General features: G+C 44.7%; 4 protein-coding genes across 7 annotated transcripts; 2 read left to right on the forward strand and 2 right to left on the reverse strand.

Moving 5' to 3' along the window:
• Positions 1–2,411: 2,411 nt before the first annotated feature.
• Positions 2,412–22,247, reverse strand: LOC140103950 (ataxin-7-like protein 1). Its single transcript, XM_072127266.1, has 4 exons — positions 22,081–22,247; positions 21,781–21,942; positions 21,643–21,705; positions 2,412–2,554 (listed from the first exon to the last, which is right to left on the reverse strand). The coding sequence occupies exons 2-4, from the start codon at positions 21,932–21,934 to the stop codon at positions 2,427–2,429; spliced, it is 345 nt and encodes a 114-aa protein (XP_071983367.1). The 5' UTR covers positions 21,935–21,942; positions 22,081–22,247; the 3' UTR covers positions 2,412–2,426.
• A 19,170-nt stretch (positions 22,248–41,417) lies between these two features.
• THOC7 (THO complex subunit 7) lies at positions 41,418–53,629 on the forward strand. 3 transcript variants are annotated; one of them, XM_072127263.1, is made up of 8 exons: positions 41,418–41,559; positions 47,165–47,282; positions 48,534–48,661; positions 49,117–49,203; positions 49,374–49,431; positions 50,988–51,054; positions 51,199–51,268; positions 53,239–53,629. In XM_072127263.1, the coding sequence occupies exons 1-8, from the start codon at positions 41,541–41,543 to the stop codon at positions 53,295–53,297; spliced, it is 606 nt and encodes a 201-aa protein (XP_071983364.1). In that variant the 5' UTR covers positions 41,418–41,540; the 3' UTR covers positions 53,298–53,629. The 3 variants fall into 3 exon arrangements, with proteins under 3 accessions (XP_071983364.1, XP_071983365.1, XP_071983366.1); XM_072127264.1 differs by lacking the exon at positions 41,418–41,559 and adding an exon at positions 41,598–41,773; XM_072127265.1 differs by lacking the exon at positions 41,418–41,559 and adding an exon at positions 41,598–41,766.
• A 3,607-nt stretch (positions 53,630–57,236) lies between these two features.
• Positions 57,237–70,667, reverse strand: C10H3orf49 (chromosome 10 C3orf49 homolog). 2 transcript variants are annotated; one of them, XM_072127488.1, is made up of 6 exons: positions 70,611–70,667; positions 64,276–65,254; positions 61,806–62,131; positions 61,005–61,105; positions 57,997–58,089; positions 57,237–57,541 (listed from the first exon to the last, which is right to left on the reverse strand). In XM_072127488.1, the coding sequence occupies exons 2-6, from the start codon at positions 64,383–64,385 to the stop codon at positions 57,344–57,346; spliced, it is 828 nt and encodes a 275-aa protein (XP_071983589.1). In that variant the 5' UTR covers positions 64,386–65,254; positions 70,611–70,667; the 3' UTR covers positions 57,237–57,343. The 2 variants fall into 2 exon arrangements, with proteins under 2 accessions (XP_071983589.1, XP_071983588.1); XM_072127487.1 differs by having other exon boundaries at positions 61,005–61,135.
• Positions 69,553–104,062, forward strand: LOC140104115 (cadherin-related family member 3-like). Its single transcript, XM_072127486.1, has 19 exons — positions 69,553–69,703; positions 71,482–71,678; positions 73,694–73,859; positions 77,579–77,667; positions 84,451–84,551; positions 89,708–89,812; positions 90,519–90,709; positions 90,885–91,062; positions 91,537–91,699; positions 93,118–93,208; positions 95,363–95,461; positions 96,134–96,363; positions 99,211–99,382; positions 99,536–99,780; positions 100,579–100,772; positions 100,851–100,870; positions 101,564–101,595; positions 101,944–101,992; positions 103,563–104,062. Exons 1-19 carry the CDS (start codon positions 69,661–69,663, stop codon positions 103,718–103,720), a joined length of 2,523 nt encoding a protein of 840 aa, XP_071983587.1. The 5' UTR covers positions 69,553–69,660; the 3' UTR covers positions 103,721–104,062.
• The last annotated feature ends 4,398 nt before the right edge of the window (positions 104,063–108,460 follow it).

Below are 108,460 nucleotides of genomic sequence, written 5' to 3' on the forward strand. Positions count from 1 at the left end.
TATGTAAGAAAGTTCATAAATTATAGACATATCCCAACTGCTGCAGCACATCTTTAGCGTATTATAACAAGCTGCATTTTAGTACGATATAAAAGTCATGTGTATCCAGCAAAGTACAGCTACAACCCTTCCTTGGCCATAAGGAATAGGAAGATGGAAATAGACCAGCTCTGCATCCATGCAGCCAAAATCAGTCTCCAATTGACTTCCACAGGATTACCATAAAGGCGATTTGTTTGGCCGCCCAGGGCCTGCGCCATCTGAATCACCAACCAGAATTACGGACCTGCCAAACGCTGATGGGTCCGCGCTTTTGAAGCGAAATCAAAGAGAAGAATTGCAGTGGCGTGGGATCGCTGGGAGGATAGTAACCAGCGCTATATTCCCATCAGAATCTGGATGGATTTAGCCGCAAATATAAGGAATGCAACTCAGTGGGGCAGATTTATCAAGCTGTCTGAAAGTCCATGGCAACCAATCACAGCTCAGCTTTCATTTTACCAGTGCTCATGAATATTTTAAAGGGGAGCTGTGATTGGTTGCCATGGGCAACTAGAAATATTCTGACTTTCAGACAGCTTGATAAATCTGCTCCAATATCTTTCAGAAGCCCCGACAGCATCTTCCATTAAAGTGCAGATTCCATAATTACACGACCTTCCAAACACGTATTCCACAGGTATATTGTGTGCTAGTGAAAACAATATAGGAGATAAAGCAAAATTATACTAAACGTGTACCTAACTGCAATTTGTGAAAAAACCCTTAAAATAACAGAACTGGGGGGGCTTCATGCCGTAGATCGCTAATAAATGACTTGTGCATTACACAATATCAAGAGACTACAACCTACCTCATCCCCTGCCTCATGCTGGTAGTTAGTGAATCACACACAGCGCCCCCTGCAGTGTCTGTGTGTCACACATGACGTTTGTACGTGAAGAGAGCCGGGCTACGGATATTCATTATAAATTGCACGTCGGCTGGCTCGTGTCCTCTGCCGCGCCATAATGATCACGGAGGGTCGCTGAGGACACTACGTGGAGATGAGGGCTCCTGAGTGATACAGTGATTCATCCTCGTGGACGTCATTCTGATTCACACACAAAGCAGATAGATTCCTCACCGGCGCTGTCCGCATCACTCCGCTTTCTCCCTTTTTTTTTTCCAGGGAAATGTTTATACATAACTGGTGTAGGCTCCACCTGCTGGTCACTTTAGGAAGTACAGTGTCACTAAAAAAGGTGCTAGAGGACAAGATGCATCTGCAAATGTATATCACATAAAGCAGTGGAGGATGGGGGACAAGTCATGTATAAGTTCAATACTAAACTAGACCCCAGAATGCTTCTCAAAAGTCAGAATTGTCCATTAAACCAGAACAATGCAAGGTGGACTCCACCGTACAGAGATAAATGGAGCCGAGTTGCAATTTTTGGAAAGAAGCAGCCATGAGTTTTTTTAAACTACCCCAAACAACCCATCTTAAGTAACAAGGCGGTGCTGTAGCAATGTAGCATAGTATTGTAGCACCCATTGTTTTTGCGAACTCCAGACAATATAAATGTTACATTTCGGAGTACCCCACTAGCCCAATCTCTATAAAACAGAATAGGAAGCTGCCAAAGAAGAAGCCGCAGCCCTTTCCATAGGTTTGGAGGTCGGTCATTCATCTACCTGGATGTTAAATGCAAATTTTCAATGCCAGGGGTAAAATCCACAGGATGCAAATGCAGATTATGCGCTGAATTTGAGGTAACAGTGTAAGTGTACTAGTCAGGTTCCCTATCCTGCAGGTAAGTGGTGTGTATGATCAGAACCCCTATCCTACAGGTAAGTGGTGTGTATGATCAGAACCACTATCCTACAGGTAAGTGGTATGTATGATCAGATCCCCAACCCTGCAGGTAGGTGGTTTGTATGATAAGATGCCCTATCATGCAGGTAAGTGGTATGTATGATCAGATCCCCTATCCTGCAGGTAAGTGGTATGTATGATCAGATCCCCTATCCTGCAGGTAAGTGGTATGTATGATCAGATCCCCTATCCTGCAGGTAAGTGGTTTGTATGATCAGATCCCCTATCCTGCAGGTAAGTGGTATGTATGATCAGATCCCCTATCCTGCAGGTAAGTGGTATGTATGATCAGATCCCCTATCCTGCAGGTAAGTGGTATGTATGATCAGATCCCCTATCCTGCAGGTAAGTGGTTTGTATGATCAGATCCCCTATCCTGCAGGTAAGTGGTATGTATGATCAGATCCCCTATCCTGCAGGTAAGTGGTAAGAAAGTGACACAAATAAGAGTTTTGTGTTAAAAACCTAAAAAAGTGTATTTTCATGTGCAGCAGTCAATGAGGAGCTTTGTAGATCATTAACGGGATGAACAAAATGTGTCATCTTTAATCCTGATTAATCGGTGTTATTAAGTCATAGTTAAGCACTTACCGTAATGTGATTGAAATGCTTGAGGCTTTATGACCTGATTACATTGGCTACATACTACCAGATAGAACTCATCGTAGGCCGGACATAGTCCAAATATCGGCATGTCTGCAAAACAAGAGAGAATGGAAAGGAGTTATGGATACAGTAAATCCATCCTACATAATCTATACAGTTCAGAAATCAGATTTTCATAACCCTATTAGGAGTTGGGGTGGTGGGTCCTCTGTTCGGGATCAGCTTGCTATTACAAAGAGTGTCCCCGAGTCTGGAGGACCCGTCCTGCCCTGTATTATACAGACAACCTACTTTTTAGAATGAGAACCAAGTAATACTCCATCCCACCTGTAGGGGCGCTGCAGTGTAACTGAACACTTACAAGCAAAGTTCTCCCACACCGGCCCCAGCTGTAAGACTCTCTTAACATCTTACAGTCATGGAGCCCCTTAAACAACTATAGATTGTCCGAAACGGTTTTAAAGGGGATGTCTGAGATTATCCACTTACTAATCTCTGCAACTATTCAAGTATCAATTCTGGACAACCCCTTTAAGGACATTTTCAGGCAGTATTAATTCTAAGGTACAATTAACAAAAAACTATTTTTTTTAAAAATGAATTTTATTTTTAGGCAGTCGCAATACTGCAACCATGCGGTTCCGCTCCACCAAATCAGACTTCGGGATGCCAGAAAGAAAGAAAAAAAATTTGGTGCGTGTAACCGCCCCCATCGTGTCTTTATGCATCACTTAGGCTTTGTCCTCTGACATGACAAGGCAGAGGGTCCTTGGCTTATCAAGCAAATACTACCCCCCACAGCTCGGCTCATTAACACATGAATATGCGGGGCAAATATCCCTCATTTATATGTAAATGGATCTAGATGGATGCCTAAACCTGCTTGATAATAAGCCTGAGCCTCCAGAGAGGGAGGGGGTGGGAGGGAATAAACATAATATAATTTCAACTTCATCCATTAAAGGGGTTGCCCGAAATTAGAAATAGTTGTCTGCAGAGCGCCCCTCTGTGTGCTGGATGTGTAAGGAACTACAAGGCTCCACTACAGTCTTATGGTCTATGTACGAAGTGCAGACCCCTCCATATGGACAACCAGACTAGGAGGAGGAAGCCACCAAAACTTTATGACGTGATCCTACTTTTAGAAGAATTTTAAGAATCCTGGACAATCAATTTGTTTTATTTTCCTTAATTTAAAGGGATTTTTTAAGCCTTTAAATCACAGAAGTGCAAACTATTGCAGCGTGTCCCGGCGCCGGCAACCTCCATAAGTCAATATTTACCTGCGGTTGGTTTATAATGATCCCCGCGCCGACAGTCAATACTGAGGTATCGAGCGATGGTGACAGAAGATCCATCGGCGGAGATAAAACCTGTCACTCTATACTGCGCTACACCCCACACTCCATGTATGAAGAGGTAGGGAAGGACGGTACAAGACGTTGTAGTCTCAGGCAGGTAAGTACATCATTACAGGTAGTGGGTCATGTTTTATAACAAGGCTCTTGGGTGCTGTACCCCTTGGTAGGAGTAGTGGACTGCAAGGCGTGCCTGTATGTTGCACTGGAAGAAACAGCGTATCCCTGACAGAGAAGCGGGGAGGCCATTTTAATAGAGCTGTACGGCTGCATTCACACACTGCGTATAGACGTGCACTGTACGGGGACTGTCCCAATGGCAGATGCGATTCCATAAAAACCCTTATGCGATCAGGTCGAGTCTCGCCCCCCAGGCGTCTGCATTGCGTTTGTAAGCGCACCCTTAGGTGTTGGATGCAGTGGTTACGTGAAAAGAAAAATGAAGGACACTAAGACGTCATTCTAATGTGGCGAGTTTTCCAAGCACATGTTTTAAGGAAGTCGCTCAGAGCTGAAAACTGGATGTGTAAAATCGGACACAACTAGCGTGACACCATGACTACGAAAATGGATAGCCAGACAGAACCAGGACTGAAATCGGACCAAATTTGACACTCATTCCGCGGGCCTTTAGGCGCGGTCACAGCAGTTAGACAAAACTATGTGAATTTTTACCATTTAGATCCGTTTTTGTAGTCCTGATTTTCACAGCGCCGGCCCCTATACACACACACATCCGTTTTTTCCCCACGCACCCATTCACTTCCTGCATGACTCAGACCGGAGTGGCGCATGCTGCAATTTTCTCCGATAAGATGGAATGAACGGACTATGGAAGACTTGTAAGTAGTATAATACACCATCCATGAGTCAGAGATCTGTCCGCGTGTGAGAGTACGAGAAAATGGTTTGTGGGCCAGAGACACCGGATATTAATGGCCTCCGTGTATCGCCGAAGTTCTACATGTTCATGTAACCTCTGGGTGACAACATATAGGATCATTAAAAATACTACCCAGCTTCTCCAGCCTTGGCCACAACACAATCTCTCCGGCTAGATATACAATGTATAAGCTGCAGTCTTGTATTGTTGCACAGCTAAACCTACAATGTATCCATCACAAAGCCCTGCTGGATATAGACCGGTGCTATGTGGATATATAGAAGTACGTACGCCTTCAGCGGCCACGTGCGGCTATAGATCCGGCCCTAGCAGAAGATTGTCAGGTGAGACCAGCGATCCCGGAGCCATGTTTCTAGGAACACCCCCTGTGACCTACATGTGCAGCAGCTGCAAGTTTCACACACACACACACACACAGCGCTCTCCCCGGATGGGGGCAGGGAAATTGCCGGCATTCCCACACTCAGGTCAAGCACCAGTCCTCTCCATAATGACTTCCTACAAAGGCCAATGCTTTTGTCCACGTAGACAATGGCATCAATCTGCAGGCAGCACGACCCCCACAACACAACAACCCCCCCCCCCCCCCACACACACTTCATGCAAATCCCTCATATCAAAGAGTCAAGCAAATAGATGCTCAGACTGCAAAATGGCAGAGAAGGGTTAAAATATTCTACATCCGCAATCACCTATTTCTGATTGTATGACTTGTTATCACATTGTAGGGTGGGTTATGCACACAGCGACCCACCTCACTAGTGTCTATGGGTAACAGATCATACAGCAGGAATAGCTGTCCAGCAATTGGTTGCACACATCTATAGAATAATCAGGATATGGGAGCTGGAATCCCATATATAATTATATATATATATTTTTTTTTACAATCTACAGAGAATCCGCAACAAGATGCAACCCAAATCTGCATCCTTGTGAAACGCATTACAACAGCTGAGAAGAGGAGATTCCCTAATGACATTGCTGTCAACATTGCATTTAAATCAGGATAAACCTCACTTCCCAGCTGTTATGATGCGTTTGAAAAGGCGCACGTTACTGCCACGTATGACCGCAACCTCCGGACGCATTCACAAGTTGCGCTTGAAGAGCGTTTTGAAACACATTTAAGGGGCATTGCGGAGGAGCTACTCCCTAACGCAGATGCTACTGTGTGTACTGTTGTGTATTTTTTTCCAATACTTTGGCTTTAGGAGGTTCCCTCAAATCAATAGATAATATAATAGATTACACATTTATTTTAAAGGGGTTGTCCACTTTCAGCAAATAATGGATATTGTTTGTATAATGGAAAGTTCTGCAATTTTCCAATTTACTGTCTCTATCAATTTCTCACCGTGATGTCTCACAGGTGCACGGCTCGTAATATCCCTGGTCATGTGATGTCACACAGGTGCACGGCTCGTTATATCCCTGGTCATGTGATGTCACACAGGTGCACGGCTCGTTATATCCCTGGTCATGTGATGTCACACTGGTGCACGGCTCGTTATATCCCTGGTCATGTGATGTCACACAGGTGCACGGCTCGTTATATCCCTGGTCATGTGATGTCACACAGGTGCACGGCTCGTTATATCCCTGGTCATGTGATGTCACACAGGTGCACGGCTCGTTATATCCCTGGTCATGTGATGTCACACTGGTGCACGGCTCGTTATATCCCTGGTCATGTGATGTCACACAGGTGCACGGCTCGTTATATCCCTGGTCATGTGATGTCACACAGGTGCACGGCTCGTTATATCCCTGGTCATGTGATGTCACACAGGTGCACGGCTCGTTATATCCCTGGTCATGTGATGTCACACAGGTGCACGGCTCGTTATATCCCTGGTCATGTGATGTCACACAGGTGCACGGCTCGTTATATCCCTGGTCATGTGATGTCACACAGGTGCACGGCTCGTTATATCCCTGGTCATGTGATGTCACACAGGTGCACGGCTCGTTATATCCCTGGTCATGTGATGTCACACAGGTGCACGGCTCGTTATATCCCTGGTCATGTGATGTCACACAGGTGCACGGCTCGTTATATCCCTGGTCATGTGATGTCACACAGGTGCACGGCTCGTTATATCCCTGGTCATGCGATGTCACACAGGTGCACGGCTCGTTATATCCCTGGTCATGTGATGTCACACAGGTGCACGGCTCGTTATATCCCTGGTCATGTGATGTCACACAGGTGCACGGCTCGTTATATCCCTGGTCATGTGATGTCACACAGGTGCACGGCTCGTAATATCCCTGGTCATGCGATGTCACACAGGTGCACGGCTCGTTATATCCCTGGTCATGTGATGTCACACAGGTGCACGGCTTGTTATACTCTCTCTGATTATTCTGTGATATAACAAGCTGTGCACCTGTGTAACATCACATGACCAGGGATATAACGAGCCCTGCACCTGTGTGACATCACATGACCAGGAATATAACGAGCCCTGCACCTGTGTGACATCACATGACCAGGGATATAACGAGCCCTGCACCTGTGTGACATCACATGACCAGGAATATAACGAGCCCTGCACCTGTGTGACATCACATGACCAGGAATATAACGAGCCCTGCACCTGTGTGACATCACATGACCAGGGAGTGCAACATTATCCACAGGAAGTAAACAATGAAGCTTCCTTTAGAATGACAGCAAGCAGAGATCTAGAAAACTGATACAGAAAGCATATGGAAAACAAAATCCATTAGTGTTTGGACCCCCAGTTCGATGTCTCCATCGTCAATTAAAAAGCAGAATATTAAATCAATGTGCTGCACTGTTACGTCCAACAAAATCCAAAGCTGCCCGATGGAAACCAATGTAGTCTACAGGTCACTCTTTATTCCCATCATTTTATACTTCGGATGTCCTACTCTCGTAATGGTAGACTATATGGTGCGTCACAGATTTTCTAAGCCTATGTTGCCAAGCCACATATTTGTTGTGTACATTTTGCAGCAAAGTGCAGCACAATATCTGTATAACATCCCCATCCCTCCGCATTCACTCACAATTCTCTATTGTGCAGAAAGCCGCAGATGTTACTATGAAGCGCATTCATTTCAATTTAAGGATGATAAATGCTAATTTCCTGATTTGTTGGGTACTTTAATGTAACCAGTGTCTGTAGCTCTGCCCTCACATAGAGGGTGATATTATGGGATGTGGTAGGGGAAGGATAATGAGGATGATCTTCCATGCTTTCAGAAATCTCCATTTCAGCTCAACACCAAATACTTGTCAGACACTAAAGAGAACTTTCTGTACCGAGGCTTCTTTACAACAAGTCTACTAACATTTAATTACCGCAGGGAACATTGGGAACCACAGGCTGCAAACCTAGTGTGAACGCAAATTTATGTCCTAAAAAAAAAAAAAAATTGGCAAAGTAAAAAAGGTTCAGACTCGGAGAAGCAAATCTGCAGATACTGAGGATTTCTAATCCGTTTTGGTTTTTGCAGGACATTTCCGCTCTTTAATGGATATCAACAAAACACCGATTCCCATCAAGACTCTAACTTTCCCAATTACGTGAAGCCGTAGGTAAAATCTGTACGTTTAAAAAGGTGAATTTTGTAACAGAACCGTTTTAATACTATACACTTGCCTGTTGTAGGACATTATACAAGGATACAGCTTTTATTACTAGCTATGTATGTCCGTATACAGGGAGCTCCCCCTAGTGGTGGTGACATGCAACCAAAATTATAATAAAATTCACCAAAACTAAAAAAAATAAAAAAATAAAAAAATACAACGGATCAGCACGAAAATTTGGACCTAAAAATCAGAACAGTGAACTGAAAGGGGTTGTGCTAAGGATAGGGGGATAACAAGATGATTGTCTAGAGTCCGAGTGCAGAGAGTCCCACCGGATATGAGAATGGGACCCATTTCTCACTAATGAGGGAAGAGGACGCACTTGACCTGGTGCTCCACCACTTTTTGGATTGACGTTTTTATGATAGGTGGGGTACCAGCCGCCGGACCCGCTCCTGTGGATAGGAGATGACTTGTTTACTTGGTATAAACCCTTTCAGAGTGATGGGTGGGCATTGACCATGTGCTGACAAAAACTGGGGTCACACGACCACCTCTAGTGAAATGCTCTGGCTGGACTCCCCTTTAGATTTGTGACATTTCTACAAACCTAAATGGTAATCCAGGGCACATTACAGGCGGTCCCCTACTTAAGAACACTCGACTTACATACGACCCCTAGTTACAAACGGACCTCTGGATATTGGTAATTTACTGTACTTTAGTCCTAGGCTACAATGATCAGCTGTAACAGTTATCACAGGCGTCTGTAATGAAGCTTTAGTGTTAATATTGTTTCTTATGACAACCCAACATTTTTAAAATACAATTGTCACAGAGACCAAAAAAGTTCTGGCTGGGATTACAATGATAAAATATACAGTTCCGACTTACATACAAACTCAACTTAAGAACAAACCTACAGACCCTATCTTGTATGTAACCCGGGGACTGCCTGTACATTACACAACCAAACAGAGAGGATCCAGAAGGTCAGACTAGCAGAAAACGGAACATATTTGCTATTTGCAATGGGACTCATTGCGGTTATGATATCCTATCCCCCCAACGATTAGAGGCATGTAAGCTACAGCCGGGACCCCAGAGCCGAGCTGAACAAGATGTAGACTTGAATGTGGTAAATAGGTCACTAGCACATGCCAAGTGCTTGTGGTTTAGTAATACAGGAACGCATCAGGTCCTTTGGGTCTTTGCGCCGCTCTAGGGTTTTTTTTTGCCTGTGGTGATAGTGGATATCACATCAATTAGACCTTAATCCACAGGAACGTGTTACTTTTAGTAGGTTTTGTAATGAAAATGGAAACAGAATTTTTTTTTTTAATTTGTAAAATTTTGTAAAAAAGGATTAAATGGGAATTTAAAAAAAAAAAAAAAAAAAGAAATCCAGACACTTCCTGAGTCCCCGTCACCTTATACTTCCCTCTTGGCACACAACAAATTACTGTATAGTCAGTGACAGGCTGAGACTGGTTCCCAGTATATATGCCAAAGTTGGGGAGGGATAGCAAAAAGCCCGACTCAGACAACCAGAGCCGTGGTGAGAAATCTGGAGAATCTTCTAAAATTGATGCCGTCTAACGATTTACAGATGTGGCCGTTGCAGGTTCAGGGTAAGAGACAACAGCGAGAAATCCAGAAGGGATTGTAACGAAGTAAGATTCGCCTACAGTATCCGACTACACAAGGATTGTAGTCTGTAACCAAGGAGATGTACACAAGGGGGGAGTCCTGCTGCTGCAAAAGTAAACCCATTTCTGGCATTTTTAGCAAAATCCTCTAGAAGTATCATTTACTTACATAATTGTCTACTGCCAGTCAATTGCCAGACATGTACAACCCTATGACCCAAATAGCTAATATAGAGGACGCCTACCAAAAAAAAGTGAGGAGCTACAACTCATGTAAATAATGGGTAGAGCACCTTTTATACACCACTGGCACTTCCTCGTAGATCCAGGCACTGAGACTCTGGGTATCTTCTAAAATTTGTCATCCATGTGCTCCTTCCTCCTAAAATCAACTTTTAAAATAAGGCTCTGGGGAGAGGAGGCGTTACCAGAGTCCTTCTTTACTGCAGCTTCACAGGCTGTTACATTGTCTCACCCTCCCACCTGCTCCCTCAGCACTCACACAGGGGAAGCGGCAGTAGTGCTCCTGCACAGTGTAACAGCCAGTGAAGCTGAAGCAGGGAGAAAGTGTAGGTCTGCAGTAGCTCAAGTTCAATATGAAATGAACGCACCATGAGACTTCTGCAATAAGTTTCGGATTGCTGGGAGTGTGAGCAGTAGGAACCCTATCAATTAGTAGAATTGAGGTACACCTTCCATAAGCCCCATGGAAGTGAATGGAGAGTGGGTCACGGCATGACCAAAACTTAAATCACTGTCGCGTGGATACGTTTCCTTAATGGGACAACCCCTTTTACAGCTTTTGCCCTACTTTTTGCTCTAACTATATTCACAGCACCACCACCCACCAGGCCTGTGTGCCCCAAACCGAGAAAAAGTAGCTAACGCACAACTCCCCCCCAAAGCAGCACGAGGCTGATACATACATTTGTATAAATAAAGACCAAGTGATTTCATATTGCTAGGATGTACTAAGCTCAATGCTATGACTCCAATTCATCAGGTACAGGCAGAACTGTGGCTCCTTTAATTAGTTAGGGTCTTAAAAGCCGGAAGACATGTCCTAGACCAGTGATGGCAAACCTTTTAGAGACCGAGTGCCCAAACTACAACAAAGACCCGCTTATTTATCGCAAAGTGCCAACACAGAAATGTAATTTGTGATTTATACTCCCTTCTCTGTCACAGCTTTCATTGATACCAGCACCTGAGGACACCAATAATGCAGAAAATAGTCCCAGGTAGAGCTGTCACTTTAAAATAGCTCTGTGCACAGCAAGTCCTGGGCTGTCTGGGACTGTAGGAAGATATCTGGAGTCATCTCTGGTGATGGCCTGAGTGCCCACAGAAAGGGCTCCGAGTGCCACCTCTGGCACCAGTGCCATAGGTTAGCCATCACTGTCCTAGACCCTTAGGTGGCCACTGCCGAGCCGCCTCGCAGTGTTAGTTCTCCAAAGCTTCTTTCTTGCATTGGAGGGAAAATCCCTTTAATAAAATGAGACTAAAGCAAGCAGGCAGCAATCTGTTCCCGCAGGTACAGACACAGGCATGCAAATTCTAGACTCACATCTCCAACCTATACCCCTGACAGCGTGGCAGCGTTACATAGTGTTCAACACGCAGCGAGCGCCTGCCTGACATGTTACCCCAGCTAATAATGACGCGCTTTAATATTGACACTAAAAAGCGCGTCTCTCGTGGCGGTCCCGGGGAAGGCGCCTTCAGTCGCAGGCATCAGGCAAGCTGAGCGATAATTGCAAGAGACAGCGTCATAGACCACAGCGGAGCAATCCGAGCAGAGACGGGAGAGAGACTCTGACAATATGCTGGGGGCTACGGGAGCACATTGTGCGGCTTATAGAAAGGCCCACGATGCGCAGGAGCTCGGCTTATAATAAAGAAGCAATTAGCTCAAGATCCGGCCGGACTGTGGCCCTGATTTTTCTGGGGCTTTCTGCTCACGGGTAGGGAAAGTTGTGTGTTACTTGTCCGCAAAAATCGACAGAGGGTCGGGAACGTGACACTTTGCTCTGCGGCCATCGTGAAACATTTACATCTGTATTCCAGACACTGCGGCCGGTTCAAGTCAATGTCTCACTGGCCTTAAGCCATAACACAAAGAACATTCATTTAGAAGAGCTCTGGGGTGTCTGCAAGGCTCCCGAGTGGACAGAAATACTCACCAAATACAAGGTGTTATAGGTCACTGGAAAAGCTGGGTGCCGATCAACAAAGAGGAATCCGTCAGGGATTACACATGGAGATCTGTGCAATTGTAAACTTGTGGGTTCAGTTAGAAGCAGCAGAACTCCAAAAATGTATTTAGAATCCGGGATTGTTCTCCTAGTGCACTCTGGGACAGTCCTCACACTGCTGTGCTCTCTGCATACATTGTTCTGCATGGTTTCTGTTTTTCTGTATAACCATATATTTGTGTGCATGTGTTAGTAGTGGTTCTACTATGGTTCTGGATTGTTCTACTATGGCACTGAGCTGTTCTACAGACCCTCCCTTCATCTATGTATAATGTAGCAGGCTTCTGGTTGAGTACTATTGCAACTACTACCATAGTGGGGAGGGGTTTTTGAACAAATTTATAGAGCTGAAAGCACAGCAGTGTGAGGACACTGTTGTAGGGCAACAAATTCTGGAATCACTGTCCTGCTGCTACTAACTGAAACCCACACAAAATGTATGATTACACATCTCTCCAGGGACAATACCCAAATCTGGCTGCAGAGAGCACAGCAGTATGGAATATAAATGCATATTTCACAGTCCTGCTGCTAAAAACATATAAAAGTATGATTACACATCTCTCCTGGGACAATACCTAACACCATCTAGTCTGCATGGTCACACCTGCTGATAGTTCCCTTTAGGAAGTCATAGGTATTCACACCCAGGTTTTTCAAGCTCTGACTTGCATTTGCTGTATACAGGTGGTCCCCTACTTAAGGATACCCAACTTACAGATGACCCCTAGTTACAGACGGAGCTCTCTGCCCAATGTGACCTCTGGTGAAGCTTGCTGGATGCTTTATTTTAGTCCCAGACTGCAATGATCAGCTGTAAGGTGTCTGTAGTGACATTTACTGGTTCCAATTAAAGCAAAAAAAAAATTTTGAAAATCCAATTGTCACTGGGACAAAAAAAAAAGAAAAAATTGCCTGGAGTTACAATTATAAACTATACAGTTCCGACTTGCATACAAATTCAACTTAAGAACAAACCGAAAGAACCGATCTTGTACGTAACCCGGGGACTGCCTGTACTGAAATATTTTAATATCCGTTCTCTATCACGGTCATTGGTGCCTGAATGTACAGATTCTGCTAGGCACTTCTTTAAATTTCGATATCTCTGGAAAAGCTTTACATTTCATAACAAATTTTTTTTTTTTTTTTTTCATGACATGTGAGACTTTAACTTGATAGGATAGTTTTATTGCTTACATATTTTTTTCTTTATAAAATTTGCCACGAATTGGCAACTGTGGAAAAATATGCTTGTCATTTTTCCAATTAAAGTTTTTTAAAAAAAATATGTAGTAACTTTTACCAAAATATGTTATGAATATGTCCAGCATCATATCATCACCCTTTCACAGGTTCAGCTACAGATGCAGAGGGTGCGTGTACTTGTGCAAAGTGAAAGTCTCCTGCAGATTATTCTATATTCTGCCTTCAGCTGACAGACTGGAGAGGGGCACAATTGAAATGCCTATTTCCTCTGAACCCTGGCACCTAGAAACACAATTCTAGGGTCACATTTTACAGGAGAGTCTGCTCTTTAGTATGATAAATGGATTGTGTATGCTTAAGAGAACCGTAGATATTCACTCTTAAAAATTACATTTGGGAATAGAAAGCAGTACATAAAAATAATTGTTTTAGTACAAATTTAAGGGTGAACATCTCCGGTTGGTTATGCTTCCATACACAATCCATACCTCATATTAAAGGAGATATTCTTCTGTTGAAAATGACATACAAATTCAGGGTTCAGGAGATGTAACCGTTCGAAGTTGGTCACTGTCAAAATATTTATAGACGTCCTTTCTGCACGGGGTCTGTGCAACTAGGACGTATATGGTGGTATGGCAGTCGTGAAGGGGTTAATTATGCAGTAACGTTGTATGAGGAGATCCAAGGTATCTGGATAAGAAGGTCCGTATGGATGTCAGAGTGTTAGGAAAGCTGTGTGAGGACCCCTATGGAGACTATAGGGACAGAGCAGTCACATGGATATAACAAATAATTATCTAGTTGTTGTAGACGAGACGCGGAACGTGGGGAAGGTGAGGGGGAGGTAAAGAATAGCATACTTACATAGGTCCCCGCTACCGGAGACAGCAGATCTCCAGCGGGAACTGCAGACCACGCGGCAGAAGTTGTTCGTGCCGCGTGGTCTGCAGTTCCCGCTGGAGATCTGCTGTCTCCGGTAGCGGGGACCTATGTAAGTAGGGTCCGCTGCCCTCATATAGGGCGCACCGGACTATAAGGCACACTTTGGATTTCCAAGGAAATCCAAGGCTTTTAAGTGCGCCTTATAGTCTGGAAAATACGGATACTGATATTTGTCAGTAGGAAAACTGACAAAAGGGAACCTGTCAGGGGGCAATTTGGGACTCTAAACTACCCATAAGGATCTGTAGCTGGTAGTCACCCTGATAGATCTAGTATACCTAGATCTATCATCTAGTTATCTAGTCATCTGGAGGTCCCGTGTACTGTGACATGTGGCCCCCAATGTGATCTACTAAAGCCAAGTGCAGCAATAGAGGCAGGCGGGTGATTTTTGGGAGCCGTGATCTCTACCTCTTCGTACCTTTTTAGGAGTAGACAAATCGGTAGCCTTCAGTCTGAACCCATCTCAGTCTGAAAACAACAATCCAGTTTAACCTCTTCATGACTGCCACATGGAGCAGATATCATGTATATACATCTCCCGACAGAATTTAAAATATCAAATCTCAACTGTGGCACCTAGATCTACAATTCTGTTGTCATATTAAAGGGGAGAATCTCCTCTTTAGCATATTATCGAGATTGTGTTTCTAGGTCAAACAGAACCAAATATATTCACTGCTAAATCTGCAATCGAAAATCAGATTTTTAAATACAGATCTTAATTCCCTGCGAATTTAAAGGGGTTGTCCACGTTCAGCAAATAATTGATATGCTTTGTGCAAGGAACAGTTGTTCAGTTTTCCAATATACTTTCTATATCGTTTCCTCAGTTTTGAAGATCTCCGCTTGCTGTCCCTCTATAGAAAGCTTTTCACTGGATAGAAATCCACGGTCCTGTGATGGACATGCAGGTGCACGAGCCATTAGTATTACACTAATATTTCGCTGTGATACAATGAGCCGTACACTTCCATGTCCATCACAAAAACATATCTATCCCCTGAAAGTAAACATATAGGCTTCCTATAGAATAACAGCAAGGGGAGATCTGAAAAATCTGCCAAATTTGAATCAATCTCTTTTTTTTTTTTTTTATTTCAGTATGTAAAAAGAATAAATAAATAAATACATAAAAACTCCCTTTCTGAAGTCACTTTTGCTCTAACCAACAACAGGATTTTCTACGCTCTCCGGCCACCTCACTAGTGAGACTTGTCTAGCTCTAAGGCTACATTCAGACGGCCGTATGGGGGGAGGTATATACGGGCGATATAGACGTCCCCCATAGACGGCAATGGGCGCACGGCACCCTACGGGAGCAGTACGGTGTCGCATACGCGCGGCACCGTACCGGTTCTGCACCCCATGAAAAGATAGGACATGGCATACTGCGCCGTGTGCCATATATCGCTATGGAGAAGGGGCAGGGGTGAGCAGCGCTCTCCCCACGCACCGCCGTGTTACGGTACGGCGGGCAACGGGCGTCTGAATGTACCTTTAGGCTACATTCACACTGCCGTTGCCCTCCGTACCCCGCCCCTCTCCGTAGGACTATATGGCGCACGGCGCCATATTCCGGAAGAAGATAGTACATGTCTTCTCTTTCTACGGGATACGGAGCGGTATGGTGCCGCACGTGTGCGGCAAGGTAACGCTCCCGTTGGGCGCCATGAGCCCATTGCGATGTATGGGGGACGTATATCGGCCGTATATACGCCCCCCATACGTTTGTGTGAAAGTAGCCTAAGGTTGTACAAAACAGCGTGCACCTCAAGGCCAACAGACTAGTAACATGCATGGCCACGCTATGGTACGGTGCATCACTGCTCGCTTCATATAGACATCTCCAAAGGCCGTAAACAAAGCTTGCGTAGTGTGCATGAGGCCTAAGCACAGAGAACTGCTCCTAGTTTTTACTTTTATTTTTTTTAAATGAAATTTTAGATAATTTTTTTTTTGTATTGACAGCCATATGTCATATCCCTGGTCATGTGAGGTCACACAGGTGTAAGGCTTGTAATTGAGTAATCAGAATTGTGTGATATAGCAGTGCACCTGTGTGACATCACATGACCAGCGACCTATTGAGCCGTGCACCTGTGTGACATCACATGACCACACTTCCTGTCTTTATCCACAGGAATTGATACAGAAAGTATATTGAAAAATTGCAGAACTTTTCATCACACATGCAGTATCACTTATTTACTGAAAGTGGACAAACCCTTTACTCATCTGTTAAAACCCCACCGTAGATGCTTTAGTAGTCTCAGTCTCTAATTACCAGAAGTGATTATATGCAATATCCATGTGACCAGTGCAATCTACCACTGGCCTCAGCAGTTGCACAAGAATGTACTGTATGTGACTGCTGAGGCCAGTCATTAGCAGCAGTGGTAATGTGGATGTATGAAGGGGGCTCCCGAAGCCTCAGTCCTGGAGAATAATGGAGTTTAAAATGGGAATGATGGGAAATCAACAATCAAAATCAAGCTTGAGAGACTTACTCATAGATCTAGGTATCATGACCGTGGTAATATTCTTATATTTGTTATCCATGAGCCCCTTCTTTCTAAAAATCTACTTTTTAAATTTTACTTTTGAAGGGCTCTTCAATTGGTTACCAGAGCCCTTCCATGCGGTAGCTCCACTGACTCTAACACTGTGCACTTCCTCCTCTCACTGCTTGAGATTACATCAGTCAGAAGAAGGGGTGAAGTGCTAAGGAAGCAGGGGGAGGGGATATTGTTTAACAGCCTGTAAAGCTGCAGCACAAAGGAATTCTGGTAACAACCCTTGGAACTTTGACTCATTTGCATAAATGTAAAAGTTGATTTAAAAAGGAAGGAGGCCAAGGATAACAAGTAGAAGAAGATACCACAGTCACGGTGCCTGGATCTTTAATTAAGTGTCCCCAGTTTATCATTTATTTTGATGGTAGATTTCCTTTAAATGTCTGGATCCCCTTTTTAGCCTATAGTGTCCGGGGCAAGTATTACAACACGGCTGGGAATACCTGACAGTGCATACAAAGATTGCACCAGAGGATCACCAGAGGCTAAAACCACCAAACACATTGCTAATCACAGAACAAATAGGGTTCAGCTCAGGTCATGGTGGAAGAAGCCGTCATCGGTGGAGGTCCACGAGCTGCTAAAATGAAGGGTACAATCATCACCACCTAAGTGCAATCTCATGGCTCTCCTGTGCTGCCATCAGTCAGTGCCAAGCCTTTTGTTTACCATTTGCAGATTTATTTATTTTTTTTTGTTAAAGACAAGCCCTCTAAAGTCATTGTCATTTCATTTTTACAAAAAAGTGAAAAATCGGTGCACTGGGGGGCAGGGCCATGCCTGCCGACGCACTTACGTTCTTCTTCGTGCACAATCTTTTGATGGAATGTGTAAATCACTGAAAATCCGTTGCGATTTGTAGTGATGGGCAGCACAGGCAGAAGATATTGGTGCACCAGAAGGTACAACTCCGCCCCCAGTGCACCGAGAATCTATTTTGCATAAATCTAAAATTGGAATTTTCTCTAAATTGGCAAATTGCTGAGAAACAAGAAAGTATGAAGCTGATAATAAAGTACCTTACACAATGCTGATATGGAAACTCATAGACTAGTCAGCCTGAAAACGGAAAGTAAAGGTTTTTTCCCCCACATTGGGACATACAGTGGGAGAGGAGTAGGGGACTCTATAGTCAGGGGGCAATCTGAATATCGGCTGCTGTAGGGGCACGTACAAGCCATGCCCGTGTCTCAGGTTATTTAACAATATGCTCAGCTTTGTGGTTGCCCTGAAATGGCCAATTGTAATAGTTATGCTGTATTAATGTGACTACTAAAACAGAGTAGATACATTTATACAGTCATAAAATAAAATTCGGTCCCTCTAAGGCTACCACAAGGATGATGTGGGACCCCTGTTGAAAATTTATTTGACACCCCTGTCCTGTGGTATCCCGATACTGTCACTCAGCTTTCTGTCTTTTCTTAACTTATCAAAGATCAATGAATTTTACGTACAGGAGATTTATGATACATTAGTTGCAGACCAATGTATTATAACTCATAAACAATGTAACAGCAAGGTGTTCTCCGGAGGGTCACGTGTCGGCGGAGCACAATCTGATTGGACACAAGTTTTCCCCTTGCCGCTCAATGAAACATTGTAGAAAATGTAAGGTTGTCTCATAAGACTCTTTTATGGCACAGAAATCTGAGGGCGCGTTCCCATGATGCTTTGCGTTTTTGACGCAGCAAAAGACCGGTTTGCAAATGCGTTTTATAATCTTGACCTTTTATAATCTCCTGACCCCTTTAAAAAAACGCATACAAATTGGGATTCCGATCAAAAAGTTAAGGGGAAACCGCAAATCTAAAAAAAAAACCCATCACAAAACGCAATGCGACGCAAAGCAATTAAAAGCTTGCGTCCTTTTAAAATAACGCAACTTGGACACAGGAGGAGTGCAAACACATGCATTTAACCGGAACAGGAAAGGGAGCGTTTTTCCAGTTGCTTTAAAAAAACGCATAAAAAAGCGCGACGCAACGCATAGTGTGAATGCGCCCTTAGAGAAGAATCGCTGGCACCGAAATGGAATCCAGTATGATTGTAGGGTCTGTTTGGTCCCCACTCATTTCAGTCGTGTACTGCTGATGTGTAGCCTGAAATCATCTCCATGGGTAATTGTCAGTACGTGGGAACTCCACCTGCAGGACCCCAATCTCCCGAAACACAACACAGAACCCCCTTGCACATCACTATGAACGTCTTACAATAAGAAGATCCACTTAAGATAACTTACTAGGACTTATCTTACCTACACTAGTAACAATGGTGAAATAAAGAGAAAGAGTCCGCGTCATCCCAAACTATAAACAATCCAGAAATGGCGCTAATGGCGGGGAACAAGAGCGGGGCGCTGATAACACAATGGGGTACACAAAGGTGTAGTAACGTGGGAGACTGATAATATAATATGATGGACACAGTTGTAGTCATGGGACCTCAAATATAACTGTGGGGTTCACAGGGGTGCTATTATGGGGGTACACAGGAGAAATAATGGGTAGTAGTGAAGCATCTGATAAGACATTGGAGTCAGTCAGGTGTAGTAGAGAGGTGGCAGTAGTGGGATGTAGTAGTGGGGTGGCAGAGAACACATTAGGGTATACACAGGTGCAGTAACAGGGAGCACACATATGCAGTTATGAGATAAACACAAGTGGAGTAGAGCAGCGTAACACATTTGGGCCTACAGGGGTACAGTAGTGGGGTCTCTGACAACACATTGGGGTGTGCACAGGTGTAGTAGTGGGGCACACACACACAAAGAGGTGTTGTAGTGGTAGGTAGTGGTGTGGCAGCGGGGCGCACACACACAGGTGTAGTAGTGGGGTGTCATAACACATTGGGGTGTACACACAGGTATAGTAGTGAGGTGTCGGATAACACATTGGGGTGTACACACAGGTATAGTAGTGAGGTGTCAGATAACACATTGGGGTGTACACATGTATAGTAGTGGGGTGTCAGATAACACATTGGGGTGTACACACAGGTGTAGTAGTGAGGTGTCAGATAACACACTGGGGTGTACACATGTATAGTAGTGGGGTGTCAGATAACACATTGGGGTGTACACATGTATAGTAGTGGGGTGTCAGATAACACACTGGGGTGTACACATGTATAGTAGTGGGGTGTCAGATAACACACTGGGGTGTACACAGGTATAGTAGTGAGGTGTCAGATGACACACTGGGGTGTACACAGGTGTAGTAGTGGGGTGTCAGATAACACATTGGGGTGTACACATGTATAGTAGTGGGGTGTCAGATAACACATTGGGGTGTACACACAGGTATAGTAGTGAGGTGTCAGATAACACATTGGGGTGTACACACAGGTATAGTAGTGGGGTGTCAGATAACACATTGGGGTGTACACATGTATAGTAGTGGGGTGTCAGATAACACATTGGGGTGTACACATGTATAGTAGTGGGGTGTCAGATAACACATTGGGGTGTACACAGGTATAGTAGTGAGGTGTCAGATAACACATTGGGGTGTACACATGTATAGTAGTGGGGTGTCAGATAACACATTGGGGTGTACACATGTATAGTAGTGGGGTGTCAGATAACACATTGGGGTGTACACATGTATAGTAGTGGGGTGTCAGATAACACATTGGGGTGTACACACAGGTATAGTAGTGAGGTGTCAGATAACACATTGGGGTGTACACACAGGTATAGTAGTGAGGTGTCAGATAACACATTGGGGTGTACACACAGGTATAGTAGTGGGGTGTCCACACAGGTATAGTAGTGGGGTGTCAGATAACACATTGGGGTGTACACATGTATAGTAGTGGGGTGTCAGATAACACATTGGGGTATACACACAGGTATAGTAGTGAGGTGTCAGATAACACATTGGGGTGTACACATGTATAGTAGTGGGGTGTCAGATAACACATTGGGGTGTACACATGTATAGTAGTGGGGTGTCAGATAACACATTGGGGTGTACACATGTATAGTAGTGGGGTGTCAGATAACACATTGGGGTGTACACACAGGTATAGTAGTGGGGTGTCCACACAGGTATAGTAGTGGGGTGTCAGATAACACATTGGGGTGTACACATGTATAGTAGTGGGGTGTCAGATAACACATTGGGGTATACACACAGGTATAGTAGTGGGGTGTCAGATAACACATTGGGGTGTACACACAGGTATAGTAGTGAGGTGTCGGATAACACATTGGGGTGTACACATGTATAGTAGTGGGGTGTCAGATAACACATTGGGGTATACACACAGGTATAGTAGTGGGGTGTCAGATAACACATTGGGGTGTACACACAGGTATAGTAGTGGGGTGTCAGATAACACACTGGGGTGTACACACAGGTATAGTAGTGGGGTGTCAGATAACACATTGGGGTGTACACACAGGTGTAGTAGTGAGGTGTCAGATAACATATTGGGGTGTACACACAGGTGTAGTAGTGGGGTGTCAGATAACACATTGGGGTGTACACACAGGTATAGTAGTGAGGTGTCAGATAACACACTGGGGTGTACACATGTATAGTAGTGGGGTGTCAGATAACACATTGGGGTGTACACACAGGTGTAGTAGTGGGGTGTCAGATAACACATTGGGGTGTACACACAGGTGTAGTAGTGGGGTGTAAGATAACACATTGGGGTGTACACACAGGTGTAGTAGTGGGGCACAGACATGGCACTGGTCACTCACCCTCCTTGCTGAGTCTCATGGCTTCTCTCTTCTTGTCGCCCTCCTTGTAACTTTCGTCCGGTTCTGTGGAGATGTGTATGGTGAGTGCTGAGTCCCCGGGCCCCCTGCCTCTCCCCTCCTGCCCCCGGGAGCACTTACCGTCGTGCAGCCGGCCGGTGGCCTCCAGCCAGTGCCCCCAGGGCTGGCCCAGCATGGCTCCGGGGCTGGGCAGGGCCGCGGTGCTGTGCCGGGTGTGCCGGGCCCCCGCTCTGCGCGGCTCCGCTCTGACGTCATCCTCGGGCCGCTCCGACATTCTTCTCTCTGCAATGTGACGGGAAAGTGATGAGTGACGGAGGCCCCGGGGTCACCCCCGGCAACAAAGGGGTTAAACACGTGCAGTGTACGGCGCCACTGCCTGCGGGGGAGACATCCCGCACCAGCCCCGCGCTCACCGCTCACCGCCGGCCGCTAGGTCAGGGATCCGGCCCCCAGGGGGCCACAGCGCGTCATCACGACCCCCAATATCCCCCCGTGTGACCCTGCCGGGGATTCCGGAGGCCAGAGCGGAATTACAGCTCTCACTACAGCCGGCTCGTCCCTCCCAGCCCCCGCCCTCCTGACAGGAACTTCCCGCACACACAGGAGGAGGAGGAGGCTGACAGATCACACACACACAGCTACCTGCACCCCCGGCACACACAGGAGGAGGCAGACAGATCACACACACACAGCTACCTGCACCCCCGGCACACACAGGAGGAGGCAGACAGATCACACACACACAGCTACCTGCACCCCCGGCACACACAGGAGGAGGCAGACAGATCACACACACACAGCTACCTGCACCCCCGGCACACACAGGAGGAGGAGGCTGACAGATCACATACAGCTACCTGCACCCCCGGCACACACAGGAGGAGGAGGAGGAGGAGGCTGACAGATCACATACAGCTACCTGCACCCCCGGCACACACAGGAGGAGGAGGAGGCTGACAGATCACACACACACAGCTACCTGCACCCCCGGCACACACAGGAGGAGGAGGAGGCTGACAGATCACACACAGCTACCTGCACCCCCGGCACACACAGGAGGAGGAGGAGGAGGCTGACAGATCACATACAGCTACCTGCACCCCCAGCACACACAGGAGGAGGAGGAGGCTGACAGATCACACACACACAGCTACCTGCACCCCCGGCACACACAGGAGGAGGAGGAGGCTGACAGATCACACACAGCTACCTGCACCCCCGGCACACACAGGAGGAGGAGGAGGAGGCTGACAGATCACATACAGCTACCTGCACCCCCGGCACACACAGGAGGAGGAGGAGGCAGACAGATCACACACACACAGCTACCTGCACCCCCGGCACACACAGGAGGAGGAGGAGGCTGACAGATCACACACACACACAGCTACCTGCACCCCAGGCACACACAGGAGGAGGAGGAGGCTGACAGATCACATACAGCTACCTGCACCCCCGGCACACACAGGAGGAGGAGGAGGCAGACAGATCACACACACACAGCTACCTGCACCCCCGGCACACACAGGAGGAGGAGGAGGAGGAGGAGGCTGACAGATCACACACACACACAGCTACCTGCACCCCCGGCACACACAGGAGGAGGAGGAGGAGGCTGACAGATCACACACAGCTACCTGCACCCCCGGCACACCCAGGAGGAGGAGGAGGCTGACAGATCACAAACACACAGCTACCTGCACCCCCGGCACACACAGGAGGAGGAGGAGGCTGACAGATCACACACACACAGCTACCTGCACCCCCGGCACACACAGGAGGAGGAGGAGGCTGACAGATCACACACACACAGCTACCTGCACCCCCGGCACACACAGGAGGAGGCTGACAGATCACACACACACAGCTACCTGCAACCCCGGCACACACAGGAGGAGGCTGACAGATCACACACACACAGCTACCTGCACCCCCGGCACACACAGGAGGAGGAGGAGGAGGCTGACAGATCACACACACACAGCTACCTGCACCCCCGGCACACACAGGAGGAGGAGGAGGCTGACAGATCACACACACACAGCTACCTGCACCCCCGGCACACACAGGAGGAGGAGGAGGCTGACAGATCACACACACACAGCTACCTGCACCCCCGGCACACACAGGAGGAGGAGGCAGACAGATCACACACACACAGCTACCTGCACCCCCGGCACACACAGGAGGAGGAGGAGGCTGACAGATCACACACAGCTACCTGCACCCCCGGCACACAGGAGGAGGAGGAGGCTGACAGATCAAACACACACAGAGCTACCTGCACCCCCGGCACACACAGGAGGAGGAGGAGGCTGACAGATCACACACACACAGCTACCTGCACCCCCGGCACACACAGGAGGAGGAGGAGGCTGACAGATCACACACACACAGCTACCTGCACCCCCGGCACACACAGGAGGAGGCTGACAGATCACACACACACAGCTACCTGCAACCCCGGCACACACAGGAGGAGGAGGCTGACAGATCACACACACACAGCTACCTGCATCCCCGGCACACAGAGAAGGAGGAGGAGGCAGACAGATCACACACACACAGCTACCTGCACCCCCGGCACACACAGGAGGAGGAGGAGGCTGACAGATCACACACACACAGCTACCTGCACCCCCGGCACACACAGGAGGAGGAGGCAGACAGATCACACACACACAGCTACCTGCACCCCCGGCACACACAGGAGGAGGAGGAGGCTGACAGATCACACACAGCTACCTGCACCCCCGGCACACAGGAGGAGGAGGAGGCTGACAGATCACACACAGCTACCTGCACCCCCGGCACACAGGAGGAGGAGGAGGCTGACAGATCAAACACACACAGAGCTACCTGCACCCCCGGCACACACAGGAGGAGGAGGAGGCTGACAGATCACACACACACAGCTACCTGCACCCCCGACACACACAGGAGGAGGAGGAGGCTGACAGATCACACACACAGCTACCTGCACCCCCGGCACACACAGGAGGAGGCTGACAGATCACACACACACACAGCTACCTGCACCCCCGGCACACACAGGAGGAGGAGGCTGACAGATCACACACACACAGCTACCTGCATCCCCGGCACACAGAGAAGGAGGAGGAGGCAGACAGATCACACACGCACAGCTACCTGCACCCCCGGCACACACAGGAGGAGGCAGACAGATCACACACACACAGCTACCTGCACCCCCGGCACACACAGGAGGAGGAGGAGGCAGACAGATCACACACACACAGCTACCTGCACCCCCGGCACACACAGGAGGAGGCTGACAGATCACACACACACAGCTACCTGCACCCCAGGCACACACAGGAGGAGGAGGAGGCAGACAGACAGATCACACACACACAGCTACCTGCACCCCCGGCACACACAGGAGGAGGAGGAGGCAGACAGATCACACACAGCTACCTGCACCCCAGGCACATACAGGAGGAGGAGGAGGCAGACAGATCACACACACACAGCTACCTGCACCCCCGGCACACGGAGGAGGAGGAGGCAGACAGATCACACACAGCTACCTGCACCCCCAGCACACACAGGAGGAGGCTGACAGATCACACACACACAGCTACCTGCACCCCTGGCACACACAGGAGGAGGAGGAGGCTGACAGATCACACACACAGAGCTACCTGCATCCCCGGCACACACAGGAGGAGGAGGAGGCTGACAGATCACAAACACACACACAGCTACCTGCACCCCCGGCACACACAGGAGGAGGAGGAGGAGGCTGACAGATCACACACACACAGCTACCTGCACCCCCGGCACACACAGGAGGAGGAGGAGGCTGACAGATCACACACACACAGCTACCTGCACCCCCGGCACACACAGGAGGAGGAGGAGGCTGACAGATCACACACACACAGCTACCTGCACCCCCGGCACACACAGGAGGAGGCTGACAGATCACACACACACAGCTACCTGCACCCCCGGCACACACAGGAGGAGGAGGAGGCTGACAGATCACACACACACAGCTACCTGCACCCCCGGCACACACAGGAGGAGGAGGCTGACAGATCACACACACACAGCTACCTGCACCCCCGGCACACACAGAAGGAGGAGGAGGAGGCTGACAGATCACACACACACAGCTACCTGCACCCCCGGCACACACAGGAGGAGGAGGAGGCTGACAGATCACACACACACAGCTACCTGCATCCCCGGCACACACAGGAGGAGGAGGAGGCTGACAGATCACACACACACACACAGCTACCTGCACCCCCGGCACACACAGGAGGAGGAGGCTGACAGATCACACACACACAGCTACCTGCACCCCCGGCACACACAGAAGGAGGAGGAGGCTGACAGATCACGCACACACAGCTACCTGCACCCCCGGCACACACAGGAGGAGGAGGAGGCTGACAGATCACACACACACAGCTACCTGCATCCCCGGCACACACAGGAGGAGGAGGAGGCTGACAGATCACACACACACAGCTACCTGCATCCCCGGCACACACAGGAGGAGGAGGAGGCTGACAGATCACGCACACACAGCTACCTGCACCCCCGGCACACACAGGAGGAGGAGGAGGCTGACAGATCACACACACACAGCTACCTGCATCCCCGGCACACACAGGAGGAGGAGGAGGCTGACAGATCACACACACACAGCTACCTGCACCCCCGGCACACACAGGAGGAGGAGGAGGCTGACAGATCACACACACACAGCTACCTGCACCCCCGGCACACACAGGAGGAGGAGGCTGACAGATCACACACACACAGCTACCTGCACCCCCGGCACACACAGGAGGAGGAGGAGGCTGACAGATCACACACACACACACAGCTACCTGCACCCCCGGCACACACAGGAGGAGGGTGACAGATCACACACACAGACACTGCCTGCACCTACCTGCATCCTAGGCACACACAGGAGGAAGCTGACAGATCACACATAGACACTTATGCAGCAACCTGCACCCCCGGCACACACAGGAGGAGGAGGCTGACAGATCACACACAGCCAGTACCTGCACCCCCGGCACACACAGGAGGAGGAGGCTGACAGATCACACACACACACAGCTACCTGCACCCCCGGCACACACAGGAGGAGGAGGCTGACAGATCACACACAGCCAGTACCTGCACACCCACCACCACCCTACATGTGTGCACCCCCATACTGACAGAAACCTCCCACATACAAAAAAGGAGAAGGAAGAGGCTGACAGATTGCACACAGTCACTGCCCTGTACCCCAGCACCCATCTGCAACCCCGGCATGTGTGTAAACCCGTCACCCACTTGCTCTGTTGTGTAGAGGATGTATACAGTGTATATACAGGATATAACTGATCTGTAGGGTGTGTAAACAGTATATGATTACCATGTAATTATATACAGAGACCTTCATGGGTGTATGCACAAGGTCCACTTATGTACAGGGTGTATATACAGTATACCTGTGTCATGTGGGGGAGATGGGGAATATATATATACACCTGTATACAATAATGACGTGTATGAGGTGTATACAGTATATAAGCGACTACTTCTGATATGTGTTTACATATTCGGGACATACAGTTATGAAATCTACATACATACAGTTCACCAACATACTTTGTATATATGTTATATACTATGTCCCCAGTGTATGCACCCATTCAGGTCAATCATATTTTATATATACACCTAAACACACGTGCTGTTATACACCCTATACAGGTTACTGTCTCACAGTATATACACACAGGGCGGTGATGTATACATACATACATATAGGGTGGTGTAATACTGTAAACACCCGTACAGATCAAAAATATCCTGTATATACACTGTATACATCCATACAGGTCACTGCTATATACACCCAGTACACACGTCACTGGTACATATACAGATCAGTATGTACACAGGTCACTGGTGTATACATGCACATAGGTCAGTGACATATTGTATACACATGGCTCCATTATGTGCACACATACAGATCAGTCATGTGCTGTATATACCAGGGACATGTGTATATAGTATCAGTGACCTGTATGTGTCTATACACTGGGCGATCTGTGTGTGTGCTGTATACACTCTTCTGGTTGTTACTCATCAATTGTACATATACACTCACCAGCCACTTTATTAGGTACACCTGTCCAACTGCTCGTTAACACTTAATTTCTAATCAGCCAATCACATGGCGGCAACTCAGTGCATTTAGGCATGTAGACATGGTCAAGACAATCTCCTGCAGTTCAAACCGAGCATCAGTATGGGGAAGAAAGGTGATTTGAGGCCTTTGAACGTGGCATGGTTGTTGGTGCCAGAAGGGCTGGTCTGAGTATTTCAGAAACTGCTGATCTACTGGGATTTTCACGCACAACCATCTCTAGGGTTTACAGAGAATGGTCCGAAAAAGAAAAAACATCCAGTGAGTGGCAGTTCTGTGGGCGGAAATGCCTTGTTGATGCCAGAGGTCAGGGGAGAATGGGCAGACTGGTTCGAGCTGATAGAAAGGCAACAGTGACTCAAATCACCACCCGTTACAACCAAGGTAGGCAGAAGAGCATCTCTGAACGCACAGTACGTCGAACTTTGAGGCAGATGGGCTGCAGCAGCAGAAGACCACACCGGGTGCCACTCCTTTCAGCTAAGAACAGGAAACTGAGGCTACAATTTGCACAAGCTCATCGAAATTGGACACTAGAAGATTGGAAAAACGTTGCCTGGTCTGATGAGTCTCGATTTCTGCTGCGACATTCAGATGGTAGGGTCAGAATTTGGCGTCAACAACATGAAAGCATGGATCCATCCTGCCTTGTATCAGCGGTTCAGGCTGGTGGTGGTGGTGTCATGGTGTGGGGAATATTTTCTTGGCACTCTTTGGGCCCCTTGGTACAACGCCACAGCCTACCTGAGTATTGTTGCTGACCATGTCCATCCCTTTATGACCACAATGTACCCTGTAACATCTGATGGCTACTTTCAGCAGGATAATGCGCCATGTCATAAAGCTGGAATCATCTCAGGCTGGTTTCTTGAACATGACAATGAGGTCACTGGACACAAATGGCCTCCACAGTCACCAGATCTCAATCCAATAGAGCATCTTTGGGATGTGGTGGAACGGGAGATTCGCATCATGGATGTGCAGCCGACAAATCTGCGGCAACTGTGTGATGCCATCATGTCACTATGGACCAAAATCTCTGAGGAGCTTCCAGCACCTTGTATCTATGCCACGAAGAATTGAGGCAGTTCTGAAGGCAAAAGGGGGTCCAACCCGTTACTAGCATGGTGTACCTAATAAAGTGGCCGGTGAGTGTATATACGCCTAGGGTACTGTATCATGTGGATACTTTATGCCAATATCCTGTATTTGATGTACATCTCATGTCACAGATCGCTTGTACACACAAATCCTTATAGGATATACACCTATAGTATATGTTACAGGTATATAACTTATACAGACATGTTACACATATATACAGGTAACTGATATACTTCTATGCACACACACACAAAACATGTAACACATATCCAGTATATGCAATAACCACCACCCCCCCAAAAAGAAAAAAAAAATAGGGGTGTGTTCACATCTATCAGTTGTTCCCATACACATCCATGTGTACAGGGTCCAGGATCTCCTCATAGACAGTAGTAATAGTCCTGACATGTGAATGTGCAGGTTATATGGAGATAAGCAGCGCCGCTCATCTCCCCCGCAGAAGAAACGCTCAGGTCTCTTCTCCTGGTCACTAACCAGGTCCCGGCTGTTGCTGAGTAAACAGTGTATCATAGAGACTCCCTATTGTAATATAGTCAGGATGGATATAATAGGCAGTGACTGGTCCAGTGATATCATCACTACGAGGAGTGTGATGCTGCAGAAATATCCTGCGTACGCACCGCAGCAGCCCTGAATCAGCCCCCGCTATCAGATCTGGGGAGCTCTGCCTCATCTTCTATTTATAATCCATCATCATCCACACTTGTAGATACTATTTCTGTCTGACGAGGGTCCTTTCATATAAAACTTCTGTGACATCACCCAGAAGAGGGATCATGGCGAATCCACACAGTGCAGGGACAATGTCACGTAAAATAGACCTGACATCTCAAGCCAGAGCTACCGAGGCTTATTTTATTCTCCTAATAATCACCATTTTCTTCTAGTATCCCCACAGATCAGCAAAGCCTATAAACATTGAATGGTACAGGGAGCAGACAGCGCCATTCACTGTGCAGTGGCTGAACTGAGTCATTATAACAGATCTGATGTTACCATGCATGACCACTACACTCAGAATGGCGCCGTTTGCTTCCTATTCCATTCTCCGTGTATCGGCTGCTAGTAACAGCTGAGCTGTGTGGTCACTGGGTGTTGGACCCCACCAATCTGAAATTGAGGACCCCTTATGGATGCGTTATCAGGTTTACTTGATAGGAATTCCTTAGTCCCAGTTAATTGGAGTCATCATAAATTATGCATCTGCTAGACAAGGGGTCCCCAAAGCCCCTGCTAATAGAAGGACTACATTACAGGGCTTGCAGTCTAGCATCATATGTGATACCAAGGGTCCAAGTGCTGAAGAAGTGGCTCTCATATGCTCCATATTTTACAGACTGAATAAGCCCATGGAGAAGGTTCTAGATATACACATCCCAGGGATCGGCCTCAAGCATCGCACCCTCTTCATCCTCACTATGGGTGGTGCAGCACTACACAAGCATCGCACCCTCTTCATCCTCACTATGGGTGGTGCGGCACTACACAAGCATCGCACCCTCTTCATCCTCACTATGGGTGGTGCGGCACTACACAAGCATCGCACCCTCTTCATCCTCACTATGGGTGGTGCAGCACTACACAAGCATCGCACCCTCCTCATCATCACTATGGGTGGTGCAGCACTACACAAGCATCGCACCCTCCTCATCCTCACTATGGGGGGTGCGGCACTACACAAGCATCGCACCCTCTTCATCCTCACTATGGGTGGTGCAGCACTACACAAGCATCGCACCCTCCTCATCATCACTATGGGTGGTGCAGCACTACACAAGCATCGCACCCTCTTCATCCTCACTATGGGTGGTACAGCACTACACAAGCATCGCACCCTCTTCATCCTCACTATGGGTGGTGCAGCACTACACAAGCATCGCACCCTCCTCATCCTCACTATGGGTGGTGCAGCACTACACAAGCATCGCACCCTCCTCATCCTCACTATGGGTGGTGCAGCACTACACAAGCATCGCACCCTCTTCATCCTCACTATGGGTGGTGCGGCACTACACAAGCATCGCACCCTCTTCATCCTCACTATGGGTGGTGCGGCACTACACAAGCATCGCACCCTCTTCATCCTCACTATGGGTGGTGCAGCACTACACAAGCATCGCACCCTCTTCATCCTCACTATGGGTGGTGCGGCACTACACAAGCATCGCACCCTCTTCATCCTCACTATGGGTGGTGCGGCACTACACAAGCATCGCACCCTCCTCATCCTCACTATGGGTGGTGCGGCACTACACAAGCATCGCACCCTCCTCATCCTCACTATGGGTGGTGCGGCACTACACAAGCATCGCACCCTCCTCATCCTCACTATGGGTGGTGCGGCACTACACAAGCATCGCACCCTCCTCATCCTCACTATGGGTGGTGCGGCACTACACAAGCATCGCACCCTCTTCATCCTCACTATAGGTGGTGCGGCACTACACAAGCATCGCACCCTCCTCATCCTCACTATGGGTGGTGCAGCACTACACAAGCATCGCACCCTCCTCATCCTCACTATGGGTGGTGCAGCACTACACAAGCATCGCACCCTCTTCATCCTCACTATGGGTGGTGCGGCACTACACAAGCATCGCACCCTCTTCAACCTCACTATGGGGGGTGCGGCACTACACAAGCATCGCACCCTCTTCATCCTCACTATAGGTGGTGCGGCACTACACAAGCATCGCACCCTCTTCATCCTCACTATGGGTGGTGCAGCACTACACAAGCATCGCACCCTCTTCAACCTCACTATGGGTGGTGCAGCACTACACAAGCATCGCACCCTCCTCATCCTCACTATGGGTGGTGCGGCACTACACAAGCATCGCACCCTCCTCATCCTCACTATGGGTTTTTTTGTTTTACATTTTTGGCTGCAGCTTTGTGTTGCCCCCATCGCGCAGCTCCCACCTCCAGCTCCTGAGCACATAATGGCCATTTATTAAAAAATAACGGCACAGAACGTCTCTTCCTAATCCGTTTCCGCTGCTCTCCAGATGGCTTTGTCGCTGTTGCAAATAAAGTTGTGCCTGGCTCCGTGCATGCAAATGGATGTTCCTGGTTAATAATATTTAGCCGGACCGGCAGCGACTAACAAGCAAGCTTTTACTTAAATCCCACGTATTATTAGCTGCTGACGGATTTGCAGCCGCTTCTTTCTGATAACAGAAGCGCTGAGGGTCTATTAAGGAGAGGGGGCGACAGCGGGTCTCGGGGAACTACAACGCTACACGCGATAGGACGTAGTTAAACTGAATTAATCTGGTATTTTTATGCAAAGCCTCGGTTGCCAGGCAACATAATTTCAACACAATGGTTTACTCTACCCTGACTATGAGAAAAAAAAAAGAAATCGGAAAAATTCTACGTGACTGTTGTGCGATGCAATGACAACACGACAGGCCGCCTAGTCATGTGACCAGACAATATGGGGGGATAACCCCAAACCCATAGGGTACAGCTACACCGGAAAAAAATACGCTGCAGATCTATATCAGTATTTGGAAGGGGACAATCTACAGAATTTAGCGCGATGCCACACATGGCGTTTTGAACCGTTTTGGTCCGTTTTTAAGCAGTCCGTTAAAAAATGCATGGGTGTGGCATCACTCTTAACAGGATCAATAAAGTGGTGACATGTAAAATAAATAATTCTGATCCAGATTTTGGATTTTTGAGCAGAATTTGTGGATTTTTTTTTTTTTTTATCTTGGATTTTCCGCTTTGCAATTCACTTGTATCCCCAAAAAATTGTGGAATTTATGGACTGATAGGTGTGCAGACAGCCTTAATATTTACTTTTTTGGGGGGTTGGGGAGGGGACATTTTGCAGTGGATATGACACAGACTCCAGGGAGAGCGAGTATCTATAAGCAAATGAGAAATTAGCAGCAGTAACCCAACATGGCCACAACACAGAGGATGGTGTTATCTAAGATTTATAGTTGTGGTACCAGCCAAAATATAAATTCCAGATCAGAGGCTTTGTCCTAAAGGGGTTGAACTAACTTGAGTTAACCAAGCTGATTGGTGAGGGTCTGACTGCTGGGTCCTCCAAGAGATCGAGGCGCCCAGCAATCAGGAGAATGTGGGTCCTGATGGGTGGAGCGGCAGGTGGATTCTATTCTATGGAAGCGTCGAAAATTGAGAAGAAAAACATACGGATATCTTCGGTACTCAGGCAGTGAATGGGAGTGCCGCAGGTACCCCAGCGCTGTGCTCAGCTATGTCGGTGACTCGCATACCACTAAATGAAGCTCTACCTATGAGTTGGAATGGGACCTCCGTTCTCTAGAAACTGAAGGTGTCAGCAGTCGGATGCACACCAATCAACGTAAAAATTTGATACAACCCCTTTATTAAATTCCAGATGAAGGAGGCACATATGCAGAAAATCTGCAACGTGTACACACATTTTACAAAAACTCATTAGCAGGAATAATACTGTATCCATGAGGAGTATGGAATGTGAGCATTGAACTTTAAAGGAAATCTACCATCAAAATTCATCATGATAAACCAGGGACACTTACTCATAGATCTAGGAACCGCGACTGTGGTAACCTTCTTATATTACCCCTGAGGAAGCCTGTTGGCACAGGCGAAACGCGTGGGTACTACCGCCCCCAGTGCCAAACTCTGACGTCTTCCATCCAGGTAAACGGTGGCTACCCTAGCACCTTCTATATCATTTACCTACCTTACCATATTCATGTAATACATTGTATTGATGGTGCCTCATTGACGAATATTGTAGCCTGTTTACATGTACTTAATCGCCTATTATTGTGCACTGGGGACAAGGGTATCTGTAGAGCACCTAGGGTGCTTTTTTAACTGTTTTTAATCTTATTTTTGTATCCCCAGACGAAGGCTCTTGTGGAGCCGAAACGTACGTCGGGGACGCGGACCCTCCCAGACAGCAGATAAATCCTACAATCTCACTCTCTGGTAAGAAACCATAAATTCTTTTCCCAAGAGCCACTGGCTAAATTAGGGATAGTGCAGACCATGCATCATAACCCACATGCATCACAGAGATTAACATAGTCATCACTCTGTGGATCAACAACCTATCAGTTTCTTACCATATTAACAGATATTATTTATAACTCTGTTTTTGTCTGGTTTGGGCCCGTCTTCTTTCCTTTTTTGTGCCTCATTATGTGCAATTTTATATATTTTTAACTTTGAGCACTATACACTATTAATAAAGATTTATTGTTTATACGCACTTTGTTAGTCGATCCTTTTTTCCTCCCAATTGTGAGGTAACCCCCTTTTTTGGACAAGGGTATCTGTAGAGCACCTAGGGTGCTTTTTTAACTGTTTTTAATCTTATTTTTGTATCTGTGAAACTAATAAAAATTGTTATATGTACCTACTCATGGACATCCGCTATAACATCAATATTGTTATATTATCCTTTGGATGTTTTACCTTACCCCCGACCCATACTTGCTGGGTAATTTAATCTACTTATATTAGTGTCCTTCGAAAACCAACTTTTCAAATTATGCTAATGAGCCAGAAGGGCTCTGGGAGGTGTTGCCATAGCCCCTCTCTGCTGTAGCTTCACAGGCTGTTACACTATGCAGGAGCACTTCCCCCCTCTCACTGTGTGATATTATTGGTTATTGGAGAGTGAAACATGCTCCTGCTCTGGTAACTCCCTCCCCCCACAGAACCCTTCTTGCTCATTAGCACAATTTTAAAAGTTGATTTTTAGAAGAACAACATGGGTAACAAAATAGTTACGGCCCCTGAATCTATGTTCCTGAAAAAGTGTCCCTAGGACATCCTGATGGATTTTGAAAGTAGATTTCCTTTAAAGTTCCAAAGTAAAAAAATATTTTTAATAAAATATGTAAAACACAGTAAAAAAACCATGCAGTTTCCTAAGCAGCCATGTTGATGGGCCCAATTTAGCAGGGACCCATTTATACAACACTGAGACAGCGGTCAGTGCCCTTTAGTAATCTAGTTATTGTGAAAATAAAATTCCCAGCATGCTCCATTTCATTCTACAGTAGTTCTGAGAATACCTGAGCAAATGTGCATGATGGGAGTTGTAGTATCACAAAAGGTGGAGTGTTTTCCCTGCAGTGGAGACTCTACCTGCTTTTCCACCAATTAGTTAAAAAGTGACCCTTATGCTCTGGATAGCTCCCATTCCCATGATCAGTGGAAGGTCCTAGGAGTCCGAACCCTCATTGATCACCTTGTTATCACCTGTTCTGTGGTACGACCCCATTAACAACCCAATTCAGTTATTATGGGTGTGAATTTGGTATTGGGGGGCAATCACCCTCCTACCTGCCCTATTCATCCGGGGGATGGAGATTTCTCACCTGTATGAATGGGAGATTCCCTCTCATCAGCAGGGTACAATACTCTGCTGGAAAACTGCATCAACATCACAAAGGTGTTTTGTTTTGGACCTCCCTGAAAAGCTGCGGGGGGTCATCTGGACGAGGTGGACACAATGACCCCACGCCATACATACACACAACACAGCAGAGCTATGCAAATCACACTACACTACACTAAAAACAAAGAAAAAACTGGTTTCCTGTGATGTGTGGCACGCCTCATGTCATGCCCAAATCATACACCCAGTACTGCACAGGTCTATGTGATCAGCACACTCAATTTTCTACGTGTATGGATGGGCACGGCTTTCTCCACCAATTACAGCTCTGCCTGTAGCTGGCATCAGGGACTTCTAATGACTGGTATACAGCTGGCATTGTGACTGAAGGATCTACTTGGACAACCACAATTTTCTACACTGACCCCCACCTTCTTAAGAATGAGCAGGCACCAGAACGCAAACGCGTATTAGTGCCATGCAAAGTCAATAATAAGGACTTGTTGGGATCCAGCGTCCCATAGTACAAGGTCTTATATACAATTATTCTGTATGACAAGATGGAGACTGTGGTATCATAGTGGCCATCACAAATGAAGAGGAGGCCATGCTGACACAGGACGGGAGGGGGGAAGGAACCAACTTCAGCGCTGACACTAAAACTATACACTTGTCCCAAAATCTCGCTTCCACCTACCTTTCAAGGATGCATTCCTATGGCAAGTTGATGTGGTCAGTGATCGGTTCAAAAATTTCGGATACCTCTTCTAATTCTCCAATTCACGTATGTGTCGTCTGACCCTGCGGAGGGGAACAGAAAGAAAAAAAGTTTAATTAATACACAGAAATCCAACTATTGCCCTGGTTAAGCAAACAGATGCTGAGCAGAAAGGTCAGAGGATCATACCGTGTTTCTATCCAAAAGGCAAGTGAGTGGGTGGGATAAGTTGGTTATGAGGGGTCTGACGGTCTTGTGGGTGGAGCACAAGGTCTCTAAAGGTCTATTGGTGGTACACAAGAGCTGACAATTTGTGACACTCCCATAATACTGAATGGAGCAGCAAGACAAACACTCGACCTCCCGCTCCACCAACTAGTGAGAACAGGACCACCATTCTTTACATTGCTGGGGGTCCCGTTCGTGTGATCAGTAGAGGTCCAAGCAGTTGGGCCAAGTGAGTAACTAGGAGTAGGACATATCCTCACACTGCTGTGCTCTTTCAATGCAGAGATCTCAGTACGCAGCAGTGCTGCTGTAGCTACATATAGTTGTCAGCAGTCCCTGGGTTATGTACAGAACAGCTCCTTTAGTCAGAACAGAAATATTTTATAATTGTAGCTCCAGACATATTTTTTTTTTTGTCCTGATGACAATTGAATTTTCAAACTTTTGTGCTGTCATGGGAACAAGGGTTATCAAATATGCTTTATTACAGACACCTTATAGCTGATCATTGCAGCCTGGGACTAAGGATCCAGACAGCCTGTCTGTAAATAGGGGTCATCGGTAAGTCGGGTCGTTTGAGACATATAAAACAGCTATGAGTCCAGGGGAGCCTCTGCAGTACTTACCTCTGGGCTCCCTCCCGGTGTTCCGCGTCATGGTCTCTCTGTGCCCCTGTTTGTTTAGAGGGGCAGGGGCGGTTTACATGGAAGGCTTCAGGCCAGTCATGCCAACCCGTCCCCATATTTCTGTGCCTAATCAGCGCTGGGACGGATGGGCATAGTAAAAAAAAACAGGGCACAGCAGAGAGAAACCGAGGTGTGGAATGCATAGGTAAGTAGGTTTATTCTTTTAAGCAGACCCCCCTCTCCCCCCCCCCCACCCCCCTCTCTGACCACATTACTTTTTTTTTTCATTTCTAGGTCAACCCCTTTAAGTTGGGGACCGTCTGTACATTCCTATACTATAAATCTATACAGGCGGTCCTCTACTTAAGAACACCTGACTTACATACCGCCCCTAGTTACAAACGGACCTCTGGATGTTGTTAATTTATTGTACTTTAGTCCTAGGCTACAATAAACAGCTGTAACAGTTATCAGTGGTGTCTGTAATTAAGATTTATTGTTTTTCCTGGTTCTTATGACAGTCCAAAATTGTCACAGAGACCAAAACAATTTTGACTGGGGTTACAATAATAAAGTATACGGTTCCGACTTACATACAAACTCAACTTAAGAACAAACCTTCAGAACCTATCTTGTATGTAACCCGGGGGCTGCCTGTATTTCACAGTCCTGCTACTACTAACAGCACACAAAAGATCCCATTACACATCACCGCAGGGCTACAGCATTCTTCCAAGGGATAATTTTAGGCGAGGCCATGGGCAAGCACTGGATCTTTCTATACAAAAGTGATATTGTTCTATTTGGTTACGTGATTTTGCAACTTTGTATCTTTTTATTGAATACATCCCATTCAAAGAGGTTACAGGATAGAGAGAGGAGGATGTCAGAGACATTGGGGAATTACATATGGGAGGTGATCACAAACCCCCATCAGCTTAGCATTTCTTGCCACTGCATTTGCTTTCATTACTAGTGATCAATGTCGCAGCCAAAGTAACTGCAGCCTAATAATGGAGACACGGTTTAGATCTGTAACACTCGCAGTCCTGTGCTGGAAGCGTACGCTCAATGGTCGCACTTCTGGATTATCAGATGCCAGATACATATAGACACTCAGGCTTCTACCAAGTCTTCATCCCGTAGGCCTGATCCTTCCGGAGGGACAAGCGCCGGCTCCTCCGTTGTGCAATGAGCAGCATTCCACCAGGAAGAAGAATTCCCCAAGTCATTTTTCTTTTTTTTTGGAGATTAATGTCTTCTACTGGGAGAACAGCGATGGCAGAGCGAGGAGCCGCAGTTTGGGAAAGCAAATAACAAGCAAGAGATCTCCCGGAAGACACAATCTTATCCCCAGCTATAGGAGCAGCGTTACACGGAGGAATATCATCTGCTGAGGCCCTTATCTGACATTATGTGCTAGTCACGTCCTGTTCACACAACGCAGTTTATGTAAAACCCTTGATCCGGTTGTTATATTCCCATTAATTTCAACAGGCCCCAAAAATAAGGAGTGAACAGACAGCCTGCGCCTCCTCTGTTTCTTTATCAGACCCCCCCACAATGAACACAGGGGTCCCTACTACTCCATTCATCTCTATTGGACTGCTGTATGGAGGTATAGACCCCCTCCCTGACTGCTGCTCCAAACACAGAGGGGTACAGGTGACCCCTATTCTCATGGTCAACCCCAATTATTCTGCAACTTATTTCTTATTATATTATATGATAGGATAGGCACTTACCTATTACATGTACATACTGGATATCAAGTGTATGTAACATGTAGTGTACAGCACAAAAATAGTATAGGGCTTGTATATTACAGCATGAAGCAGTATATAGAATACATCATGTTAGGATATATATATATATATATATATATATATACCCCTTATATACTCGAGTATAAGCCTAGTTTTTCAGCACAAAAAAATGTGCTGAAACCCCAAACTCGGCTTATACTCGAGTAAAAAATATATAGGTTTTACCAGGTTTTGTGGTAAAATTAGGGGCCTCGGCTTATACTTGGGCCGGCTTATACTCGAGTATATACGGTATATATATACATATATAGTCTATATCACATATGAAGTAAGATGTGAATATGTACACATGACATGTATGTAAATAAATGGCATAGCTACTGTCTATATACTACACGGAGCCCAAGATTAATGCATTTTAGGGTAGGTATAGCTATATAAACAGTCTATATACAGCATAAGGTGCGCAGATAATAAGTGTATAGTGCACATTTCAGTATGAAAGATAGTAAGATACATCTATAGATGTTTATCTTCTACACAGCATTTCTATACAGTACAGAACATATATAGTGTAGGGGGCCATACAGATACTTATAGTGCAAATATTGTATAGTCTATTATATACACAGGACAATGCATATACTGTATAGACGTAGCAAGCCCCTATATATACACTGCATATGTAGTATAGGATGTGTATAGTCCATTTATTATACAGGTGGATTCATAAAGTATAGATGTACATATATGAGATTATATATAATCTTACAGGGCAATGTATATACACAATAGTATGTACATGGGACATGAATAGTCTATATATTAAATAAACTGTCTATGTAGTATAGAATATGTATATAGAGCATCAGAGTGCATATAACGGGCAGATTTATCAAGCTTATATTCCTAGGTGCCCATGGCAACCAATCACAGCTTAGCTTTCATTTTACTAGAGCTCATGAATATTTTAAAGGGCAGCTGTGAATGGGCAACTAGGAATATTCTGACTTTCAGACAGCTTAATAAATCTGACCCATTATGTCATGTATACTACACACAGCACATTAATATGACAATGACATATTCCATTGTACATATAGTGTATATACATGTGGTATAGATGAGAGTATAGTATATATCTCCAATAATATATAATAGGAGTATATAGGATAGCCAGTATACAGTACACATTACAGTGTACATAATAAATTACAGTATACTGATGTATCGCATAGTATATAGCTGTAGATATCACAGTATATAGGTAGATATCGCAGTATATAGCTGTACAATGCAGTATACAGGTAAATAGCATAGTATATAGGTAGATATCACAGTATATAGCTGTACAGTGCAGTATACAGGTAAATAGCTCAGTATATAGGTAGATAGCGCAGTATATAGCTGTACAGTGCAGTATACAGGTAAATAGCACAGTATATAGGTAGATAGCGCAGTATATAGCTGTACAGTGCAGTATACAGGTAAATAGCACAGTATATAGGTAGATAGCACAGTATATAGCTGTACAGTGCAGTATACAGGTAAATAGCTCAGTATATAGGTAGATATCGCAGTATATAGCTGTACAGTGCAGTATACAGGTAAATAGCTCAGTATATAGGTAGATAGCACAGTATATAGGTAGATAGCACAGTATATAGGTAGATAGCACAGTATATAGCTGTACAGTGCAGTATACAGGTAAATAGCACAGTATATAGGTAGATATCGCAGTATATAGCTGTACAGTGCAGTATACAGGTAAATAGCACAGTATATAGCTGTACAGTGCAGTATACAGGTAAATAGCACAGTATATAGGTAGATAGCGCAGTATATAGCTGTACAGTGCAGTATACAGGTAAAAAGCTCAGTATATAGATCGATAGCACAGTATATAGCTATATAGTGCAGTATACAGGTAAATAGCTCAGTATATAGGTAGATAGCACAGTATATAGCTGTACAGTGCAGTATACGGGTAAATAGCACAGTATATAGGTAGATAGCACAATATATAGCTGTACAGTGCAGTATACAGGTAAATAGCACAGTATATAGGTAGATAGCACAGTATATAGCTGTACAGTGCAGTATACAGGTAAATAGCACAGTATATAGATCGATAGCACAGTATATAGCTATATAGTGCAGTATACAGGTAAAAAGCTCAGTATATAGATCGATAGCACAGTATATAGCTATATAGTGCAGTATACAGGTAAATAGCTCAGTATATAGGTAGATAGCGCAGTATATAGCTGTACAGTGCAGTATACGGGTAAATAGCACAGTATATAGGTAGATATCACAGTATATAGCTGTACAGTGCAGTATACAGGTAAATAGCACAGTATATAGGTAGATAGCACAGTATATAGGTAGATAGCACAGTATATAGATGTATAGTGCAATATACAGGTAAATATCACAGTTTATAGGTAGATAGCACAGTATATAGCTGTACAGTGCAGTATACAGGTAAATAGCACAGTATATAGCCGTACAGTGCAGTATACAGATAGTAATACACAGTATACAGCTATATATGTCGGTGTATACATCTGATGGCCGCTGCTGGTCAGCCTGTGCTCGGTGTATGGAGGACACAGACACAACATTATCACCTAGTAATGGGGGAGCCGTGTGTGTGGCCCCCGGGGCCCTGCGCTCTCTCCCGGTTGTCCGGCACTCACCTGGGGGTCGGGGCCGCCTGTGCTCGGAGGTTGGGGGCGGGGGAAGCCTATAGAGAGCGGGGCGGCGGGGCGGTGAGTGCGGCCTTCATGCTGGTCCCCGGCTGCTGCATTGTGGGAGTCTGACCTCACTACACGCCGACATGGGAGCCGTCACCGACGGTAAGTTGCGGCCCTGCTCCTCCCAGCCCCCTCCCCCGACACCAGGCCCGACCGCCACCAGAGAATACCCGGGCACCGGCCGCCTCCAGCTAGGCCGCAAAAGCCCCGGGCTCGAGTTGTGGCTTAGCCAGAATGCACGCTCTATAGCCGGCCTTAACACAGCCTCTGGTCCCGGGCCTGTGTTACCTGGGAGGACGGGACTGCATGGTGCGGGGTACAGTCCTGGCCTATATTTACTCTTTTCTATAATGTTTTCTAATGTAAATATATCTGGGGTCGTTATACGATTATCAATGTAATACAATGTATTTATATGTACAGTATTGTTACTAGAGTTTCTGGTATAGTATAATATTCCTTCTGATGCATACAAATAATACACTACAATGTATAATAGTGTAATACTACATAAATACCTCACAGGGTGTCTTATTTTGTAGTAAATGTACCATTTATGTAACATAATAGTATATAAATTATTTCTATATATATGTCTTCAAATGTACAACCAAAACTGAATGTAAAGCCAGATCAAAAGACTCCAAAATCTGCGTGTTGAATGAAACCTGAGGCCATGTTGCATTTACGTTGTGTTTTGGAGCGCGACGCAAATTTTGCGATCACCCGTGGAAGTAACTTTGCGTTGCATTTTGCAAACACAATGTTACTTCAACCCGTGATCGCAGGAGGAGCCGTTGCGTTTCAAAACGCAGAGCAATCAATTTGTGGGAATGCAGCCATAGGACGGTGTTCACACATTCAAATTTCCTGTGTTCCAGTTTTTGAAGCCAAAAGGAGGCAAGGACCATAATGGATGAGAACAAATCATTCAGAGATGCTTCCTCTCTTCTATTTTTCATTCCACTCCTGGTTTGCACATCTGAAAACCTGAAGGTGTGTGCCCTTAGGCCGAGGTCACACGTACCGCTAGGTGTCCGCTCATAACGCACCGCTAGCACACAGAGGGAGGTCCTCGGCCCGAACGCACATGCGTTTCCAGAGAAACGCATGCGATCCGCTTAACAATCACATGCGTTTCCCTGGAAACGCATGTGCGTTCGGGCCGTTATGAACGGACGCCTAGCGGTACGTGTGACCGCGGCCTTAGGGTGATACCACACGTTGCGTTTTTGCACCGTTTTAAAGCATGCCTTTTCAGTCTGTTTAAAAACTCATATGTTTTTGAGGGCCCGTTCACATGCTCCGCGCACTCATAACGCGACGCTAGCGCACAGGTGGCGGGGCTCGGGGTGATCGCATATGCTTTTCCCAGGGAAAGCATGCGATTGATAATCCGATCGCATGCGTTTCTCTGGAAACGCATATGCGATCACCCCGCCCCTGTGCGCTAGCGTCGAGTTATGAACGGACCGCTAGCGGAACGTGTGAACGTGCCCTGAATGTTTACCATGTGTTTGGCTGGTTTTAGGCTACATTCACACAACCGTTGGGGAACATATATACAGCCGTCAGCTTGTGGCCGTATATATGTCCCCCATAGGCAAGAAATGGGCGCACAGGGTGGTATGGTGGCACATATGTGTTACGCTGCCATGCATCACAGTGGAGAGGGGAGGGGTCAGCACTCTTCCTCTCCATCGTGGCGAACGTATGCCCGCCGGGTATAGTGTCAATATAGCTTTAATCTGTTTCACAACTACTAACACATCAAGAAATGAAGATAAACAGGTTCAAAGCAGCCAAACGCTTGTTAAACACTCATTTCGGACCGCCCGCTAACTTTGGACATCAGCAGCGGGCGCAGGTCCCAAATCTGTCCCAGGTCCCAGTTTTCTGACCGTGTCTACTGGTATCGGAGAAACCGGGAGACCTTAGGGAGAAGGTTCACAAGGCCTTTTTCTTGCGCTTTTAAATGCATCCAAAACAAAAGTGGGAGGGGGTTTGGCCAAAACGCATAAGTGTTTCAGGCAGACCCCCATCCCACTTTTGTTTTGGATACGTTTAAAAAAAACGTGAGAAAAACGCCACATGGGAATACGCCCTGAATGAGTGTGATGCATAGAGGAGCAGAGTTGGCGCTGCCGCGGGCTCCTTGTCTGCCGGTTCTAAGGGTGGTGGCACAAGTGGCGTTTTGAACCAGTTTTTAGGCCATTTTTTAAGGGGTTATGCGGGTTTAAATTTTTTTTTATGGCCGGGCTGGGGAGGGCTATTTAAACATAATAAACATGTACTTACCTCCTCCGGTGCTGCGGATGTCCCGCGCCGCGGCTCGTCTTCTCCGTGCGCCGGTTTCATTACACCGGCGCACAGGGAGCTTCCGGCCGGCCGGATGCTCCCATGCGCACCATCTCCCAGCGCTTACAACGCTGAGAGATAGGGACGGATGGTATGAGCCGTCCACAACGCGGACCGGAAGCTCCCTGTGCGCGGCTTCCGTGCCCCTGTTTGTTTACAGGGGCACGGAACGAAGTGACCGCGGCGCGGGACATCAGCGGCGCCGGAGGAGGCAAGTCAATGTTTATTATGTTTAACTATCCCTCCCCAGCCTGACCATAAAAAAAAAAATTAAACCCGGATAACCCCTTTAAGCAGTCCGTTACAAAACTTGTGTTTTTGACACTTTTTCCAAATTATATCAATTAACCTCTTAACGCTCAGCGTCTGATATATCGGCGCTGAGCTCAGTGACTTAGCGCTCAGCGTCCGATATATCGGACGCTGAGCTGATGCCGGTTTGGCTCAAGATCTGAGCCGAACCAGCATCAGGAAAGACGGGGTGCCGGCTGTGACTGATAGCCGGCACCCCAGTGTAACACCCGCGATCGGAGTTGTCTCCGATCGTGGGTGCTTAACCCGTTAAATGCCGCGGTCAGCGCGACCACGGCATCTAACATGCATCTGGGGGGTCTTTCCCCCACGATCGGCCCTCCGAACCGTTTTCGGGGGGCGCAGATCATTGCTATAGCAACTCTGGGGTCCGATCTGAACCCCAGAGTTACTTGCAAGAATTGCCGGTAAGATGGCGTCTGTGACGTCATCTTACTGGCACAGTGCCAGCCTATGCAAGTGTATAGGCTGACACTGATAATACTCTGCAATACAGTATACAGTATTGCAGAATATTATCATGAACAAGCAATCAGATGATTGCTTGTTCATGTCCCATGGTATAAAAGTGAAAAAGTAAAAAAAAAAAAGTTATTCAATAAAAAAATAAAGTCATAAATCACTAAAAATGCCCCAAACCCCCAAAACATATAAAGAGACATATAACTCAAAAAAAGTCTAAATCATAACACAAACCCCACATATATAGTATCACCGCGTCCGTAACAACCCATAGAATAAAAGTAAATCATTATTGAGCCCCCACGATAAACGCCGTAAAAAAAAACTGTTATAAACCCTCCAAAAATTATGATTTTTACCTTTTCAATCCCACAAAAAATGCTATAAAATGCGATCAAAAAACCATATGTACTGCGACATGATACTGGTGCAAAGTACAACATGTCCCGCAAAAAACAAGCCATCAACCAGCTCCGTAGGCAAAAAAGTAACAATGTTATGCCACTTGGAAGACGGCAATACATAAATGATAGATTTTTCCCCACATTAGGGTTTTGTTTGACAAATTTAGTAAAACGTAAGAAAATATATTCATGTCTGGTATCCCCGTAATCGTATCAACCCATAGAATAAAGATAACATGATTATTAGTCTATACGGTGAACACCAAAAAAAAAAAAAAAAAAAAGGTAAAAAATCCAGTACAAAATTGATGCTTTTCTACTCCTGCCCTCAAAAAAGTTCCTAAATTTTCAACAATAGGTGATACAAACCCCAAAATGGTAACAATGGAAAAAGCATCTCATCCCGCAAAAAAAAATGGCATCACATGGCCCCAATAACGGAAAAGCGAAAATTTTTTAGCCTTCAAAAGGGGGCAACGAGAAAACTAAAATCCTGGCAGCTGCAGGGCCCTCCTTCCCTTCTGCACCTCGCTGTGCGCCTATAAAACAAGTCACAGCCACATGTGGGGGGTCTTTGTACTCAGGAGAAATTGCAGAACAAATTGTATGGTGGGTTTTCTCTTTTTATATTTTGGAAATCTGTAAATTTTAGGGCTAAATGAACGTATAAGGGAACAATATGACCATTCTAAATTTCACCTCCATTTTGATTCAATTACTATGAAGATCTCAAGGGGTTAACAATCTTCGTAAAAACTGTTTCTGAACAGTGCAGATTTGAAAATGGGTTGATTATATAGGGGGTTTTGATGCTAAATATGTAAAATTTCATTCAAAACTGTATTTATCCCCAAAATAGTCAATTCTGAAAATCCGGAAAAGCGATATTCTATTTGTAAGCTGTGTGACATCAAAATAAATTATCCAAACATTTCAGAAATTATGAAAATGTAAAGTAGACAAATGGGAAATGTTATTCAGCAACTTATTTAGGTGGTAAATCGATCTGCCTGAAAACGCGGTGATTTTGAATTTCGAAAATGGCAAATTTTTCAAAAATTTTTCATATTTTCCTTTTTTTTGTAAATAAACGCAAAACTTTTCTGCCAAAATTTACCACTAAAATGAAGTACAACATGTGGGGAAAAAACAATCTCAGAATCGTTTTGATAAGTAAAAGTGTTCAAAAGTTATAACCGTATAAAGAGACGCAGGTCAGAATCCAAAAAATCGGGCTGAGCCTTAAGCTGTAAAATGGCTGCGTCCTTAAGGGGTTAAGATAATTGGAAAATGGACAAAAACTGTTTAAAAAAAGGATGCGTTTCCAAAAGACGCATGCATTTTTAACTGGTTCCAAACATCACATGTTCCACCAGCCTAAGGCCGGTATCCTACGTGCTGTTTTCGTTGCATTCTTAAAGGCATCCAAAGCGCAAGTGGGAGTGGATTTGGCCAAACGCATTTGGCCCGGCCGAGTGCATTTTGCTTCCGTTACAAAATGGAATCAAAACGGAAACGTGTCTCGGCACCCGGCTTTTCCCACACTTCGTTTGAGTTGCGTTTAGAAATGCAGTTGAGGATCAATGAGGAGCTTCTCATGATTGTAGGTGCTAAACACTTGTGGTCGTGCGTTTCCCTTGCGATTTGGCCATGTTTTTTTTTTTTTAGTTTATCTCATGGGACTTGATTACCACTTTTAGGTTGGTAATTTAATTGAAAACTATAGTTGTTATGGCTCTGGATATGTAGTTGTGCATGTCCTATGTCAGACACACACACTTGTGCAAACCCGTGTGACCCTGATGTCTGGAGAAGGTTCCCAATGCAAATTATTAGTACGTGATGTCACACGTCACCCATTAGAACAGAGATGACAAATCAGGAAGTGATCACAGGGGTCATCAGTGAGGAGTTACAACAGGTTATAAGAAACAGGTTATAAAAACAGGGGTCACCGAGGTGGAATAATTCATAGTCCACTACTGTCCGGTCATCAGACTCTGGGGACTGTGAGTGTCTGTCTATGCCTGTCCCTACAGAAGCGCCCCATATACACGGCCTGTCTGCTCCTTGTGTGATGTATGCGCAGTGCTGATCAGGGTCTGCGCTGCCCTGGAGTAACCTGGATGACTTATTTCTCAGTTTATTCAGCATATTCTTCTCTTTGGCAGATGAAGTTATCCGCAAGCGACTCCTTATCGACGGTGATGGAGCTGGCGATGACCGAAGAATCAACCTCCTGGTTAAAAGTTTTATAAAGTGGTGTAACTCCGGATCACAGGAGGATGGGTAAGCACGCACCTCACGCCCCTGCTCTGGTACTGTACAGCTGTGCATTGAGGACTCATTCTTTGTATTCTTTGGGGTGCGGACCTATGGCGTTACTCATAGTCCACTTAAGGAAGGTGTTTTATTCGCCACACCCTGTTCTGCTCTCAGCTCTCTGCATTGAGATCCTCCACAAGACCTCCATTCTGCTTTGTGGAAAAAAAAGAAACTTAAAAGCAGTAGTGCAAAGTATGCATGTTATCCCCTGATCGGTGGGGGTTCTGACTGCTGGGAGCCCCACTGATCACGAGGAAGGGGTCCCGTTCTCACTAATTGGTAGAGAACCAAGTTGAGTATACATACTGGAGCTCCATTTAATGGAGTATCAGATATTGCTGAGCACAGCGTTCAATGGTCTCCAGAACGTCTACTCTTTGTCTTTGAAAGTTTAAAATGCTCTTCCTGCCGCCCCACCATTACTAAGGATCAGCCCCTAATCCTGCTGCGCTTGTGATTGATGTTGGGCCTAGCAGTTGAAATTTCACCGGTCAACTTGTTACCCCCTATTCACTCTACATGGTACAGATCCTTTAAAAACTCTTCTGAATAAATAGTTGAGCGATTGCACAAAGGGGAGACAACAACAGTGTGAGGACACACCACTATATGATTCTAGAATATAAATCCATATCTCACAGTCCTGCTGCTACTAACACCATAAACAAAGGTATGATTACACATCTCTCCAGGGACAATACCCACCCCTGCCTGAAGCTTTGCCTTTATTATGTAATGCACATAGTACAGTGTTGTCCCTTCTGCTGAGAGATTTGTTACATTACATGACATAGGGCAGCACGGTGGCTTAGTGGTTAGCATTATAGCCTTGCAGCGCTGGGGACCAGGGTTCAAGTCCCAGGGTCAACATCTGCAAAGAGTTTGTATGTTCTCTCCGGTTTCCTCTCACACTCCAAAACATACTGGTAGGTTGATTAGATTGTGAGCCCCATCTGGGAAGCTCTGTGCCGCGCTGCGTAATCTGTGTGCCTTACATAAATAAAGGAATTCTCTTATTGAGCATGTGTTAAGTATTATCTGTCAGACACTTACGGTGTAGACAGGGGAGACTCTCTGTATACGTGTAGTCATGTAGAGGTACCATAAAATGCTATAGTTACATATTACATCTTACATATTACATCTCTGTTGTACTTGGATATGGGTCTAAGGACATAACAGCCATGGTGTCACTTGTGTTGTTCCTCTTCACAGATATTCCCAGTACCAGCGCATGCTCAGCAGCCTGTCCCAGTGCTCCTTCTCCATGGGGAAGACTCTCCTGGTGCACGACATGAACCTCCGAGAGATGGAGAACTATGAGAAGATATACAGTGATATTGGTAAATGCTTTGTTTTTTATAATATAACTTATGACATAAGCCGTGAGCAGCGATGTCACCTTCACCATAGAGATGTATGATCAGTGCTGTGGAGGAGCTCACACGCCCCACCTAGTGGCGAATGCTGCTAACTGCACCAGAAATCAATCACTTCATACAGTGTCTGAGAACTCAATACTGAGAGCCAAATACAAAATATCCTGTCTTGTAGTAGACTCGGTGAACATTGGTTTTGGCAGTGACTATTTAACTCATTCACATAAGTAAATTTATAGTATTCAGAGGAGAACAATAGTTGCTTTATTTGAATGGGACATAGCTGTAACTTTTATCTCTTCATCTAAAAGGTATCGTAGATCTTTTGTATGTTTTAATTTTGTGAGCTGCAAGCTATTTAGGACTTAGACGTTCATCACCATATTTTACTTTCAATGTCTCTGGTTCGCTTTCTGCAGAGAGCAGCATAGCCGCCGCACATGAAAAGATTGCCGAGTGTAAGAAACAGATACTGCAAGCCAAACGGATCCGGAAAAATCGCCAGGGTAAGAGAACATAAGTATAGGTTCATGTTGGCTTTACTGTAGTAGCATATAAACGTCCAGCTCTATTATTGTGTGTGTGTGTTATATTGCTTTCTTTCTGTAGTGATACATGAGACATTAGCTTGTGGTTTTGTAATTTGTATATACTTTTTTCTGGTTGTTTTTTTAAGAATATGATGCATTGGCCAGAGTCATTCAGCAGCATCCGGATCGCCATGAGACATTGAGGTACAAATTCAGCAACCAAATGGTTTGGCTTTGCCTTCTTAGTAACTTAAAGGGGTTGTTCTACAGTATGGGCATATCATGTAGTTAGCTGAGGGTCCGACTGCAGGAATCCACACCAATCATGAGAGCAGGGTTGAGTTCTTTGCTTAAAGGGGTTTTCCCACGAACTAAAGTTAGGGCCTAACTTGCTGATCAGTGGGGGTCTCAGAGAGGTCCATCGGACACCTCACCACTCCGTCAGACTAATGGGGCAGACGGCCGCACATGACCGTTCTGCTCCATTAATCTCTATTACCGTCTGTTCCATTAGTCTGACGGAGCGGTGAGGGTCCAATGGACCCCTCGTTTTTGCGATCTGTGGAGGTCTCGGCACTGAGACCCTCACTGACCAGCAAGTGGGGGCCTAACTTTAGTTCGTGGGTAAAACCCTTTTAAGCGGCGAGTGTTTGGTGCACCCATGATCAGTTCTAGCAAGAAACCAGGTTTTACCCCACTTACTAGTCCCCTCAAGTACAGTATGAAATGTCCTTTCTAAATTCCCTGTTTTATGTGAAATCTCACACATTTACCTTCATGTCATGTGAAGAGTCAAGTTTAGTGGTTGAAGGCTTGTGTCACTTTAGAATCGCCCATCTTTGGTTCTATAGTACCTAGAAACATGATTTGTGTGCCATATTAAAGATAAGAAACTCCTCTTTCAGATCACATGAATGAGCTACAGAACTGGACATACAGGCCGTTAAAAAAATATGTGGGAACTGGATCTTTATCTGCAGCTTGCATATAAGACTGACTTTAGACAACTTATGACTGGTTCTCTATCTCCCATAGCCATAGCTCGTTCCCGATCGCAGGCGTTTTCATAGAAACGCCAATGCGTTCGGTCTGCGGCCCGCCCTGGTGGGTGCGGCTTTGTTTGCGTTCGCAAACGCAGACAAAACGGCACGTGTGCCACCGCCCTTAGTCTGAAAGATGACATCCTTATCTTTAATATGATGCCAGTATTTTGTTTCTAGATACTATAGCATTGACGCCTTACAACCACCAAGGCCCCTTACACACAGCCGTATGCTCACCCGGGCGCAGCATAGAGCAGGATGGAGAAGGGAGGGGGAGTGTGCGCTCCTCACCCACTTCTCTCCATTGGAGGGTGAGTGGCCACAGTGTCACGTTGCAGAGAGACTCTGAGTGCTCACTGCACCCTGACTGGGGTGCCATAGACCTCTAGGTGGCTGTAATACTGCCGCAAAATGTGCGGATGTATCACCAGCCCCCATACAGTCCTAAGCTTGACTCCTCTCGTAAAAATAAGTAAACGGTGAGATTTCACAAAAAGATGGAATTCCCAAAAACAACATTTCATACCCTGCCTAAGCGGTTAGTAGTTTAGTGGTGTAGAACCTGGTGGCAGGTTCTCTTCAAGTGCCATTTGGCTGCAGGTATTTGTACTTGCCCACAAAAATCACTTGTTGATTATGTTCCTCCAGCGAGTGACTTTTCAGGTAGGTAAGTGATGTGTAAGATCCTGCAACTAACAAGTGTGCGTGACATTACAGGCAGCTGGAAGCTTTGGACAAGGAGCTGAAGCAATTGTCTCACACCAAGGACAGTGTGGAGGATAAGGTGAGATTTGGGACAGGGGTCTTGTGTTGATGGGTCAGTCTGTTTATTAGGAATAACTTGTATCCTCTGCCTCCAGGGGGCCAATCATATAAGAATTCTTAGATTGTAGACTCCAGTGTACTGATATGCTTCATCTCTTTGTAGCTGGAGTTGAGGAGGAAGCAGTTCCATGTGTTGCTCAGCACCATCCACGAGCTTCAGCAGACGCTGGAGAGTAAGTATCACTACATCCATGGATGACAATGGGGCCCTGTAATGATGAGATATATTTTAAGGTTATTTCATTGAAAACAATGTATATGTGACTCTTTGTCTTCTACAATTCTACACACTGCCTTGTGATCCACTATATATCCATACAGGAGAATGGATGAGTAGATCACAGGCCGAATGTGTGAGCTCAGGCTGCCAGTAACGTTTTCAGATCTCTCCTGTATAACCCATCCACTATGTGAACCAAGCAAAATTGTCATAATCATGTCATTTCCTGTGCATGTGATATTCTTCTTTAAGCTTTGCATATCAGTTCCATCACCATGTTTCCATAATGTACACCAGATTCCATAAAGAATGATTGACTTTCAGTACTGTAGTCAGATAATGGCGATAAATCCGTAACTTAACAAATAGTTTTGATTCCAAATTTCCTTCAATTCTTGTCTACAGCTTCAATGAACAGCCATTTGTCTCCATGGTTACAGACTACAAGCGCACACCCTGTGCAGAGGGATCTTGTAGTCCATCCTCCTTCCACCTGTTCCTTATATTTAGCTAATGTACATCAATATTTACAAGGTAAAGGGGAGAGTTGGCAGGATCAGACCACACAGGGTTAGTTTGTAGTCTGTAACCATGGAGATGTAAGTGTGCTGAAGCTGTAGACACAGAATTGAAAGACATTTTTATCAAGTCTCTTTAATCCTTTCCCGAAGCTAGTACGTACTAGTACGGCGGCGGTCGGGTCCCAGTGCATGGAGAGGGCTCGCGAGCCTAGCCCTCTCCATAGCCAGTAAGCCTTTGCTGCATATGCTTACCGATATGCTAGCACCGATCGAGGGTGTGTTCCCGCTGATCTCTTCAAAAAGACCTGAGGTTGTTTCGTTTTAATCCATTCAATACAATGTGCTAATTGCACATTGTAATGAATAAGGAGTAACAACCCCATATACTGCCATACTGTAGTATGGCAGTATATGATAGGATCGATCAGACAACTTAGGGTTAAGGTACCCAAGGGAGTCTGAAAAATAGTAAAAATAAAGTGTTAAAAAAAATTATAATAAAAAAACCTAAAAATTCTAATCACCCCCCCCCCCTTTCCCTAGAACTGATATAAATATTATTAAACAGTAAAAATCATTATCAGGTTAGGTATTTCCGTGTCCGAAAATGCCCGATTTATCAAAATATAATAAGTTTTTCACTGCGTTTAACCCGTAATGAAAAATGGCGCCCAAAGTCGAAAATGTCACTTTTTTTTGCCATTTTAAAAAAGATAAAAAAAATCTATAAAAAGTGATCAAAAGGTCGTACAGTCCTAAAAATGATAACATTGGAAAGGTCATCAAAAGCCGCAAAAAAACTACAACCACCCACAACTCCATACACCGAAGTATGAAAAAGTTATTGGCGCCAGAAGATGGCAAAATTAAAAAAAATATATATATTTTTGTACAGGAGGTTTTAATTTTTGTAAATGTATGAAAACATAAAACTTATACAAATTTGGTATCCCCGTAAACGCAACGACCCAAAGAATAAAGTAGACCTGTCATTTAGGGCGCTCAGTGAAGGCTGTAAAATCCAAGCCCCAAGAAAATAGCGCAAATGTGTTTTTTTTTCACTGCATTTGGAACTTTTTTTCCTGCTTCCCAGTACACGGCATTCAATAATTAAATACCGTCACTATGAAGTGCAATTTGTTACGCTGAAAATAAGCCCTCGCCAAGCTCTTTATGTGGAAAAATAAAAAAAGTCTAAATTTTTGAAGGTGGGGAGTGAAAAATGGAAGTGAAAAAACTAAAAAGGGCCAGGTCGTTAAGGGGTTAAGTGTTTCTGGTCATTATCTGTACAGATCAGAAACGTGGTGATGGGTTGTATTAAATTCAATGTTATAGTTTTATGTCTTTTATCTGGATGTTTCTTAACTTTGTTGTTTTTCTTTGGGGTTTTTTTTCCCCCCAGATGATGAGAAACTGGCTGAGGAATCTCAGGATTCACAAATGGAAACAAACGCTCAGTAGTTCCCGGCTTCACCTACTTAAAGGAAGACTCTGAGTACTGGACCTGGAGGGGCAGGAGTTCTGTCCAGGTGGTTGTTGAATCCTTGTGTGGTGCTCTGCCTCCTCCGACCCTGCACCAAGCGAATCCATGGAATGTTCCTTTAAGTTTCTATTAACCTGAGTCATCTGTGAGCTGTAGTAGATGCCAGGATTATGTCATTTTGTGGAGATCGTATCCAAAAAAATGTCATCTCTAAATTTCTGTCTGTGGTATTTTGTTTTCTATGGAAATAAAAGTCTTTGGTTTTGGAAGTGTTTTGTAGACTTTACAATAAAAGCGGTTTTACTATTTATATTCATGGTGAGTTTTTATTTGGAATTGTTTTTTTTTCTTATTCTTTTGTTTTGCTTTTTTTTTTTTTTTTAATATATATATATATACAGGCAGTCCCCGGGTTACGTACAAGATAGGGTCCGGAGGTTTGTTCTTAAGTTGAATTTGTATGTAAGTCGAAACTGTATACTTTATCATTGAAGTTCTAGACAAATTTTTTTTCCTTTTGTCCCAGTGACAATTGGAGTTTAAAATTTTTAGCTGTAATTGGACCAAGTATTATAAATAAATCTTCATTACAGACACCTTACAGCTGATTATTGTAGTCTGGGACTATAGGAAAGCATCCATAGAGCTTCACCAGAGGTCACAGTGGGCAGAGGGGTCCGTCTGTAACTATGAGTCGTCTGTAAGTCGGGTGTCCTTAAGTAGGGGACCGCCTGTAGTTAGCTTTCTGGTATTATTATATAAAATTACTACTTTAGGTTAATACTATTTATTTTATAATCAGTATTTGCCTATTTTAGAGTCAGGATCTCTCAATAGTCCACTTTTTTTTCCACTGTAACATGGACTGACTCAAGAGAACTTGTCCATATTTACAGTGAAGTGTGGTGGATTGTTCTGGCTTCTTATGTGCGATGCATAGCCAGGGGCAGATAAGACCACCATGGGCTCTGGGCTGTATGAATATTATAGCCCCTACAAGTCTGTAATCACTCTCTACATCTGGTAATAGAATCCGCTTCTTGGGCAGGATGTGTCCCTTCTGCTGCTTTCAATCTTCAAAGGTCCTGAAATGGATTTTGTGCACCTGTGTATTGAGAGCAGGAATAGATGCACAAGGATTTCATGGGAAATTTGGTGGGTAGTTTGGGACCCCTAGAAGTCTTGGGCCAAACTGCCTATATAATAATCCACTACTGTGCATATGCACCTACCACTTTTACAACACATTGCCAAAACGTACATTTTTGTATATTTAAACCACAGCTACATTATGACAAGCTGGGGGTTTAGTCAACTGGTTCCCTTTAACCATACGGCTATATACATCCTAATTGCACATACAACTTGCAGATATCATGGCAGGAGCACATTTGAAACGGCGATATCTTAACAGCGGCACCTAGAAACACAGTTCTGGTGTCATATTAAAGAGGAGAATTTGTCCTTTATCACATCATGTGATTTGTAAAGCGCTACGGAATTTGATGGCGCTATATAAATAAAGATGATTATTATTATTATTATTATTATGTGTGTTTCTAGGTGCGTTAGAACCGGAGATGTCCACTGTTCTAGTTGCCATTAAAGAAAATGTGATATACAACTCCCCATTTCTAATGTAACTTTATGGCTTGACCCCTAGAAACACAATCCTGATGCAAAATGAAAGTTTTGAGTCTTTAGTATGCCGCTGTGTTCAAAAGATGTAATGTTGAACCCCTGCTCCAACCTGTCAGCTGAAGGCAGAATGTAGTAGGACGTGTGGGGAGACAGGGCTGACAGGTTAAGGAAGTACATGCACCCTCTGCATCTGTAGCTGAACCTGGGGAAGGGGGACGGATTAATGATGTACATGATATATTTTGGGAAAGGTTTATTCAATTTTAGCAGTTATTAAATCCAACCATATTTCTGTGTGCAGAGCTCTATGATGGCGCATTAACAAATTGTGCTTCCTAGTGATGGTCCTTATTCTATGCCATGTACCAGGAAGCCGTTGAAATCTATAAAAATGCATATTTGCATAATTTTTCACTTGGACCCTGTTTTTATGTTTTTTTCAGGTCGGTAAAATAACAGGGATATCAAATTTAACCATCTTCTGACGCTAACAACTTTTTCATAACTCAGTGTAAGGTGTTTTTTTTGTGAGATATGCTGATGTTTTTCTTGCAACCATTTGGAGGACCTTTTGATCTCTTTTTATAACATTGGGGAACATTTACTAAGGGTCCAAATCGCTTTTTCCGCCGGGTTTCCCGAATATTTCCGATTTGCCCTGAATTGCCCTGGGATTTTGGCGCATGCAATCGGATTGTGGCGTATTGGCGCCGGCTTTCACGTGACGTGGTCGTCGGAAAACCCAACGGATGCGGAAAAAACGTAGGAGTTAAAAAAACGAATTGTGTCGCAAAATCAATCACTCACATGCACCAGGAATAGGTTGGTGAACTCCAGCGGATAACGCAGCGCTACACAGAGCTTGCCAAATGATTTTGTTTCATTTTTATATCAACTCTGGTAAAGGATGGGGGGTGATTTGAACTTTTTTTTTTATTTAATTTTTTTTTTATCCCCCTAGGTTACTATAACCCTAGGGAGTTTGATTGCTTCTACAGTACCATATACTGCAATGATCTAAATCTGTGAAAGTGTTACAGAACTTCAGCAATGACTTCAAGGCTCTGGGGGTGCATGTGCAACACCCCTGCCAATGTATAGACAAGGGGTAGTTACGAATAAGGGCCCGCTACCTGTTAGGATCCCTCTGGTGAGCCTGATCAACTCACTCAAGAGATAATGCAGGGAGATCTCAGGTAATCAGCAGCTGTAGCCTCTGCCTGGAAAGGCAATAGTAAAATAATTGTAAGATGTATAAAACCCCTGTGCAGTGGGAGCACATAGTCCAGTCTGCAGAGTCCAGACCTGCCAATCCAGTCCAGACTACAGGAGTCTGAGAGTGAACAGAGAGACGGTGTCAGTACATCTTCTGTGCTGACACTTAACCCAATCCCAGGACAATAGTCAGGAGACTCATAATCCAGAGCTGCAGCTTCCACAGCTTGGACACAACTCCATCTCAGTCTGCATCTACTACCAGGCTGGTGCACTATTCCTGAGGACCCTCTCCGCGACCACTCCAGTACCAGAATCTGCTATTGATCGTTTAGGCCTGTATCCTGCTACCTGTTCAATATTTTGCACAACGTTGCCTCCATCTGATACCTGGATAGGGCTGTCACCACCACGGGCTCCCCATCCATCACCCAGGGACTCATCCTACAGATACTCAGGGGTTGTCCCAGGGAGAAACCTTTGCATCAGCCTCTCCCTCCATATTTCTTGCCCACATCACCTGCTGGAGACCTTGTTGGCCAATTCATCACTAAAGAGACTGGGACCTGTAGAGAAGTAGCACGGGAGGGGCATCAGGTCAGTACGTAAGTTTCTTTCATGGTGGGTTTGGAATTGCCCTAAGAGATATATTACTATGAATGTGTCTGAAAAAAAAATTAAAATGTATTACCAGAAACAGCTCCACTCTTGCACACAGGCTGCATCTGGTACTGCAGTTCAGCTTGCACATCGTTGTATGCAGCTGAACTGCGAGATACGACCTATGAGTAAGAGGATATTTTTCCGCCGCTTCATAGCTGAACAAACACTGGATATAAAGGAGACCTTCGTGGTGAGGCGGCTCTCCGACTTTTATGTTTAATTTCCTCTTTTACACGCTTGAGCCCAGCGAATCTTGTAGATGTTTATTTGCCCTGGAATCCCATTATCTTCCACTTTGAGAAATGTGTTCAGCGCTGCTCGCAGATGAAGGGAAATTGTATAAATAATGAGCGACACGGCGAGATTATTAAATTTCGTTTTTTTATTTGATTCTATAATTGATCCCCCACATTGCTGAGGGAGCGCCATGAAGACACTTGTCATTCCGATAGCGGTACAAGACGCACGGACCCTTATACGTGACATGAAAGAAGCGGAGGGGCCGCTAGTAGCAGCAGCAGATACACGGGAAGCAAACATTCCGGAACCTGTACTTCCTCGTGTTCTTCTTGGAGATTCTCTGGAATTGCTTTGAACATTGAAGTATTTCATCTCCCAGAGATTCGCACTCGCGCAGCTCCTCGTGTCTCTGCGCCAGTAGCTTGCTGGACTTGTCTGCGATGGTTTCGATTAGATCATCAACCTGGAAGTTGAAGGGGAGGAAATGTACTTTCGAGAATGCCCACTTATGTGAAATCTCACCAGTTTACCTATATAAGAAAATCTCCTACATATGAGAATGAGCAGAGAAGAGTCATCTTTGCCTGAGATGAGTCAATGTTAGTGGCTGCAGGGTGAATGTCATTTCAGATGATGCTAACTTCAGTCCTATAGCAACTAGGAACATGCTGTATTCTGTTAAATTCAGTAAATTACCAACATCCAGAGGTCCATTTGTAACTAAGGGTGGTCTGTAAGTCAGGTGTTCTTCAGTAGGGGAGCGTCTGTATAGACTTTGATGATGGATATATCCTTAAAGTGGACCATGTGAGGATCTTGCTGGGCACCTCTCCGGTAGTATGGAAAAAATTGCATAAGGATGGAGCCATATATCCAGCTTGTAACAGGCGCTGCTAGATTCTCCCCCTGAGGACATACCTGCATCTGCAGACCCCCGACAGTGTACTCTGACTGATGCTTCACCTTCTCCACACATTTCTTCTTCCTTTTCACCAAGGCAAACTGTCTTTTCTACTCGAAAAAGCAAAAAAATTAATTCACACAAAGAGAGAGATAGAAAGAGACCAGATTATAAATGGGATGGGATGATAGATACAATATAGAAAGATTTGAGGTAGATATGAAATAGGAAAGGATGATAGATAGATAGATAGATAGATAGATAGATAGATAGATAGATAGATAGATAGATAGATATGAGATAGATAGATAGATAGATAGATATGAGATAGATAGATAGATAGATAGATAGATAGATAGATAGATATGAGATAGATAGATAGATATGAGATAGATAGATAGATAGATATGAGATAGATAGATAGATAGATAGATAGATATGAGATAGATAGATAGATATGAGATAGATAGATATGAGATAGATAGATATGAGATAGATATGAGATAGATAGATAGATAGATAGATAGATATGAGATAGATAGATAGATAGATAGATAGATAGATAGATAGATATGAGATTGATAGATAGATAGATAGATAGATAGATAGATATGAGATAGATAGATAGATTGATAGATATGAGATAGATAGATAGATATGAGATAGATAGATAGATAGATATGAGATAGATAGATAGATAGATAGATAGATAGATAGATAGATAGATAGATAGATATGAGATAGATAGATAGAAAGATATGAGATAGATAGAAAGATATGAGATAGATAGATAGATAGATAGATATAGATGGATGGATGAAGACAAGCAGGCAGAACTCCAAGCGGGTCATTTATCTTAGTTCTCTGAGCTCTTTTTGAGCCTTTTGTGAGTTTATTTTTTGCACCTGATTTGTCTCTGTCTTTGTCAAATAAAGTATTTTTTGCGCCTTATTAGGTTAAAAATTTGTTTGCACAAATCACACCATTACCTTTCCTAAGCACAGTCTGGAGTGGTGTGTTATTGCCCAATTATTTTCACCCTTTAGCTGCAAATCAATGATATATAAGGCGCAAACATCTGGAAGCAGGAGAAATACAGTACAAAGACAAATTAGCTGCAAACCAGGAAAATGCTACACTGCAAACTGCTGGAAAAAGGTGCAAAAAATTGCGCAAATACACCAATGCGCTCAAAAAGTCACTTAAAAAGGCGCATCAGACTAAGGCTACATTCACACAGCCGTATGGGGGGACGTATATAAGGCAACGTATATATGTTTCCCATAGACGGCAATGGCCCGCACGGCGCCGTAAGGGAGCGCACGTTTTCCCTGCCACCAACGTGTGCCCGCCGTGCTACGATACAGCGGGCCCACGTATAGTTAATATAGCCTAAGATAAATGACTTCCCAAATGTCACACAATGAAACGTTGCTGCACATTAGGTCGCGTTCAAATGTGGCGTTTTTATGCAATCCAAAGGCTCCCACCTCGATCACACACTGAGGTAACATTGCGTTTCCATCGCGTCTGCTAAATGCAATGGAAATAAAATGTTACCTCAAGGTGTGATCACGCGGGAAACCTTTGGATTGTGTCTCAAAACACGATCAAAACGCAAAACACATGTGAACACCGCCTTATATACATTTCTCCTCTGTACATGTACACACTAGGGGGGACATTAATCATTGTCTGTTAGGCAGCTTTTGACGTTTTTGTGCGCAAAAATCTGGCGCAGCTAGTCAATTTGGCGCATTTATGCGCCATTTTCTGGCGCACGGCAAAGTTCGGCACTTAGTGGTTTTGAGTCCCTGCTCCTTATCTGACATAGTGAGTGCGTCCTATACAGATGTTTGCACGGGATCTATCACTAAAGGCGCAAAAATGCACCTACTCTGAGCAGCTGCACTTCCAAAAAACTTCACTTTTGATTTCTAAAAACAAAGGTTTTCGTTTGCCAAATGAAGAATTCCCTCTATGCAACATGGAAAATACTTCGGAGCAGTTTTAAAATGTAAAATTTCTCCAGTAACGACTTCATCATTGTCTATGGGATCATCTCTGTGAGTGATTATTGTCTTATTGTACAGATCTGAGAATATTATCAGTCTCCATTTCCTGTACATTATAATAAAAAGGGCAAAGAATTTTTTATTTTTTTTAATATCTGTAACTTTTAGTCCCTGCAGTTACATTACAATGAGACTGTTTTGTGTAAAAATGAAGCCCTGAACGTTCTGTCACATTTTTTCAATCGCATTCCATTATTAGTCTCTAATGAGTTTTACTTTGTAGGGTAAAAATTAGAGACAAATTTGGTGCAGAATTAGGCCCCTTCCACACTAGCGAGTGTGATGCGATGAACTCGCATCACACTCGCAACGCAAGCTGCCGGGAACGCACGGCCCGAACCCTGCACCGCGGGAGTGAACTCAGCATGTCAGTTCACTCCCGCGGTGCAGCGTTCGGGCCGTGCGTTCCCGGCAGCTTGCGTTGCGAGTGTGATGCGAGTTCATCGCATCACACTCGCTAGTGTGGAAGGGGCCTTAGGCGCTAATGAGTCGGACATGAGACAATTCCAAAGGCAGAACTAGATCCATCATAAATCACAAGCCAAAAAAGAGAACAAACCAGGCGCAAAAACAGGCGAACCTGAGACCCCCTATGATTAATGTCCCCCAAGTGGCCTTGCCAGTACCTGCGGGCGCTGCACTTTGATAGACTGATATGTGTTGAATATAAGTTTATTACATCAAGCTGTTCCACTACTAACCTCTGGGTGGCGCTCTATTACTTTTACATATTAACACTCTCATTCCCAGTCATTCATTTTTTATGGTGTCAGTTTACATAAATGAAAATCAAGGCTTGTATTACTATAAATCACAGTAGCTACCCCCCTCCCCAGGAATCCGGGTGCTATCTTGTATCTGCAGCAGCTAGTACTGGAGACTATGGATGAGTGCAGATCAGGATCGTATCCTGGGGAGGGACAGCTGACAGGAATGAAGCAGAGCCGTACCTTCTGTAGTCCTGCGGGCAGCGAGGTGACAGACACGCGCCTTGTGGTCTTCCTGGAGCGCACGATGACTTTGTCCGTGGTGACCCGCCCTGTCTCTGCCTCTACAACATTAACATCCAGTTGGAGAATGGCTTTCAAAGAAAAACAATAAGTAGATCTGATGGGTCATGTATCCTCTCCGGACGTGCTGGTGTCATTGCACAACAATCTGGATAAATCGGGAAGAATTCTTTCCCCCCTACTATGGACCAGTTGGTACCAACCTTATTTTTATACCTTTCCAAGAGGAATAACAGAGGAACAGTACAGGAACATGTGCTCCAAAATGGTTCTGTCTTGTAAATATCGTTTTCTTTTCATGTGATCTGTCCATGAACAATCACCCTGCCAGGACCTTTATCTTATATTCATGACTACTATCATAAAGGTCCTGGCAGGGCGATTGTTCATGCACAGATAGAGATCACATGACCCTCCATTTTATGGACAGGAATCTCCGGCTGATGAGGTAACAGACAGGAGGCTTCACTTTACATATCAGGAAAGTAGAGCAGAACTATTACTAGATGTATGTTGGTAAATTACCTAATATCCTGCCCCACACACACATTACAAAATATATGAGGTAAAGTGGACAACCCCTTTAAGCCTTTCCCCAGTCCTCCCAGGATGGTGTGAGGAGTTTTCTAGGCATGTGGCGGACAATGTGTTCCCTGTAATCAGTTGACACTTATGTCCCGACCAGACGGATGTAGTTGACACAACTTAATATAGAATTGTAGAGATCCTTGACCTTCTTACCGGCCTGTGAGATCCTCCTTCCTGGCCCCTTGACTGTTTCCCGTGGGAGTGTGAGGTGTTGGATCATTTTGGGAAGGTGATGCTGTTTGTGGGACATGGCTGGTGACACATTCCTAGAAGACGCGGCCTGGAGGAGAGTCACAGGCCGAGCTTCCTTCATTCTGCTGCTGATGACTTTACCTAAGAAAACTTTCATCTTTTGTCCCAAACTTTTCTTCTTGTGCCCAGGAGAGGTGAAGGATCCTGAATCGCTGTCACTGGAAAGTTCTTCATTGGGGACAAGGACTTTTTGGTTGAGGAGGTTGGTGGAGACGGCTCCATGCCACCTACATACAGACACATGAGAAATGAGTATCAATGGGGGAACCAGGACTAAGGGGACCATATGGGTCCTGGCTGATGCCAGCAGTGAGGTCCTGACCCTTTCCCCTTCCTTAAAACGATTATTCAGTATTAGAAAATAAATGTTATTGTTTGTGCAATGAAAAGTGATACAATATTCCAATATATTTTCTGTATCAATTTCTGTATTTTCTAGATCTCTGCTTGCTGTCATTTTCTAAAAAGCTTCATTGTTAACTTCCTGTAGGTAAAAACCGATCCATGATCCTTTGATGTCACACAGGTGCACGGCTCGTTATATCCCTGGTCATGCGATGTCACACAGGTGCACGGCTCATTATATCCCTGTTCATGTGATGTCACACAGGTGCACGGCTCATTATATCCCTGGTCATGTGATGTCACACAGGTGCACAGCTTGTTATATCCCTGGTAATGTGATGTCACACAGGTGCACGGCTCATTATATCCCTGTTCATGTGATGTCACACAGGTACACGGCTCATTATATCCCTGTTCATGTGATGTCATGTGGGTGCACGGCTTGTTATATCCCTGGTAATGTGATGTCACACAGGTGCACGGGTCGTAATATTCCTGGTTATATGATGTCACACAGATGCACGGCTCATTATATTCCTGGTCATGTGATGTCAGACAGGTGCATGACTCGTTTTATCCCTGGTCATGTGATGTCACACAGGTGCATGGCTCATTATATTCCTGGTCATGTGATGTCACACAGGTGCACGGCTTGTTATATCCCTGGTAATGTGATGTCACACAGGTGCACGGCTCGTTAAATCCCTGTTTATGTGATGTCACACAGGTGCACGGCTCGTAATATTCCTGGTTATATGATATCACACAGGTGCACGGCTCATTATATTCCTGGTCATTTGAAGTCACACAGGTGCATGGCTCATTGTATCCCTGGTCATGTGATGTCACACAGGTGCATGGCTCATTATATTCCTGGTCATGTGATGTCACACAGGTGCATGGCTCATTATATTCCTGGTCATGTGATGTCACACAGGTGCACAGCTCGTTATCTCCCTGGTCATGTGATGTCACGCAGGTGCACTGCTCTTTATATCCCTGGTCATGTGATGTCTCACAGGTGCACAGCTTGTTATATCCCTGGTCATGTGATGTCATACAAGTGCACAGCTTGTTATATTCCTGGTCATGTGATGTCACACAGGTACAGGGCTTGTTATATCCCTGATCATGTGATGTCACACAGGTGCACGGCTCATTATATCCTTGGTCATGTGATGTCACACAGGTGCACGACTTGTTATATCCCTGGTCATATGATGTCACACAGGTGCACGGCTCGTCATATCCCTGGTCATGTGATGTCATTGCAACACACAGCTCTTACTAATTTATGTAATATAACGAGCTGTGCACCTGTGTGACATCACATGACCAGGGATATAACGAGCCGTGCACCTGTGTGACATCACATGAGCAGGGATATAATGAGCCGTGCACCTGTGTGACATCACATGACCAGGGATATAACGAGCCGTGCACCTGTGTGACATGACCAGGGATGTAACGAGCCATGCACCTGTGTGACATGACCAGGGATGTAACGAGCTGTGCACCTGTGTGACATCACATGATCATAGACAGTTTTTTATGCATTGGAAGTAAACAATGAAACTTCCTATAGAATGACAACAAGCAGAAAACCGCAAGGAATGACTTCAGAAAGTATATTGGAAATTTGTACTACTTTTCATTACACAAACAATAACATTTATTTGCTGAAACTAGACAACCCCTTTAATTAGCCAAAATGAGACCATAACCAGGAAGTAAGAAAGTAGAGCAGCTACAAAGGCCCCGGCACCTCCCAGCATCACACAGACACTTCAATTCTTTCATTGGAGATTCTGCAATTCCATATTTCGCCTGCAGAGGAGCTGTAGAAAATGTAAGCACTTGCAAAATTCGGATGTCTCCCAATTCCAGACAATCACATTAGCAGCTCATTATATGATCAGATTATTGACAGAGGACCATCTAAGAAAAAGGGATGGCCCCAAGTACAGAATCTTAAAGGCGATGTTATGTTTTAGTAGATAACTTGGGCAATTGATATCATCTTTACCTGATTATCCCTTTTCTCTTGGCTTGGGTTGCGTTCCGTTTGTTCTGCTGGGATCCTTTCCCCTTCTTGTCCAGGTTCTTGGATTCTGATGCCTTCGGCTGATGCTCCATGACTATTCTCTCGTGATCTCCTGCTCCTCAGGTCTGGTCATGGTCTATACAACAGAATGTTATCCAAGTTTCCAATAATGTTCCTATAACCAGTTCCAATCCATATGTGAGCTGGATGTATCCTTCAGGTAGAAGCGGGAGAGGGAGTAAGAACTTTTCCCAGACTTTTTAAGACTTTATTAGAGCATGAAACATTCAGCGGAGACTTGTGAAATTCCTCCTTCATCGCTCCCTCGTTCTTGAGAAGTGAATGTTGAAGAACTTGAGACAAATATCATAACAGCGTCTGATCTGGGATGAACTCATCTGTCATATGGAGACACCACAGAGCCATAGGTGACTCAAGGATCCCAACCAGGGCTCCACCTGAGCTTCATTCACTATTTTGCAGTGTAAAGCATGGGGGAGCCTTAACCATAGAATTGGTGCAGAATTATTGTAGTTACAACGTTGCAAACCCTTCCATCCAATCATCGTTCATTTTTTTTTTCTAATTGGACTGTCATGAACTTGAACATGTGATGTACAAACTGAGTCTTGTAGAGACTGAGCTGTAGCTCTGGGGCTTCTTGCAATATCTCTCATCACTGATCGCTCCGATCTCCAGGTAAAAATGCTGTGATCTCCTCTTGGGAACATCGTCCGTTGTCTTGATCCTTTCCCATTTCTGAATAATCATTATATCTATAAAATAATGAACTTCTTTGAAAATTACCATATAATTCTTTCCGGCTTAATGGGCAGCAGCAATAACTTCTTTAAAGGGAACCTGTCACCCAATTTTACCCTTTAAACTATCAGCCCCTCAGTTCGGGTATGAAATGTCCTTTCTAGAATTCCTTCTTTAATGTAAAATCTAACCCATTGACCTATAAGAAAATGAACAGAGAAGAGTTATATTTGCCTGAGACGAGTCAAAGTTAGAGGCTACAGGGGGAGAGTCACTTCAGATGCTCCTAATTTCAGCTCTTTAGAATCTAGGAACATGTTGCTGGTGTCATATTAAAGATAACAAGTCAAGTTTAGAGGCTGCAGGGGGAGTATAACTTCAGATGCCCATGTAGCACTTGAAACATGCGTTTGGTGCAATATTAAAGATAATTTATTTTTTTTTAGATTTTATCAAGCTTGTGGTTCTGTAATGTACAGAAGCAGAGATACGGGCAGTTAAAGGGAACCTGTCATCAAGAAATTTTACTCAATCCCCCCAGTGTGCCTTTGTTGAAAAATGCAGCACAGGGGTCAAAGCTTAAAGGGGTATTCCTCCCACAAAGACAAGATTCTTAACTATACTCAGGATAACAATATAACACATTCTCAATTACACTGTTATTAACAAAAATACTCCATTTCTCAGATATAATTCCAACCGGTCTCTATCGGTCCTGCTGTACACAATTTTGGTTGTCGCTTCTCTGTTCTGCACACTGCAGTGCTCTCTGCTCCTGCCTCTCCACCTGCATTACAAGACTAGCTCAGACACAGGCACTTCCTGCCTCAGCGTGCAGAGACTTACTCTACAAGCTACAGGCAGATAAGGTCTTCATAGCAGAGCTGACTGTGTGTTTTATTGATTGGGTGAGGGAGCCGAGCTGGAGTGTGTCATTGTGTGTAATATGCATCTTATGGATCTCATCATCTCTGATCTGTTTTATCTCTCTTTCTAGGTGTCAGACACTAGTGAATGTTCAGAAGCTAAATAAAAGTGTATATAATCCTGTACCCTTGTTGATGTATATTGTTGATGACTTTCATACTTGGCTCCTGCTGTTATAAAAGTGGTCAAACTTTCTGATGTTCAACCCACCACAACTGCTTACAAACCACTGGCCCAGCCATAGGGAGATCCATGCCCTGTGTCACCCGTCTCATAACTAATACAGTAAATTACCGACACCTCCTGTGCTGGTGTTTTTTTTTATAAATAATTTTTTTTTTTTCAAAAATTTTCTAATACAGTAAATGGCTACTACTTCTCTCAAAGTGTTTGGCTGCTTCACGAAAAAAGTGGTAAAAAAAAAAAAGATACCTGCAGACCTACGAAAGCCAAAGGGGGTCATTTATCTTTTCTCTGTTTGCTTTGGCTTGTTTTTGTCTTTTTTCCATCTGCTTCTTTCTCACTTTCATTCTCACTTTTTCAGATCTCTTTATGAGACATTTGTTACAAATGTCACAAAAATGTCTCGCAAATGTCTCAAGTCACGCCCTTCCATTTTCTAAGTTTTCCTTAAGTATGGTTTCATCTGGAGTTTTTTGGGCCAAAAAATGTCGCAAATTTGAGACAATCTGAAATGATACATATCATTTGCAACAGTTAGCACATCTGGAATAGAAGATAAATGTGTCTTACTGAGGAAAAAACAAAGGTCCCCACAAAGGCACAAAATGGCTCAAAAAAGACAGAAAAAGCAGGAACAAAAATAAAAATAAATGAACCCAAAGACTCAATCATTAGGATTGTGTGTTTCCACAAAGCAATACACATTTGAAACAGCAGAGGGCAGCACACCCCCAGCAGAGAGGCAGCGCATAGTCATGTATCACTGTTACCCAGGTACTTGTACATATACTGTGAGATATCTAGATAACAAGCTGTAGAGAAGCCCCCGGTAGATTATAATATACTCAGAGCGATGCGCAATACCATATATATATCATATAAATGTATAATATAATATGATATATATGTCTCTGTTCCTTATTGTATCACCCCAAACTCTTACATTGTAACTAGAGATGAGCCTATCCAGCAATATGTCTGGGTCAGGTGACTGAACTGCACGGTGGCTCAGTGGTTAGCATTACAGCCTTGCAGCGCTGGGGACCTGGGTTCAACTCCCAGGGTTAATATCTGCAGAGAGTTTATATGTTCTTTCTGTGTTTGCATGGGTTTCCTCCAGGTCCTCTGGTTTCCTCCTACACTCCAAAACGTACAGGTAGGTGATTAGATTGTGGGCCCCATTGGGGACAGGGACTGATTTGGCAAACTCTATGCAGCGCTGCGTAATCTGTGTGCAGACTATTATTATTAATCAATAATCCAGTCCAGTATAGCATTCCCTTTTTTCCAGTAAATTTTTGTATTTCTCACAATTCTGGAAAACATTTTCCTAGAAGTCAAGGTTGTGCAGTTTCAGTTACAAATAAATTGACAAGTGGGTGTTACCAGTTGGGGGCGTGTCCCTGTACGGTCTGACTTTTGTGCAATCAGAGCTGATAATAGCGGATAACGGATCGTCAGACTTTGACAAAATTCACTTCATTTATGGAACAACAGAGGAAGGGGAGATATTGGGGCTCATTTACTAAGGGTCCGAATGCCGCACTTTTGTCGGGTTTCCCGAATATTTCGCGATCGGATTGTGGCGCATCGCGCCGTCTTTCACGCAACACAAATTGGGGGGCGTGGCCGTCGGACAACCCGACGGATTCGGAAAAAACGCGGAATTTAAAAAAGAATTTGTGTCGCAAGATCAGCACTTACATGCACCGGGACGAAGAAGGTGAACTCCGGCGGACCTCGGCGCAGCAGTGACACCTGCTCGATATCGGGCGCACGGACCTTAGTGAATCCTGGCAGAACCCGAATCAACGCGACTGGACCGGGTAAGTAAATGACCCCCATTGTTTTTCTGAGTTTATGGGGACTATCAGTCAGGAGGATGATTAATGTATAGACTGTCATCACCAGGAATCTGACAGGTGAGTGTTATGTATCCGAGGAATGAGCCGCCACTCAGGAGGGAAAACTTGTACTTATCAGTCTATGAATTATCAGTATCTAAACTACTTGATTATATATTATACTCAATATGAATGGAAACTTTTATCAGGGCTTATACACCTGAAATCTGACATCCGAGCTCTGAGATAGGAGCAATGCTACACTAGGCCTGACCCAGATCAGCGCTGCCGCCTGCTAGACTTATAAGGAGACCGGAGTGGTGGGGGGAACATCGTAAGCTGACGTACTTGTCGCCAATGTATAATAATTGTGCCACTTAGAATATATACTAAAGCGCTATAATGCATCCCATACATGTGTATGGGGTTCTGGAGACCAGGGGGAGCCCTTACAGTAGTGGGATGTGAGTTCACTGGATGTTATGAAATGCTTTCTAGAATTCCCTGTTTCATGTGAAATAACACCCGTTTACCTATAAAAAATCTTCTCCAAAGTCATGTAAAAAAGAGGTGAGAAGAGTCATATTTTGCTTGAGATGAGTTACTTATAGAGGCTGGGGGGGAATCATTAATTCCAATAATATTATCTTGGTTCTAAGATACATAGAAACATTGTTATTGAAGATAAGGGGGATGTATCATGTGCTGGTGCATAACCATCGTATGATGCTGCCCCTCACATCCCCAAATTATCAGATCTCCCCCAATATTTCCATCTTTCAAATCACATCAGCCTTGGGGTTCTATCAGCTACAGAACCAGTGATATATGAAGTTAAAGACAATTTCCCTGCAGTCTCTAAAAGTGACTCAATTTAGGCAAAAAATGACTCTTCTTAGCTCTTAGCTTTTTCACATGACTTTGGAGGAAATAGGTAAAAGGCAGAGATTTCACATGAAATAGGTAATTCTAGAAAGGACATTTCGTACAACTGAGGGGGATAGTGGTTTAGTGGAGCAAATGCTGATGACAGGTTCCCTCTAAATGCCACAGTACCCCAGAGAGGCATAATGGAGCGTGCACATGGTACATATAGGCCTGCAGGGGCTTCTGTGCTGATATATAGGGCATGACATTGGGGGTCATGTCACCCCTTTGCAGATGATTTAACCCACTTAGCAGGGGCGTAACTACAGCGGAAGAAGCCATAGCAGCTGCTATGAGGCCCACAGTGTAAGGGGGCCCCAGCATCTGACCTGACACACTAAAGAATGGAGGGAATTGGGGGCCCCATTCAAAAGTCTGCTATGGGTCCCAGCCTCTCCCAGTTACGCCTCTGACACTTGGCATCTGACCAGGGAAGGAGATTATAACAAGTCGTCTGTGTGATGTAGGTGCTGCCATAGTGGCCGCTGCCAGCGTGCACAGACTCGTCTGGCATGAGGACTCCTATAGTGCGGTTTGATGTTTTGTAACTATCTCATTGTAGGGAATTGTTTGCAGTGTGACGCTCCACTTGACAGTCACATATAGTAACAGTAAGTGGCCGCTGCTGGCGTCAGGTCTGGAGGGAGTGCCACCCTGCGCCACACATCATGTACTTACCAGTCACCACTTCCCATCACACGGGTCGTCGGGTGCTATCCGAAGGATGAGCCTGATACTGTTGTCCCTGGTATTCAGCATTTTCCAAGGTTAGTCTATATTGGTTATGATTACAGTCTTAAAGGGGTGGTCCCACTTATCCCCAACCCACAACATTAGGGGGTCAGTTACTGTGCACTGGATGTCTGACCCCCCCATACATGAGAATGGAGCGCTGATAATACCTTCTTATAACTTCTCCGTTCACAGAGGACCCTCTTTTCTATGGATCCCTTGGGGTCAGAGCGCCGGCAGTCACTTATCCTGTAGATAATGGGGGGGGGGACCCCTTTAATTGTACTTTGTATGTGTCTAAATCAATGAACAAAGTACATACATAGCAGGTGGCAACTTAATGGGGTTTTGAAACATTAAAAAGTTAAACCTGATACACAGGATGGAGATACAGGGGCACATTTACTTACCCGGTCCAGTCGCGACCCAGCAGCGTGTTCTCCGACGAGGATTCGGGTCTGCCGGGATTCACTAAGCAGCAGGTGTCGCTACTGCGCCGAGGTCCGCCGGAGTTCACCTTCTTCTTCCCGATGCATGTAAGTGCTGATCTTGCGACACAGTTCTTTTTTTAAATTCCGCGGTTTGTCCGAATCTGTCGGGTTGTCCGACGGCCACGCCACCCCATTTCTGTCCCCGCGCCGATGCGCTACAATCCGATCTCGTGCGCCAAAACCTGGGGCAATTCAATGCAAAAACGGAAATATTCGGGAAACCCTGGCGGAATCGCGGTCTCAGGACCCTTAGTAAATGTGCCTCAATAAGCTGAATGCTGAAGGTCCAACTGCTGAGATCCCCTGCAATCCTGAGAACATGCATCAGAGTTTCAGAGATACCAGAGCGATGGGCTCGGCAATTTGATAATAAGCCATAAAAGCTCTGGAGGTGTTACCAGAGCCCTTCCATGTTGCAGATTCACAGGTTGTTATCTGTGAATTGTCTCACCTTTCCCTTCCCTCAGTACTGATTTGGCAAGCTCTGTGCAGCGCTGCGTATTCTGTGTGCGCTATATAAATAAAGAAATTATTATTATTATTATTATTACTTCCTTTACTCTCTGCCTGATGTAATCTTACATCAGCACAGGAAGTTACAGTGACAACGGGAAGTGGGTGAGGAGGGCTCGTACATAATTTAACAACCTGTGAATCTGTAGCATAGAGGGGCTCTGGTTAAACCCCTGGAGACCTTCTGGCTCATTAGTATAATTTTAAAAGTTGATTTTAAAAGGAAAGAGGCCATGGATAACACATATAAGAAGATACCACAGTCATGGCGCCTGTAGTGTTTATCATGATGGATTTTGATGGTAGATTTCCTGGATCCACATAACAGGATATCAGTATATATATGGCACATGATAAGTGGGGACCTTACGATCTTGTATAAGGACCAGTACCTAGAGTCCCTAAGCAGTAATGGGGATCTGAATGGCAAGTATTATCATTAGTTTTAATTCCGATGACTCTTTAATGTTTTTTGGTTCCTTTTTCTGCAATGGTTTAATATTTAACTTTCAGCAATCTGCTCTAGAAGATTCAGACAGGAAGTGCTCAGTTTCCCTACAGCGCTCCTCCAGGGCAAATGGAGTATTACACAAGTTCTCTCTATTCCAAATGTTTGTATCCTCTACCTCTGACTAAAAGATCAAGTTCCTGTTACTCCTCCCTCTTAAACTTCTAAACCAGACCACGTTAAGATGAATGTTTTAATGATCTTCTCAAAGGGACTGGCCAAAGAATTAAAAAATATTTAATAAACACCGGACAACCCCTTTAAGTCTAACCTCTCTGTCACTTGTTTTTCTCCTTTTTAGCAACCTCTGCTGCTCCAACATTAAATTTACCTAACAATGTGACCATCCCTGAAGACGCCCCCCAGAGCACGCTGGTGGCAAGGATTACCGCAACGGCTGCACAGTTCGATTCCATAGTCGGAGCCCCTTTTATAGTGAACTCCAATCCAGTGATACACCCATTCACCATTATTCCTAAAGCAAGCAATTACTGGGAGGTGGGTAACACATAGAACTCAATGTACAAATCTGTATGCAGTGAGCTCCCCCTAGAGGTGGCTACTGGGAACTATTATCGACAAAGTGAATAGAAGTTCATTGTAAATTGTGAAAAATCCCTTTAAGAATAAGACTTTTTTTTATTACCCTCGTTCACTGATCTGATAACAGTTTAATTACTTTCAGAGTTTTTGAGTCTCAGTTTTCTCATCCCCGCAGTTTGCTCAGTCGCCGCGGATCGTTTTTCTATGTAGATTCAGATTAACGTGAATTTATTTCCCAGGTTGACTTCGCTCTGCTAACAATTACCATAATTCAGGAAAGATGATGAACAGGTTGCAGATCTCAGGGATTTGGGGGCAAGCTGTTCCCTTGTAAATGACAAAAACATAACATTACTACTGAGCCTCTACGGAAACTGTGTATTGTATCTAGATATAATACTGTCTGATCCAAAGTACTCAGACAGGAAGTGCTCAGTACAAAATATTTCATCATTGGGACTGGAATTATGATGGATTAAACTGTTACAATGGGATAGATAGATATGAGATAGATAGATATGAGATAGATAGATAGATAGATAGATAGATATGAGATAGATAGATAGAGAGATAGATAGATAGATATGAGATAGATAGATAGATAGGAGATAGATAGATATGGGCGGACATTAATCATAGGGGGTCTCAGGTTCGCCTATTTTTGCGCCTGGTTTGCTCTTCTTTTTGGCTCCTGATCTATGATGGATCTGGTTCTGCCTTAGTAAATGCACTTTGGAATTGTCGCATGTCCCATTCATTTGTGCCTAAATTTGCGCCAAATTTGTCTCAAATTGTTAGATCTCATTTGTGAGCAATAATGAAAGGAGACTGAGAAAAGATGACAGAACGTTCAGGGCTTCATCTCTGCACAAAAACTATCATTGTGATGTAACTGCAGGGACTAAAAGTTACAGAGATGTAAAAAAAAAATTCTTGCTGAAATGAGTCTTTTCCTTTTTTATTATAATGTACAGTAAATGGAGACTGATAATATTCTCAGATCTGTACAATAAGACAATAATCACTCCCAGAGATGATCCCATAGACAATGATGAAGTCGTTACTGGAGAAATTTTACATTTTAAAACTGCTGCGAAGTATTTTCCATGTTGCATAGAGGTTATTCTTCATTTGGGAACCTAAAATGTATGTTTTTAGTAATGAAAAGGGAAGTTTTTTGGAAGGGCACCTGCTCAGAGTAGGTGCATTTTTGCGCCTTTTTTGCGCCTTTTTAGGCACAAATTAGTGATAGATCCCGTGCAAACATCTGTATAGGACGCACTCACTGGGGCAGATTTACTTACCTGGTCCGTTCGCGATCCAGCGGCGCGTTCTCTGCGCTGGATTCGGGTCCGGCCGGGATTCATCAAGGTAGTTCCTCTGCCGTCCACCAGGTGGCACTGCTGCGCTGAAAAGCATCTGAACGCGCTGGAGTTCACCGCCCCGGACCAAGTGAAGGTAAGCGCGTCCCAAGCGACACATTTCTTTTTTTAAATGCGGCGGTTTTTCCGAATCCGTTGGGTTTTCGCTCGGCCACGCCCCCCGATTTCCGTCGCGTGCATACCGGCGTCGATGCGCCACAATCCGATCGCGTGCGCCAAAATCCTGGGGCAATACAGGGGAAATCGGCGCAAATCGGAAATATTCGGGTAACACGTTGGGAAAACGCGAATCGGGCCCTTAGTAAATGACCCCCATTGTGTCAGATAAGGCGCAGGGACTCAGAACCACTAAGTGCCGAACTTTGCCGTGCGCCAGAAAATAATGCATAAATGCGCCAAATTAACGAGATGCGCCAGATTTTTGCGCTAAAAAACGTTCAAACCAGTCTAACAGACTATGATTAGTGTCCCCCACAGTGTTGTCTTGAACTTTCTTTTCTTAGGTAAATAGATAGATAAATAAGAGAAAAGAAAATACTGGAAGTTATTTATAGATATTTCTGCCTTTCTTTCCTTTCTTCTATGTAGCTAATAACCACCAGCACGCCTAAGCTAGACTTTGAAGCCGTCCCTCTATACACTCTCCAAATCCTTGTTGAAGACAGCAAAAGGACAACAGCCACTCAGTCCATTGTCATCGAAATTTCCAGAGTCAACAAACCCCCGGTGTTCACAGGAAGCCTGGCCGAAAAAGGTATCTAATACTACTGACCCCCTACATGGCGTCCAACATGGCGTCCTACATGACGTCCTACATGGGGTCCTACATGGCTTCCTACATGGGGTCCTACATGGCGTCCTACATGGCTTCCTACATGGGGTCCTACATGGCGTCCTACATGGCTTCCTACATGGGGTCCTACATGGGGTCCTACATGGCGACCTACATGGCGTCCTACATGAGGTCCTACATGGGGTCCTACATGGGGTCCTACATGGCTTCCTACATGGCGTCCTACATGGGGTCCTACATGGGGTCCTACATGGCTTCCTACATGGGGTCCTACATGGCGTCCTACATGGGGTCCTACATGACGTCCTACATGGCGTCCTACATGGCGTCCTACATGGGGTCCTACATGGGGTCCTACATGGCTTCCTACATGGGGTCCTACATGGGGTCCTACATGGCGTCCTACATGGCGTCCTACATGGGGTCCTACATGGGGTCCTACATGGCTTCCTACATGGGGTCATACATGGCGTCCTACATGGCTTCCTACATGGGGTCCTACATGGCGTCCTACATGGGGTCCTACATGGGGTCCTACATGGCTTCCTACATGGCTTCCTACATTGGGTCCTACATGGCGTCCTACATGGGGTCCTACATGGGGTTCTACATGGGGTCCTACATGGCGTCCTACATGGCGTCCTACATGGGGTTCTACATGGCGTCCTACATGGGGTCCTACATGGGGTCCTACATGGCGTCCTACATGGGGTTCTACATGGCGTCCTACATGGGGTCCTACATGGGGTCCTACATGGCGTCCTACATGGGGCTCTACATGGCGTCCTACATGGGGTCCTACATGGCGTCCTACATGGGGCTCTACATGGCGTCCTACATGGGGTCCTACATGGCGTCCTACATGGGGTTCTACATGGCGTCCTACATGGGGTCCTACATAGGGTCCTACATGGCTTCCTACATGGGGTCCTACATGGCGTCCTACATGGCTTCCTACATGGGGTCCTACATGGCGTCCTACATGGGGTCCTACATGGCTTCCTACATGGCTTCCTACATTGGGTCCTACATGGCGTCCTACATGGGGTCCTACATGGGGTTCTACATGGCGTCCTACATGGGGTTCTTCATGGCGTCCTACATGGCGTCCTACATGGGGTCCTACATGGGGTCCTACATGGGGTTCTACATGGCGTCCTACATGGGGTCCTACATGGGGTCCTACATGGCTTCCTACATGGCTTCCTACATTGGGTCCTACATGGCGTCCTAAATGGGGTCCTACATGGGGTTCTACATGGCGTCCTACATGGGGTTCTTCATGGCGTCCTACATGGCGTCCTACATGGGGTCCTACATGGGGTTCTACATGGCGTCCTACATGGGGTCCTACATGGCGTCCTACATGGCGTCCTACATGGGGTTCTACATGGCGTCCTACATGGGGTCCTACATGGGGTCCTACATGGCGTCCTACATGGGGTTCTACATGGCGTCCTACATGGGGTCCTACATGGGGTCCTACATGGCGTCCTACATGGGGTTCTACATGGCGTCCTACATGGGGTCCTACATGGCGTCCTACATGGGGTTCTACATGGCGTCCTACATGGGGTCCTACATGGGGTCCTACATGGCTTCCTACATGGGGTCCTATATGGCGTCCTACATGGCTTCCTACATGGGGTCCTACATGGCGTCCTACATGGGGTCCTACATGGCTTCCTACATGGCTTCCTACATTGGGTCCTACATGGCGTCCTACATGGGGTCCTACATGGGGTTCTACATGGCGTCCTACATGGGGTTCTTCATGGCGTCCTACATGGGGTCCTACATGGGGTCCTACATGGCGTCCTACATGGGGTTCTACATGGCGTCCTACATGAGGTTCTACATGGCGTCCTACATGGGGTCCTACATGGGGTCCTACATGGCGTCCTACATGGGGTTCTACATGGCGTCCTACATGGGGTCCTACATGGCGTCCTACATGGGGTTCTACATGGCGTCCTACATGGCGTCCTACATGGGTCCTACATGGGGTCCTACATGGGGTTCTACATGGCGTCCTACATGGGGTTCTACATGGGGTCCTACATGGGGTTCTACATGGCGTCCTACATGGGGTTCAACATGGCGTCCTACATGGGGTCCTACATGGCGTCCTACATGGGGTCCTACATGGGGTCCTACATGGGGTTCTACATGGCGTCCTACATGGCGTCCTACATGGGGTCCTACATGGGGTCCTACATGGCTTCCTACATGGCTTCCTACATTGGGTTCTACATGGCGTCCTACATGGGGTCCTACATGGGGTTCTACATGGCGTCCTACATGGGGTCCTACATGGCGTCCTACATGGCTTCCTACATTGGGTTCTACATGGCGTCCTACATGGGGTCCTACATGGGGTTCTACATGGCGTCCTACATGGGGTCCTACATGGCGTCCTACATGGCGTCCTACATGGGGTTCTACATGGCGTCCTACATGGGGTCCTACATGGGGTCCTACATGGCGTCCTACATGGGGTTCTACATGGCGTCCTACATGGGGTCCTACATGGGGTCCTACATGGCGTCCTACATGGGGTTCTACATGGCGTCCTCCATGGGGTCCGACATGGCGTCCTACATGGCGTCCTACATGGGGTCCTACATGGCGTCCTACATGGCTTCCTACATGGGGTCCTACATGGCGTCCTACATGGCTTCCTACATGGGGTCCTACATGGGGTCCTACATGGGGTCCTACATGGCTTCCTACATGGGGTCCTACATGGCGTCCTACATGGCTTCCTACATGGGGTCCTACATAGCGTCCTACATGGGGTCCTACATGGCTTCCTACATGGCTTCCTACATTGGGTCCTACATGGCGTCCTACATGGGGTCCTACATGGGGTTCTACATGGCGTCCTACATGGGGTTCTTCATGGTGTCCTACATGGGGTCCTACATGGGGTCCTACATGGGGTTCTACATGGCGTCCTACATGGGGTCCTACATGGCGTCCTACATGGCGTCCTACATGGGGTTCTACATGGCGTCCTACATGGGGTCCTACATGGGGTCCTACATGGCGTCCTACATGGGGTTCTACATGGCGTCCTACATGGGGTCCTACATGGGGTTCTACATGGCGTCCTACATGGGGTCCTACATGGCGTCCTACATGGGGTCCTACATGGCGTCCTACATGGGGTCCTACATGGGGTCCTACATGGCTTCCTACACTGGGTCCTACATTGGGTCCTACATGGGGTCCTACATGGGGTCCTACATGGCGTCCTACATGGGGTCCTACATGGGGTCCTACATGGGGTCCTACATGGCGTCCTACATGGGGTCCTACAAGGGGTCCTACATGGCTTCCTACATGGGGTCCTACATGGCGTCCTACATGGGGTCCTAGATGGGGTCCTACATGGCGTCCTACATGGCGTCCTACATGGGGTTCTACATGGCGTCCTACATGGGGTTCTACATGGGGTCCTACATGGGGTTCTACACAGGGTCCTACATGGCGTCCTACATGGTTACTGCCAGCCTCTCAGACATGACACTATTATGTATATTCTTGTATTCCCAAATCTGCACAAGACTGTTCCTCTATTATTCCTCCTGGAAATTATGAAGATTGCCGGATAGGTGCTACAATCATCTTATCGATATGATGTGTCCTATTGTAACACTGTCCTTTCTCTTGAACAGAGGCAGAGGTTTATATTCCTGAAAATACTCCCGTTTCCACATTCATTTACAAAGTGGCAGCTAGGGACCCGGATAAAGATGTTCTGCAGGTGCCAATCATATAACTTATTACACTTATTACAAAGGTGGGAAAATCGAAAACTTTGAATTTTAAGAGGGTAATTTCCAGAAATTCAGGGCTGCATGTGATCAGGGATCAGATACTGTCATGTGATGATACTTGTGTTAAATGGGAGGAATTCAAATCTATCCTGGGTACTTCTAAATTTATTCCAATAGGTAACAAATATAGACGGGCTAGACGCACGGCTTACAGCTAATGTTAAAAGGGCAAGTAATGATTAAAATAGGGCATTCAAAAAATATAAATCTGACGGGTCACTTGAGGCTTTCAATACTTACAAAAAACTTACCAAAATCTGTAAAAAGGAAATCAAATCAGCCAAAATACAAAATAAAAGACAGGTGGCTAAAGATAGCAAAACAAATCCCAAGAAATTTTTTAAGTATATCAATGGGGTCAGAGCAGGTTGGACCCCTTTATTCTGAAAATAGGGCATTGGAGACCAAGAGAAGGCGGAGATACTTAATAGGTTTTTAGCTCCGTTTATACGATAGAAGAAAGAACTTCTGACGTGGGTGGTGCCAGTGCGGGTCATGCACCCTGTAATATACTAGACTGGCTGAATGTAGACATTATCCAATCTAAGCTCAATAAAATCAATGGGGCAGATTTACTTACCTCGCCCATTCGCGATCCAGCGGCGCGCTCTCTGCCAGGTGGCGCTGCTGTCCACCAGGTGGCGCTGCTGCGCTGAAAGTCATCTCATCGCGCCGGAATTCACCACCTCGGACCAGGTGAAGGTAAGCGCTCCCCAAGCGACACTTTTTCGGTTTTTAAATGCAGCGGTTTTTCCGAATACGTTGGGTTTTCGTTCAGCCACGCCCCCCGATTTCCGTCGCGCGCATGCCGGCACCGATGCGCCACAATCCGATCGCGTGCGCCACAATCCCGGGGCAATTCAGGTACAATCGGCGCAAATCGGAAATATTCGGGTAACACGTCGGGAAAACGCGAATCGGGCCCTTAGTAAATGACCCCCAATGTGTACAAAGCTCCTGGACCAGATGGGTTACACCCCAGAGTTCTTAAAGAACTCAGTTCTGTTATTGCTGTACCGCTGTCTAACATCTTCAGGGATTCCGTAATGTCTGGTGTGGTGCCAAGTGACTGGCGCAAGGCAAATGTGGTGCCAATATATAAAAAGGGCTCTAGAACTTCACCAGGCAATTACAGACCTGTAAGCTTAACTTCCATTGTGGGGAAAGTATTGGAAGGGTTAGTAAAAGACTACATACTGGAGTATGTGACATCAAATAGAATAATAAGTGATAACCAGCATGGGTTTACTAAGAATAGAAGTTGTCAAACTAACCTTATCTGTTTCTATGAGGAGGTGAGCAGGTGCCTGGATGGAGGAGCAGCTGTGGATATTGTGTCCCTCATAGACGCCTGATGGGTAAAATAAGGTCTAGTGGAATCATTTGCAATTGGATTGAGAACTGGCTGAAGGATTGTATCCAGAGAGTTGTGATCAATGATTCCTACTCGGAATGGTCACCAGTTATGAGTGATGTACCCCAGGGTTCTGTGCTTGGCCCACTCATATTTAATATATTTATTAATGATATAGAGGTAGGAATTAATAGCACTGTGACTATTTTTGCAGATGACACCAAACTGTGTAGTGTAATACAGTCTATGGAGGATGGGGGGAGTAGTACGAGCTGTGTAGTGTAATACAGTCTATGGAGGATGGGAGTAGTACAAGCTGTGTAGTGTAATACAGTCTATGGAGGATGCTCATAGGCTGCAGGGTGACTTGGACAAACTGAATGTTTGGTCATCCACTTGGCAAATGAGGTTTAATGTGGATAAATGTAAGGTTATGCACCTGGGGGCCAATAATCCACTGACAACATATGTCCTTGGGGGAGTAAATCTGTGAGAGTCCCTTGTTGAGAAGGACCTGGGGGTACTAGTAGATCATAAATTGAATAACAGCATGCAATGTCAATCAGCGGCCTCTAAAGCCAGTAGGATCTTGTCATGTATCAAAAGTGGTATGGACTCTCGTGGAAGGGATGTAATATTACCACTATACAAGGCATTGGTTCGGCCTCACCTGGAATATGCCGTCCAGTTCTCGGCGCCGGTCCTTAAAAAGGAGGCCCTGGAGCTGGAGAGGGTTCAACGTGGAGCCACAAAAATTATAAGATGTAGGGAGGGTCTTAGTTATGAGGAAAGATTAAAACAACTAGATTTATTTAGTCTGGAAAAGAGACGACATGATTAATTTATATAAATATATGAATGGCCCATAAAAAAAATATGATGGTAAGTTGTTTCAGATCAAATCAAATCAAAAGACGAGGGGGCACTGTCTCCGCCTGGAGAAAACAAGGTTTAATCACCGGAGGTGACAGGGCTTTTTTACTATGAGAACTGACAATCTGTGGAATAGCCTGCCTCAGGCGCTGGTCACAGTAGAGACAGGAGAGAGCTTCAGGAAGGGTCTAGATGCCTTTTTACACCTAAATAACATTGATGGTTATGTTATATAGAATTGTTTCCCCTAAATCTCTTCCTCCTCCAATCCCTTCCCTTCCTTGGTTGAACTTGATGGACAAGTGTCTTTTTTTCAACCATATAAACTACTATGATACTTGATATTTTAGTCTATGAGAATCATTTTTTCACTTCCTTCATCAAACCTTGAATTTATTCTTTATGATATTTCTTGTATTATCCTTCCTGGTAATAATGTATATACATCTAAAAACAAAAATATATTTACAGAAATAAACAGACAAATAGGTGTGGCTTTAAACTTTGCCCAGATTGGAGAATGTCATTGTGAAGGAGCTGGCCCCCAATTCACGATTTATTCATTTATTTACAGGAAGAATAATAGAAGAATATCTTAATTTAAGTCTAATCTACCTTTTGATTGACTTATATTTGACAAGTAAAATTTGGGGGACAGTTGGGTGCACTTTAAGACACACCTACTTTTCTCCAAACCACGCCCCTTTCCAGCACCATTCCCTTTCCCCTTACAAAAATTTCAAATGAAATACAAAATGTATCTAAAATATAACAAATATGAACACGTCCTCTACACTAGTTTTTACCCTGCAAATTAAGCCAAAATAATGAAGCGATTAACTTAAAATTACCTAAATTTTCCCATTTATTTGGACATATCACTATATGGGGAATCACGGTGGCTGAGTGGGTATCACTTCTGCCTTGCAGCACTGGGGTCCTGGGTTCAAGTCCCACCCAGGTCAATATCTGCAAAGAGTTTGTATGTTCTCTCTGTGTTTGCGTGGGTTTCCTCCGGGTCCTCCAGTTTCCTCCCACACTGCAAAACATGCTGGTAGGATGATTAGATTGTGAGCCCCACTCCTGTTGAAGTGCTTGGAGCACTGGTTAAACATCTATCCCAGTATAATGTAACATGTGATAGGTTTGGATTTTAAGGACTTCCATTGTCCTGACCAATAGGGGTCCTGGCTGTCACATCAGGTCACTGGTCAGATACTCTAAACAGATCCTTTTAAAATAGCTGCTGCCTGTTACCACCACTAGAGGGAGCCTACTGCATACATACAGCACTCACACAGCTTCCATTGCATTCTACGGGGATATAATACATGTATATACTACTAGTAGGTGCTGTCATCATTCTGTGCAGATAAATAATTTTATTATTTAGTTGAAGCATAAAACAGTGAGCACTCCTGCATGTAGTACTACTTGTCCCCGGCAGTATTGGCACAGTCTGTGCTTCTGACCACTTCCCTATTCATCCCCCTTTGTCTTGCTAAGAACATCTTGCTCCGGTGCAAGTAACATGTGTTGGTGTGTAACTAGGAGACCCGCGGTTACGTCATGCATCCACAGGTACTTTGTCATTTAATTGCACATTATTGCAAAGCCATTAGATAAATATAATATCTTATTGTGAATAGTGAGCGGCTCATAACTTGTGAAATAACATGTCATTATATCTGCCTATGTTATACCCGCCATAATAAGAAGGGGATTATAGGAGATCCACAGTATCTATCTATCTATCTATCTATCTATCTATCTATCTCATATCTATCTATCTATCTATCTCATATCTATCTATCTATCTATCTATCTATCTATCTATTTATCTATCTATCTATCTATCTATCTATCTATCTCATATCTATCTATCATCTATCTATCTCATATCTATCTATCTCATATCTATCTATCTATCTATCTATCTATCTATCTATCTATCTATCTATCTATCTCATATCTATCTCCTATCTATCTATCTATCTATCTCATATCTATCTATCTATCTATCTCATATCTATCTATCTATCTATCTATCTCTCTATCTATCTATCTATCTCCTATCTATCTATCTATCTATCTATCTATCTCATATCTATCTATCTATCTATCTATCTATCTCTCTATCTATCTCCTATCTATCTATCTATCTATCTCATATCTATCTATCTATCTATCTATCTATCTCATATCTATCTATCTATCTATCTATCTCATATCTATCTATCTATCTATCTATCTCTCTATCTATCTATCTATCTATCTCCTATCTATCTATCTATCTATCTCATATCTATCTATCTATCTATCTATCTATCTATCTATCTATCTCATATCTATCTATCTATCTATCTCATATCTATCTATCTATCTATCTATCTATCTCATATCTATCTATCTATCTATCTCATATCTATCTATCTATCTATCTATCTATCTATCTATCTATCTCATATCTATCTATCATCTATCTATCTATCTATCTCATATCTATCTATCTATCTATCTATCTATCTATCTCATATCTATCTATCTATCTATCTATCTCATATCTATCTATCTATCTATCTATCTATCTATCTCATATCTATCTATCATCTATCTATCTATCTATCTCATATCTATCTATCATCTATCTATCTATCATCTATCTATCTCATATCTATCTATCATCTATCTATCTATCTCCTATCTATCTATCTATCTATCTATCTCATATCTATCTATCTATCTATCTATCTATCTATCTCATATCTATCTATCTATCTATCTCATATCTATCTATCTATCTATCTATCTATCTCATATCTATCTATCTATCTATCTCATATCTATCTATCTATCTATCTATCTATCTATCTATCTCATATCTATCTATCATCTATCTATCTATCTATCTCATATCTATCTATCTATCTATCTATCTATCTCATATCTATCTATCTATCTATCTCATATCTATCTATCTATCTATCTATCTATCTATCTCATATCTATCTATCATCTATCTATCTATCTATCTCATATCTATCTATCATCTATCTATCTATCATCTATCTATCTCATATCTATCTATCATCTATCTATCTATCTCATATCTATCTATCTCATATCTATCTAAACAACATTTGAAAAGTCCAGCAGCACCAAGATTGCCAAGTAATTTTGTGGGTGCAAACCCCAATATCCTGGTCTTGACACACCAGACAAATATATCCAAGAAAAAATGAGACTGCACTCCAAGGTAAAATGTGAAAAAAACGGATGGGAGCTTTATTAGCCCAAGTGCAACGTTTCAGACCCTGTTCAGGATCCTTTTTACCTTGGAGTGCAGTCTCATTTTTTCTTGGATATCTATCTATCTATCTATCTATCTATCTATCTATCTATCTATCTATCTCATATCTATCTATCTCATATCTATCTATCTATCTATCTCATATCTATCCATCTCATATCTATCTATCTATCTATCTATCTATCTATCTATCTTCTATCTATCTATCTATCTATCTATCTATCTATCTCATATCTATCTATCTATCTATCTATCTATCTATCTATCTCATATCTATCTATCTATCTATCTCCTATCTATCTATCTATCTATCTATCTCATATCTATCTATCTATCTCATATCTATCTATCTATCTATCTATCTCATATCTATCTATCTATCTATCTATCTATCTATCTCATATCTATCTATCTCATATCTATCTATCTATCTATCGATCAAAAAAATGAGGCAGCACTCCAAATTCAAAGATGAAAAAAGGAAGGGTATAATCCAAAACCAGCGACGTTTCGGTGTTTATCACCTTTCTCAAGCTTGAGAAAGTTGATAAACACCGAAACGCCGCTGGTTTTGGATTAAACCCTTCCTTTTTTCATCTTTGAATTTGGAGTGCTGCCTCATTTTTTTGATTGGTATATGCATGTAAGTCTCCCACCAGGACTTTTTGAGTCTTTGCACCCCCTTACTAGGGGCTCTCTTGACATTGTGCTGCTGTGGACTTTCCTTTTTCCATATCTATCTATCTATCTATCTATCTATCTATCTATCTCATATCTATCTATCTATCTATCTATCTATCTATCTATCTATCCAATACGGTATCTATCTATCTATCTATCTATCTATCTATCTATCTATCTATCTATCTCATATCTATCTATCTATCTATCTATCTATCTACTGTATCTATCTATCTATTTATCTATCTTTCTACTGTATTTTTATACCAGCCTAGATACTAGGAAAGGGAAGGATGGGTTTAATGTTTTACAGTGGTTTATTCTCCTCTCCATATAGTAAGCACATGCACCCTTAGTTTGGCTGAGGATGCATGTGAGTGTATTGAGGACAAGCTACCGGCAAAATGATCTATATTTTCAGTATGTTTCCTATCTCCTTATAATTGCATACAGAGTATCACATGTTAATATCACGTATCCCTCTGTTATCAGTACTCCATCACAATATCTCCTGGAAACTTCGGATTTCAGATTGACAACACGGGGACCATCATTACCACCGAGATGTTTGATTATGAAAGCAATACAATAAGGTAAATGCTCAGGGGTCGGGAATGAAGTGTCAGGTTTAAGACTAAGGACTTAATGTCAAGGGTTACAGTCAGATATTAGACTTAGGAGTCAATATCAAGGGTCATAGTAAGATATCAGACTCAAGGATTAATGTCAAAGATCAGAGTCAGGTATCAGACTCAGACGCCAACATCAATGGTTAAAGACTAGAGATGAGCGAGTATACTCGTCCGAGCTTGATGCTCGTTCGAGTATTAAGGTATTCGAAACGACTCGTTGCTCGGACGAGTATTTCCCCTGCTCGAGATCGAGCATTTAATTAAAAAAACACAGTGAAGAACAGTGAAGAATAGAATAAAAAGAGTAAACACAGTAAACACAGGATCATTTAAGTGAAAAACACAGTGAAGAACACAGTGAAGAATAGATTACAGATGTTAGGCACATCTTATCTAACTAACTTATCAGAAGACATTCTTTTTCAATTAAATAACACATTTTATTCCCGACAGTGGCGTAACTACCGCCGTAGCAGCCATAGCGGTTGCTACGGGGCCCATGAGGTTAAGGGGCCCGGCGACGCACGGCTGAGTCATAATTTAAAGATACCGTGCCCCCGGGCCCCTCCCTCTGTGTCCCTGCCGAGCTCATAGCCTTATGTGCCTGACCCGCCCATTGCGTCTCATCCGCCGGCCGACACAGAGGACGGACCCCCTACCCACCAAGTGACTGACAAGCCTGCCCGTCCGCAAAACGAACCGCCCACCAAACTTCCCTTGCTCCTGCCCGCTCACAGCTCTTCCCGCGCGTGTCGACCGCCCGCCCACTGAACTTTCCGCCCGCCCACTGGACTTTCCGCCCGCCCACTGGACTTTCCGTCCGCCCACTGAACTTTCCGCCCGCGCGCGTCGACCGAACTTCCTGCGCACTCGCCCGCCCACTGAACTTGCCACCCAGCAGACCTCCTACCCACCGAATTTACCGTCCGCCCGCCCACCGATCTTACCGACCATCAAACTTACCACCCGTCTGATGGCTCCCCGGAACACCTGCCTGCTGACCCGCACAGCCACCACGCCGGACATCAAAAAAGTACTATTATTTACATGTTTCTGTGTACATACGTTTATATATGCATATATATATATATATATATATATATATATATATATGTTTATGTGTATGATGCTGTATGTGTGTTTTTGTATATGGTGCATATGTGTATGTATATGCTGCATTTATTGTGTGTATATGCTGTATATACTGTATGTGTGAATATGCAGCATATACTGTATACATATGTGTATATGCTGCATATACTTTATATACTGTATGTGTGTATATGCTACCTATACTGTATATGTGTGTATGCTGCATATACTGTATATGTGTGTATGCTGCATATACTGTATGTGAGTATGCTGCATATACTGTATGTGTGTATGCTGCATATACTGTATGTGTATATGCTGCCTATACTGTATATGTGTATATGCTGCCTATACTGTATATGTGTATGCTGCCTATACTGTATGTGTGTGTATGCTGCATATACTGTATGTGTGTATGCCGTATATACTGTATGCATGTGTGTATGCTGCATATACTGTATGTATGTGTGTGTATGCTGCATATACTATATGCATGTGTGTGTGTATGCTGTATATACTGTATGCATGTGTGTAGGCTGTATATACTGTATGTATGTGTATGTATGCGTTTGCTATATGTGTGTTAATGCTGTATGTACTGTATGTAAACGCGGGATGTGTGTATATGGTGTGTTTAAACTGTATACATAAGTGTGTGTGTGTGATATATATATATATATACACACACTATATGTATATAATGTGTATGTACTATACAGTATGTGTGCAAATTTGAGGTGTATATACGGTATGAGTTTGTATATATTCAATATATTAGAGTATAAATGTACTTAAATGTGTGCGTATAAGTTGTACATGTATGTATGTGGGTGTGAGTATAGAAAAGTGAATGCATGAGTGTAGAACTTTATATGTGTGTGTATATATGTCTGTACAGATTTGCATATATCTTTTAAAGGGGAAAGGGGGCCCCATGCAGAAATCTGCTATGGGGCCCGACCACTCCTAGTTACGCCTCTGATTCCCGAACCATGGTCCCTTTGAAAAATGCTCGAGTCTCCCATTGACTTCAATGGGGTTCGTTATTCGAGACGAGCACTCGAGCATCGGGAAAAGTTCGTCTCGAATAACGAGCACTCAAGCATTTTAGTGCTCGCTCATCTCTATTAAAGACCCATTGTTTGAAACCCATGAGTCACCATAAAAAAGGAAATAAAGCTGGGGATATGGGCACTAAACTAAATGCAGATGTTATCCACTGCTCAAATTGCAACACACCCAAAAACTTGAACCATAGAAAAAGAGACTGTACACTATGCAATTAGAAAACCATAAACTTTATTGATCACAATTAGAGATGAGCGAGTATACTCGTCCGAGCTTGATGCTCGTTCGAGTATTAAGGTACTCGAAAGGGCTCGTTGCTCGGACGAGTATTTCCCCTGCTCGAGATCGAGCATTTAATTAAAAAAACACAGTGAAGAACAATGAAGAATAGAATAAAAACAGTGAACACAGTGAACACAGGATCATTTAAGTGAAAAACACAGTGAAAAACACAGTGAAGAATAGATTACAGATGTTCGGCACATCTGCTTACTTGTCGGGAGATACGCGCGGAACGGTGCGAACAAAATACTATGTGAAGAATAATATATATGTGTGAAGAACACATTGCAGAACACGGTGAGCAGGACAGAGACACCGGGGAGCAGCACAGAGACACCGGGGAGCAGCACAGAGACACCGAGGAGCAGCACGGAGACACCGGGGAGCGGCACGGAGACATGGGGCAGCGGCAGCACGAAGACATGGGGCACGGAGACATCGGGGCACGGAGACATCGGGGCACGGAGACAGCGGGGCACGGAGACAGCGGGGCACGGAGACAGCGGGGCACGGAGACAGCTGGGCACGGAGACAGCTGGGCACGGAGACAGCTGGGCACGGAGACATCGGGGCACGGAGAGAGCGGGGCACGGAGACAGCTGGGCACGGAGACAGCTGGGCACGGAGACATCGGGGCACGGAGACAGCGGGGCACGGAGACAGCGGGGCACGGAGACAGCGGGGCACGGAGACATCGGGGCACGGAGACAGCGGGGCACGGAGACAGCGGGGCACGGAGAGAGCGGGGCACGGAGACAGCGGGGCACGGAGAGAGCGGGGCACGGAGACAGCGGGGCACGGAGACAGCGGGGCACGGAGACAGCGGGGCACGGAGACAGCGGGGCACGGAGACAGCGGGGCACGGAGACAGCGGGGCACGGAGACAGCTGGGCACGGAGACAGCTGGGCACGGAGACAGCGGGGCACGGAGACAGCGGGGCACGGAGACAGCTGGGCACGGAGACAGCGGGGCACGGAGACAGCTGGGCACGGAGACAGCGGGGCACGGAGACAGCGGGGCACGGAGACAGCGGGGCACGGAGACAGCGTATCTCCCGACAAGTAAGCAGATGTGCCGAACATCTGCAATCTATTCTTCACTGTGTTTTTCACTTAAATGATCCTATTCTTCACTGTTCTTCACATCTGTTAACTTGTCGGGAGATAATATACGCGCGGAACAGTGAAGAATAGATTGCAGATGTTTGCATACATCTGCTAACTTATCAGAAGACATTCTTTTTCAATTAATTAACACATTTTATTCCCGAACCATGGTCCCTTTGAAAAATGCTCGAGTCTCCCATTGACTTCAATGGGGCTCGTTATTCGAGACGAGCACTCGAGCATCAGGAAAAGTTCGTCTCGAATAACGAGCACTCGAGCATTTTAGTGCTCGCTCATCTCTAATCACAATGCTAGTATAGTAGCAAAAAATGGGAACATATGTAAAAAGCAGTGTATGTCCTACCAATATTAAGATACATCAAAGAGCATAATAGATGTTAGGTATGGAACAATAGTAAAGAAGGCCAAATGGAGTCAACAAGAAAGAGCATAAAAAACATGCATGAATCACATCAATGACCTAAGACATAGTTACCATACCGAATTGTGCAACCTCGACACATGTTTCGCTAGTAGCTTTCTCAAGGGGTTTGCCAGTGTGTGCCCACACATTCGGCATGGTAACTATGACTTAGGTCATTGATGTGATTCATTCATGTTTTTATGCTCTTTCTTGTTGACTACATTTCTATTCTGGTCTTTGATGGCACTGTATCTTAATATTGGTAGGACATACACTGCTTTTAATATATGTTCCCATTTGCTACTATACTAGCATTGTGATCAATAAAGTTTATGGTTTTCTAATTGCATAGTGTACAGTCTCTTTAGTTGAAGTTTTTTGGTGTAAACCCATGAGTCAGTCTTATTTCAGTTTCATGAGTCAATGTCACGGGTCAGAGTAAGGTATCAGACTCAAGGGACAATGTCAGGGTCAAAGTCAGGTATCAGACTCATAAGTCAATGTCAAGAGTCAGACTAAGTTATCAAACTCAGGAGTCAAAGTCAGTGTCAGGCATCAGAATCAGGGTCCAATGTCAAAGATCAGAGTCACGTAGTAAGGTATCGAACTCAGGTCAAAGTCAAGAATTAGACTCAGGAGTAAAAGTCAGTGTCAGGCATCAGACTCAGGGTTCAATGTCAAAGATCAGATTCAGGTATCAAACTCAGGAGTCAATGTTAAGAGTCAGAGTAAGGTATTAAACTCAGGAGTCAATGTCAAAGATCAAAGTCAAGAATTTAGACTCAGGAGTAAAAGTCAGTGTCAGGTATCAGACTCAGGGTTCAATGAAGTGTTTGATTTCTCTGCAGCGCCTCTGCAGGGGAGATGAAGCATTACATGGTTCTTATTAAAATCAGTGGCCTGTCTATGTACTTGTTTTACATGCTGAGTCCTCCCAGTCGGGAAAGATGTGTTCAAATAAAAAAGTAGATTGATAGATCCTCTGCTCCCTGTACATTGTAATCTGAAGTTGTGTTGGGAGCAGTTCACACAGTAGTGTAAAATTATATGGATAGAATCCAGACATGTGAAACAATGTTGCTGTATTTCTGTGGGTTTTACTGTGGTCTGTGTCATATTTGTATACTCGTTTACCCCTCTGCAGCTATACTATAACAGTCACTATATCTGATGGATCCCTCTCAAAGTCTGCAAAAATAATAGTCCACATCACCAATGTCAATGACAATGACCCTGTGCTGACATGTGTGTAAGTATTTCTGTAAGTATAAACTCTGCTGTATTCTGTCTTGCTAGTAAGATGGGCAGAAGATCACTGTGGTGTCAGATTACACAGAAGTCTATGGAGAGGGGAGTGGGAGCAGTGAGTCACAGCAGCTAGGAGATTACATAGAGGTCTACGGAGAGGGGAAGGGGAGCAGTGAATCACAGCAGCTAGGAGATTACATAGCGGTCTATGGAGAGTGGAGGGGGAGCAGGGAGTTGCAGCAGCTAGGAGATTACATAGAGGTCTATGGAGAGGGGAGGGGGAGCAGTGAGTCGCAGCAGCTAGGAGATTACATAGAAGTCTATGGAGAGGGGTGCAGGAGCAGTTAGTCACAGCAGCTAGGAGATTACATAGAGGTCTATGGAGAGGGGAGGGGGAGCAGTGAGTCGCAGCAGCTAGGAGATTACATAGAAGTCTATGGAGAGGGGTGCAGGAGCAGTTAGTCAAAGCAGCTAGGAGATTACATAGAGGTCTATGGAGAGGGGAGGGGGAGCAGTGAGTCACAGCAGCTAGGAGATTACATAGAAGTCAATGGAGAGGGGTGCAGGAGCAGTTAGTCACAGCAGCTAGGTCTCCATCCACCTAACTACACAGAAGAGAAAATGCTAGACAATGAGGTTTACAAGAACTACTGATGATTAAACTTCAGCATTGTATAGTAAATAAGTTATTGTTCTATATTTTTTAGGTTTTACAGTATCACAGCAGCAGGAACCATTACCCAGAGACAAACCTCCGGGAACACGGTTACCATAGAACTGAATGAGGAGCTGCCAATTGGGAGGACGGTGAACACCTGCACGGCCACTGACGCCGACCTGATGAGTGACCTCACCTTTCTTATGGACCCCGGGAATCCTTATTTTGCAATTAGCAAAGGTACAGTCTTGTGTTGGAGAATCTGCCCAAATTTAAGGGGTTATCACATTAAGAAACCCAATCATAGATGTGAGCTATGGGGGGTGATAGGACATTGGATGGGAGGGGAAATAAGGTACAAGTCATCCCCGTGTACTAATATATGAATATATATGGGACTATCTCTACTTACCAGTGACGGGCACAGTGGTGATCATCTCCAGGATGGACAGCGAGGCAGCCGGCTTTGTCAGCGTTCAGTCCTACACTGTGAAAGTGTGTGACAAAGACAACAAGTGCGCCGCAATCCTGGCGACTGCGAATATTCTTCCTATTAATGACAACCCCCCGTTCTGTAATCCCTATATGTACAGGTGAGAGGTCTGCCGGAGATGGATATAGTATATACCTAATCATCTATCTATCTTCTATCTATCTATCTATCTATCTATCTATCTATCTTCTATCTATCCTATCATTATCATCATCATCATCATTATCTGACCACATCTATCTATCATCATCATTATTATCTGACCTCTATCTATCATCATTCTCTGACCCTTATCTATCTATCTATTTATCTATCCATCTAAACACATATTGTTATTGAGAAGGGCTTTGCTCCTCAATTCAATTCAAAATTGGCAAAAAAAATTAGCATTGCCAAATTGAGAATAGAGGATTGTGGGAGAGAGGGTGAGGGATAGGGGACATGGGGTGCTATCTATCCTAGCAGGGCTGTTATCCTCTTTATTACACCTGCCTGGTCTACCTGTACATACAGCACACAGATATTTCTGCGGGTAGATATTGATAATTTTATCTCACATATTTTTTCCATTTAGGTTTGTAGAACCGGAACCCATTCTAAAAGACACCACAGTCGCCACCTTGAACTGTCACGATCCGGATATTCCTCCAGATCCGCTGGTGTATAGACCCCTGAGTGGTCCGCTCGGTGTGGATAAAGTGTTCATGCAGACAGCAAACAATTCACCCGTCATACAAGTGAGGTCCCTTTCCTGCGCACTACTTACCTAATTGTATCCAACTATATATCGTTCTATCAATGTCATATCTATCTATTAATCTATCTATTATCTCTATCTCATATATCTATCATCTATACATTATCTATCTATCTAGACAGCCCTAGGGGATCTTGTCTATCTGCAACATCCCCCACCGGGACCTAGCCTTTTCTTGGGGCCTGGAGGCAGCCGGGGCCCAGAATACTGGAGTGGCTAGTGATTGTGGTCCCGGGCGCGCTACTGTCACAATGCTTGGTATAGGAACTGAGGGCTGCCCTACTGCCTGGCAGGTCTCCAGCAGGTGGTGTGTTCAAGTCACATGGAGGGAGAGGCTGATGTACTGGTTCTCCCTGATGCAACCCCTGAGTGTCTGTAAGATAGGTCCCTGGGTGATGGATGGGGAGCCCGTGGTGGTGACAGCCGTATCCAGGGATCAAATGGAGGCAATGTTGTGCAAATTATTCTATAGTTCTTTCTTCAAAGTTCAACAGCCATACGGTAGTAGCAGATCCAGCAAGCTGGAAGATTGATGGAGATAGCTGGTCTGCAGGAAGGTTGCTCTCAGCCTGGTAGTAGTCTCCTGACTTGCCCTGGGTGCTAGGTAGTGGCCTGAGGTATCTCTTCTGCTTCCTGGTAGTGGGTCTGGATGGCAGCTCTGCCCGAGCTGCACACTGGACCTGCTTCTCTATCTACTGACTGGATTCTAAGACCATGTGCTCCCGCCCACCGGGGGTTTTTATACTCCCTTGGTCAGGTGGTAGCACGCTCCAATCAGCTTCCAGCTTTCTTTACAATAGTATAGAGATTCTTGCCTTACCAGGCAGTGGCTACAGCTGCAATTACAACGTTCTCTAATATCTAGAGACCTCCTAGAGAGGTGATCAGTCTCCCTAACAGCTCCTGACATGGAGAGAGCGATTCGCAACTACCACCTTGCCTATGCATTGGCAGGGGTGTTGCATATTTATCTATCTATCTATCTATCTATCTATCATCTATCTATCTGCACAGCACTAGGGGGTCCTGTGTATCTATTTATCCAGCACTAGGGGGTGTTTTGTATATGTCCTATCTATCTATCCATTATCTATCATCTATCAATCCAATCTATCTCATATCTATCTATCTATCTATCTATCTATCTATCTATCTATCTATCTATCTATCCATTATCTATCATCTATCAATCTATCTATCTATCTATCTATCTATCTATCTCATATCTATCTATCATCTATCAATCCAATCTATCTATCTATCTCATATCTATCTATCTATCTATCTATCTATCTATCTCATATCTATCTATCTATCTATCTATCTATCTATCTATCAGTGTGCACAACAAAGGGGGGTCATATATAACTTACTTTTCTCTTCTTTTATTGTTACCAGGTAAACAATAACCTAGTATATGACACAGATCCTGTCACCACCTATGAGATGATGATTTCCGTATCAGACTCGCCAGATGCGCCGCACACTGGTAAATCTTCGTTTTCCAGCAGCTCTCACCTGTAGTTTGCAGTCCATCATTGGAGATGTAGCTGCTGTGACTCACCAGTCCCCCTCCCCTCTGCCTAGAACTTGTAGAAAAGTTGCTATTACAGTTATCTACTATCGTTAGGGCAGGTGGTGAGATATGACCACTGAGAACAGGAGCCCAGGACTACTTGATTGTCCTACCCCTTTAAGTGTGACAGCAAGCAGAGGTGCTGAGGACGTTATCCCTCTCCCTTATTGACCATACACCATAGATTCTGAGCATAACAGGAAGGTGAGAATTTACGTCAGGAAGTATGAAGAGCAGATCTTTCATGGCATCAGGGGAAATGATAATAAGACAGTCGCACCGGCCCCAGCGCGAGGACTATAGGGCCCCAGGTCCCGGCCCAGATACCTGTAAACATCTCTTCTTCTATTCAATGTTTTATGACCGGTGAGGATAAACCCGTCAACATTACAGAGGAGCCCCTGCTATCTGATAGATGTGGCCGCTTGCTGAATGTGTTTTCTCTGCTTCTACAAGAAGGAATCAATATCTAAGTTTGAATCATGTCTTATACTAAGCTGGGGAATATTATGTATCGCTTTGATGGAGACTTTGATCTTGTCAAAGGTTAGGACTGAACCACAGTAACCATTATCTATCTATCTATCTATCTATCTATCTATCTATCTATCTATCTATCTATCATCTATCTATCTATCTATCTATCTATCTATGTATCTATCCTATCTATCTATCTATCTATCTATCTATCTATCTATCCATCTCTTATCTACCGTATATACTCGAGTATAAGCCGACCCGAGCATAAGCCGAGGCCCCTAATTTTACCACAAAATACTGGGAAAACCTATTGACTCGAGTATAAGCCGAGGGTGGGAAATGCATTGGTCACACTCTCCCCAGTATATAGCCAGCCAGGCCCTGCCCCAGTGTATATAGCCAGCCTGCCCCAGTGTATATAGCCTGCCAGCCCCTGCCCCAGTGTATATAGCCTGCCAGACCCTGCCCCAGTGTATGTAGCCTGCCAGACCCTGCCCCAGTGTATATAGCCTGCCAGACCCTGCCCCAGTGTATATAGCCTGCCAGACCCTGCCCCAGTGTATATAGCCTGCCAGACCCTGCCCCAGTGTATATAGCCTGCCAGACCCTGCCCCAGGGTATATAGCCTGCCAGACCCTGCCCCAGTGTATATAGCCTGCCAGACCCTGCCCCAGTGTATATAGCCTGCCAGACCCTGCCCCAGTGTATATAGCCTGCCAGACCCTGCCCCAGTGTATATAGCCTGCCAGACCCTGCCCCAGGGTATATAGCCTGCCAGACCCTGCCCCAGTGTATATAGCCTGCCAGACCCTGCCCCAGTGTATATAGCCTGCCAGACCCTGCCCCAGTGTATATAGCCTGCCAGACCCTGCCCCAGTGTATATAGCCTGCCGCCGCTGCCAGACAGATCGCACAGAAGATATACAGGGGTCACCGGAAAGGTGAGTTTAGATATATTTATTTTTTTGACTCGAGTATAAGCCGAGTTTGGGATTTTCAGCACATTTTTTGTGCTGAAAAACTAGGCTTATACTCGAGTATATAAGGTATATCTATCTCTATCTATCTATCTATCTATCTATAGTCAAAAATTATAAAAAGCGGGCAGCACTTACAACTTGGCATAGAGGGGTATGAATGGGGTGCGGTCAGCGGTCAGTTAGTGCTTATAGCCTGTACCAGGTACATACTAAGGTGCAATTCTACACCCGGTCAGCCCTGGTGTAGAAGATCCCACATCGCAGGAGTCCTCATCTAGCTTAGGCACCGTAAATGTGCCCCTTAGCGCCAGTGTACGATAAATGTGCCCCATTGAGTCTAATGACACTTGAATATCAGCCATGTAATGCTCCATTTCTGCAGCAGTGGCCACAATCTGTATAATCATGGCTTCCTAGTGAGAGGAGATGATAACCGTGGATGTAAGAAGATGGAGGTCATTCACAAACTGGTTGTGTTAATGAGATAACCATCATGAATCCCAAAATGAATCCCTGAATTCTTATCATAGTAGTATATTTTGTCTGTGTGTGTATCATATGGCGGCATTAATTATTCATACATTACATTACAAATTCTTTCTTTTAGTGACTGCAACAATAATCGTGTCTGTGACGCCCGTCAACAATTTCTATCCAGAATTTGATTCACCAGCGTATAACTTCACTGTACAGGAAACATCTGGAGGTATTCGCTTTCATTATATACCGTACATTGTCTGCGCTTCATCATATAAACCTGGGCTGTAACTGTATGACTCGATCTGCTGGGCCGCAATGCAGAATCTGTACCGGATCCGCAACAATGGGGCTCATTTACTAAGGGTCCGTCAGACGCATTTCCGTGTGGTTTTCGGAATTTTTCCAATTTGCCCTGAATTGCCCCTGGTTTTTCACGCACGCGCCGGCTTGCATGCGACAGAAATCGTGGGGCGTGGCCGCCGGACAACCTGACGGATTCGGACAACACGCAAGATTTAACATTTAGAATTGTGTTGCAAGATCAGCACTTACAAGCACCGGGAAGAAGAAGGTGAACTCGGCGGGGAAAGCGACAGATGCAGGAATTCGGGCGCACGATCTTCATGAATCGCACCGGACTTTATCCTCGTCTCACCGTCAGAATCAGAGACCGTGACAGGACCAGGTAAGTAAATTTGCCCCAATGTATCCTAATAGGGCAACCATAAGGTGTTTGTTCCCTATAAGGCTCCTAAGTTATACATAGGGATTCATTTTATCCAAAAACTTGAGCCTCTATCACTCACTAGTGTAGCACATGGAACTACAATGTTGCAATTTTTTTTTTTTTTTTTTAAACTTTTTGAGAAGTATAACTTTACTATTGTTCTATCTGCAGCGGGCACCGAAGTGGGTAAAGTATCTGCTACAGACAAGGATCTTCCCAGCTGTGTAACATACAAGATACGAGAAGGCAACAATGATATTGTTAATAGATTTTGGATAAATCCGACCTCTGGAGTCATAGAACTTGTGAGTCAACTGGACTTTGAGATTAAGGACTCGCACAAATTGGTTATTGAAGCCTCGGATTGCGACCCTGATAACCCTAGAATTGCATTGGTGACAGTAAGTTATTGTTTCTGGGGTCTTACAGCGGGCAGCAACGGGAATGGTTGTTATTCACTTGTAGATTATATGATGCAAGTTCCATACAAATGAATGGGGTGCAGGGTGAATATGTGCAGCCTTTCGACATGGAGCACTTAGGAGAACTTGAAAACTTAGGGTGCCAGCGAATGGAGCCCCAGTGATTAAACACTTATCCACATATTGGGGGGTATTTATAAATAGTCTTAAATGCGAGCTTATTACCAGCATTTGCAATCATTTTCCCCTTTCCGCCACCAGGGGGAAATGGCCTGCCGGAGGCAACTGGCAGGGAGTGGGAGTGTTCCTGTCCCAGCGTCTGCGCACTCACTGGAGCTGGTGAATTTTCATGCCCTACCTGGCGAAAAAATAAACACGGCCCAGGAACTCAATTTTTACTATAATTTTTGGGGTATGAATTTGATTAATTTAGTAGCCCATGACGCTCCCAGTCAACTACTGTTCCACTGGTTCCACTTTTCAGAAAAAATGACAATACAGGGTTAAAAGTTGCAAACGTAGCAGAATGTTGGAGAATTTTGGAGGACAGAGTGGTGTAATTCTCAATCTCTCCTGCGGGAGTGCTGTTGGGAAATGTAATTACCTGCTGCCAGATTTCTCTGCAGCATACAGCAGATATCGTGGGGTCCCAACACTGCATGAATGTTTAAAAAACCCTTTTTTTAGGAACTTGGCAGTCCCTCTAAAAGTTTTTAAAAGAAACTAAACATTTTCCTAGTCATGGACCGTAGTTATACACGTTGTTCATATTAGGCAGAACATATCGGCGTCCAGAGACTTCATTATACGGAGGTTTAGAATTTCTCAGTCACCGCTAGTTACATGACGCATCGCTTCCGCCAGCGTTTGTTATTACACGTTATTCTCACCGCTAATTTGGCATTTCCCTGCGGTTACCATGGCGATGGCTCCGGGGTTGTAATTGCAGTTTGAATTTTCGATTTATGGATCTCCCGTTTCTGGAGTCAGTGATTTTTCATTTGTGAGTCGCTGTCTCATGAATCGATAAGCTGAATCATTCTGCAGGTAGGGGGGAGGCTGCACCGACATGTGGAGGAGCCATATATAACATAGACGGGGACGTATTGGTGATTACTTGTCCATTACTCCAGGATATCCGCAGCCCAGACTGAGCTCATCATTCCTGAATCCAACATCCCAGGCCGATAAATTTCTTAATACATCTTCTTACATGTCAGAACGCTGACGTTTCCTGATACAGAGCTCCGAATCCTCTCCATAAGCACAGAACTTACATTTAGATCAATTTTGTCTACCTGCAGCCACTGCTCAGCTCCCTCTAGTGGTGACTGTACATAAGTAGAATTGAATCATTATTATTATTATTTACAGGGATTTTCTGGCCAATATTCTCTATATTAGAGCAACCTTCCAATTGTGTGAAGCGTGTTCACCTGGTGTTCTCTATTTCAGCCGTTCTGGCCACATAAGCTCTTCTACCTTATCCCCCCTGTAGGTAGCTCTTCAAGCTTATCCCCCCTCTAGGTAGCACTTTCACCTTATTCCCTTTCCAGGTAGCCTTCCCACCTCATTCTCCCCTTTAGGAAACCCTCCTACCTTATGACCCCTTTAGACATTGTTCCCATCTTATACACCCCATTAGATAGCCCTTTCACCGTATTCCTTCTTTAGGTAACCCTACAACATTGTGAGCCCATTGAGGGAGAATTCACACTTTATGCCTCCCTTTAGGTAGCGCTTTCACCTTATTCCCTGTTCAGGTAGATCACTCACCTTATGGCCCCCTTTAAAGAGCCTTTCCACCTTATGCCTCCTTAAGGTAGCTTTTCCACTTATTCCACCCTTTAGGTAAACCTTCCACCGTTTCCACCTTATGCCCCCCTTTAGGTAGCTCCCCCACCTTATTCCACGCTTTAAGTAACCCTCCTACCTTATAACCTCCTTTAAGTAGGTGTCCCACTGTATGACCTCTTTAGGTAGCCCTCCCACCTTATACCTCCCTTTGGTAACCCTCTCACCTGATGGCACCCCTTAGGTAGCTCTCCCTCCTTATACCTTCCTTTAGGTAACCCTCTCACCTGATGGCACCCCTTAGGTAGCTCTCCCTCCTTATACCTTCCTTTAGGTAATCCACTCACCTGATGGCACCCCTTAGGTAGCTCTCCCTCCTTATACCGACCTTTAGGTAATCCTCTCACCTGACACTATTTAGGTAGCCCTCCCAACTTATTCCCCCTTTTAAGTGACCCTCCTACCTTTTGACCTCCTTTAGGTAGCTTTCCCACCCTATGACCCCTTAGGTAGCTCTCCCACCTTATGCCTCCCTCTAGGTAATCCTCTCACCTGACACTTTTTAGGGAGCCTTCACGCCTTATGTCCCCCTTTAGGTAGCTCCGCCAATTATTATTTATGTGGCCCTGAAGCCAGCAGGTGTGATGATATCATCATGTCTCATCTGTGGGCTTCTCCCACACCCAGCATTGGCTCAACAGAGGATCAGGGAGCCGACGGCTCCTTGCTTCACCATTGCAGCCAACTCTACCTGTGTAAAGATATTGAAAAAGAAGTTGGCAATTGCTTTAGTCCTTTAGTAATTCACTTAGTACATGGCTAACTAAAGTTAACTGTAGTCAAACATTAGTCTGTTGGTTCTTACCTCCGGTCTAGTTACCGTAACTTTATTTTTCTTTTATGTTTATTCCCACTCAAGCTGCAGAAAGATATCCAATATGGCCGTCATTACAGCTCATGGGTCCAAACCCAGATGTAACAACTGCAGTGATATCAGGTATCGGTGCCTTACACTTGTGTTGTTTCCACAAGGTGAACATTAATATAATAGAAGAGAACGACGAGGCCCCTGAGTGTAGACCGTCCCGGTACACCGCCATCATCTATGACAACATCACCGCCGGGATCAACATCAACAACTTCCGACTCAGCTGTAAGGATCGGGACTCGGAAAATACAGACATGCGATTTGAGATTGTTTCTGGTAGGAAAGTTCCTCTTCTGATTCTCGTGCCCTTCCCCTTCCTGGGACGTATTCTCACCTCACTCCTCCACTGGTGACAAGCCGCACCTCCCAGGTCTTTTTATAGAAGGGGCGGATATGACCCTATAATTAGTTACTTTGTTTTCTTTCCAGGAAACATAAATAACCACTTTGCCTTTGATCCCACCCACGGGTCTCACAATCCTAAACTTATTGTGAAAAGCCCCTTTGATTTCGACAATGGGGGGGATAAGCAGCAAAGTTACAACCTGGTGGTCCACATAATTGATGACAATGTGAAGAACGTCCGTGTCCAACAGCCGAGGACGGGGACAACATTGATTATGATAAGGGTGGTCCGAACAAACACACCAGCTCCACCTACTACTGACTACTATGTAAGTGTCATGGTTGACCTCCATTGTTGACTTCCAAGCAGGGGCGGATTAAGACCTCCATGGGCTCTGGACTGTATGAATATTATAGCCCCTACAAGTCTGGAATCACTCTCTATATCTGGTACTAGAATCAGCTTGGGGAATGGAGGATGTGTCTCTTCTATATGCTTTCAACTGGCAGTTTGAGGGCCTTTGGAGGACCTTCAAAGGTCCTGAAATGGCTCTTGTGTACATGTTTATAGAGAGCAGGAGCATATGTATGAGGATTTCATGGGAAAGGGTCCTTCTCCATATAAAATTTGGTGGGTGGTTTGGGTGAATATGGGCCCCCTATAAGGCTTGCCCCTGGCTACTGCCCAAATTGCTTATATTATGATCCGCTGTTGTTTCTGGGTAACCCTACTGCACCTCTATAAGGTAATTAAGAATCTTTATATTGGGTGTCACATAGGTCAGAGTAGTCTGGCAGTAGGTTATCCCCCTCCACGTTGGTAGATCTGGTTATTTTGGGGGGATCAGGAGCGGATCTGTAAGGACTGTAGTGTGGGAAGCCCTGATGACCATTCATGGTCAGATTAGAGGACCATTTAAGGTGCACTTGTAACTTTCATGCTTCCAGGGGGTAGGAAGAGCAGCTCTGAAGCACAAACTGCAGCTTTGCGGAGTGAACCACTTACGACATCAATAGAAAGTGATCGTTTGCATGTTTTATATATGGGAAAATATGATGCAATGATATATTATATAATATAATAATTAGACATATTTCTTAAATTTCTCAAATTTTTTTATGAACAGAAAAGGAAAGGACTAACAATAGTAGACAAGAGTGTGAACACATATGACCCCTCCGCCTGGTACGTGCCCTTTCTTCTCACCCTCATGGCTCTGCTCCTCATCGCCCTCCTGGCATGGGCCGCCCACCTGATGTGGAAATACGGTAACATAAAGGCCCTGTGCCAAAAGGCAAGAAACGGGGTCCGCAGAAAGAGGTAAGAACCGGTCACGTGTCCTTCTGCGTGTCCTGCTGACCCGAGTTCTCAATAACTCTTATAATTTATCCCTCACAGAGTCAAGACTTACAAAGCAGGTAAGTGTCCCTTTCTCTACAATCTGGGGAGATAACGTAAAACTGTCTAAAAGACCACTCCCACTTTTCAGATATCCCTCCCTTTCCCTATTAAGCCATGCCCCTATTTGTTTTAGTATTAAAAGCCTCTAAAAACTGCATAAAAGGCACAGAAAATGTGGTATAAAGCAGGTAACACAGTAATGTACTATTTTCTTCATCAATAGCTTTAAATGAAATCTACCATCAAAGTCCATCATGATAAACCAGGAACACTTACTCCTAGATCCAAGAACCGTGATTGTGGTAACCTTCTTATATTCGTTTTTCATGGCCTCATTCCTTCTGAAATCAACTTTTATAATTATGCTAATGAGCCAGAAGGGCTCTGGGGTTCATTACCAAAGCCTCTCCATGCTGCGGATTCAGAGGTTTGTTACACTGTGCAGGAGCAAGAGAAGTGCCGAGGAGGAGAAGTGCTCTGGCATAATTTACAGCCTGTAGAGACAGAGCATGCATGGGCTTTGGTAACGCCCCAGAGCTCTTCAGGCTCATTAGCATAATTTTCCAAGTTGATTTTAGAAGGAGGGAGGCCATGGATAACAAATATAAGAAGATACCACAGTCATAGTGCCTGGAGCTATGAGTAATGTCCCTGGGTTATCATGATGGATTTTGATTTCCTTTAATTTCTTTTTTTCTTATGACATTTAGGCACAAAGAAGGATAAGGTGGAGGTTATTACGGTGAGTTGCAATTATTGTGGATTTAGTTTTTTTTATGTTGTATTGTTCCAAGGGTATTGAATGTGAATTGTATGTACAGTCATCACATATACATCTCTATTACACTACAATTCATCACACATTTCCCAGGAGATGTAAGATCCTCAGGTGGGGGTTGAGCCGCACCGAGCCCCCTGGACTCTTATAAGCTCTGATGTTTATCTCCTTTTTGTTTCTATGGTTGGGGGATTGGTTAAGTAGATTTAGATGTACATCATTAATACCTACTATGAATATAATGTATTATGTAGAATCTGTATATCATAAAGATTGTTTATGTTTGATGTTTTGCCTTTTATGTGGCTTTAGGAAACGACAACCTTTGAAACCGTCTTCGATGGCGAGGCCGTGGATCCAGGTGATTGGTGGTTTTGAGATTTTTGTGTTTTACCTTTATATTCAGTTTAAACTACAGCACAATTCTGATAATGAAAGAAAATCTTCCATTAAATTCCATCATGATAAACCAGGGACACTTACTCACTGATCCCGGCACCGTGACTGTGGTAATCTTCTTATATTTGTTATCCGTAGCCTCCTTTTTTCTAAAATCAGTGTTTAAAATTGTATTATTGAGCCTGAAGGGCTCTGGAGGGTTTTACCAGAGCCACTTCATGTAGTAGCTTCACAGGCTGTTACACTGTCTCCCTAACCTCTCTTTCCTCAGTACTACCCCCCTCTATCTGCCTGATGTAATCTCACACAGTGGGAGAGGGGGAAGTGCTCCTTGCACACTGTAGTAGCCTATTGACATACAGCATGGAAGGGCTCTGGTAACACCTCCGGGAGTCTTTCAGGTCCATTAGCATAATTTATAATGTTCATTTTAAAAGGAAGGAGGCCATTGATAACAAATATGTTTACCACAATCTATGAGTAAGTGTCCCTGGTTTATTGTGATGGATTTTTTTTTATACTTTTATTACATTTTCAGAAGAAAAACAACATAATTATGACATTCATATAGACAATTACCCCCTGTAGTGCTTGATTGATCACAAAACCTTGAAACTGTGAGCTAGTACTCATATTTCTGGTGCCTAGTACAAAAATTTCTAAGACTACTAACACTTATTGTTTTTTTTTGGTAGCTTTTTTATCCAATTTTTCCTATTATAGGGGGTTTCCAGTAAATACAATTTATATGTATAAGGGGGTCTAGAGGGCTGGTAATGGAGTAAAACAGTTCTTACTAGAGGAGGCTTCTTAGCCAATCATAAGCTGAGGCGGGTCCTCACTCCAGTCAGGGATTGGATCCCTTTCTGATTCCTGTAGTTTTGGAAACACCCAGGAAGTGACTTGCAGTGGAAACTGTAAGGGGCAGCACCGGCACAGGAAGGGGGAGTGGTAATTACTATTATACTATTTAGGGAGGCCAAACACATTGGGGCAGATCTACTTACCCGGGCCCGTCGCGATCTCGCGGTGCGTTGTCTGACGAGGATTCGGGTCCGGCGTGGTTCACTAAGATCGTGCGCCCGAGTTCCTGCATGTGTCGCTTCAGTGCAGAGGTCCGCCGGAGTTCACCTTCCTCTTCCCGATGCATGTGAGTGCTTGATCTTGCGATACATTTCCTTTTTTAAATTCTGCGGTTTGTCCGAATCCGTCGGGTTGTCCGACGGCCACGCCCCCGATTTCTGTTGCATGCAAGCCGGCGCCGATGCGCCACAATCCGATCACGTGCACCAAAAACCCAAGGCTATTCAGGGCACAAAAGAGAAATATTCGGGAAACCCGACGAAAGTGCGGTGTTCGGACCCTTAGTAAATGAGCCCCATTGGAGTAGTATCCGCTGAGCCCAATAAATTTGGTGCCACATGTTGGTGGAAAGAATTGGAGAGATGCCTCCAAGCTGAGCATGCACTCATTTGGTAAAGTCAAAGGGAATCACTGTCTGCCAACATTTATCTACCATTCTCTTGTATCAGTGACCGGGCAGATGTATGAATATAACAGCAAGTCCGGAGCGAGGAGGTGGAAGACCATGCAGAGCAAAGACGAGAAGATCAAACTTTCTGACATTTCTACCGTCTCCGAAAGCTTGGCCCCTACTCTCCCCCTCGTCCCTGCTATCAGGAATACTTAAGGCGAAATGTCTCTATTCTGAAGACGTTTTACGTGTTACAATGAAACTTTATTTCTGCTAGTTAAATTGTCTCATTTTCACTGCAACTTTTGTTGTCGTTTTTCAAGTACACCTTGTGCCTTATGTGTCTTTAATTTCCAGATGTTCAGTGCGACTTTTCACTTACGTATCACTTTTTTCGCTTATTTTTGTGCCTTTTTATGCGCAAAATCTGCACCTGGTCCAGGGCAGGTGCAAAGAAAATGATTTTTTTTTCGTGGACCCTGTTTTAAAATGTAAATTGTAATTATTTCACAGGCTTTAAATGTTTAAAATTTTGCTCAGTAACCTTCTTTTTTTTTATTTCATAAATTTTAGCATTTCCAATTTTTAAAATTTATTGGTTACATCTAAGGGTGAGGTGACACGTGGCGTTTTGGTTACGCGTTTTGGTTATAGCAGCTGAGGAAAGGTGATTTGCCTAATTACATTACTGTTAAAATTAATGGGGGTCATTTACTAAGGGCCCGATTCGCGTTTTCCCGACGTGTTGCCCGAATATTTCCGATTTGCGCCGATTGTACCTGAATTGCCCCGGGATTGTGGCGCACGCGATCGGATTGTGGCGCATCGGCGCCGGCATGCGCGCGACGGAAATCGGGGGGCGTGGCCGAACGAAAACCCGACGTATTTGGAAAAACCGCCGCATTTAAAAACCGAAAAAGTGTCGCTTGGGGAGCGCTTACCTTCACCTGGTCCGAGGTGGTGCATTCCGGCGCGTTGAGATGATTTTCAGCGCAGCAGCGCCACCTGGTGGACGCCGGAAGAACTACCTTCATAAATCCCGGCCGGACCCGAATCCAGAGCAGAGAACGCGCCGCTGGATCGCGAATGGGCCGGGTAAGTAAATCTGCCCCAATGTGTAAACATAAAGTTTCCGATGCAGTTTGTAAATACAAATGTTAACAGTAATGTCCGGAGCGAGGAGGTGGAAGGTGGATCACCTCTCCTCTGTAATGTCTTTCAAAACACAATGAAAACGCAACCAAAACGCAACGTGTGACCGCAGCCTCAAATGTCGTCATCTCCCTTCCCTGGGGTGTGAGTACAGTGCTTAAAAATGCAGGACACAGCCTCAAATCCAAAATTTATTGTAGTGTCCTCTCCTGTATATAACCTCCTCACGTGGCTTGGGTCCATGTGGATTTGAGACATTTGAAACAAAAAGTCTCTAAAAGAAGCCAAAATTTGGACCTGCCAGGACAGGAAAAACTAGACATGTATCACAAGAAAAAAGACATGATCATACATAAGTTGCAAAAAAAACTTTTCAAATTTCTCAATTATACACCAAAGATAAAAAAAAACTAAGATACATGTCCCCCATTGTGTCATGTCTTTTGTTTGCAGTGCTGGTATCAGGGGTCTAAACCTGGAGTGGATTTCTCAGCTGCCTCTCCATCATCTCCTTAGCCAGCTATAATGCTTTCTTGGAGCTGGATTTCTCTGCCAGTGATTTGATGAACTGCTCCATTTTTTTTTTTTTGTCTGATCTGGATTACAGTTTTCTCCTCTCTTTGTCCTTCATAACCATTAAATTATCATGTTAATAGGGTTATTACCTAATCACCCAATTAAACCCAGCACCGGGGGTAAAGACACACGTGGCATTTTTAGGCCGTTTTTTGGAAGAGCGTTTTTAGATCAGAAAAAAACGCATGCGTTTTTGACCAGTTTGAATTAAGATAATTGGTCAAACCTGTCAAAAACAAAAACGCACTAACTAAAAACGGCCTAAAAACGCCACGTGTGTCTTCACCCTAGTGCCTTCACAGATTACAAGAACAGGGTGTTAACCTCACATTAGACATTGATAATACTTGGCTCTCTTTGTCCGGACTTTAAATGCAGTAGCACCTAAAAAAGTGCATCAGCAAAGGATCACAGGGATGCTGTTCTTCCAGGGATCATTGATTTGTTTTGCTCTCAGGACAATCCATTTAATCTCATTGTCAACATTGCTATATATCATATTCCATATCTGACTTAGCAAAGTGTACATTATTTCTTTTCGAAACAGCGCCACTCTTGCCAACAGTCGGTGTCTGGTATTGCAGCGCCTATTTGCTAAATGCAGCTTAGATTTAAAATAAGATTGTGCAAATGTCTCAGGCCAGTTTAGGAAAAGGACTGGCATGGGATTATTATTATATAACTGAGGTGTTATATCCTCATTTTGGGAAAACTGTATCAAAAACAAAAGTAAAACATACACAAAAAAGCTCCCATTCTAAATATAGTGAAAAAGGATTGTGAGTCCTATGAAATTCAGGAGCCTAAGAGCAAATGTACCAGCAATCAGTAATACACATTATATTTAGGGGTCGGGGGATTTTGCATTGGGACCTGTCATAGAGCTGTGAATATAGATACATTGTCATAGAATCTCTGACAATGTATCCATATTCACAACTCTGTAAACTGTACATCACATCCTCTGAGGCCATTATATTGGAGATGCAATGAATATTTCCGACAATGCTGGAGCGGCGCTCGGCTTCATTAATTTTAAACTATTGGCGTCTTCTTCCAATTGTTTTATATTACAAAGTAATCGTTTGCTTTCAGACGTCTCTTCCGTGCGCTGTAAACCGCTGCAGACGGGAGGGATAGACATAAAATATTAGTGTCTCCATTATGGCGAGCGCTCGTCTCCAGAGAACTATCTATAAAAATTATCCCCGTTTTATCACCATTTCTATGTCGCTCTTATGACTTCTCTCCAAGTAGCTTTTGTTAATCAGCTGACATTCAGCAGCCGGATAGACACTGATGTACTCAGGTTCTTCATAGGACAATGTTTCATCACTGTAGTATACCTGTCATTGCCTTACTTTCTACACTGAAAAGGATCAGATCTTATAGTCTTTTATGTAGGCAGCATGTTACAGAGCAGGAAGAGCTAAGCAGGTTATACATAGGGGGTCATTTACTAAGGGCCCTAATCGCATTTTTACAGCGATTTACCCGAATTTTTCCGTTTTGCGCCGATTTTCCCTGAATTGCCCCTGGTTTTTGGCGCACACGATCGGATTGTGGCTCATAGGCGCCAGCATGCACGCGACGGAAACCGGGGGGGGGGGGGCGGGGCCATATGAAAGCCCGATGGATTCGGAAAACCCGCCGCATTTAAAAAAAAAATAAGTGTCGCTGACACGCGCTTACCTGCACCCGGCCCGTCTTGGTGAAGTTCAGTGCATTCCGATGAACTTCAGCGCAGCAGCGACACCTGGTGGACATCGGGGGAACTACCTTAGTGAATCGCTGGAAGACCCGAATCCTCCACACAGAACGCGCCGCTGCATCGCGAATGGACCGGGTAAGTAAATCTGCCCCATAGTGTCCTATCTGCAGGCAGCATGTTATAGAGCAGGAAGAGCTAAGCAGGTTATACATAATGTCCCATCTGCAGGAAGCATGTTATAGAGCAGGAGGAGCTGAGCAGATTGTACATAGTGTCCTATCTGCAGGCAGCATGTTATAGAGCAGGTGGAGCTGAGCAGATTGTACATAGTGTCCTATCTGCAGACAGCATGTTATAGAGCAGGAAGAGCTAAGCAGGTTATACATAGTGTCCTATCTGCAGGCAGCATGTTATGCAGCAGGAAGAGCTAAGCAGGTTATACATAGTGTCCTATCTGCAGGCAGCATGTTATACAGCAGGAAGAGCTAAGCAGGTTATACATAGTGTCCCATCTGCAGGCAGCATGTTATAGAGCAGGAGGAGCTTAGCATATTGTACATAGTGTCCTATCTGCAGGAAGCATGTTATAGAGCAGGAGGACCTGAGCAGATTGTACATAGTGTCCTATCTGCAGGCAGCGTGTGATAGAGCAGGAGGAGCTGAGCAGATTGTACATAGTGTCCTATCTGCAGGCAGCATGTTATAGAGCAGGTGGAGCTGAGCAGATTTTATATAATGTCCAATCAACAGAGAGAAGGAGCGGAGCAGATAGAAGTCATGTTCTCATTATGTATAGTTATATATGTTTTAAATACAGCACAATTATTATCAGACAGTAATTGTACATCCGCGGCCACAATCTATGGAACAACTGTAAGCTCTTCTGTAAGATATTCATGATTTCTTCATTCATTGTCTCGGTGTCTTCTCTGGCCTATTTCTGGTATAAATGAGGCAGCATTTAATTTTTGCTCCAAACCTCATGAGTTATTACGGGGTCACTGAAGTCAAGTGACAATAATTGTTATGCAGATCCTGCGCTCGCCTTTTATTATGCCATAAAATAATCCAATGAATGTAATCACTGACCGGAGCATTCATCTGGGACAAGATATGTACAAATACTGGAAGGATTTATGTCTAGATCCTCATTTTATGGTCTAAAGGGGACCCTATATGTCTGCACATGGCAGGGGTGATCCTATTGTGGATGATGCACTGCTAATCTTTTTAATATTTGGATTTGAGGTGGTCACATAATTAAGGTACAAGACCAAATGTAGCGCCCCCTACAGAAGGGAAGGCTTAGACACAGTGGGGCACATTTACTAAGGGTCCGTCGGACGCATTTCCGTCGGGTGTCCCAAATTTTTCCGTTTTGTGCTGAATTGCCCTGGGTTTTTGGTGCATGCGGTCGGATTGTGGCGCCGGCTTTCATATGCCACAAATCGTGGGTCGTGGCCGTTGGACATCCCGACTGATTCAGATAAACCGCGGAATTTAAAAATGAAATTGTG

This window comes from Engystomops pustulosus, chromosome 10, assembly GCF_040894005.1.
Source record: "Engystomops pustulosus chromosome 10, aEngPut4.maternal, whole genome shotgun sequence".
NCBI classification, from domain to species: domain Eukaryota; kingdom Metazoa; phylum Chordata; class Amphibia; order Anura; family Leptodactylidae; genus Engystomops; species Engystomops pustulosus.

Excerpts from the sequence above, each read along its gene's own strand:
- C10H3orf49 (XM_072127487.1), bottom strand. The coding sequence starts at position 64,385 with ATGGAGCATCAGCCGAAGGCATCAGAATCCAAGAACCTGGACAAGAAG. Across the intron at positions 61,136-61,805 it reads AAGGAGGATCTCACAGGCCG|CCATTCTCCAACTGGATGTT; the intron begins GTAAGAAGGTCA and ends TTTCTTTGAAAG. Across the intron at positions 57,542-57,996 it reads TCGGGGGTCTGCAGATGCAG|GTTGATGATCTAATCGAAAC; the intron begins GTATGTCCTCAG and ends TTCAACTTCCAG.
- LOC140103950 (XM_072127266.1), bottom strand. The coding sequence starts at position 21,934 with ATGTCGGAGCGGCCCGAGGATGACGTCAGAGCGGAGCCGCGCAGAGCG. Across the intron at positions 21,706-21,780 it reads CACCGGCCGGCTGCACGACG|AACCGGACGAAAGTTACAAG; the intron begins GTAAGTGCTCCC and ends ACATCTCCACAG. Across the intron at positions 2,555-21,642 it reads CATGAGACTCAGCAAGGAGG|ACATGCCGATATTTGGACTA; the intron begins GTGAGTGACCAG and ends CTTGTTTTGCAG.
- LOC140104115 (XM_072127486.1), top strand. The coding sequence starts at position 69,661 with ATGAGCCTGATACTGTTGTCCCTGGTATTCAGCATTTTCCAAG. Across the intron at positions 89,813-90,518 it reads GACCCTGTGCTGACATGTGT|GTTTTACAGTATCACAGCAG; the intron begins GTAAGTATTTCT and ends TATATTTTTTAG. Across the intron at positions 93,209-95,362 it reads GCCAGATGCGCCGCACACTG|TGACTGCAACAATAATCGTG; the intron begins GTAAATCTTCGT and ends TCTTTCTTTTAG.
- THOC7 (XM_072127263.1), top strand. Across the intron at positions 49,432-50,987 it reads GATCGCCATGAGACATTGAG|GCAGCTGGAAGCTTTGGACA; the intron begins GTACAAATTCAG and ends GTGACATTACAG. Across the intron at positions 51,055-51,198 it reads AGGACAGTGTGGAGGATAAG|CTGGAGTTGAGGAGGAAGCA; the intron begins GTGAGATTTGGG and ends ATCTCTTTGTAG.